The sequence below is a fragment of the Rattus norvegicus genome, chromosome 3 (assembly GCF_036323735.1).
Source record: "Rattus norvegicus strain BN/NHsdMcwi chromosome 3, GRCr8, whole genome shotgun sequence".
In the NCBI taxonomy this organism is placed as follows: domain Eukaryota; kingdom Metazoa; phylum Chordata; class Mammalia; order Rodentia; family Muridae; genus Rattus; species Rattus norvegicus.
The window spans coordinates 151839105-151982023 of record NC_086021.1 but is presented as its reverse complement, the minus strand read 5'-3'; the positions used below and the strand labels follow the sequence as shown (position 1 = coordinate 151982023).

The window sequence follows — 142919 nt, the reverse complement described above, 5'->3', positions numbered from 1 at the left end:
AAGCACCCGTGTCCTTGTCTCCAAAACGGGATAAAACCAACCATTTTCAAGGGCCGTTGTCTGGGTGCGATTGGTGGCTGTCCTTTTTCTGTCTACTTTTGTGCCTTGGCCACATCCCCCCCCCTCCACTGCCACTTTCTGCTTTCTGTTCTGTATTGCAGAGGGCTCCCATGGCTTTGGCTGCCAGGTAGGGTTGGTCATGAGTGGAGAGCTGTGGCTCTGGTTCTTGCTGGTGACTTCAGATCATTGACTCAGGTACACCTACCTTCCGTTGTCCTCTCCTGTCCAGGCATGGCTGTGCTAACAGTGACCTCCAGATATCACATTCGCACTTCAGCTTCTCAACAGTTCAAAGCTCAACAACCAGTTCCCCCTCACTAAGTTCTTTGCAAGGGGCGGTTGTGGTTTTGTGCTAAAGCCCTATGCAATATAGAAACTGACAAGCAAGGCTGCCTCGGGCGGGGGCTTACGTGACTTCTCACAGCACCATGATTTGCAACTATGGCCCCTTACGAGCTTGTGACGGTTTTACCAGTTAAATCAAGAATTTCATAAACCTTGCCTTCTTCCTTTCACCCCAATAGTCTCTTTTCTGTTTTGTGATAGCACGGCCCAGGAGTAAGGTGGTGGTCTCTGGAGCAAGAGAGGCAGCTCATCTTAATCTAAACTATCCGGGTGACCGTGAACCATATTTGGGGTTGTTATAGATCAGTGTTAGAGCATCTGCCTAGAATGTACAAGGCCCTGGCTTCTATTATAGTGCGCGCGCACACCCCCCCCCCCACGCACACACAAAGAAAGAAAAAAGAAAAACAACAACAATAACAACAAAACAAAACCAAACAAACAGACCTGATTGTAACATCTATAAATAGGGGATAAGGACAGTTAATTAATGGAGATGGTTTATGTTCAATGCTTGATATGCAATCACGTTTATTGACTGTTGTGATTATATTGCCACCACACCCCTTCTTTCAAGAACACAGGGGTCTTTCACTTGGATTTGGGTCCCTCTTCTTCCCAAACTCTCTATTCAAAGAGCTCTGAGGTAGGTTTGCACAGCTGCCAAGAATCATGGGAAAAGGAAGAAAACAACCCAGCACATTCCCCTCCATGCCTTGGGGCATCCAGGAATTGAGATCACAGAATGGGAACCTCTCCCTGATACACAGAGGAGCCTAGAGGCATTTCTTTGATGGGCGGAGCCAAGTCCTAGGGGAGGAGAATCACCCTCAAGCGGTGAGGGCCTGGTCTGGCGCTTGTGCAGCTGAGGCAGAACAAAAAATGTGCAGCTGGAAATGTGTTCCTTCCCAACAAGAAACTTAGAAGTAGCTTTTGGAATCTCCCTGCTCTTTCGTCCCTCCCTCTAGGCCCTAGGCTTGCTTTACCCGCAACACCTTTTCATTTCTTGTCTACCCAGAAAACTTCTACACATCCTTCAAGACCCAGCTTGAGTTACCTCGGGGCTTCCTTGGTGCCACCCCCACCCAGGCATAATTACCCCCACCCCATGTTTTCAAGCATACGCAGCTTCAGCTACAGCATTCACAGTTCTATGTATACTTAGTCACTCATTCATTCTTTTATCATGGCACCTCAGGATTGCTGGTAGGTGTTTAGACCTTTTTTTTTTTTTTTTTTTTTTTACCTAGTGGCAGATACTCCGTGTAACCTTCCCGCCGGGATCCTCATCGCTTCTCTATGAAGTGTGTGCGTTTTAGAAATGAGGACACACACGGGTGCTCAGATCCACTGCACCCTGGTTCTAAAGTCCACTTTGTTTCCCCTGTAAACCCTCGGAGGAAAGGAGATCTGGTTCTACCCTCTGTGCCCCCAGATGCTGACAGGGTCCTGATACCAAGCGATCACCTAAACGTTGCACGAAATAAAAGAGCATTCCATAGCACTGATGTGCAGAGGCTCGTGAAACCATTTCCCACGAGTTGCTTTATTCCCGGATATTCTCTCTTTCTTGGACTGGATTATTTCCTTTGGGTCAGTTCCTGGGAGTGGAAGGTCTGGATCCGAGATGTGGCGCTTCCTCGATTCGCCACGTCATCTTCCGCCTTTGCAGCCCCGCTGAGTGAAGAGCGAAACGTTCGGTGCAGCCTGAGAGCCGGGATCTCACCTCGACCTTGACGTGGTTGTCCCGCAGGTGCCTCGGAAGCGCCCAGGGCCCTTGCTGAGCCCGAGACTAAGCGTTAGATCGCGACCCCTGCCGCGGGGTCTGCCCTTCCCCCCACCCCGCACCCCCCTCACACACGCAGCTGCCTCGCTGGCAGCTGGATTCAGCCTGGGGGCGGGGACCAGACCCGGCGTCCTCGCCCGGCGGTCTCAAAGCTCTGCTTCCTTATTTGGAGGGACGAGAGGTGGGGAGCCAGAACGGAGGAAAGGGCTTGGGCAGAGGGAAGCGAGACCAGACAGGAGCATCTCGGGGGTGTGGGCAGGTGTGTGTGTGTGTGTGTGTGTGTGTGTGTGTGTGTGTGTGTGTGTGTGTAAAGTCCCTTCTGTCCGCTGTGTGTGTGTGTGTGTGTGTGTGTGTGTGTGTGTGTGTGTGTGTGTGTGTGTGTGTAAAGTCCCTTCTGTCCGCTACTCCACCTTCCTGTAGTCATCCCTAAATCCTTAGCTCACCGCAGGGAGGGGCCAGCTCTGGAATCCCTCTAGCTGAACAGGGCTGTTCCTGTGGCCAGGTTGCCGTGATAGAAGGCTCAAGGATACTAGTTCCACTTAACCTCCATGCACGGACCTCCTCTAGCAGTTTCATCCTTGTATAAGGCCAAACATACCTACAAAGGCAGGGGACATCTGTATAAACGACTAGCAAGTCCCCAGGGAACAAAGCTGACCAGTCTAATGCAAAGGTATCTAGTTAAGGGCGTTTTAACTAGCTGACGGTAATTTTTTTTAACCGATTAAAGACACTCAGTTAAATTTGTCTTTAAGGCGGGCAATGAATTACATTTTACCATAAGTTTGTTGCATGAAATAGTTGACAAAAATGCCCGAAATATTGCATGGCAGACAATAAAAAATATTCGTTGTTTAAAATACAAATCGAACCAGGCACAGACCATTTTTATTTGCTAAATCTGTCAGTGCTAATTCCTTCGTTCCTTGCATTTAAACTCTTGGAATTTGGTATCCTTCCCTCTCCAGGTCTCCTCCCCCAACCAGCTTCCTTCATTTTTGCTTTTTGGTGGATACTTGGTTTCCCTGATACTGTCTTTTAATTTCCCTCCTCCTCTGGGTTTTATTTACTTTAGCTAACTCACCCTGGGTCTCAATTTAAAAATCTTTGATGCTACTGTCAGGGCTGGGGTTGAGGCAGCATAAGCTTCAGGGGATTTCTTAAGGACATTGGAAGGAAATTAAACCTCCGAAAATATGCTTGATGCCCCCCCCCCATTTCTTTCTAAGGAAAATATGGGTTGAACTCAGTTTGTGTCACGGAAGCACAAACAGCTGAATTAAGGCCAAAAGAATTCATTTCTCAAGCTTCCACCAGCTGCAGCCCCCGGCTGACAAACGAGTTTGTCTCTAACTACATGGGTGTTTTCTCAGGGTTTCCATCACAGCTGAACTTGTGCAAAAAGACCTTGAACTTTTAGGCTCAGAGGGACCGGAGGGATCCAAGAAGTCAGGAAGAGCAGGGTTTCCCACACAGTGAGGCATGTGGCCAGTTTTTAGCTGTCCCCGGCACAGGCTGGCCCAGTCTCACAATGTAAGTTCACAGGAATTGTGACTAAAAGCAAACAAAAAGCACCCCCATTCCCCAGCCTCCCCAGAAGACTCTAGCCTGAGACCCCAGAAAGCAGACAGAGTGGGGCCTCTTAGTAGTGGCTGAGGGGTGGTGGCAGCTGAGTGTCCAGCTCCCTTCTGATTGCCAGGGGCAGCTCTAGTGTGTCACTCCTCTCTTCCTTAATTGCAGCATCCTCTCCGCTCTCCCCTACCCCAGCAGGACCAGCTCTATAAACCACGCTTCAGTGGCCTCTCTCTCTTCCCTACTGTTCTCTACTCCTTCTTGGGACACACCCCTCCCCCATCACATACTGCATTTGAACCTTGCTCCCTCAGCCTGCCCTGGGGACACCTAAGTGTGATGGGTTGGTCATTCTTACTCATCACTTTCTGGTTTACCACATGAATTCTTGGTGTAAAGGCTGCCAGGAATGGCAGAAGACCCCAGTGTGTTTGGATTTCTGAGGCTTAGACATTCTAAGTCTAAGTGGTACAAGGCCTCGTGTTAGTGTTTCCAAGTCTGGCTTCTTCAGCTCTGTATTGGGGTTACCTGTCTCAAAAATAAGAAAAAGAAATTGGAAAAAGAAAGGAAGGAAGAAACAAAAATGAAGAAAGAAACAGAGAAAAGAAAAAGAAAGAGAAGATATTTAGATTTTTTTTTATTTTTTTGTCCAGAGAGATTAGGTCCAACTCATCTGAGCCATAGCTTCCCACACCCTGTGCAGCCCAGTCAGCTTGGTTGGAAGGAAAGCCCTTGAGGGAGATGAAGCTCTGAATGGTGGATCTATTATGCCATGACATTGGTGACTGATAAAGTCTGGGGTATCAGCAAGGGACACTCACACTAACGGTAAGGTTGCTTTTCCTGGAGAAGCATGTGACTCCGTGGACACACTTCATTGTCACGGTGCAGATGTGAGTCCAGGGTGGGGTGTAACCACTGGGATTTCAAGGAACTTGTGACCCAAGACAAGGCCAAGCCAAAGCAAAAGGAACAACAATAACAACAAAAATCACACGAGAAGAGGTAGGTACAGGGGTTGGGGATTTAGCTCAGTGGTAGAGTGCTTGCCTAGCAAGCGCAAGGCCCTGGGTTCGGTCCCCAGCTTGGGGGGTGGGGTAGGTACTAGAAAGAGACCGTTAATTAAGAAAGAGAACGGAACTCCCAAGAATGAGCTACAAAATGACACACACTCCAGAACACTGGGTCAGGATCTCCTGTCCCTTTAAAGGTCATTTGCATTTGCATAGCACCTGCTTCTCCCATGTTTGTCTCTTTCAAGTCTTTTGTTGTGGTAGTTGTTCCATGTAGCCCAGGTTGGGAAGTTTCTAGTTCTTTATGGCAACAGGCTTCCTTCCTTGCTGATGTGAGTCACCCCACCTCTCTCCACTTACTCTTTGCTCTCAGGCCTCACCAGCCTCAGTGAACCAGGCCTGCTCTCAAGCCTCACCAGCCACAGTGAGCCAGGCCCTGCTCTCAGGTCTCACCAGCCTCAGTGAACCAGGCCCTGCTCTCAGGCCTCACCAGCCTCAGTGAACCAGGCCCTGCTCTCAGGCCTCACCAGCCTCAGTGAACCAGGCCCTATCCTCAGGCCTCACCAGCCTCAGTGAACCAGACCCTCCTCTCAGGCCTCACCAGCCTCAGTGAACCAGACCCTGCTCTCAGGCCTCATCAGCCACAGTGAACCAGGCCCTGCTCTCAGGCCTCACCAGCCACAGTGAACCAGGCCCTGCTCTCAGGCCTCACCAGCCACAGTGAACCAGGCCCTGCTTCCCCCTTGGACTTGGGGCTTCCAAGGATGTCTAAAGGCTACAGTTTCAGCCTGCGAATCTTGGCAAGTGTCAGGATGCTTTTGCTAACAAGCATCAGAAACTTGACTCAGACCATGGTACCCATTCCCTTCAAATCTCTTGTCTGTCCATCTCTGTAGATCCAGTTTATTTTCACCTGGGTCTTCCGAGGTTCCAAGCCTTCTACTCTCCAGAATGCATCTGTGTTCCTAGTCCCCGGATACCAGATCCTTTCGGACCCACTCAATGTGACGTTGCATGAAAATTTCACTTACGACACGACTTCAGTTTAGCTGTGTCAGCCATCAGGACAAGTGGTCTAGAGTTTACTGAGTCTGGGTCAGGGTCAGACACATGACGACTGCCAAATAGTTGAGGAAGAGTGAGAAGATATTTGTGAACAGCTCCAAGTTTATGGAGGGCTGTTATGCAGAGATAGGGGTCAGGTAGGAGAGCAGGGGGCCCAAAGGAAGGAGCCAGGCATCCTAAGTTGGTCCTCAGACAATAACCTGTAATAGATGAGTCCTTTTACCGCCTATGTCCTCGGAGGTTGGTGATTGTGTCTTTTTTTTTTGTCTGCTGTAGTAGGAGTTGACCCTACCTTGGCTGGGTTTTGGAATGGCTCCTGGAATGAGGCCTTGTGCGCCTGTGATTTATTAAGGGAGTGTTCTCAGGGGGAAATGAAGGAAGCGTTCAGAGCAGGGAGGAGACCAAGCTAAGAGGAAGTTGAGGCAAAGTCCCCGGAGGGTAAATCCAGCTAGTCTCAGGAGGTGGGGGAGACACCTCTACAAGGGAGCTACAAGGTCAAACCCTTGCGGAAGCTGTTGGTGTAAGATATCAGGCCACGAAGGAGAAGGTGAAGTCACTGTCTTAGTTCCCTTCTCTTTACTGTGACCAAATATCTCCCCGGAAGCAGCACTAGGCAGGAGGGGTTTATTTTGGTTTACAGTTGGGTGTTTTTAGTTATAGTTTTTTAAAAATTTATTTTTATCCAGGTGTGTGTGTGTGTGTGTGTGTGTGTGTGTGTGTGTGTGTGTGTGTGGTGTGTGTTCAGGTGTAGAGTCGAGAATGTTGTTGGATCCCTTAGATCTGGAGTTACAGGTGGCTGTAAGTTGCTTGAACTGGGTGCTGGGTACTGAACTGCAAGACCAACGATCACTCTTAACCACTGAGCCTGAGCCATCTCCGATCCAGCCCCCAGGTGCTACTTAATTCAATCAAATTGTGAATCAAATTAACCAACATACTGTCCCATCACACAAGGTGACTCCAACAGTGTTGGGAAGAGCCCCAGCCACTCGCTGCAGGAAGCAGAGAGCTTCAGATCTGGGAGGAGGCAGGAACAGTGACAAAGAAGGGTCCAGGGAAAAGGATGGGGTGGTGACACAGTCTGCCCTGGGCCAGTTCTGCCATCAGCCCTCCCCCAGGACGCAAGGCCTCAGCATCTGACCCTGTTCCTGCTTCACTCCACGCCATCCTCTGCTTGGCCAGGGTTAGACGGACTGCTCAGTGTCTTCTGCTTGGACTGCTCAGAGTCTTCTGCTTGGACTGCTCAGAGTCTTCTGCTTCCGATTGGCTGTCAACATCTAAGTCTCAGATGCTCTTCACGTAAAAACCCAGTTCTCTGACTCCTCTGGGGGAAAAGTGACAACTAGGTTTGTAATCTGTTGTAGATGTCATACAGTCTGGCCAAGCCCAGGAACTTCACCTCGGGGTACATTGCCATAGACTCCCATCATCCTCTCATGTCCCAAGCATGTGGGAGAGCAAAGAAGAAAGGGAAATGTTTTGTGCCCTTGTCTCTAAGGCGAAGGAGGTTAATTCATATTCCAAGTATGCCTGAGTCTAATTCATACCGTTCAGGGCGCCATTAGCGAGTGTCTTGTGTGCCTGTAGGACCCTGCGTATGTGAGCGGTGAGCCCTACCAGAACTCAGCCTTTCCACCCAGATCCAGATGTTGGGCCTCCCTCCTCCATCCCATTTTGTTAAAAGCAGCTGTTTTCCCCCCTTCCAGCTCCCCAAGTGCTGATTTCATCTCCCCCCCTCCCCCGACAAAAGTTTAGAGCCAGGAAAGAACTGGTTTGGCAGAAAGCCAACATGCTGTGGGAGGAAGAGGACAACGTGGAGAAAGTGGGGGCCAAGTAGCGTCTGAGCAAGAAGCCTTGGACCCAGGCTCTGAGGACTCCAAGAAGCTTGGCCATCCAGTGGATCCTGTTGTGGGAGTAGCCTCTTCCCTTAAAGGTGGAGCCCAGAAAGTTCTTTTGCTCCACAGTTTGTTCCTGGTGTAGCCGGAAAGGGGTAGAGATGAGCCAAGGCGCAAGCAGAGAGACGATGGATTCCCTCCAAGCTGGAACGTCGATCCCAGTCCTCCACACTTCCCATCTCTGCTCTGGCCGCAGAATTTTGAGTCTGTATGTTTGTTATGCTGGGCTGAAAGGAGACAAAGGAATCATGAAGTGGTTAAAGGGTAACCAAGGCCCAGGCAATGGCCGACAGACATACCAGGTCTAGAAGGAGTGGGCAGCTCAGAAGGCACGGGGTGGGGTGGAGGTGAGGCTGCCCCCAGCTCTTGGAGCCTCCTGTTGTCCCCTGCCCCCATTCACAGCAGCTCCTTAGTATCCATCCCCCACTCCCATCTCCAGTACAGCTGAGCCAACGTCTTTGAGGTCTGGAAAAATTCCTTTCTCCTTAACTTTGAAAAAAAAAAAAAAGTTGAAAATTTCCAAAAGGAACACGTGAGTAAGGCGCGAAGGGAAACCCAGAAGTGGAGACTTGGGGAGCTTGCAGGGTGCTCACGGCTGTGCCAACTTGATCTAATGCCTTGGGGAAGACCCACTGGTGGGCATGCGCGCAAGAGGGGATCTGCTCCTTGCAATTCTCCAAGGAAGCGCGGGGTGGGGCCGGAGGAGACTGAACAGGGATGGATGGACCTACTTTTATCCTGGTGGGGACTTCAGGGTCTTTCCTAAGCTTGGAACCTTTTGGGAGTAAGGGGCTCTCCACTCAGCCCCAGGGTTCCCTGAATCATGCGGTGCTGCCTCCTTTCCCAAGAAAGGCACCTAATTTATTTTTTTTCTTCTCTCAGAAATCTCTGGCTCCTGGCTTGGATGGCTCCTGGTTGTGTGTGTGTGTGTGTGTGTGTGTGTGTGTGTGTGTGTGTGTGTGTGTGTGTGTCCCACCTGGTCAGGTTTCCAGAGGCCACACCGAGCTCAGACTAACTCTGCTCTGGAGCAGCCATGGTGGTTCTTGCTCTAAGGCTATGACACTTTTAGGATTCTCATGGTTCTGACTTTAGGGATTGAATTTATTCAGAGACAACCTCACCCCATTTAATGTTATGAAGAAGTTATACATCGGGCTGCCGGGATAAGATGGCCCAGTTGGTAAAGGCAGTTGTCCGAGAGCCTGATGAGCAGAAGACGGACCTCTTCTGACCTCCACACGTGCACGGTGGTGTGGGCATGCACACATAGACATACACGCTAAATAAGTAAATGTAAAAGAAAGCAGCCGCCACCCTCTTCACATTTGCATGTTAATGTAATCAAAGACAAAATGCGTGTGGCTTCCCTCTCCATCTTCTCCCTTCTCTCCAGGGGCAACCACCATCTTCCAGGACTGTATTATGCAAGCATATACATGCTTAATAAAAGAATTCATTTCTACCCACCTATAATTATCAATTGCTATCTGTGGGACATTGTTCCAGGAGCCATCCTGCAAAATCCTCATATTCTCAAATCTTTTGTTTAAAAAAGAAAAAAAGCACAACATTAGCATATAACCTGTGCATATCTCACCTCTGGATTATTTATAATGTTGAATATAATGTCAATGCTATGCAAATCGTTGTTAAACTGTATTGTTTAGGGCATCATGGCCAAATGTTCAGTCGAGACATGATTTCTTTCTTTTTTCGATCCACAGTTGTTTGGATCCATGGATGCAGACAACAACCTCTGTATCTCATTTTCCTAATGTTTTTACAATTGCAGTTTTAAAGTCTGATTTATCTGGAATTCATCTTTGTGAGAGGAGAAAGGTAGGGATCCATCCTGAACTTTTTCCTGGACGAAAAAGTTCTCCCATGGTGGGAGAGAACTGGGATCTTTTGAATAAGAAACTGGTGTTCCCAGAAGGCTGTGCTGACACGTATTAATGGGGAGGCTCGAGAAAGGGGAGCTGCTGAACACAGCCTTGGCTCTGTCTTCTTGAAGAGTTCAGTTCAGGTTACAAACTCGAATATTGTCTGAAGGAAGCAAAGGCCAGCAGCTGAGATGGTCTCTTTTTTGTAGTTACCTTGGTGATTGATTCCTCCCTAACCACTCCACCCTCTCTCCCTCAGCTCTTCCCTCCCTTGGCACAGAGCACTCTGGGAAGTGTGGTTTTCTCTAGCAGGTCCCCTCTGACTAGAGCTCTGTGGGTTCCTACTTGTTGGGTACCCCCTAGATCTTACCGCAGTATCTAAAAGGCTGCCTCTCCTTTAACCACCACACGAACCTTTCAGTGGATGCTCAGATTTCAGGCATGGAGAAAACAAGGTTTAATTTAAGAAAACCAAGGTTAAGAGCCTTGCTCAAGGTCCCACTTTGATCAAATGCAGGAACAGCAATAGGCTAGGCTCTGCTTCTCGAGTGTGAACTATTTCCTACCCAGGAAACTGTCATTGGAAACTAGCAACCCCCAGGACTTAGAGGTACTCTACTTCCAGTGAGAGAGAGGTCCAGGTGTTCCCAGTGGACTCAAGGTCAAAGGCACCGTCTTTAGCATCTCCGTTCTCTGCCTGGCATTGCCTTCCCCAGGGGGGCCACTGCTACATGCTATGCTATGAGCTTAGTCAACAGAATTCCATCTCCCTGCCTGGCTTTCTGGGTCCCATGGGTACTCTGCAGAGGCACATGGCTACTGTTGATGCTAGACACCAAGGGGTTGTATCAATAATAAAGAGTACAGAGTGGCCAACCCAAGCCTGGATTTCCTGGTGAAACTCACCACCACCACCACCACCACCACCACCCCCCACGCACGTGGCATGCCTCTTGCAGGCCTGTCCCCAACTGTCCTGGCTCCTACAGTGCTGGGGCTGCTCCTTATGCCACTCCTTCTTCACCGACCACCTGGAGAGTGGTTTCGACTCATTTGTCACCCTCAGGGATGCCACATCAGCGAGGCACCAGGCTAAATGGAAGGATTCGCTTTGGTTCTGGTTCTGGTTTGTTTTGAGGTGGGGTTGGGGAGGGTGAGGAGGATTTGGTGGAGTTGGGATCAAACTCAGGTCAGCAGGTTAGCATGACAAATGCCTTTATGTGCTGAGCCCTTTTGTGGGAGGGGAGCTGGGACTCAGATACGGCCACTGTGGAGACCTAATGGTCACTGTGTGGGTCTTGTCTCTGGAGATGTTCCTGGGGAGACCAGCAGTGCTGGGAAAATCTAGAGCTGGCTCAGGCCACAGAAGGCACAGACCTCAGTTACTTCTGCAATATCCCTTGGGCCAGGAGAGCGTGCTTAATGAGGAGCAAGGCTGCCTTTGCAGACAGGGGCTGCACACATTTGCTCAAGGGCCAGAGGGAGGAGTCAAGTCTACACAACTCTGTATCTTCAAACTCTCACAGTTCCCTTGAACTGAGATATAAGGCAAAGTAGCAAGCCCTGCGGTGGTGGTGGTGTTGGTGCTGGTGCTGGTGCTGGTGGTAGGGTAGTAAGTGGTGGTATGTGGGAAGAAAAGTCTGGGAAGGCCATTGTATGTGTGTAGAGCCATTTTTATTTTTTAAAGTTTTTTTTAAACTTTCATGTTTTCTTTTTCCTTCAACAAATGTCATTTCTTTCGCTTTCGTTAAAAGACAAAAACAAAAACAAATTCATACTTTTTACAGATCCTACACTGGTCTTTAGCACTGAGTGCTTGTTGGAAACACTTAGGATTCAAAACAGAGATGCCTTGGTCCCACCCTAAGTAATTTTGCTTTAGTGGGTTGGAGTGCGGACTGCCCTGGAGATTATAATTTGTAGTTTGGGTTGAGAGCCCCCACCCTGAAGGAGTGAGTGCTACAGAGGTCAGAGGAAAATGCTGCCCAATCTGGATGTCCCCGGGAGGTCACGGGCATTTGTATAGCTGCAGACTGGATAACTCCAAGGAACACCATTTAGGCAGGTTGTAATGTGAAAGGTGCCTACTGGATTTGTATAAGTATGGATGTATAATTTATGTATCCTCAGATACATAATTTAAATACTAATTGCGTCTGTTAACTCTAGCACTCTGGGGGAGGACAAAATGACATTCATTATGGAGAGTATACAACATTTCAGAAAGCTTAGCTTCCATCAGTTGAGATTTTCAAAGGTGATAAAGGCCAGAGTACAAATGGAAAAGAACAGAGCAAACAAAACAGCGTCAGGAGTGGAGCATCAGGCTGGAACTGTGAGACACGGGGATCCGAGAGCATGAACGGGCCAGCACAGCTGTGGGCAGCAGTGTGTGAGAAGACACTGACCAGATGTTGGTGAGGAAATGCTGTTGCCTGCCTTCCTAAACCCAGCACACTGCCTGGCCCACCGCAGCAGCTCAGTGACCGTGTGCTGAGTGAATGAATTATAAACAGTGCATGTCCATGATCGGACTGATCTATAACTACAGATCCACTGTGTATTTTTGTCTTTTTAAAATTCCCTTCTATTACATTTATTTAGCGTGTACATGTGTACACATGGCATGGCACGTGTAGGGAGGTCAGAGGAGTCTGTTCTTTCCTTTTACCATGTGAGTTCCGGAATCAAGTACCTTTATCCTCTGAGATACCTCACTGGCCCTATTAAAGTAATTTTGAGACAGGGTCTTGCTATTGTAGCCCAGGCTAGCCTCATACTGGTCATTCTTCTGCCTCAGAATCTTGAGCGCTGTGCTTTTAGAGGAATGTGCCACTATGTCCAGCCTCAAACTATTATTACTGTAAATTTCTGAAACACTAGAGAATGTTGTGGACCCCTTCCTCATCCCTAAATACTTTGTATCTGACTTATTACACATAAGATCAACAGAATCTCACTAACATTTACCGAATGGGAGAGAATGGTGACAGGGCTGTTCACCAGTGTATAGTCCGGAGTTGCCTCTCTCATTGGTCCCTTTAGCGTTCCTTATAACGGGCCCCTCTGACAGAGCACTTACTGCCCTCTCATCTCCCTCCTCTCATTCTTTTGTCCTTCCTGGCTGTGAGTCTGGGAAAGTTTCCTTATCCCTGGTCTGAGGGTCTGATCTTCCTATCCTCAGGATCTGGTGAAGGTTATTCATTAACCCCTGTGTGTCACTCAGTCTCATGCCTTTATGGATTCACAGGTTCTCTTCCCTGAATTGTTCACGTCCTCCAGAAAGGAGCTTCTCTAACCTAGTTTCTGTGCATACTGCCAGATCCTAGAGTTGGTGCCCACTCTAGGTCACGTACTTTGTTCAACCAAGGTCATCAGGGCCTCATACTTCATGAAGGGCTGAGATCCAGTCACGTTCAGCTGCTACTGCAAATCTCACCACATTGCCCCATCTCCCAACTTCTGGAGCACTGTGCGTGCTTTTCCTAAGCCAGTTATCTGCATTTTCCCCTGCCCATCCCCACTGATTTGCTTGCTTCTAGCATGCTTGGCAAGGGCTCTTGCACTGAGCCTTACCCAGTACTCCTAAGACCCCTGCCAATGTGCTACTGGGACATTGGATCTAGAGAGGGGACTAAAAGAAGCGGGAGGCTGACAGTTGAAGCTGACCTTAGAAGCAGTATCTTGGAGTGATCCCCAGAAGGAACCTTCTTGAAGAGGATATAGAGGGTTGGGGAGGGTTGTGGGGAGTGAGAGGGGGCCAGGTTATAGAATTTGAGGACCAGCAAAGAAAGACTGGATGGTCTCGAGCCTGTGTGGATGGAGAGGTTAAAGGGTTATGTTTTTTCTTTTTAAAGATTTTTATTTTTAATTATGTGTATGTGAGCGTCTTGAGTGTAGGTATGTGCACATGAGTTCAGGGGCCTACACAGTGCAGAGGCATCAGGTCCCCTAGAGTTTCATTTAAAGGCAGGAACGGGCTGCTCCGTGTGGTGTCGGAAACTTAATTCAGGTCCTCTGTAATAGAGCACAGGCTCTGAACTGCTGAGCCATCGATGCAGTCTCTGGTTTTTTTTTTGTTTTTTTTTTTTAAGGTTTGGAGTGGGCTGTTCTTGTTTTGACTTCTTAATTAATTATTTATTAATTTTTCTGTGTAGCCCTGGTTGTCCTGGAACTAGCTTCTGTAGATCAGGCTGACCCCAAACTTACAGAGATTCCTCTGCCTCTGTCTCCCAGGAGTGTGCTACCACTGCTGGGCACCACTGCCCAACTGTTGTTTGGTTTTTTCCTTTTTGAAAAATAAAGTCTCCCTATATAACCCAGGCTGGGTTTGCAGTGTGATCCCCCCCAGTGTCAGGCTTACCCTTTTACCTGCCATGGTTTCCACACTCCTTCTTTTCCTGTATCCATCCTTTCATTTTTTTTTTTTTAGCCTTAACTGACCCGGAAGTAATGTAGACCAGGCTAGCTTCATTGACAGAGATCCCCCTGCCTCTGTCTCCCGAGTGCTGGAGCTAAAAGCACACACTAACACGGCCACTTCTCTCTCTGCCTTCTTGAGAGACTTTTGTTGTTTGTATTTTGAGAGCGCTGTTTCATGTAGCTCAGGATGGCCTCAGACTTACTGTACAGCCGGGGATGACACTGAACTCCTGAGCCTCCTGTCTCCATCCACTCAGTGTGGGGACTACAGGTATGTGCCACCGCGCCTGGCTCCTTTCCTAGAGACTGTAGAGAAACGTATATTCAAAGACTGCGTATCATTCAAATACAAATTCTGCATGTAAACTGGTTTCAGGCAGCTTGATTGTGTCCTGGGTACATATGGAGGGAGGTGAATACATTTGGATCAAATGTGCTATAAAAATAATAGTACAGAAAACCTGTGTTATAAACTAAGGCCCTGTAGTAGGCTCCCACAGACAGGACTAACAATCAAAATGGAGTCACCAATGCCACCATTGTGTGTCACTCACCGATGAGAAACTAAGTTGTTATCTGGGGGTGAGGGTGGGGGGAAGGAGCAAAAACTTTCTAATTAGACCATTTTCAATCTCATACTGAAGCCCATCCCAGTAACCTGAGGTTAATGGATCAGCTATTTTTCTTTTGTTCTGTCTTGATAACTCTGCCTCTCAAAGAAAGTCACCCTTGAATGTCCAATCTACCTTTCCTTCTTTGCCTCCCACCCTGTCAAACTCTTTTCTGGAGTGAAATCTTCCCTGACTCTAGAACCACAGAATGAAGCCATCCACAGGAGGGACAGGTAGTCCAGGAGGGATCCCCATGGGCTTCTTCCCAGCAGGGCTCTAGGGCTGGGAAAGACCAATGAGGGACTTTTCCATTTCCTTCTGTGAGTACCACAGACTCTTGGGTGGTGAGGAGTGAACAGGAGCCAGAGTGTGTCCATAACTACCTCCTGAAGTCCTTTGTCTCTTTGGGCCTAAGTTCAGGTTCCCTTCTTGTAAGTGGGGCCACAGACAAGGCCTGCATGACAATTACACTTGCTAATGGCCACAGGAGCTCCAGACTTCTGTTTACCCACCAGGACCATGATATTTTTGCAATGGAAGCCTGAGCAGAGTAATACATTGAGAAAATGTCCTAGGTCACACCAATGCTGCCCACACCAATGGCATGTCCCGGAGAGTGGCAGGAGACTAGAGCCAATAGGCACAGAACAGCCAAGTGTGTGAGGTATGGGTGGAACATGGGCTTAAGGCTGGGTTGTCTGCAACTGGGCCAGCCTCTACAATGGCAGGGATGGGGTAGTGTTGCTAAGTGTCAAGGAAGAGCCTGGGCTTGGGCAGGCAGTCTGTCTTTCCATTCCGGGGGAGAGCTCTGCAAAGCCTTCGAACAGGAGGGTCAAAACTGTTGTCCTGGGTCTCATGAAAGCTCTCAGGTCAGTGAAGGGGCCTGGAATGTCATTTATCGAAGCGTTCATTGCTTGACTGTGTGGTTAAATATTTAGACAGATGGCATGTGGGTTATCTTTTGGACCTTTGTCACAGGCCTGACTGGAGCTCAGGGATGGCGCCATCAGGCCCAGCACATGGCACCTTTAAGCTTATTGTCTAAGAGAGTCAGATGGGAGCTGAGGAGGGGGTGAGGAGAAATGACCGGGTTGTGAGAAGCATTGCCAAGAGCTCCAGGCCATCCCTAACTTTATGGCTGTGTGCTCCAAACACAAGCTGCTGCAGAGTTAGGTAAATGCTGGGAGGCTGGGCTTGGAAGTGGAGCCACATGAGGGACAGATCATGGGACCTTCCAGGAAGAAGAGAACCTTCAGGACTCCTTTCTGACCCATTAAGGAGAAGCTAACTATGAGGCTGTTACAAGAAGGGAAGGAGGGGAGGAGGGAAGGAGGGGGAGGGGAGGATGCCCTGTCTCCATCTCATTCTAGTTTAACTGTGACCCAGGAGCTTCCTCCACATCGAGGGCTGCAGCTTACAGCCCATGCTTAGGGAGCTGTCTGCCTTCTGGCTGTTGGGCAAAGGGTCTCATGGCATAGGCGAAGGCTAACTGGTCAGTAGAGCAGGTGTTGGTAAGGGCCTGGCATGGAAGCATGTGTCACCCAAAGGAAACAATTCAGAAGATACTTGAAACTTAAAGAGAAAAAAAGTATCATAGCCAGCAGCTGCAGAGGTGGGAGATTCTTCTCAAGTCTTTCCCATCTCTCGGAGCAGGATGAAGACTGTGACCTGGCACCTGAAATTTCTCTAGAGTCTTGAGGAGCAACGTGGCTGTGTGCCCTATTTCCTCAGATCTGCCTTTTCCTGGCAGAGAACGCATTTTCTGAGATGGGCTTGAGGTCATCTTTTTCCTCTGGTTGGGAGATTCTGAAAGCATGAGCTAAGCTCTGTGGGTGAGAAGGAATGTACATCGTGGACTTGCTGGGCGTCCCGCCCTGGAAAGGAGCCGCTATGTGCACAGTCTGCTCAGACGGGTCTCTTAGAACAGAAGGAGGGACTCTCGGTAGGTGGCTAAGTCACTTGGGTTGTCTGGAACCCTTCTGATTAAGCAGAGGTTTTGAGCAAGGCAGAACATTCCCAAAGACTCAGCTGGAGAGACCCAGATTTGTGCTGTATGTAATGGGGTAGTGTAATAGCTATTTGAAAATAGGAATCTTGTTCCCAAACACTTTCCAGCAAGTTTTATGGAAGTTGAGTCAATGGCTTGGAGGCATTTTGAGGTTACGCCTCAGTCTGGGCATATAGACAGGAGGACAGCAGCAGCATTGGAGAGACCAGTGGTTTAAGAACCCTGACTGGGCTTACCTTTTCCTTCCTATAGCACCTGCCACCTTCCCAAGCTCTTCCTGTCTCCTCACTTTCAGCCACCAATTGAGTGTGCATCAGATTCTTGGAGTCACTGTAAGAAATGACCAGATTTCAACAATGAAATGCATTCTTATATTTCTGGGGCTGTGAGCCCCAAAGAAAGAGGTTCCAGGGTCATGCTGTCCTCAGAGGCTCCAGAAAGACTCATTGGTTTCTTCCTGCTTCTGGTAACTCCAGGAAGCTCTCAGCTTGGGACTGAGTCAGGCTATGAATAGGGAATTGGATTTCCCCCCTTCTCAGGCCTGCTCTCTGCCCAAACGCAAGGTGATCTTAAGTCTTTAACTTAATTATTCTGCTTTTCCAAATAACATCACATCCACATATTCTGGGACTTATAAGAAGGATGCATATTTTGAGCTAGGCTGATGAGATGTTTATTCACCCAACTACAGAGTGTTTTTGTGAGCAGGTCTTGGCTGGGCCAGGTTCTTGGACAGGACAGTGTAGTACTTGAATGAAGTACTACACTATGAATGAAGTCCTGTAGGCCTTAGTTTGTCTGTAGAAGTGGCTGGTGAACCCTAGGGTCTCCTCTTTCTAGCATATTCCCAGCATAGCTCCTGTTAGCCCCTTAGCATCTGTGATGATGGCTTTGGCCTTCTCTAGGGTTTTACAAATATATGCACATGTGTACCCTCATGCATCTCACTGTAGTATAGTGCAGTCAGCCCGCCATTTCTGAGGGTTCTACATTTGAGGGTTTAACCAATCGCAGACAGAAAACAGGAACAAATCTTACCTCTTCTGTGTGTAGAGCATGTGATTGGAGATTAGGAGTGTCATGGACCATCTAGGTGTGTCCAGCCTTCTGACATTGCAACACGAGGATGGCATCAACATTCACTCTCCAGGATGGTACAAGTGAACTAAAAAAATTCACAAAAACACACTCATAGCTGATCAGTTAAGTCATGGGTTTTGTGTTGGGCTGTTGGTTGGCAGCATCTGTGACAACGGCCACCTATAGGCCGATATTTGTATCTGGTGTTAGGAGCGACCTGAAGGTGATTGGGAGTACACGGCAGGATGTGCAGGCTCTGTGCAAATATCACGTCCTGTGTAGGGGGCTAAGCACTCACGGTTATGGCATCTGTGATAGGTGGGGCTCAGTGTCTGCATCTTCCCCGTCTCTAAGCGATTCTGACTTGAGCTACAGTGAGAACATCATCACAGAGAAGGTCTGTTTCTGACAAGCTGCCCCTCCACAGTCAGTGAACCTTCAGTTTGAGCTGTATGCATAGAGAGTGAGCCAAGGAAACTGACTGATTCAGTGCGATCATGTGACCTTTCCATCTCATCTAAACATTTAAACTTCGGTATTTCTTGAAAAAGAATTGATGTGTCCGGAAGCCCCAATACACCACATTCTCAGGCCTGGGGCCAGACATAAACTACCCTGATACCTCGAGACAGGACTCACCAGTTAGCCCTGGGTCCAATTCCTCCTCAGTGTGAGTGGTGAGTCCCCTCGTTTGAGTCACCTCACCAGCGCTACAGGGGTTTTGGATTTCAATTTCTATGGAGTTGGGGGTGTCATGGTCCATCTAGGTGTGTCCAACCTTCTGGCATTGCAACACGAGGATGGCATCCACAGCATTTACTGTACACACTGTACAGCCTGAGGTAATGGCTGGCTTCATAGATTACACTGGTGAGGCCGAGGTACCCAGATATGTAGACCAATTGCAGCCCAGATGCTGCTGGGAAGTTTTGTTATTGTTTGTTTGTTTGTTTTACAGGGTCTTACTCTGCATTCCTGGCTATCTTAGAGCTAAATATAGACCAGGGTAGCCTTGAATTCACAGAGCTTTTCCTGCCTATACCTCCAGAGCATGAGAATTAATGATGTTCGCTACCTTGTGCTACCTTGGCATTCTTTTTAAAGACAAGGTTTATTTACTACCCAGGCTGACCTTTAGCTCCCTGCATAGCCCTTGAGCTTAATTTTCTCACTATCTTCTGAGCATGAGGATATATGTCACTTGGCTTAAAACAAAAACAAAAAACAAAAACAAAAACAAAAACAAAAACAAAACAAAAATCGCCGAAGTACTGGGCATCCGCCTTGAGCCTTGCACATGCTAACAGCTTACCAACTATGCTAGGCTAACAGCTTACCAACTATGCTAGGCTAACAGCTTACCAACTATGCTAGGCTAACAGCTTACCAACTATGCTAGGCTAACAGCTTACCAACTATGCTAGGCTAACAGTTTGCCAACTATGCTAGGCTAACAGCTTACCAACTATGCTAGGCTAACAGCTTACCAACCAAGCCACACCATAGCTCTTCTGAGAAAAATGTTAGAAGCTAACATCGAACTAATGGACCTTGAATGAAGCAGATTAACTTCTCTAAATCAAGAGAACCTCATCCAAGTAGATGTTAATGACCTTAAGAGGGAAGGGACTGACTCTTCTGAGGAAAAGAGAATCTGTCTGTATTCTGTTTTTAGACAACAAATGCAACATCACCTTGTCTCTGGACTCCTATCACAGTAGACTGTGAGCTTGCCTGCTTCCAGAGTTGTGTGGGCCAATTCCTTAAATTTTCCCTCTCCTCTCCTCTCCTCTCCTCTCCTCTCCTCTCCTCTCCTCTCCTCTCCTCTCCTCTCCTCTCCTCTCCTCTCCCCTCCCCTCCCCTCCCCTCCTCTCCTCTCCTCTCCCCTCCCCTCCTCCCCTCCCCTCTCCTCCTCTCCCCTCCTCTCCTCTCCTCTCCTCCTCTCCTCTCTTCTCCCCTCCCCTCCTCTCCTCTCTTCTCCCCTCCCCTCTCCTCCTCTCCCCTCCTCTCCTTTCCTCCTCTCCCTTCCCCTCCCCTCCCCTCCCCTCCCCTCCCCTCCCCTCCTCTGCTCTCCTCTCCCCTCCCCTCCCCTCCCCTCCTCTGCTCTCCTCTCCCCTCCCCTCCCCTCCTCTCCTCTCCTTTCCCTTCCTCTGCTCTCCTCTCCTCTCCCCTGCCCTCCCCTCCTCTCCTCTTCTCTCCTCTCCTCTCCCTTCCTCTCCTCCCCTCCCCTCCCCTCCCCTCCCCTATCACAGTAGACTGTGAGCTTGCCTGCTTCCTCTCCTCCCCTCTCCTCCCCTCCCCTCCCCTCCTCTCCTCTCCCCTCCCCTCCCCTCCCCTCCCCTCCTCTCCTCCCCTCCCCTCCTCTCTTCTACTCCTCCCCTCCCCTCCCCTCCCCTCCCCTCCTCTCCTCCCCTCCCCTCCTCTCTTCTACTCCTCTCCTCTCCTCTCCTCCCCTCCCCTCCTCTCCTCTCCTCCCCTCCCCTCCTCTCCTCTCCTCCTCTCCTCTCCTCTCCTCCCCTCCCCCTCCTCTCTCCTTCTCTCCTCCCCTCCTCCTCCTTCCTTCCTCCTTCCCTCCTCCTTTCCTCCTCTTTTCTCTTCTCATTTCCTATCCTCCTCCTTCTCTCTCCATTAGCATCACTAGTAATAAGACATTAACATCATAAACTCTTTGACATGAGAAAGACACATGACATTTTCATGTTTTTGTATTCAAAAGTATTTGTCTTAGTTAGGGTTTCTATGAAGAGACACCACGACCAGGCAATGAGCTTCCTGTCTCCATCCCTTTCATGCTTGGTGGACCCTGCAGGGAACAGAATAGGGCTCCAGGATAGTCATGTGGGCTCCAACACAGGAAGCCCCTTCATTAGACACCACACACCTCGTCTTGTCTCTTCATCTCAAAGGCAGCTGTTCTGTGACCTGCTGCCTTGGGTGGGTGCGGGTGTGGGTGGCGGGGTCTGTGAATCCTGCCTAGCTTCGAAAAGCAGCCTAGACTGCCCCAGAGACCCAAGTTGGGGACCAACCTTGCCAGTTTTGCTCCACGGTAGATGAAGCCCTTGTTTGAGCATTTGGGCTTTCTTAGAGATTGTAGGTGACGCTTCCACCCAAGACTGGCCTAGCCATGAGCACCTTTTCAGAGACAGGGAAAGCACATCCCTTAAAGACAGTTGTAACCTCTCACTTTTCTACAAGCTTCAGGGCTTGCCAGCATACAGGGTGTTATTTGTGAATGGCCAAGCTGGTGGGGAATGCAGGGATGGAGAGTTCACTTTTCCACCAGTGAGAGAGAGAGAGAGAGAGAGAGAGAGAGAGAGAGAGAGAGAGAGAGAGCATTTTCTGATGTAGACTGGGAGCTATGCATCAGAGATGGAGGCGGTGGCTGAGTAATATTATATTAATTATAACTAATAAAATTGTGATCAGTCAATGCCACACTGGTGTTATTAACAGTACTTACTGAGTGTTATTACACACTATTAGGCCCTTCTGAAGTTTTGTAACTCCCTAGTGTGGCAAGCACTGTTTTCTTGATACTGTTACAATGAGAGAACAGTCACAGGAAGGAACGACTTGATGAAGTTTACCCAGCTCCTGGATGGGAAGCACAAGCCCTGGAGTGAACAGCTGAGGACAATGGTGGACCCTGTGGCAGCACGTACATCACCCACACAGCCTAAGGTCGGTGTAGAGCTTTGAACCTCAGTAGAGGGCAGGATCTCAGGTGGCTCCCGAAGCATGTGGGGAAGGAGAACAGGGGTGGGGGTGGGGTGGGGTGAAGTTGAGAGAAAGTTTATTTTATTCCAGGCCACTTTATCTATTCTGGGCGTGACTATCTGTGAATGCCACCCTCTACTCCAGGCGAGTCACCTGAACCTCTGTACAGGACTGAGCTCAAAGACACCCAGAGATTCCTAAGTCTACCTTGGACTTCACACTGCTCCTCTGATGTTGGGTCCTAGGAGACTGCACACAGCTGCCCTTTTTGTTCCCACCTCTTGGCTATTACCAAGCCATTATGAAATCAGGATTCTTTTAAAAAGTGGAGCCCGCAGAGGCAAGCTTTGCTGCTTTCATGGTCTCCCATGCCTCACTGAACATATGTGGTCAGGATGTGCGTGCGGCATGCCATGTGCCCTGTGGCTTGCTGTCGTTCCACCTGGGCCACATCAGTCCGCTGGATTCTTGCTTAGATGCCATTGTGTCATCAGAATGCACGAACAGGGCCAGCTCTTTGTCATCCCACGGTGGAGTACTAGCACCTTGAAGCTGCAGCTCCCGACCTCAGCATCCTGGGCGTTTTCATTCCCGTGAGCATGTGCCCTACCCACGCCATAGCCAGACATTAAATGCCAGGGACAGAATTTTGGTTTCTCCTCCAGGGAACAGGATACATTTTGCAAGTGGCCACTGATCTTTGCCTATGTGTGGCCTGTGTGGTCCCTGAAAACGTCATAACAATGCTGTCTATATATTCTTTAGGCTCCCTGCTCTACTGCCTGCTGTTGTCCCTCCCCTGCCATTGTGAGCGCTCCCTCTGGAAGTGTAAGCCAAAACTCTCCATGAGTTGCTTTTGGTACGGCGTTTAATCACAGCAACAAAAAGTAATTAATGCAATAACCTTGGCCAGGTCACCCGCGTCAGAAGGAAGAGCTGTCAAAGCAGTATCTGCCTGTGTCGGGAGCTTTTATATGAATGGCCGCCCTTGCTTTCTGGGACTCCTGGCCCAAGGTTGTTGGGGGAGAAAACAGACTCAGCAAACTTAGTTGCTCTTATACTAAGCTTCAAAGTGTGATCCTTGCCAAATCAGGATTCGAACCCGGGCCCACCAAGACTGACTTTCCCCCTAGAGGTCTGGGTGCTGCCTTTCTGCTCCTGGATGACTCTGACATGTGTCAGATGGTGGCTGGGATGTCCTGTAGTTAAGAGGTCAGCACCAGGAGCGGTCTGCTTTTCTTGGTCCTGTGCTGCTGACCTGGTGACCGTCCTCAGCATCTTGAGCCCTGCCGTATCACACCACCAGCATGACTCCAGTCTTAAAAATAACCAAGAATGGCAAGAGCTGGGCGTCTGCAGTCAAAAGGACAACATATGTTTCTCATTTTGTCTTTTTCTTCCTTAATTCTCTAGACAAGGATTAAATATAAAAAAAGTACTTCCTGACCAAAGATTTGGACGATTCTGGGAAGGTCATTTGATGGTGAAACTTACTGTCCAGAGAATTCTTTTACAGGTCTCTTTTTAAAATTTAAAAAATTCTTTGACAGTATAATACATGTATGTAATAAATTTCAGGCATTTTCAACTCCCTTTACTCTCTTATCTCTCCTCCTTCTCCCACTGAAGCACTTCTCAACAATTCTTGCTCCTAAAAGTAGCAAGTAGCGTGTGTGTGTGTGTGTGTGTGTGTGTGTGTGTGTGTAGGTATGAGTATGTGTATGTGTGTACATTATGTGTGTTTATGAGTATGTGTGCATGTGTGTGTATGGTATATGTCTATATATGAGTGTGTGTGTGGTGTATGTCTGTATATGAGTGTGTGTGTGTGTGCGCGCGCACTCGCGTGTACATGCACATGTGATCCACAGAGTGTAAATAGGGTTGTGTTTATGAACATGTGTGGGAAGTTATCAACCGGGACCTGGGCAGCACCATGAAGAGAGTGATGACTCTTATCCCAGCCACCATTAGCAGTCAAGAGTCTCTCATGAGCTCTTCCCTCTTCCAAGATAAAATGCTGAGTCGTCCAGTCTTGTGTAGGTAATCATGGTTGCATGAGTTCATGAGTGTGTTCACCATGCACTATCCAGAAGACAGCATTTCACTGCACTCCTTTCCAACCTCTGACTCGTAGGATCGTCCTGTCCCCTCTTCTGTATGCACTGTCCCTTGAGCTACCTCCCTTCCTCCTTTCCTCCCTCTCCTTCTCTCTCTAAGTCTCGCTTTGTCTCTGTCTTTGTGTCTCTGTCTCTGTATCTCTGTCTCTGTGTCTCTGTCTCTGTCCCCCTCCCTCTGTACAAGTATGTGTGTAATGTCCAAATGAGGGCTGAACATTCCATTGTCATTCAGTTTCTGTACTTTGATCAGTTGTTAGTCTCTGTATTAACCACTGTCTGTGTAAAAAGGAGTCTCTTTGATGAAAGCTACACTAATCTATGGGTCCTATGGTAAATATTTAGAAAGTAGTTTGGAGGCTTCAGAGATGGTCCAGTGGTTACGAGCGCTTGCTGCTTTTGCAGAAGAACTAGGTTTGTTTCCCAGTATCCATGGCCACCTGATGTCTCTTTCCATCAGACCTCTGAGGGAAACAGGAACACACACACACACACACACACACACACACACACACACACACACACACAAAACACAATAAATGTTAAAGACCTTTTTAGAAGACAATTTGATACCATGTTTATTTAGTGCAATAATAGTAGTAGGCGCTCCTCTGGGGCGTCAGGTCCAAACAGCAAACAGGTGGTTGCCCCCATAACATTTGTGCCATTATCACACCAGCAGGTCCATCTTACTAGGACAGTCATTAACTTAGTTTGCAGAATTCACAGAGGTGCGAGACTGTTGCTAGCTTTTCTCTCCCCGTATCTCCTATAGCACCGTCTAGCGCTATGAAAGCTAGCCAAGAGGGAAAAGGTTTCCAGGTCAACTTCGATTTAATGAGACCAGAGTGGGTGTCTTCAGCCATGAGCTCTCGTCAGCAAGTTCTGGCGGGCAAATGAGAACAATGACAACTGTCAGTCTTAATTTGGGGACTCTGACCAACAACTGGTACCTAGCTTTTTGTTTAATAACCTATGGTTTCTGGGAGAGCATTATCCCCCTCATGTAGGATACCCTCCACCCTCCACTCAAACTTCTTTTTTTTTTTTTTCCGGGGCTGGGGATCGAACCCAGGACCTTGCGCTTCCTAGGTAAGCACTCTACCACTGAGCCAAATCCCCAACCCCTCAAACTTCTTTTTTATTTTTTTATTTTTTTCCCTTTTCTTTTTTTCGGAGCTGGGGACCGAACCCAGGGCCTTGCACTTGCTAGGCAAGCGCTCTAACACTGAGCTAAATCCCCAACCCCCAAACTTCTTTTTAAAATTGCATTTTTAGTAAGTCTATGTGTAGGTTTCCATATTGCCTTTTCATAGATCCTTAGTGTTAGTTCTCCCTAAAAGTCTCTTGATTATACAACTTCAATGATAAAATCCACAAATATTCCTTAAGGAAAACAGACAAACCCATGAAGAGAAAATACATTGTAGCTCTACTCAAAGAATCTTCACCAAAGAGTTACTGTGTTGTTGTTGTTGTTTTTTTTTGTTGTTTTGTTTTGTTTTGTTTTAGTTCTTTTTTCTTTCTCTGCACTTAAGAATGTTTGTTTGCTGTAATTACCACTGTAGATTTGTAGATTTGAGGGTTATAGATCATCAGCTTCAGATCTTCCCAAGGGGCCAAAAGAATGATCTAAATGACTACTTCCCAAACCTTCTAAGGCTACACACCACATTTTTCAAATCCTTAATCCAATGCTGTCCCATTTGACCAGCTGTAGTTTATTCCATGTTGTCCTATGGGGGCTCAATGTCACTCCACAGGGGTAATGTTGGGTCTACTAGACACCATTGTGTCTAGTTAGCCACCATTGTGTCTAGTCGCTTGCCACCATTGTAGTGTCCACATTACATGTCTAAATTCACTGTCTAAAAGTTGACTTGACTTTAAACTCTTTCTTCCTGGTAACACAGCTCTGCTTCAGGGCTCATGACTTCTCTGGTCCTGCCCACCATTCAATTTGAGCTAAGGAGATATTTTTAGGGGGAAAAAAATCAGAAGGAAGAAAAAATATTCTATAGCATGTAAATAGATCGTCTATGAAATTTAAAACTTCGAATTTATGAGATTCAATTAAAAAGGCTTTATGGACACATGGCGTCTTTAATCATGGCCAATGCTTTACTGCTCTGGGCATCAGGGCAGAGGCCAGCACGCGCAGAGGCAGTTACCCTCTGGCTCTATAGCAGTGGTGCTCAACTTTTCTAATGGTGTGATCCTTTAATACAGTTCCTTGTAGAGGTAGTGGCCCCCAACCATAAAATTACTTTGTTGATACTTCATAACTGTAATTTTTCTATTGTTATGACTTGTAAATATCTGCATGCTTCCCTGGTGGTGGGCGACCCCTATAAAACAGTTGTTTGATCTTTAAAGGGGTCGCAACCCACAGGTCGAGAAACCACTGCTCTACAGGCAGGTTTATGGAGTTCTGATGCGTGCTGGTGGGTCCCTGAGAGAACTCTGAACATCACACAGCTACCCACTGGCCCAGGGTAATTCCGGAGGCCAGCGGCTTAGGGAAGCAGTCTGAGGCTTGCGGTCCTGGGCTGCTCCAGATATGGGTCCAGCGTCCGTGTTCCTGGAGGATGAGTCCTTAAGCCTAGCTTAGAACCGTCCCCCTGCAGGATGCCAAGGGCTTCGCTCTGTCCCCCAGCTCAGTCCTCTGCCACCCCTCTTCAGCCTTGGCTTCTTAGAATCCTTGGCGGCTGGAGGAGAGCAACAGGCCCTGCGGCCTGCGGGCTGGACCCTGCAGGAACGCCCCGTCTGGGCCTCACAACTCTCCCACTCTTGGTTATGTTTCTGGCACCAGCTCTGTAATCCTGAGCCAGCTGCACACAGCGCCTGAGCCGGCTCTGAGTAGAGCTGGGAGGAGTGAGCGGAAAGTGTTGGTGCCCGGCAGGCATTTTCAGCTGAGTTCCTCTCTTGTCCTCAGTTCCCCTCTCACTCTCCATCTTTAGCTTTCTGACTCCTTCCCTCCTCACTGGTCTCTTCCCTTCTGTTTTTCTTCCACTACCTTCACTTCCTCACAAGCCTTTTCTTTTTTCCTGGCACCCCCTACCCTGAGTTTTCTAGAAAGCCGGGGGACCCCTGCCTGGGCAGGGTTGAGCTCACTGGCAGGCCCTTTACAAACAAGAAGGCCTTGGAGCTGGGGAGTGTGCTAAGAGGTCATTAGGAGGACAACTCAGGCCTGCCCTCAGGGAGCTCCTTCTAGGCCCGAGCCAGACAAGCTGCTTTTGTGTGAGTGAGGTCACGTCAGCTCTAATTCTTAGTGAACAAGGAATAACAGAGTATATTTGTGGGGTCCAGTGTGATGTTTAGGCAGAGGCAGACTTTGTGGGACATTTATATCAAGTTAATTTGCATAACAATTGTCTCATATTTATGTTGTAGTTTTATTAATAGTAAGAACATTTCAAATGTAGTCTTTCAGTAATTTTTAAAATACATGATACTTAGTGTTAACTGTGACGGCCACGTAGTACAGTAGATCTTAGATTTATTGCTTGTGTGTTCCTGGACCATTGTATACTTTGGCCATCCCTCCTTTGCACCCCACTCCCTGTACCATGCTCCTCGGGGAGTACCATTTCATTTACTGCTACAGGTTCCATTTTCCCAGACTCTGCATCAAAAGTGTAGTTAGATGGCTTTGCTGTTCTGAACGTAACTTGTCCTTGGGTGTTGATTATATAGCAGCACATGACAGGATCTCCTTTTTATTATTTACTTACCTTGAAGTATTTATTTAAGTATATGTATATGTACATGTGTGCCTGTTTGTATATGCACCGTGGGAGGGCAAGTGCCCTTGGAGGCCTTAGGAGGCTAGAAGAAGGTATTGGGTTTGCTGAAACTGGAATTATAGGCAGTTGTGAGCTGCCTTAGTGGGGGCTGTGAAATGAACCTGGGTCCTTTGCAAGAACACCCAAGTGTTCTTAACCACTGAGCATCTCTCCGGTCTCAGGGTCTCGTTTCCACCTGGACCCTAGGTTGGCTGCATATCATCTGTTGGGAACAATGCAGCGGTGAACAGGAAGTGCTGGTTTCAATCCGTTGGAGGTCTACCCTGAAGTGAGACCCTACATCAATAATATGGTGGTTCTACTTTGGAGCTTTTGGAGGAACGTCCATAGTGTTCTCCATCTCCCTCATTTTCATCTCTACCCCCAGAGCCAGAGGCATTTGAGCAGTACCCTAAAGAGTTGACCTTGAGCTAAAGATGTTGTCTGCCATTTCAATCAGGCAGCAGCACGAACACCTGGCTTCGTGGAAGTCAGGCAAGCATCTGGGACTGAAGTAAAAGACTCAGCATGGGGGACTTGGACCAAGTCAACTTCCAGGTGGAGAGTGTGCCCCAGAAAATGGAAGGACAGATGCATACAGGAGCCCCTGGACATGCCCCTCTTAGACCCATGGATGCTACCCAAGCTAAAACCCATAAGAAGCTCTAAGAGAGAAAGGCTACGGTCTGATTTACAGTTCTGGAGCTCACTGTGGTTACCTGAGAGAGTTGACCTGAAGTGCCATATCAACGGCAGGAAGGCCACTCTAATCTGGAGAGCTGAGATCCAGAAGAGAGATGAAGGGAGAGGGTAGAGAGGAAGTAGATGCTCTGAGTGAGATTAAGGACACAGGGACTAGGAGGGAGGCATGAGGGAAAAGCAGGAGTGTAGGATGACGTTGATTCTTTTGTACAGTCAGTTCTTGGATTGATACTGTTAGTCAGCTCTGCTGCCAAGCAAACTACCCCACCATCACTGTGGTTTTCCTTAGCACACTTTGATTTACATCCAGGAGACTGGTCTGGCTGTGGGAGGATGCTCTTGGGAGAGTTGACCTGACTTTTCTGGGCCAGGCTTCAAGGTGGCTTCATGGTGTTCATTCCATATAACTTTATTCTGGAGCCTTGAACTCCGGACATCACATGAGCTGCAGGCTTTCCCTGTAGGTCCCTTTGATTCAGGCTTTGTGGATGCTCTTGAAAGACTGAGATGTTCCTCTTACCACTGGGCACAGGCTCCTGGCAGGGAAAATATCTCAGGGCACACGCTGCACAACCATCGTTAACATCATAGCTTGAGCCATGACAGGTACAAGGCAATTTCGAGGCCATCAGAGGAGATATGAGATACCAAGGAGTAAGGCTGGGGCCAATCTTCTCTGGCTATCAGATGAGGCTTCTTGCTCCCCGGAACCAACAAAGGTCATTCGTGTGACATATTTTTTAAAGGGAGCCTATACACATAAGTAGGTAGGATGATAGTTACAAGTATTTCAGTCCACCTGTCCATCTGTTTGTGCTGCCTGGGTACAGAGAACAGGACCTGGGGCCTTAACCCTTACAGTTCTGGAGGTGGGGATGACTGAGGTGGAGGATGAGACCTGGCAAGGGCAGGTGAGACCATGCCAGAAGGAAGGCATCATGTGAGCAGAGTGCAAGAATGACGTCACAGACTCTAGACCTTTCAGGCTGATTGTCAGTCCAATCCCAAGGGTGGAGACTCAGGAGCTAAACACCTCACATGTGCCAGCCTCCAAGCCCTGCTGCTCTGGGGATTCTGTCCCCAGTACATGTGGATTACGGTTCTGACGTATGCTTGTTCCACCAGAGCATCTACACCTTCCTGTGAGGGAAGAATGACGTTAGCATCAGAACCTGATGCCTTCTGGCTCAGAAAACAGGAGTCTAGTGTCCTAAGGACAAATTGTGCCATCAGATGGGGCTCCCACTACTATTTAACCAACAGGTAACCTTTATTACTCTGGAACTAAAGTCATCTCAAACAGAGACTTAAAACGGGGCCTTAACCGTCCAAGCCTTCATTAATTGTTAATTTGTTAAGAAGTTGAGAGGTAGGCAATTTATGGCAGGATCCAAGCTAGGTACAACTTTTTAGTCCACTGTCTGCAATAAGTGGCCTCTAGTTTTAAGGTATCTTCACACTCTAATGTAGCCATCACATGAGCTGCTGGTTTTTCCTGCAGGTCCCTTTGGTTCAGGCTTTGTAGGTGCTCCCGAGAGACTGAGGTGCGCTTCTTACTAGACACACACCCACACCTAGCTCTGAGAAAGACTGGGGAATGTGGCTTTGGTTGGATGGAGTGCTTCCCCAAGCAGACTGGGCTTCTGTTATTCTCATGGCTCAGGCATAGCCTTGGGGTATCTGGAAGCTGTGTCTCCAGTGTAGGGTGGTGAGACTTGTAAGAGTTGGAACTTAGTTGAAGGCTATTATAGGTGAAAGGTTGGTATTGAGAATGGATCAATATTGGCCACAGAGAATGGATTAGTTCTCAGAGAGTAAGCTGTTGGGACCATATTCAGCTGCTTCCTGTCTTGACCTGTGTCCCTCATGCACATTTATTGTGATGTCAGGAGGTTCATCTCTAGAGCCACACAGATGCCAGCATTTTGTTCATAAGCCTATAGGACAGAGTTAAACCTGCTTTCCATAGAAAGTACCCTGCTTCAGGTGTACAGTTACAGTATCAGAAAGCCAACTACTAGAGTTACCAAGCCACAGAGGAAACATAAATATTGAGGGAAGGCTGGGGTTCCTCTTCCTTTCCTCCCCACACAAAGAAACAGCATAATATGACACACAATAAGGGCTTTGTACTAGACCAAGGTGCAGGCCTAATTCTCACCTCTTCTGTTACTGCACCATCAAATAACAGAATCAAATAACCTCTCTGAGCCTTCTGCTGCCTCTTCTGTAGCTGCCTTCCCATGGTAACAGTGATCATATGGGACCATGAACTCTTATGTCCAGAGCACAAGACCAGTAATTAGACATTGAAAAACTAGCAAAATTGAAAACACAGAGAAAACCTGTTTAGCCTAAGACCACTGCATGGATGGGTGGCTTCTACCTAGACAGCTATCCTGCTCCTCTCCAAATCTGTGCTTCTTTTTAGATTTGTGTGGCTGGAGCATGGGAGCTGGCAGGACCCAGAGTGAGGATGGAGTTCGTTCGCCCCTCTGAAGTGGAGAAGTGCACGTTAGTGATCTTCCTGTGGCTGTGACACAAACACATTAGAAGACCAAGTTATAAAGAAGAACGGTTCAGTTTGGATGACACTCTCAGGGCCTCCAGTTCATGGTTTCTTGGTCCTATTGCTCTGAGTGTGTCATATCACAAACACATCATGGTGGGAACATGTGACCAAAGCGGTCTGTGGGCAACTTGGAAGTGAAAGAGGGAGGCCCCAATCTCCCTTGTAAGGACACACTCCAGTAGCCTAACTTCGTCCTCCTAAGCCCTTCCACTTCCACCTTCAATGCCTAGGCAGGGTACCAAGCCTTTAGTACATGGGCCTTTGTGGGAGATGTTTCAGATCTAAACTGTACCAGTGTTGTTCTCTGTTGGAGACAGAGTGTGCTTTTCAGGAATGCTTCCTCGTGGATGGCCCTTTGATTCAGTGGTTCTTGCCCGTTCCAGCCCTTTCTCTGCTCAACTAACAGTTACTGCACAGCCCTCTGGTTAAGGTCTCCACCTGTTACTGCTGCTCATGTACCCAAGTAGAGCAGGGTACTAATTCCTGTGGTTGTTCCTTGGTGTCAACTGGGATTGGGGTCACCTGAATGTTCTCTTGGACTGGGCCTTATGGATGCTTCTACTACGTGGTTTGCAGGGATTCTGGGAGATCAGCTGGGCCACTTACCAACCTACTCAGCCTACTTTCTCCATGTGGCAAAGAAGCTGGGTTCTGAGCAAGAATGCCCCCAAAGCCAGAGATTCAACAGAACAAAATAAAAAAGGGAGCCTTGCTGGATAGAAGTGTTATACTTCAGTGGCGTCAAGGCCCCATGAGCACATTTCCCTCTCTATGGGGAGGCTGGTCTTCAGAGAAGCGGGAGAACCACAGTAGTGCCTCAGACACCAGCTGCTGTATCTGCTCTGGCTGTGTGCTGACACCATTCTAGGAATGAAACCACCGAGGAGGCCAAGTGTGACCCCAGAGACTTCTGTGGTCAGTGACCTGAAGTTTGGTCTGGGGATCCTGATACCAGGAAGCTCCTGGGGTTGTTTGAATGTGCAGTCAGGGTTGAGAGCCTTGGCTTAACTCAACTGTGAATAAAAGTAAACTAAACCCATAAACCCCAGGGAAGGCAAGAAGGTAAGGCTAAGTCTGAGGGACCTGGGAGGTCTGAGGGACCTGGGAGGTGACTGGTCTACACTCTTTCGTCTCCATTGCTATAACAAAGCACCTTAAATGATGGGTTTAATAAGAGAGGTTACATGAGCTCACAGGCTTGGGAGTCCACCCCTTTGGCCCTCAGAAGGGTGTGCAAGATGACAATGGCAGGGAGTATGTGGTTGAGGCACCTGGTTTCCTTATGACCAGGAAGCCAAAGAGAAAGAAGGAGAAGAAACCAAGGACTTCAGCACTCTCTCTCCCTATAGGCATACCCTAAATGACATGAGGACTTCTTATTAGGTCTCCCTCCTAATGGCTGTACCATGTCGCTGCACTGCCACCCAGGAACTAAGTCTTTGACACACAGAACTGGCCTCTGGGGAGGATATGCCCTAGCAGCTCCCTCCCCATGTTGGCTTGGTCTCCATGAGACTGCTGCAGTTAGGTGTGGCTGCACAGGTTATAAAACCAGCCTTGGTCTCAGGCTTTGGTCCTAATTTGGCCAATTTCCCCTATTGCCTTTACTAGAAATTAACTTGGTATAATTAACCGTTTCACATTGTATAAATTCTCAGGAAAGGGCCATCAGTCCCCTTTGTTTGGGGTCAACCAGCCTGTCCACAGTTAGGATACCTTTCCTTCAAATCGGTGGTGCCTGAAGGAAGGCGCCCCGCCCCTCATTTCAGAAGCTTATGAATATTCATGGTTCTGGCTTCTGGCTTATGAATATTCATGGTTCTGGCTTCTGGCCCCACACACTAGAAAACACGATTTATTCCTTAGGCTAATGAGCTCTTCAGTTTCTTTCATGGTAGAGAAAGCAGTCTTGTTTTTCTGGATAATTTATTTCGGGTGCTAGTCTATTTTCTGGAAGGGATCAGTCCATTAAGATGCTGAGCACATTGCAAGAGAAGAGGGGCGCTGGGAAACGCTCCGCAGACAAGCCTGCACCCGAGGCGGCTGGCAGTGAGGCTGGAGGCAGAGCATGTGCGGTGGGAACCAGTGGGGTGGCACCCTGTGAAATGCATGGAGGTCGCAGCAAGATGGCAGGGGAGACTGGGTGTTCATCGCACACAGCTGGAACCTGAGGTACTGAAGAATGAGCTGAGAAGCCATCAGAATCCAGAAGAGAACGTTCTTGCTTCTGCCTCTGCCTCTCCCTCTCTCTCATGTTCATCCGGCTCCTGCACATCCATTCACATACTTCCTCTCCACCCCGTAAACTCTCTCACGGTGGCTCTCAGCTCCTTCCCTGTCAGCTCTAGTGACCTCCAGAGCGGCTGGAGGTGGCACAGACATAGCAGCAAGTTGCCCTCCGCAGAGAGTCTGTCCATGGGAGGCACTGGACAGGAACGAGAAGCCAGCAGGCGTGAGGAGAGGCCCTTGCTTTTCTGTTGCTAAAGAGGAGCCAGGAGGACAGTGTGTGGGGTTCTATCCGACCAGCTCCCTGTGGCTCCTCCAGTGGCAAAAGAGCTATGGTTTCCTAAAGTTACTAGTTTTTTTTTGTTTCACTTATGCATATGTGTGTGCGCGCACCTGCATGAGTTTATAGGCACCACGTTTATGCAGTTACCTGAGGAGACCAGAAGAGGGCGTTGCACCCACTGGCATTGGATTTATGGGCAGTTGTGAGTGGCCTGATGTTGATGCTGGCACTTGAACACCTCTGAATGAGCTGTACTAGGCTTTGGTCACCGAGGCCTTTCTCTAACCCCCTTTCTTCAGATATTAATCTTTAGGAACCTTTCCCTTTCCAAGTGAGCCCTATCAGCCCTTCTAACACCACTGTTCTTGTTTAGTGACAGGGAACACAGTCTAAGGCTCTCTGTGCCTGCCTGAAACAGCCAACAGCATCAGATAACCATGCTCCGCACCCATGCACACATACCCTAAGATACAGTTTAATTTATTATGCACAGTAAGGAATTGGGTCAGTAATAGAAGAGAACAACTATAAAACACATACAGTCATAAAAGTTGTTTAGAACTTAAACATGATGCACTACTTCTGGAACTTTCTGGAACATTCTGGAACTTTCCATTTAGTATTTTCAGACTGCCATTGACGATGGGCAGCTGAAACTGCCAAAAGTAAAACTACAGATAAGGGAGGGTCTATTGTATATTGGTGGCCAGTTTCTTGCATTAAATTCCTTACTTATGTTTGAAATAAGTGAGCAGGCCCCTATTTTTCCAACTGAGAAGACAGTTTTATGGGTCACCAGAGTTGGGTAAAGATTTGTGTCTCTCTCAGGAGATAAATGATATAAAGGCACAGCTGTGCTATCCTTCTGCAATTTTCTCTTCAGCATGACACATGCCCTTAGCCTTCAGCTAAAGCCCTAAAGTGTCCAGGTCTGTCTCAACCCTGGCCACTGCCCTTTGGACACGTTTCCTTTGGCCACTACCTGTGCCTGGTGGTTTCCACAACTGGAGACATGTTTCCAGCTAGGCTCCATCCAGAACATGAATGGTGGGGCTTTAAGCATCAGCCAATCCCATCCCAGGCTTCAAGGGTCTAACATGCTGTCTTAGTTTGCTGTTTGCTTGAACAGTAAGCACCTGACTGCTCATAGTTCCGAAAGCTAAACTTCCAAGGTCAGGTTTCGTCATAGCGGTGATAACACTAAGTAGCTCAGCTGGACTGGGTAGCATGAATCTGTAAAGCCAGCGCCCCCACGGGAAGATGAGACTTGGACAGGCGAATGCCTGGAAACTCAGGGGCCGGCTATCCTGGCTTAGGTGGCAGTGAGCAATTGGTTTCTGTGATAGTGGGTGGGTAGTTGTGGTGGCTGACTTCACACTGGAGAAGCTGAGAACCCAGTAGCTGCACAGTTCATGGGGCTGGATGCCTCAACAGTTCTAGTAAGGCTGAACACTAGAAGGTTTCTGGAGGGTCACTGTTGGAAGCCTGAAGAAGCTGGAGTCTGATGTTAGCTGAGGTTGGCAGCAGCAGCAGCAGCAGCAGCAGCAGCAGCAGCATAGATGCACAGGCTGGCAAGCAATACTGTTCTCCTCCCCCACCTTGGGACCTTTTAACTTCTGGATTGTGGTGAGAAGGCACTGCCACTCTTGGAGGGGGGTGTCTTCCTGCTCAATTAATCCTTCCTAGAAGTGCCCCCATAAACCCATCCCCAAAGGCATATCCAATCAGATGGACAGTCACGATTGGCCATTATACCAGCACCTTTGTGGTTGTCTGCTGGGGAGTCCTCTTGGGAGAAACAGATATTTTAATATTCCTAATCTGAAGCTTGCAGGCAGTCTTCTCTGGTGTGAGGAGAAAGCCCTAGCAAAAGGCGGCTGGAACTCAGCAGGAACTCAGTGAAATAGCAAAATGGATGGAGAGAGGAGAGCTCCAAGGAGCTCTGCCACTGATCTTATACATGCTGTGACATCTGGAGATGAAGCATCTCCTTTGTGACTGTGAGGGATAAGCGAGAAGACGACAAACCAAAGGTGCACACAGAAGTGGGTGCAGCAGGGTTGGTGGGAGGGATGGGGGAATCCGCACTCCTTGGTGTGACTGCTACACTAAACTGACCCAGCATTCCTAGTGCATGAAATAGCTGTGTCTGTCACTCTCCAAGTCACTGTTACTGTGGTGTCCTGTTACTTGTTGTTAAGTGAATTTCACTGGAAACAGAGCTCTGGAATGAAGAGCTGGGAAAGTCAGCTCAAACGGCTTAGCAGACACCGACACCCTGTCTCAGTGTTTGCTTTAAGGGAAGTTGAGATGTAATTGTAAGTAAATGCTTGTTAACAGACAGGTGAACGGGTAGCGGGCGAGGTACCATCGTGTTAACAGACAGGTGAATGATAGCAGGATGGACACCTCCATGTTAAGAGACAGGTGAGCCATCAGTGCAGGGAGCGCCGATTTCTATGTGTTGAGAGACTCAGTTCTTATGCCTTTGGCTAACGACTGTGTACTTTGGGCCATCTTTTGTCGTCTGATCCCATATTAAGACATCATCTGACATTAATTGTTGGTTTCTCAGATTCTTTGCTATTCTGCAATGGCTCAAAGGTCACTAATAAAGACTTCTGGCCAGTTTATTAATAGTCACAGCTATTTTTACTTCCGCTTGTTGCGGTGCAGCTCTGTTGTAGTAATGGAAACACACGGACACTGTTTTCTTTCGGTGTCTTTTGTAGGAGCTGGGTAGGGAAAGGATTGTACAGGGTGTCTTGGCATCACCAGGATAAGTAGCTTTGGTGTTAGGCACAACTGCAAGTTGTCTCCTTGTCAAGATCTCTTTGTTGCAAGTGTGAGACTCCAATCCAAGCACACAGGGAATGTGTTAGCTCCAGAGACACGACTGCAGTGGTTACGTTCACAAAGTGTTGGCTCCAGCGGTTCTGGTGGGGCGCGCGCCCTCTCTGCTCTGTGCTCCTCCCCTTTGCTCTTGGTTTCTTTCCACTTACCTCTCTGGTTCTCTGATTTCGCCTTCTCATGGGCACACACACACACAATCCTCATCTCACCTTGTTTCTAAATATTCCGCTCTAATCCCATGCCTGCAAAATGGCAGCCAAGCTCCTGGTTGCTTTCACGTTTTCTGCGTAGCCTTTCCCGGTCCTCTAGCAACCTCGCGAGGTCCCTGATTGGGCTTCCCTCCGTCAATCACAGTGACCAAGATAAAAGATTCTGATTGGTTGTCCTGGGCCAATGCCTGTAGCAGTGGGTCGATCACGAGAAAGAGAATACTTCAGTCATGGATGGAGGGACATCCAGGGCAGTCAACAGAAGGCAGATAGGGATTCATGCTGGGCAGACATGTGGAGTGGCTGCTGCCACCACCACCGTCTCAGATCCACATATCCAAATTGGATAGCCAGAAGTCCCGTCCCCAAAGCAACCGGCATGTTTAATCCTCTGACCCCTCTGTGACTTTGAGGAAAGAGACAAACACGCTCACTCCCTTCCTATATGTAGGATCCGGGTTGAGACTATCTCGGAGACAAGGACTGGGCACAGGCTCTTTGAGCGACACACCCAGAGCATGAGGCTGTATTAGTGAAACGGGGAGCATTGATAAAAGTGTGTTAATGAAATCAGGAAATAGAACTCAGGTGCCCTTCCCCCAAGACCTTCTAAGAAGTAATACCAAGTTGTATCATTCCAAACTAGGTGTGGCAGCGCACACTTGTAAACCCAGCCGAAGCAGGAAGAGCTCAAGGCCAGCCTGGGCTGCTTGGAGGCTATGCCAGGAGTCATTTGTGGCCCATTTGACTTGACCGAGTGAAGGAGAACACAGCGACTACTCTCAGAGAGATGCAGGAGTTCAAGAGGCATCTGTGGGCAAAGCCTAGCCTGACCTCTGTTATGAAGGATCCCAAAGCTGGCCTGGGCCCCCCCGTAGGCTTCTGCGGTCACCTGTTAATTGCTCCCTCTGCTTTTGGCTCAACCCTTAACCAGTGGGGCACACTGCAGCCCCAAAGGCTTCAGGGCTTTCACACCTTACAGGTTCTGGCTACACTGACTGGACTGATTGCTAGGTTAACAATAAAGATTTTTGTTGGGGGATGGGGATTTAGCTCAGTGGTAGAACGCTTGCCTAGTAATCGCAAGGCCCTGGGTTCGGTCCTCAGCTCAAAAAAAAAAAAAAAAAAAAAAGTTTTTGTCTCCCGAACTGAGGATTCTAAATGTTTCCTCTGAAGCTCGCACCTGAGTCCTGCTGAGAATGTCTTGCTAAGTTGCTTACTCACTGGCCCTAATAAAAGAGCTTGGTAGTTCCTGGGGATAGTTAAAACCTTCAAGATTCTTCAGAAATAGAGACAGGGTGAGGTAAGCCAGCGCTTGATGTACTGGAATGTTCTTCAGATCAACTTTTGCCTGTGGAACTCATGATGGAGAAGCATTTCCTGTTATAAACGGAAGCCTGGCTATGATGGGGCCACTTTTCCAGCAGCTAACAAGCAGCCAGCAGCCTCCCCTGCAATCCGGCTTCTTCATTTTCTCAGATGTCAAAGGTAGATATCTTTTCACAGGCGTGAATACTTCCAAACGTCAGTTCTTGCAAATCAAGGACTGGCAAGGACTTTGGCTTTTTTCCTCGGGGCAGGGCGCGGGGTATTGCAGAGCAGAAACCTTGGTACAGGATGGCCAAGACAAAGGGGTTGAGCTCAGGTGTGTATTAATTTGGCAAAAAAGACAATTGCAGCTTTCCACTGGCTGTGGAGGTATCTCTGATGTAGCTGTGTGGCCCTGGGCAAATCAGTTAGTTACTCTCTCTGGGATCCGGCATTTGCTCAGAATGTGAGGGTTAATCAAGTGGCTGACTTGAGGTCCTTGATGCTGACTGTGTCTTCTCCTACACAGGGTGTTTTCTTCAGTGATGTCACCTTCCTTGGAATTCTTAACACAGCCATCCAGGAAGTCACTTGGAGAGCAATGTGAGCTGGCAGAATTGAAACCCGAATGTCATCCTTTAGCTCTAAATTGTCTTCTGTGAATGTGTAAACTACAGGGCTATAGACTATGCCCACCAGTCAAATCTGGACCTCTGCTTGTTCGTGTCAATAAAGTTTTATTAGAATAGTCAGATTACATTTCCAAGCTGCATGAAATACTTGTTTTGAGCTGCAGTGGCAGAGGAGGATAGTGGTTGGTGTGGAGACCCTTCTCTTTGGCCTGAAGAGTCTGGTTATTCCCTGCCAAATCCTTTATAAGGAGAGTTTGCCACCCTGGATATAAATCTCTCTCCTTGGCTCCAGCCTTTCCTTCAGGCCACAATGAGTCTCTTCTTTGTGCCTGAGATCTTTGGAGCTAAGCAATGCCCCAAGGGCTTATGGGCTGTTGGCATTCTTGAGTTGAGAGGAGGGAAAGAGAAATGCCAGGAGAGAAAATAGGAGGAATGAAAATGTTGTTGGAAAAGGGTGGGAAGAAGATGGTGGGGGTGGGGCCCCCTCTCTGTTGCATCGGCAGGGGCATGCCAGTGTTTAGAGATCTGCTCAGCCTGGCTTGATGCCCAGGCTGGGACTCAGCCACCTTCCTCAGATCTGAGCTCCAGGAACCCGGCCTAGCAGGCACCCGCCGGCTACCACGGAACTTCAATGTGAGAAGTAAGGACTCATGCCCTTGTATTTTTTTCCTGAGGGAAATGACAGCCCTTTCCTGGTCTCTACAAATCCCAACATTAGCAGGCAGGTGCCTCTGCTGGCATTTGGCTGTTGCTTTTACAGTCATTTGCTGGAGGACCAAATCTGGTTTATTGCCTATGGGGTCCAGCCCACTGTCCAGGTGAATGCTGTAGCCTTGTGTAGCGAACCCCGCACACCCACATCCCTCTTTTCCAGGGCCATCAGCATCCTTCCAGGGCCAACAAGATCTGTGTGCTCTGCTACCCAGGGCTCATACCAAGGACTTGCTTGGCTGCTGGGGCACCTGGGTAGTCCATAGTGGATGACTAATGTGCAAGGTGACAAAGGGCCAGCTCCCATTGTGATGCCATCCTGTCTTGAGCTTCCTGAAGGGGAGCATGGGCAGGGACTTCGAGTTTAAATGCAGAGGATCACTAAGTCCTGTCTGACTCCAATGATACAAATCACTTGTTTGGTTTGGGGTGATGTGGTGCTTTGAGTGAGAATGGCCTCCATAGGCTCATATATTTGAATGTTCGGTCCCCTGTTGGTGGAACTGTTTAGGAAGGATTAGAAGGTGTGGCCTTGTTGAAGGAGCTGTGTCACTGGGAGTGGGCTTTGAGGTTTCAAAAGCTCATTTTTGCTCTTGCTGACTGCAGGTGAAGATGTGACTTCTTGGCGACTGCTCCAGAGCCTGCCTGGCTGCCACCCCACTTCCTGCCACCACACTAACCCTGCCACCACACTAACCCTGCCACCATGGGCGTGGACTAACCCTCTGACAGTGTAAGCAAGGCCCTGAGGAAATGTTTCCTTTATGCATTACCTTGAGCATGATGTCTCTTCACAGCAATAGAACAGTGGCTAGGATTGTTTTTCTTGTTTTGTTTCTGACAGAGTCTCATTCCGTAGTCCAGGTTAGCTTCAAACATACCATCCTTCTGCCTCAGCCTTTCGAGTCCTAGTAACAAAGCCACCCACACCTGACCCGTCAGTTTTAAATAAAGACTATACTGTGGTTTGAGAGGACTGTTCTAAACTCAAGTTGAAATTAAATTGCCCTTGTGACAACACTGGCTAGGGGCCCCTAAGAGGTGATAAATTATTACTTCAGAACTAAGGTCCTGATTTAAAAAATAAGAATAGGTAATGCAGTTGAGCCTGCTTTATCCCCTGTTCTCTTCTGCCACATTCCAGCACAGCGTAGAGACCCTCATCAGATGGTGCGGCCCTAGGATTTCGCAGCTCCAGAATCACAAGCTAAATGAGCAAGTGGTTGTTTATAAATTCCAAAGCTGGTAGTGTCTTGTACTAGCAGAACCTGGACTCAGAATCTGTTGTTGACAGAGAGCGAGAAGACAGGTCAGAGGTGCCAGATCCCGGGTTCTGGAATCCCTCCCCCCTCCCCTGACACCCTTCCCCGCTCCTATGCCAACACACAAGCCAAGCCAGGCACCCTGCCACTGAGAAACACTTTTTAAACCGTGGCAGAGTGAAGGCACAGTAGGAAAGCTCTGAGGACCTAGCTCATGACTCATTCCCAGGGTGGAAGGTTCCTGAAGAAGTCGCCCGTGGTGTGTTCAGTTCCTACTAATCACATGACTAAAGATCTGGTAGGCGTGGCCCCTGTGCATGTCAGAAGTCTGGGGTAGGGCTCTCTGAACAGTAGTAGTCCAGATGTATGCAGACTGCAGTCACTCTGAAGAATCTAGGGAGAATTTGCTCTCTAGTCTTTTCAGGCTCCCGGGGGCAGGGTCAGCTGTATTCCTTTGCAGGACTCCTGCCTGGGCTCAGCCATTGCATCCCTGTCTCTGCTCCTCCCCTCCCTGACAGACAGCCTTCATCTGACCTTGGGCAAGCCTCCATAATCCAGGATCATCACCCCATCTGGGAGCCTCCGTTATGCACATCTGCCAGGCCTCCTTTCCTGTATAAGCTGACTTAGTCACAGGTCCCAGAGATCAGGACACAGACATGTGTGGGAGGGAGGTGGGACTCTGCCCACGCATTCAGCAGAGCTTTGCATCAGGCTTTGGCCTATTTGGGTCCATGCAGATGGCTGAGGCACCATGCATACAGCCATTTTGCTAGACTGACAGCGGAAGCCATGCCCTCTGTCCCTCCCTCTCTGTTCAGCTTCCCTCCTGCTCTGCTCCATCACTCCTGGCACACAGCCTCACTGAACCACTTGTACCAAATAGTAGGGAGCAGCTCCAGGATAACGTGTTCTCCCCTGTGTCCCAGCACCAGGATAACGTGTTCTCCCCTGTGTCCCAGCGCCCTTGTCTATTCCTTACCTGGGATGACAGCCTGGGACTGTGGATGCTCTTCAGATAACGGGCTGTTGGCTAGTGCCTGAGAGGGTTTATATAAAGCTGGCTGTAGGGCAGGGAGGGTTTGGTGGGAGTTTTGTAGACCCCTGAGTAGGCATCCTGTCTTAGTTAGGATTTCTAGTGCTGTGAAGAGGCACCGAGACTACAGCACCTATCTATCATCCACCTACCATCCATCTATCTATCTATCTATCTATCTATCTATCTATCTATTATCTATCTATCTATCATCTATCTATTATCTATCTATCTATTATCTATTATCTATCTATCTATCTATTATCTATCTATCTATTATCTATCTATCTATCTATTATCTATCTATCTATCTATCTATTGTCTATCTATCTATGTATGTATTTATCTGTCACTTTTGTGTTTTGAGACAGGTTTCTTTGTGTAACCCTGGCTGTCCTGGAATCCATTTTGTAGACCAGGCTGGTCTTGAACTCAGAGATCTGCAGGTCTCTGTCTCCTAAGTGTTGGTATTAAAGGCAGTCACTACCACCCAGCAGCCCCTCCCCGCCCTTTTTTTAACTATGGCAACTCTTATAAGGGAAAATATTTCATTGGGGCTGGCTTACGGTTCAGAGGTTTAGTCCATTATCGTCGCAGTAGAAAGCACGGCAGCATGCAGGCAGACTCGGTGCTAGAGAGGTGACTGACAGTTCTTCAGCTGCATCCGCAGGCAGCTGGAAGAGAACAGCCTTGAGCTTTTGAGACCTCAAAGCCTAACCCCCTAGTGACACAGTTTCTCTGACAAAGCCACACCTCCTAATAGTGCCACTCCCTAAGGAATAAGTATTCAAACACACTAGTGTATGAGGACCACACCCAATCAAACCACCACAAGCTCTGAGGCCATAAGGCCGGAGACCCCATAGTCTCCCAGCTACAGGCCTGCCTTAGTGTCTGCCTCGCGCTTGGCTGCCAGCCAAATGCAGTGAGTTGGGAGCACAGTCGGCCTGCAATCGTGGTGCCCAATCACAGTACCGAATTTGGAGGTTTCCTGTCCACTGCAGTAGGGTATGGCCATTGGGCGCAGAATTCGAACTCTTTTGCTGATGGGCTTTAAAATTCCTGGGACGACTTCAGCAAGGAAGTAACATGGTCCAGTGGTCCTTGAAGCAGTCTTTGTGGATGCTGGCGGGAAGCACAGGACTGGGCTAAGGGGGCCAGGAGCCTAAGGGATAGGGGGAGGCTGCAGTATTATTTCTAGTAGAGAGGGTGATGGCTTGGCTGGCCTCACTCCTGCCCCTGTAAAGAGTGTTCAGAGCAGGAGACCAGGGCTCAGCTTCTGGCTCACAGCTCCAATGTCCGACAACTCCTCACCTCTGGTTGGTAAGTGCTGTGGAGTCTAACTTAGAGGCTGTCCTTTCCTGCCTAGGCACCGCCCCCTCTCCCTCCAGCCACTATTTACTTTCAGAGTTGAGTGTCTGCCTCTGCTCTCTTCCCAGAAGAACATGGCCCTGTTCTAGAGACACCCTGGCATCCCTGGGTAGAAGTGCCGATCCAGGGCCTTCTGTGGCCCTAGTGAGTCAGAAGCTTGGCTGGGGAAGGGGATCTGGGTGTGAGTCCAGCTTTGATAAGCCCTGGTCTATACACATTGCTGTCACCTGGGTAATTCTTTAAAAATCCCAGGAGACTTGGCTCCCTCCCCTGCCGGCACACCTGAGCAATCAAATCGAGGTCTCTGGGAAAGACTGTTTCTGCCCCTTTCTAGTTTCTCAGGTGGTTCCAGTGTGCAGCCGAGATAAGCTGTTCTTGTTGGAGACAGGGCACGGTGTGTGACTGACACGCGATTCATTCCACTACACACAGAGTTCTTGCACCATCCACATGATGTCAGTGGGGTCATGAGATGCAGAGCCTACGTGATTATTATTATTATTTTCTGAGACAGGATTTCTCTGTATGTTAGCCCTGGCTGTCCTGGAACTCATTCTGTAGACCAGGCTGGCCTCGAACTTGCAGAATCTGTCTGCCTCCTTGCTGAATGCTGGGAGTAAAGGTGTGCGCCACCACTGCCCAGCAAACCTAGTGTGTTCAATAGGGTGACAGCAAGCAAGCTGTGCTCTGTGAGTTCCCATGTGTGGAGGGAGGCAGGGCACAGAAAACAGAGACTCTGGACAAGTTTTGAAAGACAAACCACTAGCTGGGGAGAAGTGAGCATGGTCAGCCTGACCCTGGGATTGGTGATAGCCTAGGTATAGCTTTCTGAGTCATTACCTACCATCCAACGGTCCCTTGATCCTTTGCAGATCCAACGGCCTGAAAATGGGCAGCCTTAAAAGTGCTGGGTCAAGGGCTGGAAGCTGGCCAGGTCTCCAGGGAACACTGTCCCCTCACACTGCCTGTGTTGGGGAAAGAGGGCAAGGGGGAGTGGTGCTGAGCTTTGGGGTCAAGGATTGTCGATCCGGCCACTCCTGCCTAATGGGAGCATGCTGCAGGACTTTCCCAATTTCTAGAGATGAAGTTGGTCTCTGAGCCAAGTCCCAATGCCAGGGAAGTTCATGCTTATCTAGGGAAATGTGAGCCCATGAAAGCCCGGAGCAAACCCCAAGCACACTCCCTGTACCTGCTTTGCTTCCCAGGCCCTCTCCAGGGACTTCCTTTCTGATGTGAGAATCCTGAGTACCACAGCCATGATCGCATGGGGAACTTAGCCAAATATCTCTGAAGAAGCTTAAAGAATGTGGATAAAGGAAACAGACATTTCTCCGCAGAAGAAATAGCAATGGCCACAAAGTACAGGGCAAGACATTGGACATCATGGGTCATGAAAGAAGTACAAATGACAATGACGTACCATGGGACACCAACTCATGTGACCAGCATCTTAAAAGGAGAAGAAAAAGCAAGTGTTAAAAGGATTGGGGATGTAGGGATGTAGCTTGGTGGCCTAGTTAGTGCTTGCCCAGAGTGTGTGAGACCTGGGGTTTGATCCCCAGCACTATAGGAAAAAGAAAGTTAACCAGAGACTGCCAGATGACCCAGAGATGCACTGGGGTTACACTCTCACTCTCGGGATCCGAGACCTGGCCATTTGATGGGCATCCCAGCTTACACTTCTAGACACAGCAGCTCCATTTGCAGTAGTGGAAGGAGAAAACCTAAATGTTTTTCAATGGATAAACCCATGGCACATCTACGGATTGAATGCACCTGTGAAAATGAACAAGATGCTGATATATGCTGATGAGGATGAACCCTGAAAAAAATGTTTAGTGGAAGAAACTAGACAGGAAAGGACGAATGTCACATGATTTCATTTATCCAAAGTGCTCAGAACAGGTAAAACCATAGAGATAACCCAGACTGCAGGTTTCCTGGGGAGAGGGAGTAACTGGATGCAAAGGCAGGGGAGTCCAACAAACCTGCATGGAAGGCACAGGGGATTGTGTGTGCCCGAGGCTCGTGAAAGGAGGGTAAAGGAGGGTGGTGGTCTGGAGCCAGTGACTTTCAGAATCTAGGGTTTCAGAGGAATCAGACAATCACTTACCAGGTTGGCATCACTGAGAGGAAAGGTAGCAGCCTCACCACTCCTGCCCACCCCCCCCGAGAGCAAGAGTGACAAAAGTTAACAAGTCACTTTCGTGTTGGGTCTTTAGGGCATAAAGGATGCATTCCATAGTGTACACCAGTGGGTTTTTTTTTTTCACACTTGATCTTAGCCAAAGGCTGAGAAGTGATTGTGGGTTTTTTTAAATGGGGGAATTATATATACTTTCTCAGGCTTCTACTGCTTACTAGATGCCATGTTAACCACAGTCACCAAATGTGTGTTGGCTCCTGACTTCCAGAACCTGCTTTCAGGAGAAAGAAAGACTAACACAATGTGTTTGGCAGTGATGGGGGACAAGCTAAGAACAGTGGGCATGAAAAGAATCGGGCTAGGAGGCAGATGACAGCAGGAAGGACAGGCAGTCAGAGGAACCTCAGGAGAGTGGGATGGTTTCCCAGAGTGAGATGGGGAGAGGTTACCACATGGGTAGGAGAGGTGTCCTGACCAGCTGTCATGGTGGCGATATCTAGTAGACAGTTTGGTGTCTCCCACGTGTCCTCCTGGCCCACTGACTGCAGTTACAGTGCAGATGGGGGCTACGCCTGCGGATGGCGTCCCACATCAAGCAACTATACACGGATGTATTTTGTACATAAAGAGTTGATGATGGTCCTGAGGGGTGACCCTCTGTGAACCAGAAGTGTGTGGGGTGTCGTCCTGACTTTTCCAGTTGCTGCGATAAAAGGTCTGAGAAGAGCAACATAAGGAAGGAGGAGTTCTAGTTTTATTTCTGTTGCTGTGATAAAATATCCCCACAGAAGGCAACATCTTGGAGAAGGGGTTTATTCAGCTAACAGTTCCAGATTGCAGTCCATCCCCACGGGGATGCCAAGGCAGGAATGTGAGGGCTGTAGTGCCGAGCAGAGAGAAAATGAATGCATCCTTCCTTGGGTGCTTGCATTTTTCTTACATTCCTCAGGACACCATTGTCTAGGGCAGGGGTTCTCAACCCGTGGGCCTCAACTCCTTTGGGAGTTGCATATCAGATATTCATATTATGATTCACGATAGTAGCAAAATTACAGTTATGAAGTAGCAACAAAATAGTTTTGTGGTTGGTGGTCACCACAACACAAGGAACTACATTAAAGAGTCGCAGCATTAGGAAGGTTGAGAAGCACTGCCCTAGGGAATGCTGCCCTACATCAATTAGCCAAGATAATCTCCCTCACACAAGCCCACAGGCTCAGCTGAAGCTCTCAGGTGATATTTTAGGCTACTGTCAAAGGGACAGTAAAAACTAACCCTCTCAGAAATGTTTGCTTTGTCTCAGTCTGAGAAGACAATCCTTCCGTGGTGGCAGGGATGTGAGGCAGCTGGTCACGCGCATGCCCAGTCCGGAAACGGCGAGATTAATGCGGGCGCCCAACTCACTTCCTCTTTTTCATTCAGATTTGAGCGGCAACTCATTCCACAGTTCCTCAGAAGGTCCCTCAAGTGCCATGGTCCATTACCCAACCCAATCACACATGTTTCCTGGATTTTCTTTTCCTTTCTCTCTCTCTCTCTCTCTCTCTCTCTCTCTCTCTCTCTCTCTCTCTCTCTCACACACACACACACACACACACACGCTCACTGTTCTGGGATCTACTCCCAAGTAAAATGCCTAATGCCTATAGGTGAATTCAAACTAAGACACAGCAAAAGTAGGGAGTTTGAAGCTAAAGAAAATGAAGGATCCCCAAACAGGGTAAGCAGAGGGTGTGGTCGTTTTGAAAAGTAACCCCTGGGTTTATCTATACCAAGGCTGCTGATGTCCTCCAGTCCTATTTGGTGGAGTGGAATGGTAGTGGTGGCCGAGGGCTGTGGGCTGTGGGCTGCGGGCTGTGGGCATGAGGCAGTAGAGACTATGGGGAATTAGGAGAAGCCAGGAGAGGGTCCCTTCTATTTTCAGATTGTTCCCTCCCCCATAGACTCATTCTGGTTGCATTGTACCTCCGATCCTCCACAGAGATCTCCAGGATCCTTTGGGAGGTGGTGCTGTTTCAGAAGTTTTCTTCTGGAATTTTCCCGGATGCACATTCTAACACTCAATGGCCTGGCACCCTTCAGAAGCTGGATTTATCCTCTGCAGTGAGACAGCCCTTGTTCCAGGCTATGCTTGAAAGTGTTGTCTGTCAGCTGCTTCCACATCCAGCCAGCCATCCCCAGCAGAGTGGTAAGCAACAGCCAATGGCAGAAAAAGAGACACAGACATAACATAGACATGTGTTCCAAGTCATTCAGGAAGCCCATGGTGGCCCGAGTCTGTGATGCAGAAAATAGATCTTCCAGATGAAGCCTCAGGGTGATAGGCTAAGCTGTGTGCCTCCAGAGGAGAAGGAGAAAAGGAATCTCTCTCCTTTCTTTCTGGACCCATGGCTACTGGCAGCACAGAGGGCAGTAGGAGCAAGGTACCGTCCTATCAAGTAGGAAAAGTCCAATGGTTGGCCTGGGCCCCACTGCTAACAGCAGGCTCTAAGAACTCTTGTTTTGCTCAGGGCCTCTCAAAGCAGCTGAGGTTTACCCACACCATTCGAATCCTAATTCTAAGGCAGGAGGCCATGGGTTAGAATGGGTAAGAGGCAAGGGAGGAGAGGCAGGTAGAGTGGGAGGGGACTGAGGATTCTAGCCCAAGGAATGGAAGAGAAAAGATAGGGGATGGGGAGAGAGGGGGGAACAGAGAGGGGGAGGGGGAGAGAGGGAGAGGGAGAGAGAGGGAGAGAGAGGGAGAGAGAGGGAGAGAGAGGGAGAGAGAGGGAGAGAGAGGGAGAGAGAGAGAGAGACAGAGAGAGAGAGAGAGAGAGAGAGAGAGAAGTCCTTTAGAATCAACAACATATATCATCCTCTTAAAGTTAGGAGAATAAAACTGTAAATTTTTTTATTAAAATTTAAAGTTTGAATAAACAAGAAGCAGATACATACTGATTGTAAATTTAAAAGCGCCACCAGAACTTTTGCTGTTGTTGCTTTTAAAAAGTAAAACAGTGTCTCACTGTGTAGCTTAGGCAGGCCTAGAACTCATTATATAGCCCAGGCTAGCCTCAGACTCATGGAAATTCTCCTGCCTCAACCTCCCAAGTGTGATTATAGGCAGGAGCCACCTTACCTAGCCATAGGTGCCTTTAAATAACTTTTGTAACCATGATTTATTTATGAAGATGTTAGCATATGCCACTGTATGCTTGCAAGGGCAAAGCACAAGTCTTGGAAGTCTCTTCTCTCTTTCCACCATGTGGGTCTTGAGGATTAAACTCAGATCATCAACGTGAGTAGCAAATGACTTTACCCATAGCATCATCCCACTGGTCCCTGAGAGGAGCTTCAAAATTTTTCTTTCAAAACTATTTTAATTACATGTATGGATATGTCTGACCACATGGGCATAGGTTACATGGGGGCCAGAGGCATCAGATCCCCCTGGAGCTGGAGTTGCAGGCGGCTGTTAGCTGCCTGGCGTGAGTGCTGGGAACTCAATCCAGGTCCTCTGCAAGAGCAGCAAGTGCTCTGAACCACGGAGTCATCTCTCCAGCCCCTCATAGGTGCTTTAAAGGACAAGTCTACGATGATCAGCTCTTAGGCCTCTGGGTTCTGTATGAGCTTTCCTCTGCTACAGAGAACTTCTGCAGGCTGAGGATGTGCTAGAAGCCTTAAACTAGCTCTCAAAAGGAAACTGAGTCACCATCCCTCAGCCCCCACCCCAGGTGTAGGGCAAGTACTCTCCCATGGCCAAATTCCATGACCTCAGGGGATACTGCTGAATCCAGGGTGTTAGATGCTCACAAGAGCCCTCCTAGAGTGGCATGAGTCACAAGGGTCCCACTGATGCCAGCCTAACTCCTTTGTATACCAATGACAGGTGCCCATAAAGGGAAGACCACCCAAGGTAAAAGCAGGGAATCAGAGGCAAAGACCACCCTGATAAAATGTTCTTTGTCCCAAGTTATTGCTTATTGTTGTTTGCCCTGCTCAAGAATAAGTGCAGCTTATGCTGGCCCAGAACCTTCTTTTTATATTTTAAAGTTGTGTGTGTATGCACATAGATGCATATGTGTGTGTATGTGAATATGTATGCGTGTATTGTATTCAAATGTGTATGTGTGTGCATGCAAGTATGTATGTGTGTACCTGTGTGTGTATGCGTGTATGTGCATATACTCACACTCTAGAGCATTTTCCTTTGGCCTTCCTCTGTGCAGAACACACATCTTACCTGCTCAGAGCAGCTACTGTTACCTTTCAGACTCAGTTCAGATGTCACCCATTCAGAAGACAGCCTTGCCCTTTGCACACAGTCAGTCCTCTGTCATGTGGGTCTAAACTGTTTTCATTATCAGCTTGCTGTGGTCTCCTCCATAAAGACTGATACTGCTAACTGTAATACCAGCTTGTAGACTGAGCCTGGAAGTTGAGCTTTCATCTGCCAGATATCTTTTGAGCACCTACTTTGTGCCTGGTATAACTTTAACACTTGACCTCCAGATGAGAGCTGTTACCTCTTGCTCTCGGGTGGGATCTATGGAGTTTCCTCTAGTAGACTGCGTATGAAGGCTCCCCACTGTCTAAAGAAGGAACAAGGCAGGAGAAAGCGAAGCTGCCGGTGCAGCACACAGTGAGCAGGTGCAGGGCCACAGCCATTGCCTCGGGCTCTGTTTCTGGCCTTTCCAATTATTTGTTACTGTGTCCTAAATTATTGCTCAAAGGAGAGGCTCAAGACACAAGGTTTCATTATTTTATGTTTAATAGTATCTCTTGCTGTTCTGGGAAATACAACCTGGCACAAGGAGCCCTGTGGAGTTCCAGTTCCTCTACTGAAGTCTAGTGAGAATTGTATGCATGAAAACAGAGTGCTAGGAAAGGCACTGAAGTCACCAGTCGATGGTCCTGTGCACACAGTAACCAGGGGGTTATCTTCTTGATTTTCAAACCCAAGGTAATTGTCTTTTCATACCCAAGGTAGTTGTCTTTTTGTCACAGTTCATAGTGACCCCAGAATAAAAGATTACTCAAGCAGTATATCTCCAAATATTTGGGGGTGGGTGGGATCAAGTTTGAGGAGCATTCCCAGTTAGGCTCAGTGGGCAGTGTGGGCAACAGTTCCCCTTGCAGTTTCTGGAAGCCTGTATCTGTTTTCTGTCTCCATACATTTGTCCTTTCTAGAATGTCCTAGAAGTGAAACCAGGAGGTAACTGTTTGGGTTTGGCTTCTTACACTAATCGCATGGGCATTCAACTTCATTTGCAATGTCTGGTAGGCTCTCTCTCTTTCACAGAATGGCTGTCTTGCAGTTTATCCCAGGCCTGCTTCCCAGCTCTGAGAGTCCTTAGATGAAATTCAACTAAAACCTCAAGAGACAAAGCAAATGAGAACTGAGATCGAATGATCTGGCTGAGAATGGAGAGGGTGGGGTGGGGCTGTGTCGTGGCCTTGGAAGCTCTATTAGAATCTGGAGGATTCTTTGGGACATACTTCGAAGCCTGATTTTGATGCTTAGAGACAGCGTTTCATTGTCCCTTTTAAAAAGCTTGAGTTTCCTACTGTAATAATTTGGGCTGTCCCCTATGCCTAGGGACACTCAGGTCTGGAACACTCCTAGACATCCACAAGACTCACCGTCTCCATTCCGATATCTTTGCAGAGGCCTCAATTTTCCAACTGCCTCTGTTTAACACTGCAAACTGTCTCCAGGCTCACTCACTCTCCCTCCCCTGTCCAGTCTCTGCTCATAGCCTCTAACTCGGTCCAGCCTGCTAAGCAACAGGATTACTCATTAGGCCTGTCTGCCTGCTGGCAGATAAACGCTGTGTGGTACGGACCTTTGTTTTGCTTCTTTTTCCTGTTGCCGTGGTAAAATAGCCAGACAAGAAGCAGCTTCAGGAGAGAAGGGGTTTATCCATCTCATAATTCTGGGTTGCAGTCCATCATTACATAGACGTCAGGGCAGGAACTTGAAGCAGCCAGTCACATCCACAGTGAGCATTGATGTACGTGCGCTTACAAATCAGTTCACTTTCTCTTTTATACAGTCCTGGGCCCAAACCCAGGAAAAGGTGCCACATCCCTTTAAGATGGGTGCTTCCACATCAGTTAACATAATCAAGTCAGTTCCCACTACACATGCCTACAGGCTAACCTGAGCTAAACAACCCTCACTGAGACTCTTCCCAGGTGATTTGACAATACAAGGAGCTGACAGTTAAAACTGAGTATCTCCTTCTTTTATCTTAAATGCCTAGAGAGTGTCTGGGAAATTGCAAATCAACAACAATGAGAGATCAAATGACAATGGGACCTGATGATCAGATATGAACTGGTGCTGACCAGTTCACTGATTACCTTGGTTATCTTTACATTAAGCACCTGGACTCTCTGGTAAATAGTAATAACGCCAAGTAACAATACAAAAGCTGTAGTAGCCACATGACAATAAGTATGTGTTGTCAGCTATAAAATAACGCCACACTGTATTCACTTCCTAGGTTGCTACAACTATTACCCCAAGTTAGGTAGCTTTCAAAAGCTACCTTGTACCAGAAATGTGTACCACACGGTTCTAGAAGCAAACTTTTAAGTCATGATATCTGCAGGACCCACTCTGCCCGACCCTGGCAGTGACGATCCTTCCTTAACCTCTTCCAGCATCTATCGCACACTCCCAATCATTGGCCTCTTGCTTGATTGGTCAGCTTTCCGTTGCCGAGTCTAACTTTTTTGGGGGTGGGGAGGTAGCTTCATACTTTCCTTTGGCCCTGGAATCCTGGCTGTTTCTCAGTCTCCTTGGCTCAACACTTCTTTTCCTCACCAGACTCTGTACTTAGTGAGATCACCCTGTCTATTCTACACAGAACATTCGAGGAAGGCTGTCCCAAATTCATTTTTCTGCCAGCCATTCAACCTTTTGGCAGACAGAGCCCCGGAAGTGGTCCTTGGAGGAAGGATCCAGGGGCAGGTCGTTTGGTTGGGAGATGACCCCAGAAGATATCGATAGGGTGTGCGAGAGAGAAAAAGAGAACCCAGGTGTCCTTGGGAAGGTTGCAAAGCAAATCGATACTACAGCCACAGCTCCATCTCAGGGGAACCCTGGGAAACAGTGTGGCTCTGCCCTCAGGATGAATCCTCTGGAGGGGAAGACGAAGATGGGCATCCTTCTGGGTGCCTTCCGAGTACCCTGTGCATGGGCTTCAGAGAAGAGAGTTGTATAAATAGAAGCAGAGGGGTGGGTGGACACCACCAACGAATGTTTTGGAACAGTCCTTTCCAAAGAGGTATGCCATTCCACTAACACACGCTGTGAGGCATCTCTTAACCATGTGCCCGGACTAAAGCCACGATGCTGGGTGAGACAGAAGCAGCCCCTGCCCTGGGTGAGACAGAAGCGGCCCCTGCCTCCTGTAGAAGACAAGGGCACTTAAATGGGTTATTGCTTGCTCGTGCTGTGGACACTCTGAGGGCTTTTAGAGGAGGGGATGCCAAGGCTGAGGAGACTGGAGGTATTGGGCAGTTGCAAAGGTTAATAATCCTTGTGTAGGAAAACCATGACTTTGTAGGGGCTGTGTGGAAAGAGCGTGTGCATGCTCTGAGGACCCTGAATGGGAGTGGGATGGGGAAAGGGGGTGGAAGGGAAGCTGCAAATGCTGTGTTGAAGATAAAGAAGAGTTTCTGAAGAGTGGGCATGGCCGAAGCTGATTCATGGTTGGAAAAGTTTTCTCTGTTGGCTGTGTTGACAGTGGGTTATAAGGGGTGTGCCCAAGAATGGTAGGCAGTGGGGGTCTAAACTCTTAAGATATAACTCTCAACGGGTATTTGTGTGTGTGTGTATACATATTCATATACGTACATGTTCCTGTGCATGTGTATAGAGGGGTACATTTGCAGGTCGAAGGGTATCTTCCTTTATAGTTGTTTGCCCTAGCTTTTGAGACAAGGTCTCTCATTGAACCTGGAGCTTACCACTACAGCTAGATCGACTGGGTAGTACACTCTAGGGATACAATTGTCTCTGCCCTGCTAGAGCTGGGATTACAGACAGAGTATCCACACCTAGCTTTTACAGGAGTGTTGGAGACAGAATTGAGGTCTTCATGCTTACATGAGCACTTAACTGATGGAGGCTCCTCCCCCAGCTCCTCTTCTTGTGCCCTGCCCCATTGTAAGAGTGTCTGTTATTTATATATCCTCCCATGGATGGGTACTTGGGCTGCATCCAGTTCAGGATCTCGTGAAGTGTGTTGCTATGACGATTCTAGATGTGCTGGGAGGCTCAAATGCAACCCAGCATCCCTTTCGGCTATGCACATGGTGGCCACAAACGGGATTTTCAGGCATCCTTTTTCAGAGGTTTTCCAGCTTCTCCCTCGTTCTTAGGCAAACAGAGACATCAGGGGCTGTGTGATGGCTTCCCTATACTGAATATGCACACGGTGTTGCTCAGTGTTAATTATCCACTGGAGAGAATGTCGTGGCACCTGGGAGGGGCCTCTGGACATGCCTGTGGGTGATTATCTTGGTTGTATGGAGGTGGGGGTGCCTTCCTGCTGTGGGTAGAAGAAAGGAGCTGAGAAGCAGCAGGCATTCACCTTGCTCTCTACTCCTGAGTGTGGATGTGATGTGACCAGCTCCTTTAAGTTCCTGCCTCCTTGACAGATGCTATCTGAGAACTGAGAGCCAGAATAAACCCTTTCTCCTTTCAATTGATTTTGGCCTAGTATTTTACCATGGTAAAGGGGAAAGAAACTAAGACATTCTCCATAGCTGCCCGCCTCAGGGGAAGGATTTGTCTCCTCTGGATGCCCAATCATCACTTTCAGATGCACGCATACACCATCCTCAAATGGAAAGGGTCCTCCTCTTCCTTAGAGTTCTAGCCTTTCCGTGCCCCACACAACTGTGTGCCTGTGTGAGCATTCCTCGAGCACGTGTGTGTGTGTGTGTGTGTGTGTGTGTGTGTGTGTGTGTGTGTGTGTAAGACAGGGAAAGTAAATCCAGGAAACATGTGTGATTGGGTTGGGTAATGGACCATGGAACTTGAGGGACCTTCTGAGGAACTGTGGAATGAGTTGCCGTTCAAATCTGAATGAAAAAGAGGAAGTGAGTTGGGCGCCGGCATTAATCTCCCCGTTTCCGTGCACATATTTAATGGTCTTCACAGAGACTCTTACTGGGAAAATAACACAGACCAACAATTTCCTATAATTCATAAGATATCTTCCCCCAAAACAATTCTACTGAAAGCTTCTACTCACTAGTGCTCAAGACATGTGTCCACAGACTTGTGTGCCTAGCATATGAGTGATAGTAGCCTTCCTCAAGGGTGTTTGAGCAAAGTCGGGTGTATTTTCTCTCTGAGGCCTTCTCAGAGCTCTGGTGAAGGAAGATCTGAGATGTCCCCTTATGTCCTTCTCTCTGGGGAACATTTTGCAGGTTGTGTGCTCTGAAGACATGACTGGCGAGTCTCCTTCCAGGAGTAGCTAATCTCCACACAGGGGTAGTTAGTGTCCACACAGGGGTAGTTAGTGTCCACACAGGGGTAGTTAGTGTCCACACAGGGGCAGTTAGACTCCACACAGGGGTAGTTAGTGTCCACACAGGGGTAGTTAGTGTCCACACAGGGGTAGTTAGTGTCCACACAGGGGTAGTTAGTGTCCACACAGGGGTAGTTAGACTCCACACAGGGGTAGTTAGACTCCACACAGGGGTAGTTAGTGTCCACACAGGGGTAGTTAGTGTCCACACAGGGGTAGTTAGTGTCCACACAGGGGTAGTTAGACTCCACACAGGGGTAGTTAGTGTCCACACAGGGGTAGTTAGTGTCCACACAGGGGTAGTTAGTGTCCACACAGGGGTAGTTAGACTCCACACAGGGGTAGTTAGACTCCACACAGGGGTAGTTAGACTCCACACAGGGGTAGTTAGTGTCCACACAGGGGTAGTTAGTGTCCACACAGGGGTAGTTAGTGTCCACACAGGGGTAGTTAGTGTCCACACAGGGGCAGTTAGACTCCACACAGGGGTAGTTAGTGTCCACACAGGGGTAGTTAGTGTCCACACAGGGGTAGTTAGTGTCCACACAGGGGTAGTTAGTGTCCACACAGGGGTAGTTAGACTCCACACAGGGGTAGTTAGACTCCACACAGGGGTAGTTAGTGTCCACACAGGGGTAGTTAGTGTCCACACAGGGGCAGTTAGTGTCCACACAGGGGTAGTTAGTGTCCACACAGGGGCAGTTAGTGTCCACACAGGGGTAGTTAGTGTCCACACAGGGGTAGTTAGACTCCACACAGGGGTAGTTAGGAGGCAGAGCTCTTTGAACATTTATTTTTGCTTTGGTTCTTCAGGTCTGTTTCCTCCTACTCCAAAACTGAGGTTGGAGTGAAGCCCACGGCGGCTTCTGTGTCTTTGGACTACCTCGGTGAGCGACAGGACCTAGTCTCCTTTTGTTTTGGGATCCACTTGACCTATGTGGAGCCAACTCACCTGAGTTCATAGAAAATGAACTGGTGAGTTTCCAGGCTCTAATCTCCTAAGCATGCAGCAGGCGTGTGGGGAGGGGGTGGGGGTGAGGGTCCAGCCCTGAGAGGGGGCCCCTCGGTAATCCCAGAGGGCTTTGTGCCTATGCATCCTTTGGGCCTTTTCCTCCAAGTATTTTTGCCTCCTTAGCAGTTGCCCACCTTAAAATTGAAACCCACCCCTCCTCCACCTCCTATTTATCTGCCGCATCTTAGCATACCATAATGCCAGCTATTGTCTTCTTTCCTATCCAACCCAGCATAAATCCTGAGAGGCCAGGGATTTTTCTCTGAACCTAGGGCTTCACATGTGCCAGGCAAACGCTATACCACGGAGCTAATCCCCATCAAGGACACGGTTTTTAAGGATCTTGTTCTGGCTTCTCAGATCTGAGAGTGCTGCCAGGCACATTCTAGGTACCCAGTAAATGTAATCATTTGCCACGTGAAGGTGGGGCACAGGGCTGGGAGATGGCTCAGTGTATGAGAGTGCTCCGCTGCACAAGTCATTAGCACCACATCAAAGACAGGCATGGGTATAGATAGATACCTGTAAGCCTAGCATCCGGGTTCCTGAGGGCTTGCTGGCCAGCCACTGAAGTGGTGAGCTTCCACTGCAGTGAGAGACTGCATCAAGAAAACACTACAGCCGACAATAGAGGAAGCCATCTGACGCGCATACACCACACACATGAGGGACCTATTCTCAGAGAAGTACATCTTTGGATATTTTATCTTGTGAACATTGTAAAATGCTCCTACATGAACTAGAGGGTTCAGGCCAGCCATTCGTGATGCAATTGAGAGACATGTAAAATGTGAGATGTCCGAGGCTGTGGCTCACAAGGCGGCACACTCACGGTGAGCAGGTTTTCTTAGACATAGAAGTACACTCTAACATACCAATAAAATACAGAAGAGCAAGTATGTAAATCAGGTACCGTGACAGCTAGTGTTAATCGTCAACTTGACAGGATGAAGGATCACCTGAGACCCGGGCCTCTGGGCATACTTGTGGGGGATTACTGTGATTGTATCAATTGATGTTGGAAGATCCGTCAGATCTTGTTTGGATTTTTGCTTCTGCTCCTAGGAGGTGCAGTTGGCAGTCTGTTCTGAAGGAGAGCAGGCTCCTGCAGCCAACTTCCTTAGGAGCAATGTCTATATGTACGTGCTCTGAGTCAGGCACACACGGGGAGACACGCAGACTCCAAATCCTACTGTACAAATACACACAATGGTGAGTGCATCCATACCAGACAACAGGTCTTTCTTTTTAGTTTTGGCTTGTGCCTGTGTCTGTGGTGTGCAAACGTTTCACGTGGGTTTTTCTTAGTTATGTTTTCTATGACCGTGATAAAGACTGTGACCAAATGCAACTTGGGGAGGAAGGGATTTAATCCATCTTCCAGTTAATGGTCCACCACTGAGGGCAGAAGCCTCAGAGACAGGAGGCTTACTGCTTTGCTCTGCCTGCTTTCTTACATCATCTAGAACCACCTGCCCAGGGATGGCCCCACCCACAGTGAGTTGGGCCCACCCACACCAATCCTTAATGAAGGGAATGCCCTACAGACTTGCCTATAGGCAACATGACATTTTCCCAACTGTTTCCTTTTCCCAAATAACTCTAGACTGTCAAGTTGACAAGAAACTAACCATAATGTTTATATGTATTTGGGTGCATGTGTGTATATGAGTGGAGCCTACACAGTGATGTCAGGTGGCCTCCTCAATTACTCTCCTTAAAATTTGAGGCAGGGTCTATCACCTGAACCCAGGGCTCACCAGTCCCGTCCCACTAGTGTAACTAGTCAGCTTCCTGCCAGGACTAACTTGTCTAGTCTGAGCCGTGGAATTACAGGTGGGCTGCCACGTCCACCTGGCATTTACGTAGAAGCAGAGGATTGACCATGGTCTACTTTACCCACTGAGCTAATCTACCAGCTGCCTTTGCTTTGTTTCTATTGGTGTGTGTACACGTACGCATTCACAGAAAGTGAAAGTGGACAAATACGGTCTGATATGCAGTTCCCTTCTCACTGTGGGTCCCTGTGCTCCACTTGTCTTCCCCAAAGGCAGGCTCTGGAAAGATTTCTTGTCCGTGCTTCAGACCTATTTGGTGCATTTTAACATTTTCTTTTTCTCGAAAGTCATAGCACAGCGCACACCCCCTTCAGCATGCTGCTTCCCCCGCCCCCCACTTAATATGTCTCAGAGGCACTTTCATCCCAGAGCATAAAGAGAAACTTTTAAAAGCCCGGAGAGCGCTCCATAGGAGGGTCTAGTGGACTTAACCCATCCACGGGTATGGTTGATGAGTCTTTGCCCATCAAAAGCAAAGACAAATGTGTACCAGTTTTTCAGAGAGGAAGGAAAGGAGGGAGGGAGGGAGGGAGGGGGGAGGGAGAGCAACCCACGAATATGGGTTTGGAATCTGATAAACATTTATTGGGCACACGTTTCAAGTACCAGGCTTGTTGTTAGACTGCAGAGTTCTGGCCCTTGAAGCCAACCTAACAATGCCTCTCAAAGCTCTGTGGCTTCCCCTGCTCTGTGGGGATTCCTCGTGGCTTCTATAACAGGGTGAGGAGAGGGGAAAAGCAGAGGCAGGGCTGTCTGGCTTTGAATGGTTCTCCAGGCTGGGCTTTATGTGTAGGCACTCAGCCACAAACACGGTGGCACCCCTTGTATAGGGGCATGTGGGCAGCCTAGGGTTATGAGTTTTCCATGATATATTTAGAAGGAACCCTTGAGTAGTGCCCAGAGCCGGAGCGTAAATAGCTGCTTACACGGTCATTTACAGCGAACACAGAGAGTGGCTGTAATTGCAGAGCGCAGGAAATGCAGTGCTTGAGAGCCGTTCTGAAATGACATGCTATGTGACCCAATATTTTCCCAGAACGCAGAGGCTTCTTTGATCTCTGAGGCAAACCGCCCTTGCACAATGACTGGTTCACAGCAGCTCTCCAGACAGACAGGCCCATCGTGTGGAGTGGGGGTTGATGGCTAGGACAACCTGAACTAAGCACCCCTAGCTCGGAGCACTGCCTGACTTCTCCCAGAGACAGACATGAACGGAGTTCATGGAGATTACTAGGAAGGTTATTCCTCTAGGTACTAGAGGTGAGAAGGGAAGACAAGGAAGCCTATGTTGATAGGCAGTGTCGGAAACAGAGAATCCTTCAGAACTGTCCAGCAACGGGCGTTCACTCCGTCAACATCCAACCATCACTGAACAGAGACTTCTTGGGAGGAAGTTATGGTGGAGCCTCTAATTTCCTCTGCCTGGTACGCAAGAGAGAAGCTGCTGATTTGGCTCTGTGGGAATTTGATGGAACCTCCTGTCTTATTTATTCCGTGTTCTATTGCTGTGAAGAGACATTATGATCAGGTCAACTCTTATAAATGTGGATCAGGTCAACATTTAATTGGGGCTGGCTTACAGTTTCAGAGGTTTAGTTCATTATCATCATGGTGGGGAGCATGGTGGCACACAGGCAGACATGGTTCTGGAAAAGCTGGGGTTCTACATCTGGATGCAAAGGCAGCTGGAAGAGAGAGTGAGCCACTGGGCCAGGCTTGAGCTTCTGAAACCTCACCTCCAGTGACACACTTCCTCCAACAAGGTCATGCCTACCCCAACAAGGCCACACCTCCTAATCTTTCTTGAGTAGTGTCACTCTCTGGTGACTAAGCCTATGGGGGCCATTCTTATTCAAACTACCACACTTCCTGACTGGTAAATTCTGTCAAAAGATCCTCTGAGTTCCTTTTTTTTTTTTTTTAAAGATTTGATTAATTAATTAATTTTGTTTTTAAAAAACCTGTTATTGATTCTTTGTGAACTTCACATCATGTACCCCAATCCCACTCATCTCCCCATCCCTCCATATCTGCCCTCTGCCCTCGCAACCTGCAGATTGTGAGAAACAAACAAACATCCTAAGTGGAAGCTGCAGTGTGTCACGGTGTGTCATACACCACACCCTTTTGCCCAAACAGCTTTTCTTGCAAATGCTCATTGCAGAGTCATTGGTCTGGTTTGAAGCCTCTGGCTTCTGCTACACCATCAATACTGGATCCTCACAGATATCCCGTTGTTACCCTCTGTCATCAGATCTGTAGGTCTGGCCCCTTCATGCACTCCAGCAGTACATAGAGGGAGTAGATGCTGGCGCGGGCTAATTCAAAACCCTGGAGCTGGGCCTGGGTCCTAGCTGAGATGATCAGCCTGACAGATCTCCCATGATCACACCTTTAGGGCCAGCTCTCCTGCTCCCACTCCTCTGGGTCTTTTCTCCAGCACTGCCTGGATGAGGGGTGGGGCCATCTCACCTGCTTTCCTGTCCTTGGGGCAGCTTTCCCCCATTGCTCAGGAGAGGGGTGGGGCCAGCTCTTGGGCCAAGGCATTGAGGTGGCAAGAGGTGAGAGGGAGGGGGCATCTCTTTTGCATACTATCATACATCCAATGAGGGGAGGGGTCATTTCTCCCTCGCTCACACCCTGCAACCAAGCCCAGTCCTACACAACTGTGTGTTGCAGTTGGTGAAGGGCAGGACAAGCTCTGCACAGCCCTCGAACATCAACATGGCCCCACATGGCAGCCCAGACCAGGTGTCTGCATGGCCTTTGGTTCTCATATACCCCCGCTGCTACAGGCCATGGACACAGACAAGGCTCTCAGCAGCAGCATGGTTCAGGACCTCAGCATGGCCTCAGGTGGAACTGCTGGCTACTCACATCAGGCTGCTCCTCACGACCCTCCATCTCCAGTTCTGCCTCTCTTCATCATCCTCACACGGCTATGCTTCTCTTTCTCTTCTATCTCTCCAGCACTTACCTGCTCATCTGAGAGGTCCTCGGGGGCTCTGGGTGTCTGAGGTCATCTGAGAAGTGCTGTGACCCCCGACCCCTGCTATGTGGTGCCAGGTGGGGGGGTCTTCTGTCCTCCTGAACCACCTTTCACCAGCAGGATCCCCAGAGTTCTACGTGCTAAACAAGAGCTGAACAAGACAAGATGAACTCCCGGATGCATCTGTGGACTTACGGCTTGCCCAGGCTGGGAGGAGTGTGAAGCCCACTGTCCTGCCACCAAGGGCCGCCTCTTATGTATCCAGTTTGGGGGATCCTTGGTCCTGACGTGGAACAAAGAGGCAGAGAACTCTGCGTGACTGCAGGTTTGCACACGGTTCCTAAGATAGCCTGAACCCTTCCCCTAAGAACAGTCATAGTCGATACCTTTGAACTCCCGCTGATTACCCCTGACTTACCAATGGTTCTACTTAATGGCTTTTGGCTCTCTGATGAGGCGAAGGGAGTAGAAACTGTATTTTGGGTCTTGACCTTTTATAACAATGGGGTACGTTGGTGGGAGAAATAACAGGATGGTAGTTACTAATAGGTTGGGACATAGGCTGTAGTTAGCCAGCGTTGACACTCCTACCTCCATTCTCCCAGATGCCAATCTTCATCCCCAAGAAACCTCACCTCCATCCCAACACAGCCAAGATGCCTTCCTTCACCTGCAAGATGTCTCACTTCCACCTACAATATGCCTCCCTCCACTCCCAAGATGCCTTGCTTCCCTGGTTTCCCCTGGAGAAGTGTTACCCCAAAAGATGTTGCCATTGCACTGTTCCTCAGTTTATCACTTAATTAAAGCTCCACTATGCTAGAGAAAGCCGACAATTTAGACATCCTCAGTTGCTTATACTATGGTGGTTTGAAATATGTTTGGCCCATAGAGAGTGGCACTAGTAGGAGGTGTGACCTTGTTGGAGAAAGTGTGTCACTATGGGAGGGTCTTGAGGTCTCCTACTTATGCTCAAGTGCTGCCTAGTGTGGAAGAGAGCCTCCTCCTAGCTGCCTGTAGAGGATATAGAGCTTTCTGCTCCTTCTCCAGCACCATGTCTACTTGGACACTGCCATGCTTCCCGCCCCGGTATCAATGGACTGAACCTCCGAACTTGTAAGCCAGCCTCAAGTAAATGTTGTCCTTTATGAACGTTGCCTTGGTTATGGTTTCTTTTCTCCACAGCAATGAAACCCAAGCTAAGGCTTATACCTTGGTTTAAATGAAATATTTTAGATGAAAAGAATATCACAAAACCTTTACAGATGAAATGACTGACATTAGGATCGTTAGAGTGTAGAGGCAGTAGGATTGGCCCTAAATTGATAATAATAGAATTGGGCCAGGGTGATCATATGTTATTTGTACAGATGTTTGACTTTTTCCAATAAGGAAGAATTGAGGAAACATTAAAAGTTGGGGCTGGAGAGATGGCTCAGTGGTTAAGAGCACTGACTGCTCTTCCAGAGGTCCTGAGTTCAAATCCCAGCAACCACATGGTGGCTCACAACCATCTGTAATAGAATCTGATGTCCTCTTCTGGTGTGTCTGAAGACAGCTACAGTGTACTCATGCACATTAAATAAATAAATATTTTAAAAAAAAGTTATGGGTTTTGTTAATGAATGGATTTTAAAAATTGAGAACACCAAAAGGAATAGGACCAACAGCCGTGAATTAAAATTTACAAGTCTAGGTGATTAATCCCAGCACTTGGGAGGCAGAGGCAGGCTAGTCTCTGAGTTCAAGGCTAGCCTAGTCTATAAAGCAAGTTTCAGGACAGTTGGGACTACACAGAGAAACCAGTTAGGAAAAACAAAAACAGAAACGAAAACAAACAAACAAACATACAACCTTCCAAATTTACTGTGAGCTAAAAATAAATGCCCCTCCCTTACCCTCCCCCAGTGCTGAGAATCAAGCAGTCTAGGGCTGGATACAAGTCACAGGAAAGCACTCTACTGACGGCTGCGTTTTCTCCTCCACCAACCTTTTCTCTTTTTAAGTTGATTTAGTTCAGATATTTGTTACAATAGCAGAAAAAAAAAATCCCTGAGAGGCACTCAGGATCTGCTGGACCTTTCACACCTTCCCAAGACCCCTTACTCCTTCTAGGGTTCAAGTGTCCAGTCATTGGGTAAGATGGCTGCATTTTGTCCTTGACTTCTGTAAGTCTTGAAAACATGGAAAGAGACCAGCTTTCCGTTATCGTACAGCTTGACATGTTCTCCCAGCAGGATGTATGGGTTGATGAGGCCCTCTAGCCTGTGCCTGCTGTGGCAGCAGCCATCACCACAAAGCATATATGTGCACTTGCTCTCAGTGTGGTGCTTCCCTAGCCAACAAGGGGTCACTGCAGACAACTCTGGATAGCTCATTCTCGTTGCACTGGGTTGCGCTGGTTTATTTATCCACGTACTGTGATTACTGTCTGCTCTGTTTACACTGTTACTGATGGTGGGTATTATAAGACATAATTGTTATGGTCCATTTTCAATATGAAGTGTTCTCAGAGTTCAGCAGAACTGCAAAGGTGCCAAGTCCCCTCTCTTGGATTTCTGGCAGGGCTTGTTTATCCTAGGACTTTTTGAGAGTTTGAAAGTTGTTCTGTTGAGTGACTGAGTCTGGGGGGAGGGGTCTCAAACCCGGAACTGCTCATTGGATGAGGCTTTGTATCCTAGGCCAATGAGACGGAGCTTTTGGGAGGGTGCAAACCCTGACCTATGGAGAAGGGAAGGGGGATTTCTTTTGACGGAGAGGACTTTTTTTTTTTTTTTTTTTTTTTTATTAACTTGAGTATTTCTTATATACATTTCGAGTGTTATTCCCTTTCCCGGTTTCCGGGCAAACATCCCCCTCCCCCCTCCCCTTCCTTATGGGTGTTCCCCTCCCAACCCTCCCCCCATTGCCGCCCTCCCCCCATAGACTAGTTCACTGGGGGTTCAGTCTTAGCAGGACCCAGGGCTTCCCCTTCCACTGGTGCTCTTACTAGGATATTCATTGCTACCTATGAGGTCAGAGTCCAGGGTCAGTCCATGTATAGTCTTTAGGTAGTGGCTTAGTCCCTGGAAGCTCTGGTTGCTTGGCATTGCTGTACATATGGGGTCTAGAGCCCCTTCAAGCTCTTCCAGTTCTTTCTCTGATTCCTTCAATAGGGGACCTATTCTCAGTTCAGTGGTTTGCTGCTGGCATTCGCCTCTGTATTTGCTGTATTCTGGCTGTGTCTCTCAGGAGCGATCTACATCCGGCTCCTGTCGGTCTGCACTTCTTTGCTTCATCCATCTTGTCTAATTGGGTGGCTGTATATGTATGGGCCACATGTGGGGCAGGCTCTGAATGGGTGTTCCTTAAGTCTCTGTTTTAATCTTTGCCTCTCCCTTCCCTGCCAAGGGTATTCTTTTTCCTCATTTAAAGAAGGAGTGAAGCATTCACATTTTGATCATCTGTCTTGAGTTTCGTTTGTTCTAGGGATCTAGGGTAATTCAAGCATTTGGGCTAATAGCCACTTATCAATGAGTGCATACCATGTATGTCTTTCTGTGATTGGGTTAGCTCACTCAGGATGATATTTTCCAGTTCCAACCATTTGCCTACGAATTTCATAAACTCGTTGTTTTTGATAGCTGAGTAATATTCCATTGTGTAGATGTACCACATTTTCTGTATCCATTCCTCTGTTGAAGGGCATCTGGGTTCTTTCCAGCTTCTGGCTATTATAAATAAGGCTGCGATGAACATAGTGGAGCACGTGTCTCTTTTATATGTTGAGGCATCTTTTGGGTATATGCCCAAGAGAGGTATAGCTGGATCCTCAGGCAGTTCAATGTCCAATTTTCTGAGGAACCTCCAGACTGATTTCCAGAATGGTTTTACCAGTCTGCAATCCCACCAACAATGGAGGAGTGTTCGGAGAGGACTTTTTAAAGTCACTATCTTGCACTAACCCACCACAGTCAGACATTTTTGCTTTAGCTCAATGTGGAGTCCCTTTCTTCAGAATCGTTTATTAAAAACGGCTTCATTTTCACTACTCTCTTGTTATTATCTTATTTCTAGGTAGAAAGTACTTGGGTAGTTTCTGATGTGGAGTGATTGTGAGTGGTGCCCCCTCCCCCTCCCCAGCCTTCCTGAATGTGTCTTCTGGGCCATAACAGTCTTCTCCCTGAAGCTACACCCAGAAGGGGGCGGGGGTGTCAGGTGAAAGCTGCTGTTTGCTGCTCCAAGAACTCCTAAGTAGTTTGTTTTCTTCAGAGGAGAGATTTTGCTGTCCCAAGGGTTTGGGCTTCTTCTCTTTTGAGGTGCAATATATACAGCTGTCTTAGGAAACACTTAAACTTTTGTTTTAAAGGAAGCTACCTGTTCTCCGGATCTCCAACAAAGAGCCTGAATCCTGCAGGACCACATTTCTTCTTTCCTCCACCCAGCCACAGAATGTTCCCTGAGCCACCTGAGCTGGAGCTGGGGAGCAGATGGGATTCTGACGGGGGAGGAGTGCAGGATTGTGGTGATGCTGAGCTCCTGTTTATGTTCCTCTGTTATCTCAAGGCAAGGCAGAGTCACGGGAGTGTCAGAGCAGCCAGGCCTGTTGCACAGAGACAGAGATGAAGATCGGGAGTGAGGAGAGGGGAAGGGGAGAGACAGGGACAGGGAGCAATGGCTGACAGAAACACAAACTAAAGTGGGCAGAGGCAGGGCAAGAGTGGGGAGAGAGGAGGGGTCCTACAGTGAGCCAGGTGTGGAGGGATGGAGCCTTCGGGGCATCCGAGTGAGACCACATAGTCCTGAGGAGAAATCCCTATCTTCAAATAGGCAACAGTTGTGTTTTCGCTAACCGGAGTATTGTGAGAGATGACTTCAACTTGAACAGCTCACTGGACTCAATTAAAAAGGCCCCAGGGAACTGAGATAAGCAGGCCACACCGGCCAGAGAGAGTGAAAGTCCCTCTCAAGGCTTCCAGGTCCCACCCAGGGATAAAGTAGAGCAGTGGTTCTCAAGGTTCCCAATGCTGCAGTCCTTTAGTACAGTTCCTCGTGTTGTCGTGACCCACGACCAAACAACTGCTTTGTTGCTGTTTCATAACTGTAATTTTGCTGTTATAAACCATAAAGTAAATATCTTATATTTGACCCCTGTGAAAGAGTTGTTTAACACCACCCCCAAAGGGGTCAAAGCCCACAGGTTGAGAACCACTGAACTAGATAGAGGCTCTTTCCACTTGGGGTGCAGTTTCCAAGCTCCGGCCAAGGGCAGAGGGAGGTCTCTGCATGGCTCTTCCCCAGGACAAGGACAAAGGTTTCCTTGTAGCCTCTAGCCCCAGGGCCTGCTATAGGCACCTGCCCTGAATCTGCAGTCCTCAGTCTCCTCTGCAAGGAGGGCCTTCCTCAGAACCATGCACATCTCCAAATGTCAGACTGTCATAAAGAACGGGAGGGAAACTGAGGCTGGCCTCTAGTGAGGAGAGGTCTGAGGCCCGGAAAAGCCAGGCAAGGTGAAGGATCTACGCTTGCTGTAGATCCCAAGAACTCAGTAGAATGAGACATTCTTGAGGAATGAGAATTGAACCTAGGACCATGTTTAAGGCAATGAAAGTCCTCTTCACTAAAAACATCCTCAGCTCCGGATACAATAGTTTACAAATAAACGTGAACAAAGAAATAGGAAAAACAAAAATACTAAAGCATGCAGATGAGATCCGATCTGGCCCAACCTTTCCCCTGTTGGTCTACTTTTATCCCTGATTCCAACTAATCCTACATTACAAGATAAGAGGGTAGCTCGAGGGCTATAACTTGTAAACCAGATTTCTACAAAACTTGAGTAAGGCCGACCACTGTCTTTCACGAACTCATAGGCTTGCTGGGTCTTGCTTGTAACAAGAGACACAGACTCCGGATGTCTAAGACCTTGATACTGGCAGTCAGGAAAACAGAGGACAATGAGGGACTTGTCTGTGGGTGGCTGATGTCATGGAAGAGGAGGCTGGCACACCAGCCAGCCTACAAAAGCACATATTCCTTTCTCCCCTGAAAGCTGAAAACTTAATCCCCCAGACCGTGCTGTGTGTTAAAGGTCTCTGGATGTTTGAGAGGCACTCAGAGTTAGAGGTCATGAGGTTGGAGGCTCCGTGGTAGCATTAGTGACGCATAAGACGGTAAAATCCTCTGACTGCTCGTCTTGCCCTATGATATCACTATAGTATGCTGCAGCAGAAAGACCCACCCCTCTTAGCTCCCAAGGGGATGTGGGTGACCAAATATGGGCAACTACTCTTTATAACAAGCCTAGTTTCAAGTACTTTGGCGTAGAAAAAATCAGCAGACGAAGACACATCAAAAGTTGTGCCCAGGAAGTACCAGGGAGGGCACATGACCCCACCAATGGAATGGGAATAGAAATAAGGAAGTGGTTAAGAAAACGGGTGTGTCTTCTTCTTCTTCTTCCTCCTCTTCTTGACATATTCTTGACTAAGGCAAGGGAGTCAGACACAGCGAGGCCCCGGGACTACAAGAGATTTTAAATTTCTGAATTAACATGCAGAAGGCATGCATGCGTACACACACGCACACGCACACATCCTGGTCTTTAAGTAAGTAAGAGGAAGACCCCTATTATCTTGTTAGTTATATTCACAAGTGTTACCAAAGACCACCAATGAAGTCATCAGGAGTCAGACGCCAGGGAGAAGGTTACAGGGCAGGATGATGGGTGAAGTTTGGGCTGAAGTCAAGCTAAAACTTTCCAGCCTTGGGAGTGTGTCACGAGTAAAGGAAGAGTAAACTTGGTGTGTCCTTGATGGAACCCTCAAAGTCACCAATAACTTAGAGGGGCCATTAATAGCCATATCTGCATAACTTGTTCACTTCCACTACGTTGACATTCATGAACTGCCCAAAATAGTGCCCTGGACCTAGGCTACAATTCAGCAAATCATTGCCTTGTCCTAAGACAACACACTGGAGTAACAGCGCCACTGGAGCTCAGTGACAGCTCCACTCTTTCTTGGTTAGTCTAGGTCTTATGACCATGTTTCCTACATTGTATGAGTTGTAGTTGCTATCCCAGAGAGTACAATCTCAATAGTGACAGTGCTGGCCACAGACCTAGCTGCCCGAGACCCACTAGCCCTTTTTCTTCTCGCACTAATATGTGATATCTCTTAAGTGTTTCCTTTCAACTGCTTCCCTTTCAGGTCCAGGCGATTTTTGTTATATACACATGTAGAATTTCAATGTCAATACTGAGTACTTATGTGTATCACAGTGAAGTCATCATTTTGTGACTTTGAGACAGGCTGTGGGAAAGGATGTCCGGAGAAGACCTTGGAAAGACAGGATCCTATCAGCTAAGAACCTCTGCCTACCCATTAAAAAGGGGGGACAGTGACAGTTTTGATAACGGAGCACATCTTTGGATGTGTCTGTGAAGGTGTTTCTCAGAGATCTTAGACCTGGAGCGCTTGGTGGTTTAACCCCTTGATGGATTCATAACACTACAGCATTATTGAGAGTGGTGAAGGCAGAAGGCAGGGGAGAGCTGAACAGGCCTCTGGAGGGGTGTCTTTGTGCTGTATCTCTTCCTGGTTCTTCCTGTTTCCTTCTTTGTCTATGCTTTCTTGACACCATCATGTGAACTCCTTTCTGTCTCCTTGCCCTCCCTTCGAGGATGAACTGACACCTCGTAAATCCAACTCAATCCTTACACCCTTTAAATTGTTTGTGTCCAGTGTTTTCATCACAACAAACAAACAAAGACAAAGTGGTAGCAATTTAGAGAGAAAACAAATGAATCCATTTTCCTGCCCTACTTAAGGACATCACAGCATCTGCCTGCCCTCTGCTCTCTCTGCTCTCTTCTTGGCCATCCTTCCTGGTGGACCACGATCATCTCCTGAACCCTGGGGGATGCTTGACCTGACCTCCTGTTGGTAGATGTGGTTCCTGCAAATTGTGAAGACTTGCACAGAAACAGATATCAGAATTGCTGGTGCAGTTTCGTTTTTCAAAAGAGGAAGCTCAGAAATGAATAGACATTTAACCAAAGAGGGTCCACAGGTGGCAAATAAGCACACGAAAAGATGCTCGCTGGCTTCAACCTTGGGGGAAATGCAAATAAAAGGCTGTGATGAGAGATCCTCCTCATACACCTCTCAGGATGGCTGAAACCGGATGGCTCATCTGTGGCTATTGGGATGTATCGATGTATGGTGGTATCGCTACTCTGCAAAAACAGCATTGATGTTTCTGTTAAAAACTAAACTACAACACAACCAGAGAGTGCATTCCTACACACTTAGCCTAGAGAAATGCAAACGGATTCATGCAGGAGTGGCGGTCAGATATTGACTGTGGCTTTTGCTGTCAGGGCTGTAAGTCTGGACCAGTCCAGGTGGTCTCCAATGTGCTACATTTATGCTGAGGGACGGAGGAACAAATCATTGTTAGAGGCAAGTCGGATGAATCTCTAGGATATTGGGCCATGTGTGTATGTACACACATGCACACGTGCATTCATGGGCAGGTGCCCAGAGTCCAGAGATGTTGTATCCCCTGGATACATGGGGTGCTAGGAACTGAAGCATCTCTCTGTCTCCTCCTCCTCCTCTTCTTCCTCCTCCCCCTTCTCCCCCTCTTCTTCCTCCTCCTCCTCCTGTAGTGGTAATTCTAGTTAACTGCTTTGCTATCAGCAGGTCCTGTGTGTTTGCTGTGCCTACCAGGAGCTCTCTGGATTTGCAAATGAAAGACACAAGCTTGTGAGTACACACATTAATTTTTGATATGCCTCGACTAGCTCAAAGGCTGGGCAGTTCTAATCCTCCCCAAGACTAACACACTTTTCCTATGGTACTCCTGGCTTTTCGCCCTCTAATTCTATATTTTACCTTTGTTACCCTGGCTCCTTCTTTGCTGCCCAAAACACTTCTGGGCAGCCCTTCGTGAAGCTGCATTCCTTCTCACCTACATTTCGGATGATTTTTCCTTCTGCAGCTCTAAATCTGATCCATCTCCCTCTGAATCATGATGATTCTCCTTTCTCCTAGTTCCTAGCCCTTGCAAATCTCCAAGTCCCCAAGTCCCACCTCAGTTTACCTGCCCAGCCATTGGCTGTTGGCTCTTTATTAATGAATCAAAAACCATTTAGGGACAAGGACCTTCAGTATTTGGACATGCAGATTCCTGATTTTAGGGGCCGTATTAATTCAAAGCATTAGAATCAATCCCCAACATCCTCCTGTTCCTCTTCTTCTTTAAATTGTTTACCTCTGGGGGGTGTGTCTTAGGTGTCTTAGGAGGCCAGAGAAAGGTAATTCTCCTAGAGCTGGAGTTGTATGAGATTGTGAGCTGCCAGACATGGATGCTCTGAAAGAGCATCATACACCCTTAACTGCCAGGCCATCTCCAACAAATCTTTGAGATGAATAGGTAACAGGAATCAAGGAGTGGGAAGACGGAGCAGGTTAGGAAGGCAGGGAAGGGAGTCAACTTCAACTAAGGGCCTTGTGGCTTGGAAATGCTGTGTGTGTGCTCTATTCTAGTAGTGAGATACTGTACTGAAGTTTAGCAAGATGTTTCCATTACTGGAAACAACAAGAAGGTATAAAGATATCTTGCATGATTTTTTTTAAACAAGGGACATTATTCTACAGTTATACTAAAATGAAAACTTTGACCAGAGAGATGGCCCAGATTCTGTGTGATAGGTAACCTGCTCAGCTCTGATCCTAAACAATGCATATGTAAGAACTCCCTACAACTCAGTCAAAGGTGGGGACTGAACTGCTACCAGAGGCAGACTTTACAGTCTACAGCAAGCTTGCTTCTTTATAAAGTAAGCAAACAGACAAGCAAGTGAAAGGCTCCTCAGAGAAATAGAATAGAATTCAGAGTTAGTCTTAGTCCAGTTGATTTCTTTATAAAGCAGGTCAACAAGCTTTATAAACTTCTCCAGTGTTCTTCAGAGAAATAGAACAGAATCCAGACCACGCCCCCCCGAAGAGTACCCAGAATGCCTAGCGCACCATTTAAAATCACCAGCACAAGGGAAACCTAGGTGTTCTGCTCGGTTCTCACCTCTGCTTCACACACTAGGTACATTCACAAGAACTGTCGGTTCCATCTCCAGCTTGACCTTCCCACAAAGTCCTTCTCCCAACCTACCATCTTGGACCAGGACTCCTCACTGGTATCCATCCCCACGACTCCCTGACTTATTTCTTACACGGCAGCCTTTCCTTGTCACTTGCCTCCTAGGCATGGTCCACAAACGCTGAACTGCCCGCCTCTAGGGCACCGTCTCCTCTCCGTGGCTGCCCCATCACCTCTCCACTCTCGCCAGCCTCCCTCTGCCCCTCGAGCATCCTCGCCTCCTCTGTACAGGCCCACCCGCCCGATGCTTACAGTTCAGCTTTCCGCTCAAGAATCCCCTTCTCAGATGACCCTCTCTCAGCCACACTGGCTCCCTTGTTAGCTCAGCCCTTACACCGCTTTCCCTGCTCTTAGTTTTCCTAAAACATCGAGTCACCTCTTGAGTAAAAAAGTCGGCAACAACTCTCAACAAAGTTTTTTTTGTTGTTGTTGTTTTTTGTTTTTTGTTTGAGAATGAAAGATTCTCTATTAGGATATCTTAACGCAATTGGTCTCAAATAGCAGCTACTAGGTCAATGTATTTTCTTTCCACGTAGCAGAGGGTCCTTCCCATTGTCTACCTTATTTCTTTTTCCCCCATTAATTAATTTATTTATTCACTTTACATCCTGATCGAAGCCCTCCTCCTCCTCCCAGTACCCCACCTCACACGGTTCCTCCTCCATGCCCTTCCCCTTCCGCTCTGCTTCTTGAACTTTGGCCTACAGGAGCAAATAAGTGAATGGGGACAGGAGTCATGGTGTTGCATTTTCTACCCCACCCTGCACCCTGATCTCTGCCCTAGGCCTTTGTGGCAGCTGCTGGGCAGGAATCTCAGTGAAGGAGGCAGTAGCTTCTCTCCAGGTTCCCCATGTTGGTATAGCACAGTCCCGGACAACGTGCAGCATTGGTTTATGGATCCTAGCCGTTGGATCACATTGGTTATCAGTGGACACAGCACACGGGCTACCTAAACCACTGTATTTGAGGTAAGAAGCTGAAAGATAAAGACCCTAAGTACACCGCACCTCCCAGGAGGGTCTAAGACCTTCCTGTGACCCCAAGGGAGCCTGTAGTCAGGGTAAGTGTGAACATACCTTGTGAATGCTTGCAAGCCGGAGTGTAGAGCTGTGTGGAAGAAGGTGTGGACCCCCAATCACACACACACTGTTACAACTCATGACAGACGCCTAGAGAGATGGCTCAGTGGATAAAAGACTTACCTTCGATCATTAGGACCAGAGTTGAGAGTCCTGGAACCTACCTGAAACTGGACATGTGTGTTGGTGGCAGCCTGTGATCTTCAAACTGGGGAGGCAAAGGCGGGCTCCCTAGAGCAAGCTGGCCAGCTAGACTAGGTGCAAATGGCAGGTTTTGGGTTCAGAGAGATCCACTTGCCAGAGAGCAAGAGATCTGATGTCTCTATCCACCTTGGTGCACCCCAGCCCCAAAACTCCAGACTCTGGCTTTAGTCTCCACACCTGACATCAACTTGGAGCTTCTATACTCTTGGGCTCTTGTGTGTGCCTATGTGAGTGTGTGCGTACATACACCCATGTGCACCCACACAGGTGTGAACATGCATCAAAACGATACATAAACAAGTACTCATGACATTTGTGGCACTGCGGCACAGCCCAGGAGGGCACTGAGACAGGGAGCTGTGGCCAGGAAAATCGTCTGGCTCTGGTTCCTGACTCTTTAACCCTGTAGGATATTTGACCACAGAGTTGGGACTGGTGGAAGGTCATTTGCCCAAAGCCTTCTCCGGAACCATTCTAAGCCATGTTGTTCTGTGTACTGAACGTCTCTTGCCCTCAGCAACCTGTTCACACCTTTCCTGGAGTCCTCGCTCTCCTTTTCACCCCGCCCCCCACTTCCTGGATTCCTTGATGCGCCTCTCAAAACAACAATGACAATAACAACCTACATGTGCCACTAGAGGTCTGTCTGGCTTGAGAGGAGCTCTCATTACAGCACTGGGAAGGAAGGAGCTGTATCATGCATCAGGGAGAAGATCGTGGTCAACTGGGTACCCGCATGCCTGGAAAGGTAGCAGCTGCCACTCAGCTTCCAGCTGCTGGTTGCCATGGTGCCCTCTCCTTCATTTTTTTTTTTCAAGAATTGCTAGAGAGCTAGATTTTCATGAAATTCAGAATGCTGTAACCAATGAAAGGAGGAGGAGGAAAAGGAGGAGGAGGGAGAGGAGGAAGAAGAATAGAAGGAGGAGGAGGAAGAGGAGGGGGGAAGAGGAGGAGGAAACTGTACAGGTCACAGAAACATGCCAGAGGCTATAATCTTACAGACCACAAATTAGCTACTCACAGTGAGTTAAAGCCAGTGGAGGAGGGAAGGAGCTGTCTGAAAGGTGTGACCCTTGAGTGGCACTTTGAGAGACAATAACCAGAGGGGTGTTTGAGTGTGTGTGTGTGTGTGTGTGTGTGTGTGTGTGTGTGTGAGCGCGCGCGCGCGTGCGTGCGTGAGTGTATGTAGTAATGGAAAGGGTTGCCGAAAAAGGACAGGAAACTGGTCAGGGTGTGGAGAATAAAACCAGAGTCTGGAGCTTTGGGGCTGGGGTACACCAAGGTGGATAGACATCATATCTCTTGCTCTCTGGCAAGTGGAGCTCTCCAACCCTTACTATCATGGCTTCCCTGATTTCTGGGTTCTAGGGAGCCCCTCTCCAGGCCCTGTCTTCAGATCCCCATTATACCCACAGTGTGAGTTGTCTGTGTCACGCCTCACACACTAAGAGTTTGAAATTGGAGACATGTTCCTTAGTGTAAATGAAAACGGAGACATAAGCTACTATGCTTCTCCCAGAATGGTTGAAACTGGAAAGACGAGCTTAGAGAGAATCGGCAAAGACAAACATGAAATCCAGAAGTCCAGACATGGAATCTGTCTGGCTAGATAGTAAAGTTGAACACATATGTGTCCTGTCACCCAGCAACCCTACTCCAAATACACCCAAGGGAGCTGAATATACCAAGAGACACAAAAGAATGTCCAATCCAGGCAGCCATTGTAAGGACCAATAAGTAAGCTGACCTATTCCTGAAGTGGAATACAGCCCAGTCACAACAAAGACTGGAACTGTTGCTACTGCAATAACATGCCTCACACTGAAAGAAGCCAGACACGGGAGAACATGTTAGCCTCAAGTTCACGAGCAGTCAAAGCCAGTCTCAGCTGCCACACAGCAGCACAGTAGTGTTGTGGGAACGCAGGCTCCTCTGAGAGGGGTTTATGAGGATGTGGGTGGCCAGGGATAGTCTGTTGATCTGAGCAGAGCTTACCTGGATGTGTCACCCCTAGAGGGCTACATGGGGATTGTTTGCTTCCAGAAACTCATCAAACTGCTGATGATTCCTGTGCTTTCTGTGTGAACATTATGAATGTTTTTGTTGTTGTTTTGTTTAGCACACACAGGCACACGCACACACACATCTTCAGAGAAAATTTAGAGAACAAATTTAGGCTCTAACAGGCATTCCCCCAAAAGAATTCCAGAATATTCCTGTCAGAAGTTAGGGGGGCTGGATCTCTGAGGCCAATCTCGGTGGGCACCATGCTTTATAGGTCTTCAGGGGAGGGCAAGGCTTTGGCTGTGCGGAGTAGAGCAGGGGCCTGAGGGGTAGGGGTGGGGGCTGGGCTGGGCGGGGCGGGGCAGGGCGGTCGACTTTCTGAGGGAGGAATGTGGAGTGAGTTTGAAATTCAGATGAGCGCTGAGCTTGTTTCCTTTGATGCAGATTTGACCCTGAGACCGTTAATTGTGGGGGTTTTTTTCAATGACTTGTGGGCACTTTAAAAACATGACCATATTGAGTTTGGGAATTTCTCTCCTCTGCTACAGTAGAAAAGTCCAGGAGCTTGGCCGGAAGTGTGGTACAATGGGAGGCTCCAAAGGGACTCCCTGCGGTGCCTGGCTGGGCCAGGGAAGGGATTTCCTTGCTTCTGCTGAGACCTGCTTTTCCGGCCTCCAGGCCTGTGTTTGCAGCACAGCGTCTTCCAGAGGTTACGGCCTTCCAAGGACTGTGGGCAGCAGTCCTGGTCCACAAGACCTGGGGAGCCAGCTTCTGGGAGGTCCCGGGAAGACGGGTGCCCTGGTGGGTTCTCCTCCCCGAGAACCCGGAAGCATCTGCACTCCTTCAGAAGCAGACCTTTGTTCTCCCGGGTCACAGACTGGCTTATCTGACAGGGTTTACCTAGTCCAAGCTTCATTAAGGGGCAGGACAAACAACTCCAAAGGAAGCTGCCTCCCAGTTTACTTCAGAGCGAGTCAAGAAAAAAAGAGAACTGATGGGGAGCTGGTAGAAGACTCACAGTGGATGTGGGTGGCAGGGTGGGCCCCAATTTTGTAAGAGTAGCATTTAGTGCCCGCAGAGGATTCCATTGAACACTTACTTCTTGTGTGCCTACTCATGCCAGGCACAAGGCCAGGCTCTAATGATTAATTGTAGTGGGCCAGAATAATAAAATAAGTAAATGGTGAGGTTGATCGGAAGGTGATAAATGCTCAGGAGAAAAAAGGAACAGTGCAGCTGCTGAGGAAGGAGATAAGGCTAGAGGGGCTTGTTTTAATCTAAGGGCCCTGGCAGAGGTGAGTAGCAGGTAAAGACCAGGAAGGGGCCAGGAGGGAACAGAGCAGCTGGTGAGAATGCCCAGCAGGCTCAATACCAACAGTAACTCTGCTGTGCTGGGGACAGGGAGGGACAGTTTACACTGGAATAGAATTGGCGGGGCAGCCCTCTAATAAACTAGGCTTTACGGTGATGAGTGGCGTGGGTCAGAACTTTCTGGAGAAAAGAAAATATCAGAGTCAAAAGCTTTAAATCTCAAACTCTTTGTTTCCGTCAAACACACTGAAGTCCATTCCTAGGCATCTTCCTGAAGGGAGAACGGGATGGGCGACTCAAATAAACATTATTAAGAGCTGCTTGCCGAAGCTTTGCTTATAATGGCAACCCCCATCCCAACACCTCTCCGTAAGCATGGAAGGTTTGAGTGGACATGGGGCGCACACACTGTGCTGTCGTACATTGGTTGACACAACAACCACCTGTCATTTGCCAGACTGCGTCTGGACAGAGCGTGGGCAACTTTACTCCACTGACATGCTTCCTTACGGGGCGGTGCAGGGGCAGGCAGGGTGTTGCCTTGGCGTTGCTGTGCCATCTGGAGAGGCTCCGGTGTGCACAGGAGGGGTGTGTCTGTGTGTGCAAATGCCACACCAATTTACACCTGAGTGCTCGGGCTCCATCCATGGAGAGGCAACCAAGACACAAATGTACAGAACTGTTCAAATTGTCCTTTCCCTCCGCGTCCTTTTCTACTGAGGCTTTAAATCTAAGGTGCATGCAAGGCAAGGCCTCTACCCCTAAGCTGTATAGTTAGCCTCTTTTCAACGTTTATTTCTTTTACACTCATTCATTCATTTATTTACTTATTTATTTATTCGTATGTGAGTAAGGGTGTGTGGGTGTGGCCTTGGGGTAATGTGACGTGCTTGAAAAGAAAGAGGACAGCTTGCAGGCAGTTAGTAGGCTTTTCTTTCTCATCCTGTGGGTTTTGAGGATTGAACTCAGGTTGTCAGGTTTAGTGACAAGTGTCCTTACCCAATCAATCTGTCTGTCTCATCAGCCCCCAGTTTTTGGTTTTGAGACAGGGTCTCATTCCACTGTCCAGGCTGGCCTCGAACTTGTCATTCTCCTGCCTTGACCTCTCTAAAGCTGGGAATTTTAAGCCTGTACTATTTTTCGAGGATTTAATGATGGAAGGGAAGTGTTTGAAATGTGTAAATATGCAAATGTTTTAAAGCCAGACAATGCCTGCTCGCTGTAATCTCAACTTGTTTTTTAAAATGCTCCCCACACAGTCCATTCTTGGAAACATGATGCTTAGGGAAGGAAGCCAGAAGGTAGAGGCCACGTAACACATGGTTCCATGCATATGAAGTGTCTAGAACAGACAAATCTATAGAGACAGAAAGCAGATGAGTGGTTTCTGGGGGTGGGGAGCAGCACTGTGGGGAGGGAGTGACGGCCAACAGCCCTGTCATTGGGTGATTAGAACATTCTGAGATCAGATTCCAAGGAAGCCTATGACTGATAGACTAAAGCACAGAGCTGTGCCCCTTCCGGTGGTGAGTTTAATGTTATACGAATTTTATTCTAATAAAACCGTCCTTGGAAATGCTCATGAGGGCCAGCAAGATGGCTCAGCACCTAAAGGTACTGGCTGCCAAGACTGCCAAGCAGAGTTCAATCCAGGACCCGTATGGTGGAAGGACAGAACCAGACCCCCAGACTGCCACACATGTGCTGTGCCATGCCTGTGTGGTGCCCACCAATAAATAAGTAAATACAATTTAATTTAAAGAAATGCATTTGGAACATAAACCGTTTGATGACAGGAATGTTTTTAGTTCTTGATCTTTAGTGCATCCTACTTTCTAATTTCTCCAATGAGAATGCACTGGTTTTATTTTTCCCTCATACCCAAACACATGCTTCCAGAACATTATACATTATTGTACATAAAAAGGCCAAAGGGGCATGGATTGCATGAACAGCCTCCTCGTGGATGCCCTGGGAGTCCTCCTTTTCCAAGATGGAGTCATGTGGAATAGGTGTTAACCACCATCCCATCACGACACCAAAACACCAGAGGCCGTCAACTAATAAAGAGAAGATGACCACTTTCACAGTTTAGGGGCATGACAATTGGTGCAGATTACTTTTGACCCGCGGCAAGTACGTGGTGGCGCGAAACTGCTCCCTTTGAAGCAGAGGAAGCTGAAGGGGCCGGGGTCCTACAGTCCCCTTTGCAATTATATCCCCAGTAACCTAAGATTCTTCCTTCAGGTCCCATCACCTCCAAAAGTTCAGCTCTGGGGCCAAGTCTTTGACACATGGACCCATGGGGGAATACTCTAGATCCAAAGTCCATCAGGGTGTTTGTCTCAGTTGTCTACCCTTCCTTCCCCCTTGGGGTTGGGTGAGGCCCTGTCAATACCCCTACAATTTTTTATTTTATTTATTTGGTTTTTTGAGACAGGGTCTCTCTGTGTAGCCTTGGCTGTCCTAGAGCTAGCTCTGCAGATCAGGCTGGCCTCGAACTCACATAGATCTTTGCCTCTGCCTCCCAAGCGCTGGGATTAAAGGTAAAAGTGTTGGGATTAAAGCCGTATCTGGTAAATAACTTGTTGGCAATCATGACGGGACACTTGTGAACCAGGACATTTGGTCACCAGTGCAGATCTACAGAGCTTTCCTCCCGCTGCACCATCTGTGAATACTTAAATCGGGACACTGTGTCAGTTCCATCCCAGAACGAGAACAGAGCAGCAGGCAGGATGATCACATGGTGGGACTGAGGTACAGTATTGTTGTCTTAAAACACTGGGTTCTTGAGGCCGTTGTTGGAACTTTTCCTACTAGACACAAGCACTGTCTGGGCAGAGCAACAACGACAGACCAATGTGACACTTTGCAATGCACCTAAAGTGGCCAGAGCAACACACCCAAGTCCAGTGAGTCTACTGAACTGGCTTCCAGAAGTATGGTAAAGGGTTTCTTATAAGAATGTAGGAGACCCCTGATGACCTCTCCCATAGCTGTGTAGATGAATTCTGTACAGCTGGGGCAGAACGCTATACAGCCAGAGGACAGGTGCAGGAGAAAATGGGTGGAATCTCAGGTAAGGGACTAATGTCTCTCAGCACTTCAGACCAGACCTTGCTGCAGGTCTCTATAAGTAATCACAGATTCTCAGAATAAGACAGTGACGGGTATTACTTGTGGATTAAGTGCTTTTCCACAGAAGTCTCTGGTGATAGTTGTTATCACAGCAAATCCAGCCTATACTGACTACTGAAGGCAAACAGATCTGAGGAGGTGCACTCTATTAGCGGGCACCTGTCATCAAAATGAACACACCCAAAAAGCAAAATAATGAACCAAGTAGTATGTGTCTCATTGCCGTAGGCCACAGCATCTCCTTTGGTATTTAAAATGCCTTAAAATATCTGTTTTTGGAGCTGCCTTCAAAACAGCTAGGAGACAGACCAGAAAACAAATGCAGGCGTCTGAAATGATTTCTCCATGGTTCTGGCCCTGCTTAGTGGCATTGTGTGCTACTGCAGTGCCCTGTATCTGGTGGCAGGGACCTTTAGTCTGGTCCAAGCTAATCCAGGCACTGGCCAGGTCCCATGGTACAGCGGCTACATCTCCTTCTGTGAGAGCTGTCCTTGAAATAAGGCAGACTTGGCAGAGGTGTAGAGCCCTGAAGAATCTGATGGAAACGGGAGAGAAGGAAATGGTCCAAAGAGACCACCACCCTCTCCAAAGTGACCTTGGCCTTGGGAAAGGAAAAGAACTAAAGGCCAGTGAAACCAAGGTCCCCAAATCCGAGGTCCAGAGAAGGCAAGGGCAGCTTCACCTCTGCTCGGAAGGGCAGAGCATGAGGCTCCTCAGAACAGCGGGTGGAAGGGTCTTGCTCTGCACAGTCCTAGATTGGGAGGCTTTGTGTACTGAAGGTGGGAATTCTCCTATTGTTTTCTTACTTCTGAGTTACCCAAGTAATGGTGCAAAAGTGTCCAGATAATGTAGTATTTGGTGCTTTTCAGAAAGTGAAGATGCCCTTTAATCCCACCAGATAAAAACTATTGACAATTGTTTCTTTCCTTATTTTCTGTACATGGACCTGTCATAAGATAGCCAGAATACACTAGACCCACCTGCAATCTTATTTATTTATCTATCCATCTCTGTCTGTCCATCTGTCCATCCCTCTGTCCATCCATCCATCCATCCATCCATCCATCCATTTTCTATATTGTTTGTACCAATGAATCTTTGTTTTTTAAGATTTATTAATTTATTTTATTTACATGAGTACACTGTAGCTATCCTCAGACACAGCAGAAAAGGACATCAGATCCCATTACAGATGGTTGTGAGCCACCATGTGGTTGCTGGGAATTGAACTCAGGACCTTTGGAATAGCAGTCAGTGCTCTTAGCCGCTGAGCCATCTCTCCAGCCCCCTGTACCAGTGAATCTTCCTCTAACACCTCCATTGTCCTCCGGAGCCAGCAGTCCTATCTTCTTGTTTCATTCCCTCCTGAGAAAACAGGAGCGATCAGATGAGAAACCCTCCAGTCCCTAGGAGACAGCCTACTCTGTCTTCCCTCCTCTGGTCTGCTATGGGTGTCCTCCAATCTCCAGGCCAGTCTCTCCTGCTGGGGCCTGAGTCCCATGCTTGTTACACACCTCTTTCACACCCACCAAGTTTTCTTGGCTTCCCAGTGTGTGGCCCACTCAGCTGCTTCACTGGGCTCTTAAAGCCCACGCTGGAAGTTCATCTGGTCACTGGCTGCTCTGTCTTTTCAACAGATCCACAGACCTCTTCCTCTTTAATCCACCTAGGAGATCAACCTTAAGCATGGATCCAAAACCGCACCCATTCCACCGTCTGTTATGTACACAGGCTCCTCTCTCTGTCACAGTTTCCTCTCAGCCAACTGATACTCTTGGACTCACCTCTTTCCCTTTAGCACATTGTCCACATCCTCATCCATTCAGATTTCTGTCCCTCCCCATGAAGGCTACCCTGGTGTCCCTGAGAGCATCTCTAAATCACCAAACAAGTTCCTTCCACAAAGGGAGCTTTGCAGGCAGTAGGCATACTTTGGCTTTAGAAAGACCTGGAGTGAGTCAGTCGGGTTGTGTCCCCGTCCTCCCAACCCCCATCCCACACACCTATGGACCACTCTGCCCCTCCCCTTTACTCTCTCCCTTTTCCTCCCCTTCTCCCTCGCCTATCTTCAGCTTATTCAAGTGGGACCTCCATTTTAATGCTAAGCTCAAGATGTCACTTCCTTTGAGTGACAAGACACACTTAGTATTTTCGATGTCAGGGCCACCGTGAGTAGAAATTTGAGCAGGTCCCGGGAGTCTCCGTCTTCTAGTGCATGAATAGACACATTCACAGTCATCTTGCAGACACCCAGCTGGGCCAAGGGGAGGCTTCACAAAGATAATGTAACTTGTGACAAGGGATGGATTCTGTTTCAAAGTTAAGTCCTATTGTGTCCATAACGCACTTGAGGCAGGGGCTTCTGGTGCCTGCCTGTCCCTTCCCCCTTCTTTTCTGGCAGTGGCCAGCCACAGCCTTTCCAGTGAGGTGCATTTCCCCACTGAGCAGCTCAGTTCCCGGGATCAGTCACCCACCAGTGACCAGTGATTATGTATAGATACCCCAGGGTGGGGTCACATTACCTGCTGACTCTCTTCTGGCTGCCAGGAGTAAGTTTTTCCCGCCCACACTGATCAATAGTGGGGAGGCCCCTTCATTGGCTGTTTTCTCTTCTGGTTATGTTCCTGCTCTGACCTAAATTTCCTGGGGTACCCCTCACATTTCCACCCCACAGGACTTTTGTCTTAGGATTGTTTTGAGGGTAAAGGGTCACAGTAAGCCCTTGCTGGGCTACCCCCATCTCTCATCCATCCCTCATTGCTATATAGCTCCAGGAAGCCAGAAACTCTGACCTCAGCCCTAACCATGCTTTGAACCTTAGACACTTGACAAATTCTAACCAAAGTCATTCATTCCTGGCCAAACTCACATTCTAGAACCAGGGAAGAGAGGAGAGGGAAAGCTTTCTACCTGGAAGATATTTTATTACTGCTTCAGATGCTGGCCAAAGCTCTCAGACAACACCCTTCCCCAATCACAGACTCACCACCCTACCTGGAGATTCCACTAACTGGGCTAAGGCCTTGTAGGTGAGCCAAGAGTAATATGAGTCCACAAAGTCACAGTTAACATCTGAATGTGTTTGATTATCCATCTGCTATCTTTTCTTCCTACACATTAAAGAGCGTGCAGGACCAGAGTCGGTGGTGTCCTGGACTCACAGGCCAGAGAAGACCTCGCCTGGATCAAACAAATTGCTCTCTGCGCTCTCTGCTAGCATACAGCTGTTCATTTTCTGAGGGCCTGGGAGAGGACCAAGCCTGTAGGAGGCCAGAGCTCCAAGGAGACCAGAGACAGCGTTGTTTTACCTCATTTTCACTGAGCCATGCAATTTGCATATGCTGTTTGCACTGAATCTCTTTGTGAGGCAGCAGCAATAAGATTACCTACTGCCTTGCCCTTGTTTTATGGAGGACCCTGAGGCTTAGTGACTTGAGCAGCTCTCCCAGGATGAGGTGGTGCTCTGTGGGGGCAGAACTCACACCCATATCTGACTAGCTCTGAAAACAATATTCTGTCACCTGCTCTGGGCTCTTCAGGTAAAGGAGTGCTTGGACTTTGTCAGGGTCAAAGGAGTGCTTGGACTTTTGTCAGTCATTAGAGACTGGAAGGAAGGTGTCAATTGGATACTGCTGCAAAGCAAACTGCCCCAAACACCATTGGTTGTAAATTGCAAGCCTTTGTTCTTGTGTAGTGGAAGGTTGACTGGTCCACACAGGGTCATAAGGGCACTGGGCAGCTGCAGCAGCCTGCTGGCCTTTGGTCCTTGCTGAGGGTAAGCTCAAACCCACCTGAGATTCCTTCTGAGGACCAAGAAGATGGGACAAGGATTACTTAAGGCAGTAGCTCGTCTCTGGGTGTCCACAGGAGCACAAGAGAGTGGACATTAATGTGAGACAATCTTCAGGACAAGTGCGTTGTGACAACCCCATAATCATTGGTCAAGGCAAGTCACTCAGTCAGGTGTGTAAGTCAACTGGATGGGAATCACTTTTTGCCTCTGAAGAGAGGGAGGGAGTGGAAGGCTCCAGTGACAAAGGTAGGATTTGAACCGAAGCAAAGACTAGAGGCCAATCATTTTACTGAAGAAATTAGGCCATTCATATTGTCTAGAAAGAAGACAAGAAAATCAGTACAAGGTAATAAATGAGTGACGGAGGAAATTCCTTGTCTTGGGTAAGGTTTGGGGGAACAGTGTTCTCTCTGATATCTTACAAACCATGTTCTACAGGGAAGAACCACTCTTGCTGTTAATATTTAGGATCCCCCTGGAGAGACTCTCTAGTTTTGATGACCTTGTATCACAAGTTTCTTATATCCCTACCACCACTGTGATTCTAGACATCGCTGTCTCGAGGGGTGAATTTCAACAGTGTTAGGGGAAGTGGGAATAGACCGAGAGAAAATTATCTTTTCTTTTCCTTTGGAGCCAATGGGCTCCTACTTCCAAAATGACCACCGCTGGAAAATTAGTCCAAGGATGGGTTATGAAGAGAGAGCAAGGGCAGACTAGGTAATCAGGACCTGATCTCTCAGAAGGTAGAGCTGTGTAACTCCTACTCTCTCCTTGGGGAAAACAAAAGAAAGCTAGACTAGACAGACTGTAGTTGACATTTCCCAACATGTTATGACTTCAGAAAGTACAGCATCAATGAGGCATTCTGGGGAAGGAAAGAGCTTTAGTCCATGTTACTGTTTTTGGTGAGTATGATCTTTCCTCTGAAGAGACCTACACCCTTTAGAGTTGAGGGATCATGTGACATGCTTTGGACAATGAGATATGAATACATGTAGGATGTGCGACTTATTGGGAGATGCTTTGCCCTGGCTCCTTCCTGTCATGATCGTCATGGGAATGTATGCATGGAGAGGGGATATGCATCCACCCGAGTCACAGAGTGATTATAGGGACAGTTCACCTGATGACATCTACTGGACATACAGCATGAGAGAGAAGTCAACCTTTGCTGGCTAAGTCATGGAGACTTTTGAGATGGTTCTAGAAGTACAGCCCTGCCTGTGCTGACTGACATAGGACAACTCAGAGGAGCACCAGAGAATTTGAGGTGACAAAGCTGTGACCTTGAAGATTCTGGCACTAACAAAAATTGAGGATAAGCTCTGAAATATACAATGGGGATTATGCTTATGGGAAAAATGTGAATGTTATAAAACAAACAAATTGGAAGTATCAATAAAATCAATACAAATGTGAATTGAGGAAGAAACTACAGACTTCTTTTGACTTTTATAGTGGGAATTCGCACCATCTAACATTTAAAACTGGAGTTTAAACCCAAAGATACTTTTCCCTTTCTGTGTTATACTTTGAATTTTTTTATTTTGTTTTCATGTATCTGTTTTGCTTGCATGTAAATATGTGTACCACATACATGCCCAGTACCCAAAATGGCCAGACAGGTCACTGGATCCCCCAGGACCGCAGATAGTAGCTGTGAACTGCCATGTGGGTGGTAGGAATTGAACTTGGTTCTCTGGAAGACAAATCAGTGCTCTTAACTGCTACACTCCCTTGAGCCTTATACTTCGGACTTTTAACCAAAATCAGTTTTCTCGATGGGCCTCAAACCAAGGCCTCATACATGTTAGGCACATACTCCACCGTTGAACTCCATCTTCCTCATGTCTGGAAGATCTTGTCTTAGAGTTGTATCACTGTGTCTAATGGTGAAAGGAATTCAGCACCAATAACACTGAGTAAAACCTTTCGGGGTTTAAAAAGCCCGTATACAAGATTGGCGTCAGATGAATTATGCTAAAATTAAAAAGCTGATCTTGAAAGGCTACACACTGTGTTATTCCATTTATATGGGTTTCTAGAAAAGTCACAACTTTGACAGAAATTCATCTTGTAGCTGCCGAGAGCTGGGGCTGGGGGAGGGGATGGCTGTGGAGAGGCAGTACCATACCGAAAGACGTTTCTCTCTGTGTAGCTGTACCTAAAAACCCCAACAGAGAAGGCCTTAAAAACATGTCCGCATTCTTTGCTGTTTCAAGGAGAAGAGAGTCTTGTTCCTAGGATACTTGATGACTTGCCTCTAGAAAGAAGAATGTGAAATCAGGCAGAAGGGATGTAGTATGAGTCAGAGAGTGGGTCACAGGAAGGAGGGTGGGATTCTCTCTGTCTCTGTCTGGGTTCTCTTTCTGTCTAACCCCTGCCCCAGCAGCCCTCTGGAAGTTCCGGTGAGTAAATGAGCCACAGCCAACAGCCACCTGAAGGAGCCTTTTTGAAAATGGATCCTCCATCCTAGTCCTAGAGGAAGCTACTACTTCGCTAACAGTTTATGACCCCATGAGACATCGAGACAACCAGTCAGATGAATGGCCTTCAAGATCCTTTCCCTTAGGACCTTATACATAGGCTAAGAATCCAAAATACTTAGAGAGGTGTTTTCAACATTAGAGTTCAGACTTGAGATGATTTGTATATTACTAAATCAAAACCCTCTGATCACCACCCACGTGTGTGGTGCCAGGCCAGGTTTCGGAGACTCTGTGCCTCCTTCCACCTTTATGTGGAATCTGCGGTGTAAACCCAATTTCTAGACTTGCACAGCACAATTGCCCTCTCTGCTGTCCTTCCCACCCCATGTCAGAGCCTGATTGTCAGGTTAGGGTGCCCCACCTAGAATAGAATTGGCTCTTTGTTTTAAGCTATTCTGCACTGGGGTAACTTGCTATATAGCGAGGGGTGACTGAGGAAGGCGCTGACTGGAACTCCAGTGTACATTTAAAAAGCTGTGGACAGAGTCACATAACTTCTGGAGAGAGTGCTCTGGTATGAAATTCAGCCAAAGCTCGTGATGGCTGTTTCTGGGTGTGCTTCAAGGTGAATTTTATTACATTCATAAACCCTTCCTGAGGTGCTCACGTGTCCCTGACGTCAGGGAAAGCCACACTTGATGGCTCACACCTGGAATCACAACTTGGAATTTTGAGGCCGACTGAGGTTACATAGTGAACTCCAGATCAGCCTGGATTAAAGATGGAGCCTGTGTCTCAAATAAATAAGTAAATAAACAAATAAACAAACAAACAAATAAATAAATAAATTGTGTGTGTGTTTGTGTGTGTGTTTGTCTGTGTGTATATGTGTGTGTGTTTGTGTGTGTGTGTATTTGTGTGTGTGTTTGTGTATGTGTATGTGTGTGTGTTTGTGTATGTGTGTGTGTTTGTGTGTGTTTGTGTGTGTATGTGTGTGTATTTGTGTGTGTTTGTGTGTGTGTGTTTGTGTGTGTATGTGTGTGTGTTTGTGTGTGTATGTGTGTGTTTGTGTGTGTATGTGTGTGTATTTGTTTGTGTGTTTGTGTGTGTGTTTGTGTGTGTATGTGTGTTTGTGTGTGTATGTGTGTGTGTTTGTGTGTGTTTGTGTGTATGTGTGTGTGTTTGTGTGTGTGTGTTTGTGTGTGTGTTTGTGTGTGTTTGTGTGTGTGTGTGTGTGTGTGTGTGTGTGTGTCTGTGTGTTGTAAAAACTGCAGAGATGTGTTGGTCAGGAAAATGTTTGGCACACTGACTTGATGACCAGAGTTTGGATCCTCGGCACCCACGTCAGACAAAATCTGGATCTGGTGGCACATGTCTAGCCATAATAGGATTCCTGATACCCAATGGCTAGCTTGTCTTGCCTAATTGGTACGCTTCAAGTTTAGTGAGAGACTTTATCTCAAAATATAAGCAGGGAAACAACCAAGAAAGACAATTATGCCAACTTTTGGCAACCCTTCCCCAACACTTCCCTGGTATGTGTACACCAGGCACATACACATACGTGTGGGCACATCACATGCACATACATGCAGACATGCATACACATACCCACACCCCTACAGGCAAATGAAAATAAATTAGCAACACAAGTAACAACTTGGAGATTGTATGTAGGTAGCATGGGTGTATCCTTTATTGGGGGTAGAGCAGCCAGGTCAGGGGTATCTACAGGAAACAGGCACACCACTCCTTCAAGCAGGTGGAGCTCTGGCGGGCCTCGCACTCCGTAGCGCCACAACAGCAGATGATCCACCTCTGGAACTCTGCTTCATTCTTGTGCATCAAAAGGAACTGTCCCAGCAGGACATAGGCCTGGGAAAGAGGGGCAGGAGAGAGGAAGACAGAGGTCATCAGAATCCCACTCAGATGTGCCTGGCCCTCTCTGGCCATCCCTACTCAGGTGACAACTAAAGGTTGGGGTGTGGGTCAGACAGGATGGAGACTGCCAGTCCTTAGCAAGGCCCTGAGGAAAGGTGAGGCCAAGTTAATCACAGGTCTCTCCCAGAGGCCAGTCCCCCTGGTCTAGGGACTGTCGTCCTGCAGTGACAGGTAGGCCTTGTTTTCAAACTTGAAGACATTTCCTGGGATCTTATGAAAGAGAACTTCTTGCCTCAGTATCTCAAACTAGGGTAGAACCCGAGAATCTCTATTTCTAGTAGGCTTCCATCGTGTGTTAGGGGTGGGGGGAGGAATGGGTGACTAGCATACCTATTAACTCCTTTTAGGTCTGTTATTTAATGTTTTATTTTCCCCTTTGGTGGTGGTGGTGGTGGTGGTGGTGGTGGTGGTGGTGGTGGTGGTGGTGGTGGTGGTGGTGTGTGCACTGTGCACTAAAATCTTGGCTTTGCATGTTCTAGGCAAATACCCTACCACTGCGCTACATCTGCAGTCCATGTAATTCCTTCTTCAAAATACACACAAAGCTAAACTGGAGTGTAGCTCCCTGGTCCACTGTCTTCTCGGTACTACTAGCTTGGTGGCTAATTCTACACCACTGGGACGGTCCTATCCACTGCGGAACATTTAAAAAAAAAATTGTTTTCTATCCCCTGGATGCCAGTAGCACCTTCCCCAGTTTCCCAGAAAGAAGCAATCATGAGGATCTCACCTGAGAAACACTGCAGGTGCGGCTGGCAGGCGAAGGCCATGTTAGCATCCATTTGCCTTCGCAAACTACCAGTGTGAGCTCAGTAACTCAACAGAAAGAACTCACAAAACCTGAGGCCCAGCACTGCCCTGCCCTGCCCTGCCCTGCCCAGCTTACACGAGTGTTTTAAATGGGAAGGCAAGGGAAGACACGAATGCCTCAGAGAACCATCCCATGGGAACAGCACAGACGCAGAAGTCATGCTAAACCTTGACCCTCTTTTTCCAGCCTCAAACTGGAACTGCCTCACTGCCCCATCCCCACTCCCTTTCTGAAAGGGCTTTTCAGCTTCTTGGACTGAGCACCAAGCTACCAATTTCCCTGTCTCTACAGTCTGTAGACAGCCAAGGTGGAGCCTCTAATTGCGTGAAAATGAATAATAAACAAATCTCTAATAATTATCTATAATCTCCTGGTCCTGTTTCTCTGGAAACTCCTGATAATGATATTCACAAGGATGTCTGTGTACTAAAAAAAAAAAATGAGCAAAGTATAATGGCGCAGATGTATGAAAATGACACCGCAGATGCTGCTACTTTCTGGGCTAACTCTAACGATTAATTCACAAAAAATCAGAGACTGGGAGACGGCCCATGAATAAGAGCCTTTTCTGTGCTAGCACGAGGACCTGAGTTCGAGTCCCCAGTATTCATATAAAAAGTTGGCTGTGGTCATACATGTACCAGTAATCCCAGCATTGTGGGGTCAGAGATTGTGGGGGCTTGCGGGCCAGCTGCCTAGCTACAGATTCAGTGAAGACCGTTCAAGAAAGTAAGACAAAGGATGATAGAGCAGGTCACTTGATGTGCACTCATGCATATCTCTCTCTCTCTCTCTCTCTCTCTCTCTCTCTCTCTCTCTCTCTCACACACACACACACACACACACACACACACACACACACACACCAAAAACAACAAATGTAAAGCACACAGAAGGGCATTTATATTAAGTGCACCCCCGATTCCGGGTTCTATAGCAATTTTGCAGTTTTGAGTTTTCTGTCTGCTTATCCTCCACAGCTTTCACAGCATCAGACTGTTATGACCAAGAAGACAACAGGACCATGAGTGGAGATACATGGCAGAGGCTAGGTTTCAGGTCACAGTGGACATATGTCTTTGGAGCACAGTTTGGGGCTCTCTAGCCTGGAATGGGGATCCAGCTTCCACCTACAACTTCAAGTTCTGAGCCATTCCCAGGAACACATGCTGGGAATGTGTGTTGACTTCCATTACAGAAGACAAAGCTGGATGTGTATTGACTCCCATTATAGAAAACAAGGAGCGTACACACACACACACACACACACACACACACACACACACACGAAATTAAATGAAAGCTGAATCGTAGTCACAAAAAGTGCTGAAGCATTAGAGCTTGTAGGTTTTATTTTATTTGTTGTGGAGCTGGGATAAACTCAGGGCTTTGCACATACTAAGCAAGGACTCTACCACAGGGCTATCCCCCCACCCCAAACACACACACACACACACACACACACACACACACACACACACACCCCTCAGGGCTTATTTTTAGATATTGTTTAGTTGTTGAAAGGAGAAGGAAGCTATGTACTTGTATTGATTTTAAGGTATAACTGTATTAAAAAATAAAAACAAAACCCAGTGTCTAACATGATCTCATTCTTAATCAGTATCCTATTTTCACTGGTGAATGTTGCTGAGATGGATTTTAAATCAGGATTTTAAAGCATTGGCGTTCACTGAGGGTTCCCTGAGGCTGGTGTGACAGTTGTGGAGGAGCTCAGGTGAGAACAGCAGGGTACACCTAGAGCTTCACAGAAGAAGAAACATCAATGTCTAACAAGTTGCAGGGCTTGGGGGATTTAGCTCAGTAGTAGAGTTCTCTTCTAGCAAGAACAAGGTCTTTGATTTGGTCCTCAGCACCAGGGGAAAAAACTGACACATAGCAAATGATACTTTTGAGCACTCGGGCAGGCCACCCAGTGCTGCAGACACCTGACGATATTCATTCCATCCATTTGATTATCTTGCCCACCCCATTCTTTAGACTCTAAAGTTGAGATGGTGTCCCTTGTTTGGGGGGTGAGAGGTTGACACTCCCACCTCTGTCCACCCTGGTTGTCCATACTCTAGCCGTCTGTCATCCAGTTTGGAGGTGAAGAAATCCCCTGTCTGTTTCTCAGGCTGGTCACGGCATCAGCTGGTGTGGTAATCAGAGCCTTTGCAGTCCACAGGGCTGAGCAGCCAGGAAGCCCAGGAAGGCATGGCAGGCGGGACACAGATAAGCTTTCCAGGAACGTGGCAGGGAAATGGGTCTCTGAGCCAAGTTGCAATCTGACCCTCTGTATTCTGGGCGTTCCGGAAGTCTCATGTTGCCATCTTCATGAGTACAGAGATGGCCTGCCTTCTTGCTTTACCCTCAAGGGCTTCATGTTGCTTCCTGAGGAGAGGGGAGAGTTCAAGGCTCTCGTGTTGGCCTTGTTCAACGCTTTTTTGGTTTCCTAATGAACTACAGAAAATGAATCCCTAATCAGAAACCCTGAGGCAAAGAGGGTAGTATAGAAAGACAGACACCCCAGTCAGGAGTTTCTACCCATCACTCTGGCCAATGGCCACGCCCAAAGCTTGAGACGTACACTTCTTCCTGTAGTAACAGATGGTGACTTAAGGGCAGACTTGTCCCAATCCAAGTCCACACAGGGAAACTGCCAGGGTCTTCCCCAAGTTGAGTGAGCTAGTCTCTCATGACTAGTGTCCTTGTTAAACGGCAGCAAATTGAATCTGCAGCAGAGGCTGAGCTGTGTAGTTGCCTGGGACTCTGCACACACAGCAGACAAGGGCTCCTTTTAACCCTATGCTGCCACTGCCTTAGTACTTAATACATTTACACTTGACCCCAGCCAAAAGGCCGGGAAGGGATAAGCCAGAATATGGTTAAACAAAATGTCATTCGGCTTTGGGCCCTTGCAAACTAGAGCTGGCTCTAGGCTGCACTCAATAAAATGTTAAACTTTCATCATGGCACCGGGCCTTGTCAGACAGAGAGGAGCTGTTATAACTTATCAGCAAGCTTCCAGCACCTTCCCTTGCCTTCGATTAGCAGCCTCCAAGCCCTGGTACAGAGGGTACCCCCATTGTTGTAAGACATTGATGTGACTATACGACTTTTCCAGTTTCCTCTCAGCAAACATACATGCTGCAGCCTTCGCTAGAGATGTCCAGTGTTTCTCAGTCACTCTGGGCACGAAGCAGGAAGTCCTCAATGCGAGTGCTTAACCCACAGCAGGTTCTGGCTCTCCTTTTTTTTTCTCTATGCTTCTAAGACATGCTCATATTATGACATTATTTGTTTATTTAAAAAAATCAATTTTCCCTTGAATTTATCATTGCCTTATATTTATCTCACAACACTATGCAGTGTAACCTCCAAACTTAAGTGTCTGGTTCCTTGTAGGATTCATAGGTCTGATGATGGGGTCCAGTGCAGCAGAGAGGACTGGGTTTCTGAGCAGTTCAGCATTGAGGACCTGGGGACAGGAGGAAGGCAACAACTGACAGTCCTGGGGTCTTCGGGTCCTGAGCTCAGCCTCTCTTCAAATTACAACAAAGTGACTTCCAGAGGAGATTGGCCATTTTCAGGGTCCAAGGCTGGGAGTGGGAGGTCCATAGATGCTTCTGGCTTAAGCTTACCGTCTGACTGTCTGTGTGAGTCGACAAGGGTAGGGAGACAGAGCTCCAGCCCAGTCTTGGAGAGTCTGGCACCACGCACATGACGACCTTTGCTCTCATCATCCTGTTCTACCTATCAGCTCTCCTGACACTGGTAAATCTTGGCCAGTGCTGCCCTGGAGAAGTAGTCAGTGAGCCAGCCACATAAGTAATTGTGATCTTCTAGCGGCCACAGCAGGAATAAAGAAGAAGAAAAGAGACAAAAGGCATTCCAAATAACATACTTCATTTCTTCCATATTTTCAAATTACTCTTTCAGTATGCAATCGATAAAGATGTTACGAGATGTTGCACATTCTTCTTTAGGGGAAGGCTTTAGCATTAAGGGGCAGGCTTGATACTTTTAGCCCAAGTCCGTGCAGACAAGGGTTTAGCAGGCAAAGTGCCAGTGGTTACCGTTTTTTGCATTTTGTTCCTCAGGCCAGAGCTGGTTGCCCCAGTGAACAGCAGGTGCAGAGGAACCAGAAAGACCAGTCACATTTTTTGGCTTCTGAGATCCTGAAAAGGCTCAGGTGAGTCAATAGTTAATGTGTTCTTCTTTTTAGAAAAAAGTGTGTGTGTGTGTGTGTGTGTGTGTGTGTGTGTGTGTGTGTGAGAGAGAGAGAGAGAGAGAGAGAGAGAGAGAGAGAGAGAGATGGTGCCTGGGAACCTAAGTGTCATAACACATGTATAGAGGTCAAAGGTTAACCTCAGGTGACATTACTTGCCTTCCATTTTAAGACAGTCAAAGTCTGAGTAGACCGGTTCATGGTGTCTTCAAGGCTCTGGGGAAATCCTGAAGGACACATACAGCCATCTCCGAAAGAGATGAAAACTCAGCAGTGGGGCAGGGGAGAAGTCCCTAGAACAGTGGCTCTCAACCTGTGGGTCCCGACCCCCCAAAGACCAACTGGAAAATATAGATCGCTATATTATGATTCACAACAGTAGCAAAATTAGTTATGAAATGGCAACAAAATAATTATATGGTGGGGGGGGGTCACCACAACATGAGGAACTGTATTAAAGGGTGGCAGCATTAGGAAGGTTGAGAACCACTGCATTAGAAGGACTAGTGAGAGGGAAGAAGTCTGTGCTATTCATGCTGCACTCTTAGAAAGCTGGCAGAGAGTTGGGGGCCTCCTTGCAGATTAGTGGCTCCTTATTCCCTGTGTGTTCAGCAGCCTGGCGGCTCAGGAGACAGCTGGTGGCTGAGTGAAGAGCCCAGGCAAGCAGGTGTGAGGGCAGCCCATGGGGCCGCATCCTTCCAGACATTTAGCCAGGGTGCAGAAGGCGCTGAGAGAGCCAGTGCCCTGGGGAAAAGGCCAAGAATGTTTCCTGAACAAGTGTGGTCCCTGTAGAGATGTTTGTTCAGGGCAAAGATGAGAACTCAGCCTGGGGAGAGGAGAGGAAGAAAGTGATGGTCACACAAACAGAGGCTGGTAAAGACGGAGGATGGAGAAGGCCTGATAGACACCTCTCCCGGTGGGTCCTCTGTAGGCAGAAAATGAATACCCGTGAGCTGCATTTTCCTTGGCTAGTTCTGAGATCCCTGCCTTATGGGTCTGCCTGTCCCAGATGCCCTCTCATTCTGGCCTTGCTCACAGACCCATCCGCATCCTGATGAGTTTGATCCTCTTGTAGTGGATCTGGGCATCTAGGTCCTCCTATGGGCCCAGTTAGGGTCTGATGGGTCCCAGGCTCTGATGTGGACTGTAACCACCAAAGCTTAATCTGAGCCCCCTCCTGTTGAGCATAAGTGTATGAATCTTTCTTGTGTTGTTTATGACAGTATAACCTATGGCCATTCTGATCTCCACTGGGGACCTCAGGCAGCCAACTCCTGAAGCCTTTGCTCTGCGTTTTTATTTTATCTGATTTTACTATTTTATTTGTGTGGTATTATATCTTAATGCAGGGTTGGATACGGAACCTGGGTCCTCTTAGGTGCTGGGCAAGCAATATATACCGGAGAGCCACACCTCCAGCCATGCCTCATTTGCACAGACCTTCAAAAGAAAGGTCAACAATTACCATGTTCCATCAGTGTCAGGAGTCAGTAGCTCTGGGACCTAGAGTGGAATGGTGGACACTGTGTTGGCCAGCTGGTTGTGAGCATAAAGACACCTCATGCCTGTGGTCCAAGATGCTCATAGGCACTCCTTATAGTCCTGTCTGTGCGGGCCAGATTTGGGAACTTGAAAAATGTTTATTTATTCACTCATTCCATTATCTCCATCACACCTATAATCCTAGCATCTTTACTTAGAACAGAGCTAAGGTGGAGAAGACAAAACTCCAGGGCCATAATACAAAGCGGAAGTTGGCAGGAGAAGAGGATGTTGAATTTCAAGGCACAGGGGACAGCTAGAGTCACTCGTTGTCTTGGGTAATGGCTACCTGACTATGCGTTCGTAGAAACTTCCAGAACTGTTGGATATAGTAGTATATGTCTGTAACCCCAGCATCCAGGAAAATGAAGTAGAAGAATTCCAAATTTGAAGCTGGCCTAGCCTACACCAATAAATTGCAGGTCAGCCTGAATCCCACTGAAAGACTGTCTCAAAAAGATGAAACAAAAGCCATAGAACTGTATGGTAAAAAAGGAGAGAATTACTGTACACGGTTACATCTTAAGAAGAATATTTTTAAAACGGTGAGCATAATGAACAACAAAGAGAAAAACACAGTTATAGAAACATGGCAGATAAAAGAGCAGTGGGCACCTTTGGGCTTTGCTTTGCCTGGGAGGAGGTCCCAGAGGCCATCTGAAGCTGAAAGGTGTCTAGTGCCTAGACCTGTGTGGTGGATACATGGGAATATCTGTCTAGGTATAAAGGCGCTGGGCCCAGCACGCCATACTATGTGTACTGTACACAGCAGAGGAATGTGTTGCTTAATCCTCATTGTCAACACGCCTGGACTCCCCTAGGAGACAGACTTCTTAGCAGGATGACCCACACTGTATGTGAGTGGCACCGTCCTGTGGATGGAGGCTCAGATTGAATTAAGTGGACAAAGGAGAAAGCCCAATGAGCAATGGTGGTCTCCTTTCCTGCTCCCTGTCAATGCCATGAACCATGCCTTCCCCATCGTAATGACTGTATGACTTTAAACTGTGAGACAAAACAAACCTTTCTTTCCTTGGGTTGCTCTGTGTTAGGTATTTGTTCATGACCAGGAGAGAAATAACTAATGTAAAGGAGAAGAGGAAGAGGAGGAGGAGAAAGAGGAGGAGAAAGAGGAAGAGGGAAAGAAGGAAGGAAGGAAGGAAGGAGGGAAGGAGGGAGGGAGGGAGGGAAGGAAGAAACTGATCATCCCTTTAGAGAAAGGGCTATTACATCTTTTTTTTTTCTTTTTTCGGAGCTGAGGACCGAACCCAGGGCCTTACGCTTGCTAGGCAAGCGCTCTACCACTGAGCTAAATCTCCAACCCAGGGCTATTAAATCTTAAAATTCTCCCTTAGTCAGACTTGCCTCCTTCACTAGCTGCTTGGGATTAGTCCTTTCCCTTTATCTGGGAGGAAAGTAGGAATCAAGTCCACTCAGCCACGTAGCTTCCCCTGCCCCACAGTACCATCAAGTGGATGTTCACTTGGGAGGACATTCACAATATGTAATAACGGGACCAGTGCAGCAGTCAGTCAGAAACCATGGTCCAGACATTAGATTTGGGCACAAAACAATGTCAGACACACACACACACACACACACACACACACACACACACACACACACACACACAGACAGACAGAGAGAGAGAGAGAGAGAGAGAGAGAGCAGCTCCTGGCCTCTAATTGCTTTTCTTAGGTTACTGGGAGATAACTTGGTCATTAAGGCCATTGCCCTTGGAAGGGAACAACAGTGTTCTCATGGGACCCTGATTAGTTTTAGAGAGAACAATTTGTAAAAAACAGGCATGAATGGGGTCTTGTGGGGGTGGGGCAGATTGTGGCAGAGAACTTGCTTAGCAACTGTAACTCCCTGAGCTCAATCCACACACCAAAACAAATTGGTAAACAAAAAAGCAGGCTGGTCTTTCTCTACCCTCTGGCTTTCTACTTCTGTGATCTCCTCATCCCAGCCCCTGCCCATGCCACCGTCCTGCCATGCTTCGATGTGGTTGGGAGGGTTCTTCCTTACCAGAGGCAAAACACATATCCTATATTGGACTTTCAATCTCCAGAATTATGAGCTAAGTAGAAATCCTTTCTCTATAAAGTCCCTAGACCGAGTATTTTGTTACAGCAACTGGACGCTAGACATTCCAATTCCCCTAGCTATCCCTAAGGCCATTCTTGGGCTGGGAATGCAACTTAGAATGACTCTGATCTCCTCACCAGGGTGCAGCTCCCAGGATGCTGGCTGTCAACATGCCACTGTTATGCTGGTGCCCTGACAGACCGAGGTGGGGAGTGCACACAGGTCATCTCCCTTCAGTAGCAGACTGGGCTCTCTCAAGTCCTGAATGTGCGACCGCTAAGCTGTTCCTGATAGTCTCAGCCGCTCTGCACAGACGAAATTCGATTTGCCCATTATCTACAGGCCTTGGATGCCCCTAAGCACATGGGGTCAGCACCAGCGAAGACCGTGGCACCCTGCCAAGTGCCAGCTTTTCTCTCTGATGGCCAGTCACTGGGACACATGGCAGGGGCTGCCATCTGGCAGGATGAGAGGAAGACGGGTTAGAGAAGAACAAAACAACGCACCTTGTTGAAACCTTTGGTGACCAAGTTGATGGCAAGCTCACAGCTGATGCCATCCACCCAGGCCACATCCTTTTCCCCAATGGGTTCAGAGAGAAAGGCTTTCAGCCTGGGAGACATGTTGTCCATCTTCTGCAACAGACATGGGCGGAGAAAGGGTTAGGCGATGTCTAATTGCTCATCCTACAGTGGGCGCTGGGGAGGTTTCTCGGTCCAGGGATGGAGGGCAACAGATGGCAGACTGGAGTCTGTCATTCGGCGTATCCTGGGGACTTTTAAATGCCAGGTGTGCTGTCCTATGCTGCAGACTTTTCCACTTCCGTTCCGTGCTGACAACTGTGGATGCGTTAGAACAATCCAAACCCATGACAGTGAGAGTGAGCTCCATGCTAAGAGTTTCAAGCTCCCTCCATCACCCCACATACTTAAAGAGACAGCTGATAAGATGATTCAGTGAGTAAAGGCAATGGCCACAAGCCTAACATCCTGTGTTTAATCCTCTAAGCCAGCAGTTCTCCGCCTTCCTAACGCTGTGACCCTTGAATACAGTTCCTCACGTTGTGGTGACTGCCAACCATAAAATTATTGTGTTGCTGCTTCTTAAACTATAATTTTGCTACTGTTTCTAATATAATGTAAACATTGCAAAATATCTGATATGTGTCTCTTTGGGGGGGGGGTGTCACAATCCAAGGTTGAGAACTACTGCTCTAAACCCATATGTGATGGTTAAGTTTTAAATGTCAACTTGCCACAATTTAGAATCATCTGGGAAGAAGCCTGTCACAGTTTGAATATGCTTGGCCCAGGCAGTGGCACTATTAGAAGGTGTGGCCCTGTTGGAGTAGGTGTGTCATTGTGGGTGTGGGCTTTTTAGACCCTCATCCTAGCTGCCTGGAAGTCAGTCTTCTGCTAGCAGCCTTCAGATGAAGATGTAGAACTCTCAGCTCCTCCTGCACCATGCCTGCCTGCACACTGCCCGCTTTGATGATAGTGGACTGAACCTCTGAACATGCAAGCCAGCCCCAATTAAATGTTGCCCTTATTAGAGTTGCCTTGGTCATGGTGTCTGTTCACAGCAGTAAAACAGAAGACAGAAGTTGGTTCCAGGGACTGGGGTACTGCTGTGATAGGCCTGACCATGCTTTTGTTTGGAAGAATGTGGATTTTGGGACTTTGAATTTGGAAAGCAGTAGAATACTTTAAATGGGGCTTAATGGGCCATCCTAGTAGGAATATGGAAGACTTTGTTACTGAGAATGAATTGTGTAGGCTTGGCCCAAGAGGTTTCAGTGAAAAATTTCAATATGTGGTGTAGAGACTGTTTTTGTGGTATTTTGGTGGAGAATGTGGTTCCTTTTTGCCCTTGCCTGAAGAGTCTGCTAAAGTGAAGCGACTCAGATTAATTGCATTGACAAAGGAAGTCTCAAAACAGCCCAGCTGTTCTCTGTTAAATGCTCTCTCAATGAAGAGCATTTTGAACAAGCAAAGCAGGCCAGTAAGCAGCATCCCTCCACGGCCTCTGCATCAGCTCCTGCCTCCAGGTCCCTGCCCTGTGTGAGTCCTGTCCTGACTTCTTTGGTGATGAACAGCAATGTGGAGGTGTAAGCTGAATTAACCCTTTCCTCCCCAACTTGCTTCTTGGTCATGATGTTTTGTGCAGGAATACAAACCCTGACTATGATAGAACCTGAATGAGAGATTCCCTAATCAGGTTAGCCAATGGGCATGTATATCTGTGCGGGACTGTATTGTTAATTGATGTAGGAGGATCTGGCCCACCGTGGGCAGCACTGCTCCCTAGGCAAAGTTTGTTGAACTATATAAAACAGAAGGAAGCTAGCTGAGCAGGCAGGTAGCTTCGGTATATTCTTTTCTCTCCACTGTGCTCTTGACTGTGAATGAAGTGTGATTAGCTGCTTGGGTCCCCTCAATAGTGGTAACCTGGAATTGTAAGCTGAAATAAATGCTTTCCTCCACACCTTGCTTATCATAGCAACAGAAATGAAACTAGGGTATCATGAAGGCAGGGGTAGAGAACACAGAGTTGTTCTCCAACTTCCATATGCACACCATGGCAGACACACACACCACCACCACCACCACCACCACCACCACCACCACCACCACAACCACCATAATGATAAATGTCATTAAAAGAAAATGTCGGGGCTGGGGATTTAGCTCAGTGGTAGAGCGCTTACCTAGGAAGCGCAAGGCCCTGGGTTCGGTCCCCAGCTCCGAAAAAAAGAACCAAAAAAAAAAGAAAATGTCATAAGGAAACACATTTTTAAAAAATTGCTTTCTTTGCCTAACTGAATTCTCTTAGCCACCTGATAGTGTTGTTGTTGTTGGTTTTGGGTTTTTTTTTTTTTTTTTGGTAATACTTGTATTTTAGCTTTTATCAAACTCTGTGATAGGTGGCAGTTAGATAAAGCATCATAAAGCACCAAAGTCCAGACTGTGGTTGGGGGCCAGGCCAGGAGTGGCACTCAGCAGTAAGACACTTACCTGATGGTCACAGGGTCCTGGAATAGATCCCTAGAACCTAAAACAAATGAAACCATCCCCCTAAACAAACAAACTTCTCAAGGGTCTGGACTCTGTCATAGTTTAAATCTAAAAAGTCCCCCACCAGCTCCTCTTTTGAACACTTGGTCCCCAGCTTGGGGGTGGGGTACTATTTGGAAGGCCAGGGAACCTTTAGGAGGAAGGGCTTTGGCTAAGAAGAAATTAGGCCCCAGAGGGCAGGGGCCTTTAGAGGTCATATGCTGCTTCTGCCCTACGTTCTCTACTTCCCAGCCTGCCTCAATGTGCAGAATCCCAGCCATGGGCTACTCCTACCATGCTGTCTGTGCCTCAGTGGATTGAAATGTTTCCCAAACCATATTTTGACACACTTGCACAAGATTTAAAAAAAAAAAGGGCATTATATACACCCCTGGCTTCCTTCTTGTCCAGCTTTATTCTACCAAGCCCCTAGATTTTGATAGGGCTGTTTTAGTCAGGTTCAGGCTTTCTCTGCTTAGTGTCTCACATGCTGATCTTCTCTGGAAACACCCCACAAACACGGGTTCTAGATACTTCCTAATCTAGTCATATTAACACGAATGGTAGAGCACCTTGCCTAGCATTCACAAGGGCCTGGGTTAGATCTTCAGCATTAGGGAATTTGGGAACTAGGCATCGCCTCATAGTATTCATTGGCTCTATCAGTATAAGGTCTGTGCCCCAAAATAACCAGAATTTTGTTTGTTTTTTTGCTGAGCAAAGATCACTGTCTTCCTTGCTGCTATGACTCCATCGCCTCTTTTAAACCAATCCCACGCTTGAGGCTTGTTCACCGCAGCATCCTTTTCCTGATAGCAATCTCTGTTTCAGTTTGTGATTTGAGGGAGAGAAAATCCAGTATTAAATGGCTCACCCGAGATTTAATTAACACATGGTATCAGAAAAATTCAAAGGTAGTCAGATATGTGTGGATCAAGATAGCTCTCTTGATTCAGCCTTCCTTTTGTTCCTCAGCTCAATTCTTAGCTTAAGTTCTTCTCCTAAAGAATCTGGTTGCCCCAGGGCCTGCCATGGTTTTTGCAGACAGCACTCCCTCCTCCAAAGGGAGATAGTTCTTTTTCCCTGCAAAGCTTCAACAAATGCTTTCTCTAATCCATATTATCATATACAAGGCCCTACGACAGAAGTTCTGGCACCTGTATCTATCTATCTATCTATCTATCTATCTATCTATCTATCTATCTATGATTTAAAAGTTCATGAGCTCCCGGGGCGGGGTAGGGGCTGGGATGTTTACTATGTTACTAGGGATAATAATCCAGTATCATACTAGAGGAATAGAGCATCTGCTGCATACATCCTCAGTAGATCATGAGGAATCAAGGGCTTCGATTGCTTCCTCATGGCCTCTTCTCTCCCTACTGCAGCCCATCCCTGGTGCTTAGAGTGCCGTGGCTGACACATGGTAGACACTGGACAACTTAAATGTGTCATCGGACGCATCCATTCTCCTGCCCCGCCCTCCTGACCTTTCTTCGAAGCAGATCTCCTCTCGTTTGCCTTCTTATCTTCCCGTTCGTTTTAGAACTCCTTGGAGAAAAGATAGATCTGAAAGCTGGTTTTAGAGAGCCCTGTCTGTCAGCCGGCCCTGGGAAGGAGAGAAGACAGGAGAGGCTGTGGAGGGTCCGCTGACACAGCTGTACAAATCTGTAGATGCATGAGCTCTAGCCATGATGTGGAGGGCTCTAACTCTTTTCTTTTGTGTATTGCTCCCCCAATACAAAAGACTGCTCAGGGCCAGCATTAGCAGATGAACTCCTCAGCACCCGTGGTCCTCTGAGGTGATAGTTGGATTTTTTTGTGGTCTGCTGTAGCCCAGGACAGGCTCACCATTTTTGAATAAGGAATAGCCCAGAATTTCCATGGGCCATGCTAATTTTGCCCAGGGAAAATTCCATCCCATATCCACCTTAGCCATCTGTTAAGATAAACCTCCCTGCACTCTTCCTAAGAACAAGTAGAAACTACAACAATGCTATCAGTGTACCTGCGCTATCAAGGAAGGGAACAATTGGCATGCTTGTTTTTCCCACAGCTGAACCCACTCAGCTCCTGGAAATACCTGCAAACACAGTGGGAGGGAGAAGGCAGGAGTATCTCCCTGACTTAGGGCTGGCAGAGGGATCACAAGGAAAGGATGGCTTCACTGGATCTCAGTCAGGGGTGAAGTGGCTCCAGGGGAGTAATTCTTGGTCGTTAAAATGGGAGACCAGTATGTGTGTGTGGGGTGGGGTGGGGGTGCTACTGACATCTAATGGGTGAGTTCACGGATACTAATAAACATGCTCAGGACAGTCCCCACAATCTAGAATTCCGTGGGACAGTGGTAAAAACAATGGTAGATGAAGAAAGAATAACAGGTGAGAGATAGGCTTGGGTAGACTTCGTGGGGGAATAGCAGGAGGGCTTTGAGGGTGCTAGGAAAGCAAAAACTGTCCTAGGAAAGAGATGCCAGCCAGCTCTTCAGAGTCTTTAGGGTACCCCCAGTGAACACTCATATGGGCACTTTTCCTTTATAAGCAACAGACCCTTTAGGGAAGAGAATGTGTGTGTGTGTGTGTGTGTGTGTGTGTGCACCAGTATACATGCAACAGTTGCGCACGCTCCCACACACACACACACACACACACACACACACACACACACACGAGAGAGAGAGAGAGAGAGAGAGAGAGAGAGAGAGAGAGAGAACGCACAGAGGGAGGGGGAAGGGGGAGGGATCACAGATTCAGCCCCCCCCCCCCATGCACACATTTTATGAATGAAGAAACAGCAGGCTGTTACTGGTTTCGACAAGTACTTGATTCTCGTTTCACATAATGCAGAGGAGAGTCTACAGGAAAGTAAAGATAAATGGGTGGGACCATGCAAAAGGAGATAGTGTTGTTCTACTACAAAGTATCTACTAGAAGCTGTTAAGGACTTGAGACACTGTTGAAAAGGCAATTCAGCCAACTTTCTATATGTTGGACTTGGAGACTAGTTTTAGACATTGTCCACATTGTTTTAATGGCCTTTGTGTTATTACCAGATGACAATAAATGCGAGACTGACTGGTCTATTATTACAGTGGTTCTCAACCTGTGGGTTTCCACCCCTTTGGCAAACCTCTATCTCTAAAAATATTTACACTACAACCCATAACAGTAGCAAAATTATAATCATGAAGTAGCAATGAAAATACGTTTATGTTTGGGGTTCTGTAGTAAAGAGTCACAGTATTAGGAAGGGTGAGAACCTCTGTGTTTTGCTAATAATGATAAGTTGTTTGGTCCTAAAGCACTACACACAGCTGATGGGAGTGTAATCAATACAGCCTCTATGAAAGTTTCTCAAAAAATAAAAACAGAACTACCATGAAACCCAAATATACCTACCTTGCCTGGACATACACCTGAAGGAATCGAAGTCAGCATAGTACAGAGGGACCTGCACACCCATGCTTACTCTGGCGTTATTCACAACAGCCACGGCTTAGGTACCCATCAACAGATGAATACATAAAGAAAATGTGATGTGTATACACAATGGGGCTTTATTCCTTTATTCAGCCACTGTGTTGTGTGCTGTGGGAAAATAGACACAATTGGAGACCATCCTGTTAAGCGAAATAAGCCAGACTCAGAAAAATATCGAGTGCATTCTCTCATAGGTCGAATCAACTTTAAAAAAATAAAACAGGGCTGGAGATTTAGCTCAGTGGTAGAGCGCTTGCCTAGCAAGCGCAAGGCCCTGGGTTCGGTCCCCAGCTCCGAAAAAAAAGAAAAGAAAAGAAAAGAAAAACAAAACAAAACAAAACAAAAACTCCTGAAAGACAGAGGGGTGATGATTTGAGAAAAGAAAGGGAGCAACCGGAGGGGAGAGGGGGCGAGGAGCTGTTGGGGGAGAAGGAACGAGGAGGTGTTTGGATAGAATGTGATCAAAGTATGTTGTATATGTGTATTAAAATGTTGTAATGAAACACTATTTTGTACATATAAAAAACACATTTACTTTAAAAATGGAATTGCATAGCCCTAAATGTCCACGGTGGTAACGTTAGAGACCCAGGCTATAAATAATAGGAAATCCTGATTCAACCGCTCTTCAACAGTAGATTCGCTCCCAATCTCACGTGACCAGAAGCGCTTCTAATGACACGGATCTGGGAATTTGCCAATTGGTATCTCTGTAGTCTTATCAGGACCTGGTCTCTGCCCTCCAGGTTCCAAAATGCTGACAGAATTTTCTCTGATCCTTCTCAGTGTGAAAATACCCAAAGGAAGGGAGGGGACTCCGTTTCACCTTGGGTGTTCCTAAAGGGATATCACCTCTCCTTAGTTTCAAGACCTAGAATCGGACAACACAGCCACCCACCCACCTGTCACTGGCCAGGAGAGAAGTCAGCACAGGATGGTGAGCTCGGCCTCCCTGAAGCTCAGCCAATGACAGCTTCCTGATAGGCAGGGAGAAGAGAGAGCAGAAGCTGGAAAATCAGACGACAGTATCGTCTAATAATCCGGCACAGACAAGGTTCCTTTCAAAACATGTGCAGAGACTACCTGGGGCCTTGCTGAAGACATCAGGTCCTGACTCCACAGGCCTGGGATGGACCTTTGATTCTGCGTTTCTGACAGGCTCCACAGAGAGGGCAGGATGGCTGGCCAATAGGTCATACATTGAGCACATTACCACATTATATCAAGTATTCCTTTTATGTTATTACATAAAACTTGGCATCTTGGCCTGGTGAGATGGCTCAGAGTGGGTATAAACTCTTACCACCAAGCCTGATGACCTGAGTCCCTTCTACATGGTAGGAGGAAAGAACTGACTTCTGTGACTTATTCTCTGATCCACATGTGTTTTTGTGACATGTATGCCCCAATCTCAATGTAATAAAGTGTTTTTAAAGTAGTCATTTAACCCTTTTAACGTGTGTAGTTTGGAAATGCTAAGTACTTTTACACTGGTGTGCAAGTCATCTCTGGGCCTCTTCTACAAACAGAGCCCCCATACCCATGAACAATGACTCCCCATACTCTTCCCTTAAACCTTTGGCCTTCAATTATTTACTTTCTGTTCCCATGGATTGGTTGATCTAGACACCTTATATACGTGTACTTTCCCAGCATCCTTTTGTGAAATTTTACTTAGCATTATGTCTTCAGGGTCCTCCTATACTGTGGCTTGTACTAGCATGGTCCTTCTTTTTAAGGATGGATAATATTCAGTTACAGGCAACACTTTCCCTGGTCTTCATTTCTTAGATGCTTTGGTCACTCCTGACTTCTTACCTCTGTGGGAATTTCTGGCATGAATATGGGAGCATAGGTGTGTCCCTGAAACCCTGATTCTAACTCTGTACAGATCCAGAACCAGAAGTGCTGTGTGACACAGTAACCCTATTTCCGTTTCTTTATCAATCATCGTAGCTTTGTATTTGGCCTAAACTTGACTCCGAATTATTCTCATGTGAAGATATTTACAAGTGACTTTGGTTTGACTTCCCTGCCAGGGAAGATCCTCTGATTACAGGCAGTTCTCTCAGTGGCTGCACTGTGGACCATAAAGGGCTGCTTGGGGAGGACACACTGGCAAAGAATGACTTCAATCAATTCAGGTTTTAGATGCTTGGCAAGTCACCTGTTTAAATAAAGAATAAAGAAGTCAGTGGTCCCTCCTCCAGGGTTCAGTTTATCTTGGGATTTGAATGGGCCTCCAAGTCTTTCAAAACCACCTTCGTGGAAGCTGGGCATGTTCCTTTAGTCCCAACACTCAGGAGGCAAAGCCAGGTGGATCACTTTGAGTTTGGTCTACATAGAAAGATCCAGGGCAGTCAGGGCAACATACAAACAAACACCAAACAAACACCACCTACCTCAACCAACCACCACCACCACCACCACCACCATCACCAAACAACAACACAACCACCAATAACAGCCCCTTATAGTGTGTCTGAGAACTGAGAACCACTGCTTCCTTATTTATCTCAGAAACTTCTGGGCTACTTTGCTAGGATGACGGACTCTAGCTGAGTAGGATTTTCTGCTAGCCCTGGTGTGTCTATGTCGCCATATGGCACACTCAGCCCAGCTCTGCAGCAGTGTCATCTCAAGCTACTGGGACATCAGATCCTCATTAGCCACCAGGATAAAGACAGTGATCCTTCCACTCCCCATGGCTCTGAACTCAGAGAACCAAAGCAGGCCGGCCTTAGGGACCACCTGATCTCTCTTCTTCCTTTCTTCTCTCTCTCTCTCTCTCTCTCTCTCTCTCTCTCTCTCTCTCTCTCTCTTCTTTCTTTTTCTTTCTCTCAAAATTCAAAAAATACTTATTTTAAAGGAAAAATTATTTAGGATGTATTTATGTAGTGTAATCAAAACAGAATTACTCTACAGTCTTGTGGATGAGGCGAACTCACTGGTACCAGGGAGCATCCCCCTGGCCTCCTATATTCCCCAAATCTGTCTCTGATCTATCCTAAATCATTTCACCTATTGGGAAACAGAGGCTCAAGAACAGAATCCATGTGCTGGTGACTGTGCACCTGTTGAGTAGCCTGACTTTGTCTCCGAATGGAGTAACCCCTTGAGGACATGCCTGTAGGCCCTGGGCAGCTCCAGTTGGGCACAGGATTGATTACTTAGCTACCAGATACCTTCAGAGTAGCCACGAAATTCTCAGTATAATCCTGCCAGGGAAGACCCTCTTATTACAGGATGTTTCCTCAGAGTCTGGGTTCTAAACCACAAAGGATTGCTTGCGGAGGACCCACTGGCAAGGAGTGACCTCAATCAAGTCTAGTTTTAGATATTCAGCAAGTCACCTGCCCAAATAAAGAATAAACAGTTAGTGGGATTTAATTGCAATCCCCAATTAAAGGGAAGGAACTGCCTCCCCCTGAAAGCCCCAGGCCATTTAAAGGTCATTTTCAAAGGCTACATAATAGGTCTTAAACTAGAAGCCACCATAAGCACACCCCCAGATAAATGGGGTGAGATGGAGAAACTTCAGATATGTCATGCAAATGCCTATCTGGGGTTTGGGGCACAAGCTCCAGGTGGAACATTATAGTAGGTGTGTGTACCCCGTGGTCCACAGGGCCACAAGTACTGAGGACAGTTCTCTGTGTGCCCCAGGACCAAACAACAAACTTACTTAAAGCAGTATGAACCTTTTTTTGTTTTGTTTTGTTTGTTGTTGCTTGTTTTGTTTTGGTGGGGATTGAGGGATTTGATTGTCCCTCGGTTTTTGAGTTTGAACTTTGTAAATGACAACATGTATCACAAGGTCAAATGGTTAGACCCCAAGTAATAGGAATTCAAAATGGGACATCTCCCAGGAACCACCAGTAGCTCAGAGTGAAGTTAATGCTCTCTGAGAACTGTAAGACGTGACACAGAACTGACCCTCATTAGAGTACAGTAGTTTTCTTGAAATGTGAATTGGGAAAGTACAGTATTTCAAAGTACTTTACATAAGCTATGATTTTACAAATGCATGTAATTAAGTTATGAAACCAAGCAATGTATGTAAAACCATCTTATGTGTGTCCCTAAAAGTTTAATATCGAAATGGATAAAAACCATCCTTACGAGGACTTACTTTCCAAAGAGTGAGAAATGATCTTACTTTTATGATTGTTGTTGGCCCCCATGGTATTGGCCAGACCAAGGGACTGAGACCAAGGGGGCAAGAGGACAAGAGGAGGGGTTACAAGGAATTTTATGAGCTGTGGATCCTGAAAGCATCAGGAATGTTACCAGTAGCTAAGTGGCAGTGTGGTTGGCCAGGAAGTATGAGGTCCTGGGTTCAATTCCTCTGAAGTAAACAAAAAAGAAAAAGAAAGAAGGAAAGAAAAGGAGAGAGAGAGAGAGAGAGAGAGAGAGAGAGAGAGGGGAAGAAGAAGAAGAAGAAGAAGAAGAAGAAGAAGAAGAAGAAGAAGAAGAAGAGGAGGAGGAGGAGGAGGAGGAGGAGGAGGAGGAAGAGGAGGAGGAGGAGAAGGAGGAGGAAGGGGGAGGGGGAGGAGAAGGAGAAGGAGAAGGAGGAGAAGGAGAAGGAGGAGAAGGAGAAGGAGGAGAAGAAGGAGGAGAAGAAGGAGAAGGAGAAGAAGGAGAAGGAGAAGAAGGAGAAGAAGAAGAAGAAGAAGAAGAAGAAGAAGAAGAAGAAGAAGAAGAAGAAGAAGAAGAAGAAGAAGAAGAAGAAGAAGAAGCAGCAGCTACTGTAAGTATTTTGTCCTGTTAAATACTATGGAGGGCTGGAGGGTTGGCCCAGTGGTTAGGAGTACTTGTTAGTCTTGCAGAGGACCTGGGTTCAATTCCTAGCATCCACATAGCTGCTGACAACCATATATAAGTCCAGTCGCAGGAGATCTAATATCCTCTTCTGACATCTACAAGCATCAGTCAGGAATGTGGTGCTCATACATGCAGGCAAACCACTCATATAAATAAACTAACAAAATAAATACACCTGAAATTTTAAAAAAGCTGTGCATTGTCAAGACTGGGCCATCAACATCCCATTATGACTAGAGGGAAGGGTGTAAGATCCCTCTCCTCCCCGAGGAGCCACAGACAAGTTAATGGTTGCTAGAGGTGAGGGGGAGTCATATTCCTCAGTAGTGTGGCCACTGGTATGTTGTTGCCCTTACTGAAACAAACAATTCCCTCACCCTGCTCATATAAATAATGCTAATAAAATGCAAAGTAGAGGGAAAACAAGAAATAACAGGGAATTGGGGGGGGGATGTTGGTGGAAGGGAGTAGAGCAGGGGAATTAGAATGGTTAATGGGGGAGGGTATGATCAAAGTACTTTACATATATGCATGCAACTGTGAAAGAAGAATGCAAAAATACTGTGCAGAGTATATTTATTACACAATTTAGTGCCAAGAAAAAGCTGCACCTTTCTAAATAGGTGTATTCCACCCTTAAGATAAAGAGTTTGCCAGTGCTCTGTATGAGCCACTAGGAGTACATCTGATGACTGGACAGCATGGGGAGCTCGGATTAGCACCCTCACCCTGCTGTTCTGGTTGATTCTTCTTGTTCATGAGTTTGTTTCCATACTTCTTTTTTTAATTTAATATTTTAAATTCATCTCTTCAGAGCGCTCATGCTCACTGTTCCTATCCACGCTCACCACTCCTTCCTTCCCCCCTTCCTTCCCTCTTTCCTCCCTTCCTTCCCTCCTCCCTCCCTCCCTCCTTTGTTTTCTTGAGACAGGACCCTCCTTGCTAAGCAGCTTGAACTGTCAAACTCTCCATCCTCCTGCCATAGTCTCTGAGTGTTGGGGTCACAAGCATGCATTGTTATGGCCAGCTATATTCTTTACTGAATGCTGTGTTGCTATACAGTAGGTCTCAAAGATTCAGGACCTGATAGTTCAGGACGGTCCATCCCAGCTAGTTTGAAGGCTGAGGTAGGAGGATCACAAATTCAAGGCCCACTAAATAACTCAATAAGTCTTTTATCTCAAAACAAAAAGTAAACAAAGTAGGGCTGGGAATGTAGCTACGTGATAGAGACCTTGCAGAACATGGGGGGGGGGTGTGTGTGTGGCTGTTTACTGTCCAGAGAAGAGGAAGACAGAAAGACAGAGACGGAGGGAGGGAGGGAGAGAGGGAGGGAGGGAGGGAGAGAGGGAAAGCTTAAAGTTGTGAAGAATAAGAATCCCCCTAAGGCAAGCACACTGGAGACATTATATCCAGCCTCTACCACAGAACGGTGCAGGGCTCATAGCCCCCAAGAAGGAATGGGAATGAGAGCCTCCGGTGTGTCAGCGATGGATATGATGAATACGATGGACTGACACAGTTGAGCTGGAGGATGGGCACGCTCCCATGCCCCCTCCCCTGGAGTTTGAGGGAAAGTTGTCACCCAGTCACTACTTCCTGGAGCTCTAGACCCTGATCTCCACTCTTCAACGTATGGCTTCTTCCTTCCAATAGTCCGTCTCTCATGGAGAAAGGATGAAAAGAAAGGGTGATGTCTTAATTTTGTTTTGTTGCTGAGATAAATTACTCTGACCTAGAGTCACTGGGGGAGGAAAGGGTTCCTTTGATCACCACCTCCGGGTCCCAGAATACCCTTGAAAGAGGTCTGGACTGAGACATAAGCAGGAGCTTGAAGAAACTACAAGGGGATACTGCTTTCTGCTTGCTTTTGGCTAGCTTTCTTAGGCAGCACTCGACCACTTTGTCTAGGAAAACTGCTCCTCCCTCGGTAGGCTGGGACCTTTTAATTAGGCCAGACAATTCCATACAGACTCGTCCTCAGACCAACCGGATAAAACCACATCTCGTACTCAGCTCCTTTCACTTAATCCTAGGCTGTGTCAAGTTGACAATTGAGGCTAGAGAGGACAGGTTATATACTATTTCCTGGATGCTGGGGTCAGAATATGAGGCGTTCAGTCGCAGGAGGCATGGCAAGGATACCCTCCCACAATAGAAGGAAGCACCATTCTCATGGCTTCTGAGAGCTCCAGGTGGCTGCATTTTGTTAGTCAGCTCACGGACTATGTCCAAGACACACACTGCTCACTGCAGTATTGTGAAACCACCGGCGAAGACCCCACATGACAAGGAAAGCAGTCCTGAGAGGAGAAAGGGACAGATTCCCAAGTGTTCTCTGGCAAGCTGGATTCAGCCATGTCTGAAGGCATCCACCCTTGAAATTCTCAATTATCTTAGGAAAAATCAAAGTATTGCCCACTTTTTGACGATGAGATTATACAGCGAAGAACCCTACATAACAGGGTTCCAAAGTTCACTTACTAGCTCACTCAATTCAGTCAGTAGACTCTTGGGATGTGCGTAGGCCTTGGAAACAGAGAAAGTCATCATAGATGACCATTGATATTCGCCTTTCAAACATAGAGGTCACATTTGCTGTCCTCACCCTTAGTTCCCTTTCCACAATGGAAAGCAAGATCTTTTATTTCTCTGCTATCCCTCTGCTGGCTTCCAAATGTTCCTTCTACCGTAGATCTTTGTCTTGGTGTGTCTGCCAGTGATGACCAAGTAAATTCAACCATCCCCAGGGGTTTAATGAGCATCATCCATACTTAAAAACAATCTTTGAGTTTGTAGGACAGGGCCTCTAGCAGAAGCTTCTCCATAGGCCCATAGTAGGACCCAGTGAAGTTAACATCACCAAGGGGAAGGAAGGGCTCCCATCCTTGGGGCGCTGGAAAGGGATATAAGAAAAGGTCATAAAGGTTAGATTTTGTTGCAAGGTATCTTTGTGTTTCTAAAGGTGGCTGCTAAGTCCTGCTGGAGTGGCTGGGCTGGAAGGAGGAGTCCTGAGTTTGGCCCAAGTTCTGCCCGTAGCCAGTTCACTAAGCATGAGCCAATCATCTGTGCTTCGTCAAACCAGAATGCCAGGCGCATTGGAGCTGTGCATGCTGGATTCTTGCCACGTTGGGCCTCTGTTCATTTACAGTCTTCAGATGGTACAAAGCTCAAACAGGCTCTGTTCTACCAGTTTTCCAATCCAAATTGCTCTGAAAACCAGAGTGATAAATTTCTTCTTCTTTTTTTTATTTTATTTTTTGGCAAGGAATACTTGCTTAAGAGCCAAACCTAGCCTGAATGGGCATGAGTCTATTTATAGTCCCTATTATCCCATTTGGTGTAAGTATTTATACATTTCATCAAGAGAATATTAATGGGTTTGTTTACAGGGTGCTGGGCCAGACTCCACTGGGAATGTCTGGGAGACACAGAACAGGCAGGCACTATATTAAATCGCCTTCCTAATATTAAAAATGTCTGAATACCTCAGAACTTCGACCCACTTCTTCAGTGGTGAATAACGTTCTACAGATCTACACCAAGACAGTGTATAGCCAAGACACGCGCAAAAGTTCCCAGGAAAAATTAATGGTTCTCAAAGTCCGCCTATGCACCATCTCATCCACGGCTGTAAATTTCTCACTTTCAGAATCAGATTGTACCGTTATGTACTGGGTGAGGTCATTTTCGTCAGCAATGGACATTATGTATGAAAAGGGTCCAGGATTAAAATGGATTGAAACTCCCTATGACCTAGAGTCACCCCATAAGGTAGTGCAGTATTTGCAGCATAGCCCAACATATAGATGACTATTTAGCAATGGAGTAGGGAGTTAGCTCAGGTGTAAAGTGCGTGCCATGTCCGCATGGGCTTCCATCCCCAGCACCCATGTAAAAAGGTCAGGCTGGTGACACATACCTAAGCTCCAGCCCTGGAAAGGTGACCGCAAGAGGTTCACTGGGGCTCGCTAGCCACTCACTATGGTCACCGAGAGACCCTGTGCATTAGATGTCTTTCTTGTTGCTATGATAAAAATGTTTGAAAAGAACTCAGAGAAGAGGGTTAGTTTTGGCTCACGGTTCCAGAGTGAAGTCTATCATGGTGACAGGAGCTTAAGACAGCTGTCACATCCTATCAGCAGTCAGGAAGCAGAGAGGGATGGGGGCCCCTGCTTAGCCCACTTTACGCTTTCTGGGAGCTCCTGGCTCATGGAAGTTGTGTTACCCACATATAGGATGGGTCTTCCTACCTCAGTTACCCTAATCTAGAAAAATCTCTCGCAGAAACACCCAGAGGTTTGTTTCCCTGGTGATTATAAATCTCATCAAGTTGACAGTGAGGATCAATCATCATTCTTCTGTCTGAAAATTTAAAGTGGAGAGTCAGAAAGATGGCTCGGTAGGTAAAGGTCCTTCCCACACAAGCTTGGTGATGTGGGTTCGATTCCACATAAAGACAGAATGAAGGATCCAACCCCAAAGCTGTCCTCTGACCTCTGCATGCATGACATGCCCCTCCTCTCTCTCTCTCTCTCTCTCTCTCTCTCTCTCTCTCTCTCTCTCTCTCTCACACACACACACACACACACACACACACACACACCCCATGTGCATGCATACACACTATTTTTTAAACAAATAAGGAGCAATTAAGACTCGTGGAATCAACCTCTAACCTCCACACATGCAAAAGTATACACATGTGCATGTACACACACACACTATTCATATACACCCAAAGTTCAATGTATACAGTCATCAATTATGTGCAATGTATAAGAGTTGATAATGACATTAAACCCCTATGTTATTAGTCTATAGATTTATGATATTGTCCTTTTTATCATTATTTTTGCTTACAAAAATTTAGTGTGAAAAAGTATGCCATGTACTAAAGCTTGGGTGTGGTTCGAATGTTTCCCCAGAGACTGTAAAGGACTGTCAGCTCCCTTCTCAGGATGGGGCCTAGGGGGTCACTGGTGTGTGCCCTCAGAAACTAGTTCTCACAGGACTCCTTGGTGGTTCTCTGGGAGTCTTGCTATAAAAGTGCTCTCTCTACTTGGATTACCCTGTGATACTCCTCCCTGCCCCCTCCACCGTGTGCCTTGCACAGTGGCATCACACCAGACCAAGTGCATCGTGATTTTTGGACTTTCAGTCTCCACATCTTTGTGCTTTCTAAAACCTCTTACTCTCCTCAGTTGCCTCAGACACTTTCTTGCAGTAATTCAAAGGTCCACACCTAACCTGACAGCCTTACACAGACATCACCATCCTGGTGCCATCTTGGTGGCAGCAGGCAGCCGTGCCATGTGATTGACCTAGACCTTTTAGGTGTGTCTCAGCATGCTCTCCCATGTTCACACAGCCACGGACTCACCTGATTCCTAGCCTTAAGCCTCCAATCTTTCAGCTTCTGTAAAATCCTGCCTAGCCTATGGTACCTTTATTCTAGCTGTGACTGGTCCCAGTCATATCTGTCCTTCCTGAAAACGTTCCCTTCCTTTGGGGCCCCATTCTCTGCAAAAGATTGAGAGCAGATTTAGTAACAGTCATGTGGAGAACAGATGAGAGAAAGACGAAGCTCAGTAGTACAGAGATTAACAGCCAGCTCCATAAACTGTGGGTTCTGACTCCGAAGGAGATCACATAACTTGATGTAGTGGTTGCAAAAAATGTGGCAATGATCTGAAATCAAACACACAGTGAACCCAAGGTGTTTCTGCCAGTGTGCACTTGTGCTGTACCACGTGGTTCCTTGCAGTCTCACTTCTGAATACGCGGCACACATGTGCAGTGCACACACGTGACACCGACAAGGACTGCCTGAAACACCTCAGCCGAGCTCAGGTCTTGTGTGAGCTGTGAGTTCCAGTCTTCCTACCGAGAGCAGAAAAACTTTTCTTATGGTTTAACTACGAAAAACAAAGGCTTAATGTGTTCCTCGTCCTTGTTCAACATGTAGGTATCACATTAGTACGCTGTTGGATTGCTCTGTAAGAGAACTTCTTAATTTTTAAATTTTTATTTTTAAATTTAATTTTTTTAGTTTTTGAGAATTTTATACATGAGTACTATATTTACATAATTTCCACATATATGGTCACCTCTCTCTCTCTCTCTCTCTCTCTCTCTCTCTCTCTCTCTCTCTCTCTGTGTGTATCTCTCTTTAGTGTTGCTCATATATACATGTGTTTAAAGCTGTCCACTTGGGAATGAATAACCTATCAGAGGACTTGTCCCTAGAGAAGACTGATTCTCCTTCTCTTAGCAGCCATTGATTGCTTAGAAGTAGCTCTTCATCTGGAGGTGGGCCCTTGTGAGGTTTTCCCCATCCACATTAGCATGTCAACTGGTGTCATTGCTCAGGCCTTGTTTAGGTCACCATATCATTGGGATGTTCTGTATGCAGCTTCCCTGTCATGTATAGAAGACTAAATCATGGCAAATGTCCTGGTCCTCCAACTCTTACAATCTTTCTTCCCCCTTGTCTTCAATTTTCCCTGATTCTCAGGGTAGGGGTTGGGTTGTAGATGTGGCATTGTAAATCCCTGTACTAGACTCCATAACAAAAAGAAGCTTCTCCAATGAGTGTGAGGGCGACACTTATCTGGGTAGAAGGAAAAGTATTTAGAGTACAGCTAGAAATTATATTGGTTTAGAAAAACGGCAGCAGCAGTACATTCTCCTCTTGACCTTCGACTTCTCCAGCTTCAGATAGTTGGCTGATGAATTCTCCTCTACTGAGAGAGCCTTAAGTCCAATTCCAGTTACCCCAACATAAAAATGCCACTATCACACTGCTGGGCTATCTTGCCAGGCTGGTAATTGTTGTGGTTCACAGGCTTTAGAGCTTTTTTCTCTTGGTAGCTTTCACAGCACCTTCTGATGCTATGAGAGCCAGTCAGTCCTCAGGCAGTTCCAACTGGATTTCTCCAAGACCTGTATCCAGAGTGTATAATGTCTTTAGTAGTAGGCTCTTACTTTCAAGTTCTGGAAGGCAACCAAGGTCAATGGCAATGATCTATACTGTTTGGAGAGGGTTATCGTACCACCCTGGCCAAAACTCCTGCTAGCACTGGGGTTTTTGGTAGGTAGTCTATGGAAAAATCACCATCCTATAAGGTACATCTCTGTGGGAATACTTTAAGAATTGCTCTTTGAGTTGCCTAGCTGTGTTTCATACACACACAAAAATGTTCACTGAATTGTAGCTTGGGATTAGGACAGAATTTCTAACAGCTTCTGAGATGGTCCTAAGCATACTTCTGCCATTTTGTACTACATATTTATGTAAAGTGGAAAGATGAGCATTGCTAATTATAAAATCAAAATTCGAGTCAACTCTGAAAAATGGTGAAGATGTTCTACATCCCGCAGAGTCAGATTTGGCTAAGACTTCATTCGTTCTTCCTTTCGTCTTGGGGTGTATATGTGTGACACACATGATTTGTGCACGTTTGTGTGAGTGCCCGAGTGAGCTCACCACAGCATACATATGGAGGTCAGAGAACAATCTCTAATGTCTGTCCTCACCTTCGACCCTGTCCAGGGTATCTTGGTGCTGCTCGCCAAGCTGCCCAACCTGAGAGCTTCCAGGAATTCTCCCCTTCGCCTCCTTTCTTGCCACAAGAGTGATAGCACTACAGATGCATGCTACTGTGAGTGTCTTTTGCATGGGTTCTGGGGATCTGAACTCATGGCTTCATGCTTGCAGGAAGAGATCTTCCCCCACTGAGCCATGGTCTTCAGCCAAGACTTAATGTAAAAGCAAATGACCATACTCGTCTTATTTGTATGCAAATGTGCTTTAGTCTTTAATAATAAAATTATATGGGTACCAAAGAATCGTTTTGGGATAAATTTGTGATTCGTTTCCAGTGTTTGGTTGTGTACTTATTTTACATGCACACATGTGTGGGAGCACACAAAAATTTCTTAAACAGGAAATGAAGAAGAGTGGGACGGGTTTAAGCCTTCCCTTGCATGCTCAAGACCCTGGGGTTCATTCCCTGATGGAGAAACAAACAAACCGGCAACAGTATTTACTCTAGTGTCTGTCACGATGCATCTGTATCTGTGTAAACTTAAATTCACTGTTCATGGTTTTAACTGGGATTTAACAAGCTTTCTGTCGCTACGCTTGCCAACCGTACACATACCATAATACTGTATGGTGTTTGAGTTTTTGTATTTATTTCATTGAGCATAAGGCCATCCGTGGTCATCCGCATTGTCATGTATGACAAGATTTCTTCCCTTTATGAGTCTGACTACTATTTCTCCATATGGCTTCCCGAGGTACAACAGTCCCTTGGTTCAAGACATCCTCCATGCCCATGATGCTATGACCCACAGACAGTCAAGTCTCCTCCATCCAGGGCTGTAGTAATTGCATATGAGTAATGTGCAGCTGCCTGTGTGCTTAGTTTAGGTAATCTCTAAGTAAGTTATGGTACACAAGGAACACAAACACCATACAATATTGTTTAAGGTGCAGAGGCAGCAAAACATGCCTGTACATGTTTAATATAGATGCAGTTTTTTTCTAAGGATTATCTCCTGACTTTGGGGTATGAGAGCACAGATAGGAAGGCCGAACATACTTTCTTGTCCATTCATTCACTCAGTAGTAGACACTACTACTCGGCTATCATGAATAAATCTGCTGCGAGCATGGGTGAACCAGAACAGGTGCATTTTAAACCTCTCCATGTGCCATTCCTTATGAGTTCATTTCTCCTTCCTCTGTCTTCAGTGTCAGAGAAGAGGAGGAAGCAGTGCCAGGTGGAGAAGAGGAATGAGGGCCGAGGAAGCAGGAAACAGGGGCCGGGGCTTGCCTTTCCTCCTCTGGAACAAACCCGGAAGTGGTAGACCTGAAGATCCCAGAGGGATAGATCTGGATGACTGGTGGGTTTGAAGTTGTGCATTGAGTTAGCGACTGCCTCCTTGGGCTTACAGAGAAACAAGCAAAGCAGGACCATTTCCCAAGTGTTGTGGATGATGGTGCAGCCCGTACAGTGTTTAGGAAGAGAATCTGAGGGGTTGCCCTTGGTGTTTTTGCGCCAAACAGCCCATATGTCTAGGAAAGGACCTAGTGAATGTGTTTCAAGGGCTGATAAGTAAGTGGAAGCCTCATGTCAGGATGAAGAGGACCCCTGGGAGAGAAGCATACCACCAGGGGTAAGTGTGCAGGCCACAGGCTGAGGCAGTAAGTATATCAAGACATCTCTAACAGACTGGATGGCCCAGACATCACAAGCCAGAGCAGTGACAGTGCCTTAAGGATTGGGTGTCATCCTGCAGACCTGACAGGTATTCAGAATCTCTCCGCACTGTCACCAGAGCACTCATTCCTGTTCCTATCTATGCCCTGACCACCAAGAGGAGCAGAGCTGCCTCCAAGGAGATCCAATTTCCCAGTGAACTGGACAGAAACGGGCTTGCAGGCTTGTGTATCCACACAGGACATGGGGAACTCAGTAAGTGCTGCTGGAGGCTGTGTCCAGGTCTTCTGCCCAGCCAGAAAGCCTCATTTGTAGCTGCAGGTTCACAGCAAACCTCTCAGCTGTGGGAGGATCGTTGCCTAGGAGACAAAGTCATCAAACCTGGAGTCACCTGGAAGGTTCAGAGGCCCAGCCCCCTTGCCTTTGTGGCCTGTAAGTAACCACAGTAGCACAATGGCCTAGTCTCCCCTCGTCAGAATTGTGCCCTAGAATGTATGGGGGGGCAGGCAAGAGCTGGCTACACTTGACATTAGACTATCCAGTTCCTCTCCTGTCCGTCTGCTGTCCGGGTGAGCCTGCGAGTGAATCCCGACCCCTGACTCTGCTGCTAAGAAATAAATGAACCCTGAACCCAAGACATAAATGTTTCAAGGCCTAGGCTGTGTCTCCCTATACCCCACAGGGCAGAGATGTCTAGGAAAAAGCACAGGTGGGTTTTGTGGGGTTTGTATGTTTGTTTTGACTTGTAAGTATAATGAGAGTGAATCTGGGCTTCCACTGCATTCATTAAGGTCCCTGGGCAAAAGTAATTTTTATGAGCAGTTGGCAGACCCTGGGTATCTACCTGTATGCCTGTTGCACATAGGGCTGTCTGAGGGTAGTTGTACTTGTCTGTAGCACAAACCTCCCAGGAGGTTGTTTCTGACTCCCCAAGGCCAGGTTGATGGACTTAGCAGATAAAAATACAAGTTGCTTATTCTTGGGAGCCTGAGGCACAATGCTGGAACAGTTAAGGCTAGCCTGGGCTACATGCTAAGACATGATCTCAAGAAAAAAAATTAAATCATATACACATTTAATAACTCTGCAGCATACGTGGGAATGCTCGATGGACTTCCATTGAAAACATTAGTTGTTTATTTAAGTAGGCGTCTTTTAATTTTGTTTACAAAGTTTTATTTGCGCACGCGTGAGTGCATATGCGTATGTCTCTGTACACATTCAGGTGGCTGTCCACATGGGCCAGAAGAAGGTGATGATCCCCTGGAGCTAGGGTCCAGGCAGTTATAAACTGCCCCAAATGGGTACAAGGAACCAAACTCTTAACTGCAAAATCATCTCTCCAGCCTCACAATTTCATGTTTTAAAACTAAAATATAATTATATCCTCCCAAGCCCTCCATATCCTCTCCATTAGACCTCTCCATACTTCCTCATTCTTACCCCTACTTCAGTCACAATCGAATTGATGACCTCTCATTTCTTTGATTATTGTAGGTTTGTGTCTCTTGCAACCCTCCCGTACTTGGACTCTCAGAAGCCCCCAGAGCTGCCTCTGCTTCTGACCCAATACAGCAGCACTTCAGATGTCAGAGACCTCCCTCTGAGACTTGTTCCTGACTTCACCTTGAGCCTTCCTCTCCACAGAGCAAGGGAGCAAATCTGGGGAATCTAGATGGCAGGACACAGCTAGAGAGGCCATGGAGGCAGGACAAGGCATCCTTAGAAGTCGTTTGGGAGCCAAACACTAGTTTGGCTGTCAGCAAGTCCCTGCTCATCTGGAAAGGAGGCCTGGTGCCAGCTGGGCTCACTCTGGGAATAGAAACGGGATAAAGACTGTGGGCAAGTGAGAGATGAGAAACCAAGTTGCACTGGCAAGTTCTGGGACTTACATGGATTGAGCAATTCAGAAGTGCCTGCCTCTTCACAGCCTCTGCCACACTTTGCTTCAAAACCAACTGAGGGGTTGGTTGATTTAGGGAAATGGAGCCCACATCAGCAAAGAGCACATCTTGACAATAAAAGACAAAGGTGGGGTATAAGCTGAGGGTTGGGGTAGCTCCAGGACAATCTTAGCAAATGCTCCCCCAGCCCTGCTTCTGGTCCTTCAGGACTTAAGAGTTCCCACAAAGGCCAATGACTGTGGCTCTGTCCATGTCTGGGAGTATCACCCAGCCAGGGATGTGTGGACAACATACACCTATCCCCTTAGGTGGGACAACTCCAATCTCCCAAATGTCCTCAGGGGGCATACTGCTCAGGGAAAGAGCCTGCTTCATAGCCAACTTCTCCATCCTGCCTCACTTTCTGACTTCCCTATTGTGTGACAGGGATCTCCCCAAATCAACTTCTCAACTTAGGAAAATGCGTTGATATGACTAGCCCACAGGACAGCACAGCCACAGTATCACATGGGCAGAGAGCCACAGGAATTGACTTTTGTGGGAACTTGAGTCCTGAAGTGTGGGACCATAATAGCCCAAGGTTGTGGGGGGAAGGGTCGAGGAGGCATCAATCTCTGATCTGATACCTCAAACATGGGGACAGAAGGAGTTGGCTATCTTCCCACTCCCAACCTGGTGCCACAAAGCCAGCTTCCCACTATCAACCCTAGTAAGAATTGAACACCCTGACAATTATCAGGCTTCACTCCTTGTTTGACCTTATAAGGTCTCCCATCCCTTACAGCCTGAGTATGTAGATAAGGAACTTCCAACACCCCTGCCCTGGCCAATGGTACATAGCCACACAAACCTTGCCCCAGAGACTCTAGCCACCTTCCCTGGGAGCATAAATACTCACCCACCCCCGCTCCCAATAAATGGACCCAGTTACCTACTGAGATCCTGCACTGCATTCACCCATGCCTGACTAAGCTTTCCTCCCTCCAGTTCAACTCAGTGCTCACTGGGCCTGGCTAATGAAGACCAGGGAAGCAGACAAAGGGCGGCCCTGAAGACCAGAGGCAGGGCCGGGGCAGCACTGCTAAGTTCCGTCTGGTTCTGAGTCCTTGCTTTGGAGGAAAGACCTGGCTTGAGTTTCCCTGACTCTGAGTTATAGCCCACCTCTGTCCGGTTAAACCAACAGAAGTCTGGGAACTGCCTAAGGGTTAGATTCTATTGGGTTAGATTCTCAAGGGCCCAGAAGCCTAAGAAAACAGCGAACACCTCTACAGGTTAGATGCAAAAAACTATCCTAGATCCCTTTCTGGGTCACCAAGACTGAAAACAAAGACGACCCCCCCCCCCCATGAAATAAATAACTAACAGGAGACTGGATGGGTTTGGCTTCAGAAGAAGAGCCAGTACGAGACCTGACTTTTAAACTTCTGTGGAATTCAGAGGAGTTCTCACCAACACCCAGGAAAGGATTTCTCAAAGACTGCCATCACTTTAATTGATGGCATTATCCTTGGAGTTCTTTTGCAAACTGTCAGAAGCAGTAAGGCCATTTCTGGACATCTGCAGGGTTTGTAGCCATTCGATTCAATAAGGAAGATGACCCCAGAAGCTGTCACAGGTTCAAAACCAGTCTGGGCAACACTGAGTCACAAAACAAAACAAAACAAAGCAAAACCAAACCAAACCAAACCAAACCAAACCAAACCAAACCAAACCGAACCTAAACAGGAAGCTGAGGTATATCCCAGCAGTAAAATGCTTACCTAGCATATATAAAACCCTGGATTTAGTTCCTAGGTCTGGATATTTTTGAAATGTTTAAAGAAGCTTGCCTAACTATGTGTTGATGCACCTCTTTAGAAGTGAACTTGTCTTTCCTAGCCTGGGCAGTCTGCCTCTTTCAAGGGTCAGCCTCAAGACTAGATCTCCAGGAGTGTAGAGCTAGAACTCCTAGTCCTACAATCTTTTTGAAAGCAGGACTGTTAGACACCTATTAAGGGCTTACGGTCAGGAGTAGGTGACAAATGCAAAAGCCAGAAGGAACTGGCAAGAGAAGACGATTAACTTGGAGGAAAAACAGTGCAGGGGCAATGGTAAGTAGGGATTTGAACTGCATCTGAGACAAGGGCTGAGCCGGGTCCTACACTCCATCTGAAGGACATCCTCTCTCTGAAAAGTTGGTCTTACTTTGGAAAAGTTTGACCAGATTTGCAGAGCTTTTTGCCAAGAAGTCCAAAATTTTAAATTTAGATTTCTGTGTACAAATTTCCATTTCATTTTTTTTGTTTACTTGCTTGCTTGAGACAAAGCCTTGCAATGTAACCCAGGCTGGCTTCAAACTCCCCCAAGTCCCCCTGCCTCAGCCTTCCAAGTACTCGGACTATAAGATACCACCATGCTTGCCTCCACTTTCTGGCAAACAGGGGGTGTTTATTTTGCTTTGCTCTGAGACATAGTCTTATGTAGCCCAGGCTGGCCTCTTGAACTTCCTATGTAGCTAAGGATGGACTTGAGTCCCTGGTCTTCTGCCTCTGTCTCCAAAGTACTAGAATTAAAGTATGTGTTGTCTTTTTTTTTCTTTTTGAGACAAAATCTTGTTATGTAGACACAACTTGCCTTGAGCTGGCCTCAGACTGAGATGACCCTTCTCTTCCAGCTGTCTGAGTGCTGGAATTATCAATATGTACCACTATGCCTGCCTCAAGTTGCCAAATTTTAACTGTTGTCCAATAACTTACATATTTGTAACACAAATCCAACAAAATAAATCTATACCACCAGTTTTCTTCTGCTGCTGCAGACTTTGCTTCCAGAAGAAATGACGTCATTTGTACTCATAAATGCAATGGACATCAGACATTCAGTTACTGTAGTCTGGGTGACTCAGGTTAAAAGTGCTTTCAGGCAAGTCCCATCTCCTAAGAAACCTTCACTATGGATTGGTTGTTTCCTCTTAAACTTTGGATGAAGCTACTTTGGGATAATTTTGCTCTTTCCTGAGAAGCTGTCTACTAAGAGGTAACCACCATTCTCCTCTCTTCCCCCATGTTCCGCAGTGAGATGCTCATCCTAGTGGTCCTGCCCTGATGACTGCGTTTCCAGACCTGGCTCCACATGCCATGCTCAGCAGGTTCCAGCTCTTTCAGAGGCCTTTGAGCTCTGGTGTCATCTGGATGTCGTTCCAAGGCTCAGGTGGGACAAGCGTTCAGAAGGGACTCCACTCAGGTCTCATCCACTGCATGGAATTTGGGTAGAGTCATCTGGGAGGGACTGAAGGCACATATATGGTACCTGTGCTCCTGTATAGGAAAGAACTGAGAGAGCCCTTTGCACATCTTGTGCCCCTAGCCATCTCACCTGCACAGTGAATGCTGCTTGATTCACACTGGGCATCAATGTGAGACAGAAGTCACACCAAGACACTGGTGGACAAGTAGCTGGTTTGCTGCTCACTGCCTGGACACCTTGAACTTGACACACACACACCTGCAACCTCTATTCTAGCTGCCACCAAAGAAGTCTCTATTCTAGAAGGGCTAGGACTGTTGCTATTTCAGAGTCGGCTGAACACCCCCATCAGAAACGCATTCTAGCCAGCTTGCTAGATAAGGGAACAGGGCTAAAGAGTTTAATAGCATACTTAAGGTTATATACTTGGTTAGAAGTCACAGCTTGATTTCTGTGTTCAGAAAATTACTTGGGACTTGAACCAACCAAACAATGGCTCCCCCCCACCCCCGTGTGGTCCAGGATCAAGCTTATGCCGGGTCACTGAATAGCCCATTGGAAGGGCCCAGGCTCAGTGGGATTCCAAGACTCCATTACCAAAGCTGCCCATATAAGCACACTATAGGTTCTGTAGTAGAAAACAGGAAGTTCTGTGCTCTGGAAGCATAACTCCCCCTCAGTTCCCACCCCATGCCTGGCATAGTGTGTGGCTCATGGCACTGACTCTCACCGCTCCGGCTAAGCACGAGCTGGCTTAGCTTCACAGTGACGTCATCTTAATGGTTGGCTGGTTGTGTTTTCCTAAGACTAGACCCACGGAGCCTTCCACACCTTTCACCTGCTTTCTCTGGCTTACAGCAGTAGGGGGTGGATTCCAGGCTAGACCAAGGTTCTCTGAGTACCCACTGCCCCTACAGGGTCCACATTGGAGCTTGTGAGCAGTTACGCAAGGTGTGTGAGGAAAAAACAGCAGGCACCCTCCAGACAGAAGAAAGGGGAAGGGTGGTATGGATGGGAGAGTTCCTGATAGAGCAAGGAGATGCTTATACACAGAACGAGGCACGGTCCATCACAGCCCATGGGAACAATCCCAGATATAACTAGTCATGTGACTTGACCGAGTCACTTGCCCACTTTTTCTTGGCCTTGGTTTCGTCTATAAGATGGATATCACACATAGCAACTCTAACGTATTCTGAGTTTCATTCATGGTCCTGGCTTACAATTTCTTCTTCAAAGGTCCAGGGAAAGTACCATCCTCTGGACCTTTATTTGCTCATAGAGACATTCTCCAGCCCACCTCCCCCGAGAGCAGTCTAAGCCTTCCTCATTCCAATGATCTCTGCCCACCCCTAGAGGAGGGAACACTACTGAGAGATACCTTGGGGGATCTGACAGATCCTTTACTGAGTTCCCTGCCCAGCCCATTAGTGTTGAGTGGGACCCACTTTTTCCAATCGCCTCTGCACATGGCTGTGTACGCCTCAGTTGTGCCCGAGTAACAATGTCTCCAGAAAAAGATAAAATCTAAAAATATATGGGTGGGCTTCAGTAGGACTCCAGACAGTTCAGCACTGGGAGGGGAGGGCCTCAGAGAGGGACAGAGGCTCAGAATCCTTGCCTGCCCCAGCAGCCTTTCCTCTGTGTCCCTAGAAATACTTTGCATAAGAAGCAAGGAACTTGTTTTCCTTAGTTTTGAGGGCCTCTTGGGGATGGCACATCTCTAGGTAAGCCATATCTGCAGTGCCTTGGATTAGACCCCCAGCTGCTAACCTCTGTTTCAGCACTGGTGGCTGTTGTGAGAAACCCTCCACCGCTTTGGGTCACAGATGCCTTAAAGTCTTTGCTGGTTGTGCCCTGAAGCAGGGGAAGCACAGGCAATTTGCTACTGGTGGAATTAGATTAATAATCCTTCAACTGCCTCCTATCTTCCCTCAACTCTTGAGGATCCAGGGTATTCCTGTTTATTTAAGGCTCTGATAAGTCCCGTGGAACAAAAGAGCTGATAATTTGGGAGACCAAATCACTAAACTACCACCTAGACATTCTCAACTGCCCTTTAAGGAACACTAATTAACATTCCTTGAACCAGGATGCTGGGGATGGAGCATGCCTTGGCTAACTTTTAGGAGTTTTTTTTTTCTTCCTAGAGTTTAATTTAAGGACCCCTCTGAGGTTGTCCTATGGTTTTGAAGGTCTGATTTGCTGTGGGCTCTCTGGAACTTACAAAGCCCCTGTCTGCTCTCTAATCTCCCAGTCAACAGGGTCAACCATACCAGCTCTCATGACTAACTGGGGTGAGGAGGTGTTTGTTTGTTTTGTTATATTAGTTGGTTTGGTTTGGTTTTTTTTTTTTAATTTTTTTGGGGGGTGCTTTTCAATAACTCTTCTTCCTTTCCAGTAAGGAAAAAAAGATCCTTTTCTGATATTATTTCATGTGGCTTGGAAGGGACCAACCCACCATTTGGCTTCAAAGAGTCACAGTGATCCAGTCTGGCCACAAAAGAGCACATCCACTTCCTCATAGTAACTGGTGTACATAGATGTGTGGCTCTAGCTGGGCCAACCAGAGAATCCTAGGACTTCTGATGGGGTTGCTTAGAACACAGGGGCAGGCATCTCTTCTATGGGGTAGATCCTTAGGGGAGGAAGAGGGTATCTAACATCCTTCTCAACCTTGACTTGAGGGCATGAAATAGTGCCAAAGGCCTAATATGCTCCAATCAATTTCTCCTTTCCTCCTCCTCCTCTTCTTCTTCCTCCTCTTCTTCCCCCTCCTTTCTCTTCCTCCTCTTCTTCCTCCTCCTCTTCTTCCTCCTCCTCTTCCTCCTCTTCTTCCTCCTCCTCTTCCTCTCCCTCCTCCTCTTCCTCCTCCTCTTCCTCCTCTTCTTCCTCCTCCTCTTCCTCTTCCTCCACCTCTTCCTCCTCCTCTTTAGCACTGAAGATTCAACTAGGGCCTCACAAATGCTAGACAAACACTGCCTCACTGAACTTTCTCTACCTTTTTTTTAAAGCTTGAGTCAGAGTTCAAGTTGCCCAGGCTAACCTCTAGCTATACACATAGTGCAGACAGCTCTTGAATTTATGATTTTCCTGCCTTGACCTCCTAGGCCCCTGGAGTTGCAGGGCTGTATCACAACCAGAAAAAATGCTTTAAACTGCAGATAATCCTAACTTACGTGTTTACATCTTGATATGCACACTGTAACTTGAAATTGCATTTAAGAACCTTACTTACTGAACATCTTGCCTTAGTGTACCTTAATCACATTCAAACACATTAGCACAAAGTTGGGCCAAACTAGAAGAAAATTTCAATAAGATGAGTATGCTATTGAGTGCAGGATCCTGTACAATCTTTGGTTGCGTCTCATGATTGCATGTGAGTTTCATGATTACATATGAACAGGTGGCTGACTGAAGCTGAAGCTCATGACCCTTATCCAGCATCTCAAAAAATGACTGGATCTCATGTCATCATCCTAGGAAGAAGTCGTAATTCAGAGTTCTAGGTGCGATTTCTACTGCGTCCGTGTTGCTTTCACGTCATCACCAAGATGGTCGATGGCACTTGCTGCTCTTGCAGAGGACCCTGGTTTGAATCCCAGCACCCTAACGGTGCCTCACAGCCAGCTGTAACTCAAGTTCCAGTGGGTCTGGTGCCTTCTGGTCTCGGTGGGCACTCGGCATTCGTGTGGTACACATATGTGATGCAGGCAAAAATTCTTATAAAAAACTTTAAGCGTTTTTAAAAAGATTGAAATATCATACTTCAGACCATCGTATGTCAGAGACTATGTGCAGTTTGAATTTCGTTTCTAATCCTATAACTGTGAAAGTCTCACTCACCAATTTTACGGGGGAGGGGGCATGATGCAAACTAAATATTAAAGAAAAGAAGGAATGTATGGCCATATTTGGGATGTGGGATTATGGGTTTTGTTTTGTTTTTTTTTTTTTTAACATTTCCTGAGAAGACGTGAACGAAGATGTATTTACCTCTGATAAATGAGTTTAATTGATTACTTGTATATATATATATATTTAATATATAATTGATTATATATGTATATATATATACATAAAGATATATATCTTTTTTTTTAAAGAATGAAATCTTGGGCTCCACCCAGACCCAGAAGATCTGGATTTAAGAGGCCCCCAGAGGCTGAAGGACAATGGGGACAATGTAGTACCCATGGTTGCCTACAAAGGTGGCTCCCTCAGAATCTGTCCTCTTGCTATATGCTTTCTGCCCACCCAAGAAAAGAAGAACTTCCCCCCCCCCCCCATTCGTCTTGGCTTGCTCCACAGCTTGGCTTGATCAATGTGTGTGATGAAAACAACGGGTATCTTCTACTTTCTCCCTCAGAAGCTAACTGTCACATTAAAATATGATAACCTCCTCCTGATAACCATGCTGTGAGGAAACCCAAGCTACCTCCAAGGGAATGCTACCAGGAGGGACCAGAAGCCTCAGGCATGTGAGTGAGGCCTTCACGGGCCACCTGGTTCAGCTTCTGCTATGGCTGAACGCAGTTAAGTGAACCTCACCGATATCACACCAAGACGAGCGACTGGTTTCTGAGCCATAGAATTAGAAGAAATAAGTAACCTTGGCTGCACCAAGCTACCTGCTGGGGTAGCCCAGTAAGGGTCCGGAAGAGCTGACCATCTCCCATCACTACAGCGTGGCTGCCTGCAGCATGCTCATCAGCTTAGAGAGGATTCTGGGTGAGCACTTGTCCTCTCAGGCACTGTCCCAGGCATGAGGTGGCAGGTGCGAAGACAGCGCCCACGCTCTGGGGGAAATGAAACTCTTGGGAACTGAAACTCTTGGGGGATGCCAGTAAATGAGACAAAACAGAGATGATGGTTTCAGAAAGATGAACAATGAGTTGTAGTGTGGTTGGACACAGGTAAACGAGGGCCTTCCTTCTAAGGGGAGACCTCTTCTGAACCCTCCTAGCGAACTGTGGCCAAGAAAGGAGACCCTGAGATGACCTGGAAAACAGTACCAGTCAGGAAAGCAACACAAGAAAATCCAGAGTGTAGACGGCCTGGGAGTGGATGCAGAGAGAGAGAGAGAGAGAGAGAGAGAGAGAGAGAGAGAGAGAGAGAGAGGAGAGAGAGAGAGAGGAGAGAGAGAGAACTGGAGAGGGAGGAGCTGAGGTCAGAGATGACATCACAGAAGCGGGAGGGAGTTAGAGTTACCCTGTCCAGCTCATTAGTTAGTTGTAGCCAAGAATAGCAGTGTGATCTACATTAAAATTTTAAATGTAGTTCTTCAGCCCCAGTAGACACATTTTAAAGGCTCCATGGCCTCAAAGGGCCTAGTGACTGCCCTGCTGGTTGGCACAAGCAGAGAACAGGCCTATCACTGAAAAAAGTTCTATTGACCAGTGCTGGCTATCGGATACATCAGACACAAACTCAGATTTGCGTTCAAGAGGTCTGATCATGTGCTCTGGGGATTGGTCCCCCATTAATTTTCTAAAGGTTCTGTTTTCTTTTAGTTAAATAAGGTTCTTCAAGTTCAATAGTGGAGAACAGTTAAAGCCACCAATAGTCAAGGCCAGCAACAGCGGCCCTGCGTTCCACACACTGACTGGAGTCTTCCTTCACATTAGTAGCACTAGAAGTCTATTCACCAACTTCTTTAGCCTCATTTCTGCCACCAATTTGGGGCTCCCTGGTGTGAAAAAAAGCACAGGGCATGGCTACTATTTCAGGGTGGCACACAGAAGGGAAATTGCCACAATTAGACAAGGCTCATTTTCATTAGCATATTTCCCTCCTCAGCCCAGAACATCTGTTGGTGTGGAAATACTTGCTTTATGCCATCCCATCAGAAGGAAACGTCTAGGCACTGAAATAGGCAGTCTATAGAGAAGCTGCCACCATCTTGGACAAAGCCTACAAAGGGCTTAAAAATGGAATCCAGGAAAAAAGATTAAGAAAGATTGACATGGTACAGTACAACTGTGACCCTAGTCCTAGGGAGGTAGAGGCAGGTGGACCACTATATAGTCTAGGTTATATAAGACCCTGACTCAAAAAAATGTGCAAACGAAAAAAAAAACAAACACCCCAAACAAACAACCAAAAAGGAGGAGGAGGAGGAGGAGGAAGAGGAGGAAGAGGACGGAGGAAGAAGAAAGAGGAGAAAGAGAGAGGGGGAGGGGGAGAGAGAGATGAGAGAGAGAGAGAGAGAGAGAGAGAGAGAGAGAGAGAGAGAGAGAGAGAAATGTGATTAGGAAATACTATTTGTGCAGGCTAGGAAAGTTGCTGCAAGTGGAAATGCAGGAGCTCCTTGCCATGAACAAGACATGTGTTGCTACTGAATGTTTGTGACATCTTCTCGAGTTACTTTAACTTTGGGCCAGCAACATAACCATTGCTGTCTGTGAAATGGGGACACTGATGCTCTTGAGCCCAAAGCCAGCCATAGTTATAATCTTGTGCTTTTTGAGAAAAAGGTCTCATGTAGCCCAGACTGGCCTGGAACTGATGCAGCTGACGATGACTCTGAACTGCTGGCCCTCTTCCCTCTACCACCTGAGTGCTGGGCTCACAGGTGTGGTGTCCCATTATGCCTGGCACCATAATTGAATTGATAGGAGTTTTGTAAGAAAAATGGAAGAGCTTGAGTGTTGACTAATGCCCAGGCCTAGTTCCCTCTTTTCATCTGCTCAATGTGTAATAGCCATGTGTTGGTCCTATGGGCTTTGGATAACTGGGGTAGCCAGCTTATGCTGCTATTACCCCATGGCGCACCCAGCAGGTAGGTGTAATTGATCTCTAGTGTCCCTTCCAGCTCTGCCACACACACACACAGACTCCACCATTGTTATGGAGACTCCCCAACCCCAGACATGCTGACAGAAGGCCAGGCTTGCCTCTGAGTTCATGCTTCAATGTCCAGAGCAGTCTTACTGGGGGCAGTTAGAACAGAACACCTATGCATTTCAGGCTATGCTCTCTAGATAGGTGCATACCCAGTACAGAACAGTGCTCAGCCCTTTTGCTCATTTGTTTCGAGTATGAGAATCTCCTCATTTCTCAGATCGGTGCTGGGAATGAAGTGCAGTAAAAGAAGCTGATGGTATGGCGTGTACTCTGCACCATGCCTGCTCCCTCCTTCCTCTGTGCCCATCACGAGCCCCTCTTAGCTGGGTAGCACAAAGCTACCTGCAGGGAAGAATGTGCTTGGCCAATAGCTGCTTGTGGCCTCAGTGAGAGCTGGGGAATAGACTCCAGACAGTTTGGCACCTGCAAATGTAGCTTCTTGGCCACATGGATCCCTCAAGAGCATGGGTGACCTTCACCTAGGTGCCGGCTGGAGTCCCACCTCCTCCAGGTGGTTAGCCTGCATGCAGGAAGAGGCTCAGAAGGAGACAGGTATGCCTCAACTGTGTCAACATCCCCAAAAAGGGTTTGGGCTCATTCCTACATATTCCTGGCTACCAGTTGGGCCCATTCTGTCCTTGCCTAGTGTGACACAGAGGCTCCAAGGCAGCTGTTGGCTGTGTCCTGGTCCTGGGGGCTGGGGACAAAGTATCAGTACTCACCAGGTTCAGTCGGTCAGGAAGCAGCAGGCTCCTTACTGTGGATCTGTGGTAAGCTCGGTGTGAACAGTAATCTATATGTTGAGCCCTTGGGATAAATCAGTCCCAAGACCTGAATGGGTCACATTGTGATGTCATACTACTGAGATAGCCCTTCTGTGGCGGCTTGGTATAAGGGTGGGACAGGAGGGGCTGAGAAGTAATGAGATGTATCTACCTTGTAGAGCGTCAGCCTGTGAGACCAGGTATGACACCACCTCTGCTGCTTGTCATTCTAATCCTTGACCACACCTACTCAACTAAGCCAACCCCATCTTTGTTAAGGTTGCCCTCACCAGCTGACTAATATGCACCCTCAACTTGTCACACTTTCCCTGACTCATTTAAAATTCCAGGGCAGCCTTTTTATTTCCTTCCTTTTTACTGCCCCCTACCCCACTCACTGCAATATGCAGACTCTCACCTTCCCTGTCCACCTCGTGTGGCCTCAGAACATGCAAAATAATTTAAACATTTAGCTCAGGAAACAGGGAAACAAGTCCTCCGTGAAATCCTGCACAGTTGTCCTTTGAGTTGTCTTCTACTGTGGTATCTGGCTTTGTGCCATGGTTGGTAACCAATAATTAGGGATACTTTATAATTAATACTACTGAAAAGCAAAGAATTCATCAGAGGGGATGGGATAAAACCATTTCCTGAGGTCTCAGCCCTCTTTTCTGCTGGTGCTTAGGGAGTCTATCATGGAGAGCATTCCGAATGGATTCATCAACTGACAGGGGTACAACTGCTTGTTGCCAAGCTCGATAACCTGAGTTTGATCCCCAGTGTATTTACACACACACTCCATTTTGGAAACTGTTGAGTTATTCTCAAATTTAGAATCTGAACAGTAGATCTCAAGTGCAGATCCCACCAGAGGGATCTTGGTTCAGTAGGTCTGGGGTGGAAGCCACAAGTGTACATTTTTAGCAAGTGGGCCGATGAATCTGGTACTGTGGGTCCAGGAACGACAATGTACTGTTCAAGTGAGGGGTGCTGGCCTCCTGGGTTTGATCTTAAAATAGTCCCATCCGATGGATGGCAGTGTTTTGAGGTTTCTGGAGAACAAACAGGAGCTGTGCCTTTGAGGCCAAAGCTAGCAGAGCCCGTACTTTGTTGAAGATCTGTTCATTGGCCAGCCTGAGCCCATGATGGGGCCCTCCCTATCGGTGGTGTCATTCGTCCTGCCCACAGACTCCTGGCTGTTCTAGCTCAGCAGGAAGGCAGCCTGGCTTCCAGTTGCTATGCCTATATCTCTGCTCTGGAGCTTCCAAAGCTGCTAGAGCACACCCTGCCCACCGCAGGTAGTGACCATTGTCACAAACAGTCACTCATCCCAGTTGAACACCCTTGACCAGTGGTGAATCCTTAATGGAAATAGCAAAGGGCCACCTAGGACTGAATCCTTCATGCCCTCAGCAGGAATGGTTTGATAACTCACCTCTTTCTGCTCCCTCTTTTATCTCAGCTCTGCCACTTCTGCCCAGTACCCCCTAGGGATAAACCCCAGACTAATGCTTCCTGAGTCCTTGGCTCGGGGGAAATCAACCTAAGACATGAATGAGAAATACTGTACATCCTTGAGAGGGTCACATTAATTTTTTTTGAAAGGGTCTCTTATAATCTACTCTGACTTTGAATTTAATGTGTAGCAGAGGATGACTTTGAACTCTTGATCCTGCCCCCTCTACCTCCTGGGAGTGTTGGGATTACAGGTATGTATCACCCCACACCTGGCTCAGACCCTACTTTGTCCTGGCTTTTTTAAGTGCCAAGGAATGAAACCTGGGGTTTTGCACATGCTAGACAGATGCTGTCCTGAGCTACATCCCAAGCCCACAAAGGGCACAGTTAGAACGAGAAACACAAGAGCTCTCTTAGAATATTGTGGAAGGTCTGGAAATAGCAGGAATAAGAGGAATAAGAATAAGAGGAAGGTCCTGGAGCAGATGGAGGTGTTCGGCTGGTTGCCCTTGGGAGCTCAGTCAGGGCTACCTTAAGGAAACATGCCAGTGGCTATGCTCAGGAGGAGGCCTGGAAACCTGGTCTGAAGGCTTTTTCTCCCATGCAGGGAGACTCACGAATTACCCATGCGAGTTAATGGGCTCTGCACATTTCTTCTGTGTTCGTCTTCCCTGCTTGGAGCAAGAATGTGCAGGTCGGGCTCATACCATGTGAGGTAAAGCTCTTGCTCAAATGTTTGGGGAGTGGTAGAGGCTGGAGAGTGGTTGAGAAGGGTCTGTGCTGGTCGACAGAATTAGTATGGTCTCCGGCCACCCTGCACAATGCTGTGAGTCTGCTCAGCCTTCCATGTGCATCAAAGTAGGATCAATCCAACTCCCTCATTGGCTTTGCAGTAGACTTCAGTTCCCACCCCAGCTCCTCTCCTGGTGTCCTCTCTCACCGTGAGCATCCCCTCTGGAGCTCCTCCAGATCCACACACAGCTCCACAGAAATGTATATGGCAAGGACATATGCCTCAGACTCCCCCATTCCCTCCAACCAGACGCTCCATGAGGGGGAATGCTGGAAGAGCTACTGTTGGCCACCGTGGGTGGGTCATTTGGAGGGACCAAGCCCTCCAGAGTTTCTCTTTTTTCCATTTTCACTTGGCTCAAGACAGCGTGACACCTATGGCACCAGAACACTATGCCAGGAGCGCTGTCAGCTCTTCATTCCTAGCCAGAAATCTAAAGGAAGTTGGCAGGTGTGTAATCAAAGCACTCGGCAAACTGAGGGTGGAGGCCAATAGGTTCAAGGCCAGTGCAGGCAACACGGTAAGACCCTGTCTCCAAAGAGAGAGGAGGGAGGGGGATAATGCATGTTGTTGTTATTGTTGTTGTTGTATGGCAAACAACACCAAGTCTTTGTGTGTGTTAGGTGAACAGACTATCCCGACCTACATTCCAACTTATGAAAATGCTTACAACCAATCATTTCATGCCCATGATTAATGCAGGGAAAATAACCCAAAATATGCAAAATATATATATTACACATTTGAATATATAAACCTAAAACATACAGGGAAGTTTATGACTAAAATGCTAACATTGGTGCAGTTTAGAATTATGAGAAATTGGAAATTATTTAAATGTCTAATAGAAGGGTAATTAAGTAAATTGCAAAGAATTCTCTTGTTAAACTATTAGGAGTCATTAATATTGTGATTATGAAGACTGTGGGTAATAGAGGAACACTAAGTATGAACTTAAACAGCTGAGGGTACAGTCACAATTACAAAAACACTTGTTTATAAAAAAAAATTTGTCGCCCTCACCAGGGAAATACATATTAAAGCCAACACATCCTCACCAGAATGGCTAAAGTAAGAGAGTAGCCATACTAAATGCTGACAGGAATGCTAGTCAGCCATAACCTTCATTCTCACGTTGGAAAATTGGTGGCTTCCTGTAAAGTTAAACATACACACTTATTCTACGGATCCACATTACTCCTGGGCGTCTCCCAACGATAAAGGCAACACATTCATAAGAAGAAGTTGCACAGAGTGATCACGGCATCTTTTATGCACGGTAGCTCTACTCCAGAAGCAATCTAGAAGTCCGTTAATAGATGACGAGATAAACCACCAATTCTGGAGAACTTTTCTATTGGAATGTATGTCAGCAATAAAACTGGAGAAATTATTGATGCTTATAGGATCACATGATAAATCTCAGAAACGTCCTGTTGAACGATAGAGGCTAGCAGGAAAAGAGTACACACATAATTCCATGAACACAAACTCCCAGAACAGACAAACACGCCTGAGGCTAGAGAAGTGAGTTCAGGGGTCACCTGGAATGGGAGGCTGAGGAAGGTAGGTCGAAGGGTCAAGTCAGGCTTGTGAGGCAAAGGAATATTCTAGCTCTTTATCTGATAAGGATTGAAATGCACTTACCCAAATTTATAGGGTCCCATTTTTTTGAGAGGCACTGGGGATGCCAGAGAGCTTCTCTACCAACCAAGCCCTGATTTGGACTTCCAGTGTGCATGGTTTGGACTGGTGAGATGGGTCACTTGCCTCCAAATCTAGTGACCTCGATTCCTTCCCTAGGACTGAGGGGGCAGAAAGAGAAAACTACTTAATGGCTCAGGTTGTCCTCTGACCTCCCCTTTCACACTGAGGCACATGTGTGTACACCCATACACGAATTTTTTAAGGAACTAAAAACTAATACATAAATTTTAAAACACATAATTTATATCCCGAGAGGGCAAATGCCTATGAGTAACATGTGTACGTGTGGTGTATGCAATGTGTGTATAACACATATATACATATATATCGCCTGACTAGAGGACAAAAGAAAGAAATATACCACAAATGTGATAGGGATTGTATGTTCCATGGGTAATATTTTAGATGATTAGTTTCTTCTTTTTTAGATTTACCAAGGTTTTACCTGTGCGATTCTCTTTTTTTTCCTATAGTATAATAAAGCGCTCCCATTTTTAAACTGTAAGTTACCGATGGCAAGCCCTTATAATGGTCTATAATATACTAGATTTTTAGTGTGATGGGCCCCTGTAGATGCTTTTTTGTGTGTATCTATCCCTGTAAGTCTTTTTTTTTTTTTTTGGTTCTTTTTTTTCGGAGCTGGGGACCGAACCCAGGGCCTTGCGCTTCCTAGGTAAGCGCTCTACCACTGAGCTAAATCCCCAGCCCCACTGTAAGTCTTAATGCAGCTCTAATCTCCAGTTCCTAGTAAACTAGCCACAAATATCCTTGAGAGAAACAAATACCTACATTTATTTATATTGTCTACTATTTTTCTATGTACTGTTTCTTCTTTTATTCCTTCAGATAGAATCTTATGTGGCCCACACTGGACTCTATAAGTAACAGAGGCTGGCTTTGAACTCCCGATTCTTCTGCTTGTATCTCCCAAGTGTTGGGACTACAAATGTGTACTGTCACACCCAGCTACATTGTCTCTTGTTAAATACAACATTTTACTTGCTCACTGAGGACTAGGATTCACTCTGTCTTTATCACTTAGTACCTGCTTGCCTAACCGATTGTCTTAGTTAGGGTTTCTATTACCACTACAAACCACCATGACCAAAAAGCAAACTGGGGAGGAAAGGGTTTATTTAGCTTACACTTCCAGATTATAATCCATTTTTGGAGGAAGTCAGGACAGGATCTCAAGCAGGGTTGGAACCTAGAGGGAAGAGCTGATATAGAGGTTGTGGAGAGGTGTTGCTTACTGGCTTGCTTCACATGGCTTGCTCAGCCTGCTTTCTTATAAAACCCAGGTCCACCAGCCCAGGGATGGCACCACCCACAAGAGGTTGAGCTCTCCCGCATTGATCACTAATTGAGAAAAATGCCTTATAGCTGGATCTCGTGGAGGCATTTTCTCAACTAGTCTCCGTCCTCTCTAATGATCCTAGGACATGTCAAGTTGACACACAAAACCAGCCAATATTCCTATCTCCTAACTAGGCTGGGAATATCGTCAGACCACTGAGCTCCAATCCCAGTCCAAGTGATAAATCTTTGTTCTTTATATCACTACCAACCCTTAGCCTAGGAAAAGAGAAAACCACATAAATACAAAGAAAATTCCAAGGTCATACAGAACCACTAGGTTTGGTGGTACAGGCTGCCTATTGAATAATCTCCAAGCATGGATACAAACGGGCCCTCTTGTAATGTGAGTGGTGTTCTCGGTGTTGTGCCAACAGCTCTTGGTCATTGTCCTTGTCCCACTACCTCCTAGCTTTGTGATCTTGAAGAAACTCTCTAATGCTTATTTCCTTGCCTGTATAATGGGGCTGTTGGGATTAGTAAACTGATATTAGTGTGTGCTCAAAACGGGCCATAAAGTACGACACACACTACATAGAGGTATTCATATACCAGACCTAGAGCCTAAGCTCCTCTAATTTTTATTTTTATTTATGAATATGTGCCTGTACCAACATGTGTGAGGATGGATGTCTTTGGAGTCTGGAAGAGGATGTCAAATCCCCTGCAGCTGGAGTTACAGGTGGTTGTGAGCCTCCTAGCATGGGTGCTGGGAACCAAACGTGGGTCCTCTGGAAGAGTGTGGAGCACTCTTAACTTCTGGGCTGTCTCTCCAGTGCCTGACTCTCTTTGTCTCTCTTTTACCCATTTCTATAGCAGCTTGCACTCTGTTCCCTGAAATTGTGAAGTATCTTCTAGCCTCTGGGCCTTTGCACAAACTGTGTCCTGCCTTTTGCTGAACCTGTTTCCTTTAGATGACCTAGGTTTCATCTCTCAAAGCACTCGAAGCCTCACGCTAAAATAGCCCCTTCCCCCACTCCCCCTTTCTGTCACTTTAATCAGCTTTAGGGCTAGAGCCCCCTGCCATATCTAGGGTGGCTATTTCTCAGTTCTGTAATACCAGAGATACTCCGTCCTTCTGTGTGTCCCACCCAGAGATCTCCTCTGCATTACTGCCCTGGAGCTTTGGGCTGTTATTAAGTAACATGGGTGCTGTTTGAACACACGCAGCATGATACTCACGAGCCCAGAAACCCACCTCTCGAAACTACTAAGCGCCTAATGGGCAGGTAGCATATACTGCACAGAAACGCTGGACCAAGAGGCATTTCCTACTTGTGAGAGTTCATCCCGCTGCTCCGATGACCATGCACATCACAACACAGGGATTATTTACTTCCGAAAATTTTCATCGAAATGCTTTGCACCTCAGTTGAAGACAATGGAAGAGAAGCCTGCAGGCCAGAGGAGGCGACGGTTAGAGAGAGCTCTTCGCGCAGCTCCTCTACTCCCATCCAGACCTTCAGCAGAGAGCTCATGTCTGTTAAGCACACTTACTTCAGTGTCAGCCCTGGAGCATAGCAGATGTTTAAAAAATCATGCACGAAGTCAGGCATGGTGGTGCATGCTGCCATCCCAGCACCCCGGTGCACGATGCAGGAAGACATTACGTTTGAGGTCTGCTTGGGCTATATGGTGAACTGCTGCCTCAACAAACAAGAAACAAACAGATCACGCACTGGGTGAAGAAACGTTTACTGACACTGGGCTATACACACTGTGTCTATTCTCGGTCTTCTGACTGTTTCTGCATAAGGAGACACTGTGGGACAAACACTGCTTGTTTCCATCCCGTAGCCAAAGGAATCCGTTCAAGAGCCTGTTGGCCTCAGGTCTGATGTTTGCCATGGCAGCAAGGCTCCACAGTGGCCAGTCGGCAGTGAGGACTGGGGAATAAGGAGGGCATTGTCCTGCCTGCAGGCATGGCTGTGCTCAGAGAGGAGCTGGGGAAGACACCTCTGCCAGCCAGGTATGGAGCTTGAGAGCTCTGCCCTCCCTGTTCCCTCAGAGATGAGGGCTACAAGGCCCTGATGTGGGGCATGAATCTTCCCAAAACCACCGTGAAGTTTTCTAAAACACACAGAGGTGGATCTCACTCGTTTTCATGTCTGAAGGAAAGCAAACAAGCGCTTCTTAGGGAGCTGCTGTTTGCTCTGCTGAAGCAGTGCCAGGAAGACCAGGTTTGTGGGTGGGTCATTCTGGAAAATGCCAGCTCACTGCCACGTGTGCTGCCTACCAGTGACAGCCACCACCACCATCTTAAGTAACTTGGACAGAGCAGGAAGGCGCCCTTCTCCTCTTCCAGTGACCACTCAGTACATTTCCAGAACACTCTCTGTCTCTGCCTGTTCCCTCCTCTTAAGAATGCCCAGGTTCCTGGAGGGGCTTCCCCCAGGCTCCACTTTTCCTACTGGAAGACACTTTGGGTCAATTCCCTAGAGGTTGACTAATGCAGTCGGGTATGTCATCGGAACCTTTACACAGTAGCCAGTCTTTTAAACAGTTTGTATTTAGACAATGAGTCTTCATAAAAAGAAAACAGTGGGGGTTGGGGATTTAGCTCAGTGGTAGAGCGCTTGCCTAGGAAGCGCAAGGCCCTGGGTTCGGTCCCTAGCTCCGAAAAAAAGAACCAAAAAAAAAAAAAGAAAACAGTGTACAAGGAAAAGATTAAAACATCACACCAGAAAGTTGGAGTTTCATGTATTTTTCTTTTGGTATTTCTCTTTGTATACATGTGTTTGTATGCGTGCACATGTAGTTATTATATATGAATGCCTGTTCACTTCTGTGCAAGTGTACACATATGTATACACGAAGGCCAGAAGTCAGCTATGGGTATCAAATTTGTTTTCAGCCATCATTTTTTGAGACTGGTTCTCTCTATGGGACCTGGGGCTTGCCAATTAGTCTGGGCCAGAAAACCCCAGGGACCCTCCTCTCTCTGCCTTCCCAGCACCGGGCTTATAAGCATGTGCCTCTATGCCCGGTGTTTTTACTTGGGTACTGGGGATAGAACTCGTGCCCTTATGCTTGCCAGGGAAGCACTTCACTCATTGAGCCAGCTCTCCAGGCCCCTTCCGTACTTTTCCTGGTAGAGTCTTCTCTACTATCTGAATTCACTCGTATTGATTCTATGCCAGATAAATTGCAAGGAAGCTGGGGCTGGGGAGATGGCTCAGAGGGTAAGAGAGCTTGCAGCACAGCATAACGACCTGAGTTTCAACACCAGCACTCACGTAAAAAAGTCAGACATGACTTTGCATTCCTGTGAGTCCAGCATTGTGATGGATGGAGACAGGAAGACCACTGGGTATACTGGTTATCAGCCTAGCCTGGACTCAGTAAGAGAAATAAAGTGGAGAGGGTAAGCAGGATGCCTGATAACTTCCTGTAGTCCCTTCACACGCATGTCCAGAATCACATTCATACTCACACACATACAAGGATTAACCAAAAGCCCCAAATTGTGGCAAAAAAAAAAATGTTCCTTTTGACAGTACTTGCCTACTTGACTTTCTGGATGTATTTTGGAGAACCTAGAGACCACATGAGTGTTTGTGATGGTCAGTGGCTACTGACTAGATTCAGAATCACTTCGGACGGAGGCGCAGCTCTGGATGTGTCTGTGAGGGTGTTTCAGAGGTGATTAACCAAGAGGGGAAAAAAAACCATCCAGAATGTGGCAGGCCCTCTCCCGAGGACTGGGAGTTCAGGTGGAAAGAAGGAAAAGGAGAAAGTAAGTGAAAGGCCAGCATTCATCCTTGCTTGTTTGCATCCACGGCCAAAGTGAGAGCAAGGAGCCTCAAGCTCTAAAGCTGCATCACGGGTCACACGCTGTCGCCATGCCTTCTGACCTTCCTTTCTTTGCCTCTTCAGTCCTTTCACCACACCTGGCTCTAACATCGGCCTGGAAAGGATGATTTTACAACCAAGGTCCCCCAATCTCAGTGTCCCCCTTTACTCACCCTTGGAGATAATCTGGTCAAGATATTTGAAAAGTACTGCAAAGTACGTCACAGAAACTGTAGTATACTACTAAGCCAGTCTTGCATCTTCTCCCCCTCATTCATCACACCCAGACAAATGTGCAGCCCCACAGATGCCCCCGGAGCTCCACAGGCATCCATGGACACCTGAGGAAATGACTCGGGAGGAAGAAATGAAATCTGACCAAATCTAAGTCGCTTTGCCAAGCTCAGCCCAGACCTGGCCTTCCCTGATGCAGATGACTCTCAGAAGGGTTAAGAGAGAGGGCTGCTGCCACGAAGGCTAAGCCCTGTCACTTCTCAATCGGACTCCCCCAGTTGCAATTGAAATGGGTTGTGGGGAGGGCTATGCTGAGCTGGGATGGTGCTGTATCAGCTGGTGGCAGCGCCTGCCAGGCTGAGACACAGACAGAGCTCAGTTCCCCTCCTGGGCCCTTTTAGAATTTTGCTTCTGGCTTAAGGATCTTCTTCAAAAACTCTCACTAATGATTAAAAAATAAAAAACGAATAGGCTGATTAGCAGAGTTTGAGGAGAGCCACACAGTGATGAAGTGGGGAAGAAGGGCTGGGGAGCTGCAGTTTTTAAGTCTGGAAGGATAAACCTGGACGAGGAGATGCAATAAGAAGGTTTAAGTGCCAGGCACTTACTAATCAACAACGACCCGCATCGTGATCCCTTAGCAGAGGCCCAGCATGGAGCAGGGGGCCTCAGCTCTGCCAAAAAGCCACAAAGAATAAGACTAGAAGAAATAAGCAGACAGCCAGGGCACAGTGGTTTAAGATAGACATAAGAAAGGACTTCCTAGAGCTATGAGAGGCTTGCTTATTGTAGAACTAAAAACAAAGGGAATCCAAGAGGGGGAGAAAAAAAAAAGAATAAATCCAGCCTTTTAAGCATTATTGTTGCTGAAGTGTGGCTTCCTGGACAGAGTCTCCTCATAAATCCGGTGTGTCGGCCTTCAAGGGGATCCAGGACAAGGTAAAAGTATTTAGCGCTGTTCTATGGGTTTCTTAAGCACAGAACACAACTCAAGTTCAAACCTAAAAACACCTCCAAGAAGGTGTTTGGAAAACGTAACCCCCCTTACATAATAAATGACCAAAGGCAGGGCTTGAAAGATGAGAAGATGGGGAATGATCTTGTGGGGTGGGGCTGTCTGAGGCCCTCCGTGTTCACCGGAGGGAAGATGGGCAGCCTGGTAGAAGGAGATAGGTCTATGAAAGTCAGGCAAGAAACTGGCCCTGGTGAGGATCATTTTAAGCTTCTGCGAGTGAGGATAAACAGGCTAGGAGTGGAGGCTTTATGGGTCAAGCTTGTGGAAGGATAGACTGGAAAGAGAAAGGAGGATGGAAGCCAGTTCAGGTTGCCATAGTTCCTTCACAGTCCTTATCCTGTGCACTAACAGTAGAGGCTATCCCACAGTTAAAACTTAATCTACTCCCTAAACCAATTGCCTGCTGCCACCTGCCACTAAGACTGTGCATGTTGCCCTTTCTGTCGAAGTCTTAGCTACTGGTAAGAGACTACTGTATCCCAGGGTACCCTACATGGTTTTTTGAGTGAATAAATTATAAATGAATGAATGAATGAATGAATCAATGAATCAATAAATAAACAATGACTGATGGAATTCTACATGACAGCTCTTCACCTCTGGGAATCCTTTTGCTTTTCCTTATTTTGTGGTGCAGGTGACTGACTAACGAATGACACTTGTGTACATGCTAGACAAGCTCTTTACCACTAAGCCAAGTCCCTTCTTCTGGTAATAATAATGAAGGGGCATGATGTTTGTCAAGCTAAGTCACTTCAGCATACTTTCTGCTCAGGGATAGAACAATAAAGGTTTGCTGTACCTTCCAAACCAATTACCCTTTGCTTTTCACATTGTCCATGATGTTCGATGTGTGGTATTCAGTCAAACTGTTCCTCAGAATTGGTACTTCCCTTTATCTGAGAATACTGGGTATGGTTCTGTAGATCCCAGGAAATCATGGCCAAACAGCACAACCGGACAGGGTCTTTGAGCAAGTAAACTTTCTTTTTTAAAGACAGTCTTGTTAATGTAGCCCAGGCTGCCCTCACACTTGGGATCTATCCACTGCAACTTCCTCGATTCTGGGGTTCCAGGTGTGCGCCACTACACCCAGCTTCACTTAAAACCCCTTGGCCAGCTTTCTGCCTGCCCATTACTATCCAAAGGATGGTCTGGTGAAAGGAAAGACAGGTAGATCGTTGTATCTCCTTTTAGACTATGAGAGCAGCAAGTCTCAAATATTTTAAGTTGATATGGATTATTATATAATCGGTAGAAATTTAAAATTATTTCGACTCTCGCTTAATGTATGGTACACATGCAACTCATAAAATGTAGTGTAAAATTCTAGTCTTGTGAAAGCTACTATTGCAAACTGGATAATTAGAATATTTAGGATAATTAGAAATACGAGCTAACTGTCACCCATAAATGATCTTACTTGTGGTCTTGTTAGGTACTAGTTCAGTTAATAACAGAAATAAGGTTTATTGACTCTCTTGTATATGTTTTCAAAGTTAAACATAAAAAATAGCCAAATATAAGAAAGTTTGCTTACGGGGTTGGGGATTTAGCTCAGTGGTAGAGCGCTTGCCTAGGAAGCGCAAGGCCCTGGGTTTGGTCCCCAGCTTCGAAAAAAAGAACCAAAAAAAAAAAAAAAAAAAAAAAAAAAGAAAAGAAAAAAAAAAAGAAAGTTTGCTTACTCGGATGTACTATAGGTAGATAGATGGTCTTCAAACATTTCAGAGATCTACAGAACATGGCATTTAAGATATTTTAGTAATAAAAGGCTTTTCTGACAGACACATCTGCTCCTGGCAGTACCCCCAATCTACTTCAAAGAAGATGATGGGCATTGAAGAACCTCCTCATGGAGTTTGCTTCAAACATGGCAAAGGTAGCCCCTGGGCAGAAAGTTGCTCTTACCTCAACAGCTGACAACAGGCTGTCCAAACTGTGGACAAGCAGGACACTGGAAAATCGACTGTCCAACTTTGCAGAGATAAGGTAGGCCAGTCCTTTAAAATTCCTGCTTCATAGAAAGGTCTCTCAGATATTCTGGGCTTGTAGGCCAAAGATGGACGCCCCAAGGATACAGTGGAATCTTGGATGACTGTCTAGGCAACCAGCATTCTCTGTCCTTTCTATAGTTTTGGAAGCTGGTTACTCTCATTTTCTGTTTACTCAGGTAATATTTATCCTTCTCAGGTCTCTGATGGAGTTGAAGACTAGATCGTAATAATCTTATAGTTTTTCTTACTAAAGATTAAAGACAAAAGCTTAAGTTGTTTAGGATCTATGAAAATGTTTAGAGTCTAAAAAGATGTTTTTTTTAGATTGATAAATTCAAGTTATGATAAGAAAGTGGTTTAGGTACAGAACTTTGGACTCACCAGAAGACAGATAGTGGAGTACTATCTCCAAGTTTGCCAAATACAAATGGACTGGACATTGTGGATATAATTCTTACTCAATAGTTCTCATAATTGTTCTTGTTGTATAGAGTTTATTGATGTTAGAGAAAAGCCAGTTTTTGGACTAAGAGAGGGAAATGTAGTGAGAAGTGTAGAGAGGGATTTTTGGTTTCTTAAAAAAAGTTAAGCTATGTGAATTTTTGTTGTTGTTGTTTTAATCCCAGGTATGGGATATTGAGCTGCTTCAGATTGTCCATAGCTACCAAGTATGATTATATCATACTCTAGGAGGGCCCTGTGTGAATTTCGCTAGCTTCAGATAGTTTATGCTTGGGATTCTGGGGACTCTTGAGCGGGTATAGATGGGAGACCCCTGAGAGGGCCTGGGGCATGGCTGCTGTTCCTCCTGCTGCTGTCTTTATTGCTAATGTTCCTGTTGCTGTGGTTTGCCCATGAGCAAAGAGATGAGAAGAAAAAATTGGAGATCCTGCCAACAAAGATTGGCCTTGCCCGAAGGGATCCAACCCCCCTAAATAGCATGCAGTAGTCTAAAGAGATATACACTCCTTTCCTCTCTAGCCTTGTCAAGCTAGTTGGAATAAGGGTTGGAAGGGTGATCAATATAAGAACCCAGTAAAGTAGCCCCTCCTCCCCCAATACACCCATATCCTGGAGCCTGAAAGAGGGGTTAGAAATGAAAAAGGTTTCATTAACTCATGAAAGGTCTGTTGAACACGTTCATTTCTCCGTTGGTGGAACTTGGAGGAGGTGGAGAGAAGTACCCTGGAAACATGCTGGTCTTCAGACATTGGATTTGTCAAAAGATGACTTTGTCGTTTGTAAGTAGGAAGGCTCGGACGAGCCACCGAACTTCTCTGAAACCGAGGTTCTTGTCCCTAACCTGAAGATAACAGTCAGGACACTTCCCTGTCATGACCAGTGAAGGATAATTTGCAAAGCATTGCAGAAAACACCAAGCATCATATTGGTGATATTCATCTATTGTTTTGTTTTTTTCCTATTTACTCTGGGAACTTAAAGCCAGCCTTTGGACCAAGTATTGACATTTGCAAAAGGCCTCTTAGCTCACTCACTCCCAACCTTACACAACCCAACAAACCAAATATTCTAAGCTAAGTTAGTTACCTTTCAACACCACTAACAACTACATATGTTGGTAATTCGGTTCAACTTTTTATCTACTTTATTTTGTCTTATCTTTTTAAAAACAGTATCATCTAGAGTTTTTTTTTCCTTCTGTGTATATAATACTCTGGTTTTGAGGAGTACAGCTGCAGAATTTAATTATCTAAGAGATCACACAAGTTCTTTAAATCTTGCAAGAGTATAGCAGGCAGATGCTGACTGAGGAATAGAAGGATACTCACTATGTTTTTAAGCTTTTAAATTCTAAATTCAGGTATAAAGGGCCCTGTCTCCATTCATTCATTTGTTAATTCATTCAAGAACTGTTCCTGAGTTATGAAGCAAACTTTGTTAGTGCCTTGCCCACATCCCGTCTGTCATCTCTATGCCCATGATTACAAACATAGGCTACCTTCTTCTAAGTGCTTTCTCTGGTATGTGGGCTGGAAATTCCAGTGAGTTAATGCTTACTGGCATAGTTTTAAGCCAGGGATAGACAGACACTGGAGGGTGAGGACTCCTCTCCTGGGTCGGTGAGACAGTTCAGAAAGTTAAGGTGCTTGGTGCCAGGCCTGAGGACCTATAATCAATCCCAGGTCCCACATGGTGGAAGGAACTGAGTCCAACAGATTTTCCTTTGCCTTTCACATGTGTGCACAGTCCTGTGTGGACACACACTGAATGCATTTAATTTAAATTTGTTCCTAAAGCTTCACTCCTTGCATCTTACTTTGTCTCCTCCAGAGGCACATTCCCCGCTGTATCTGGGGCTCCTGCCTTGGTGGCCCACAGCAGCACTTCTCTGAGGTGCTCTGAACTGGTGTTCTCCCACTCTCTCGTGCTCCTGCTCTTCCAGTGCATGTTCCTCTCAGCATCTTCCAGATAAACTCCTAGGATTTGAGTCATTCCCTCGGGGTCTTTTTCTGCAATGATAC

The 142919-nt window shown here is 47.1% G+C and overlaps 1 protein-coding gene and 4 long non-coding RNA genes across 17 annotated transcripts; 3 read left to right on the top strand and 2 right to left on the bottom strand.

Annotated features, from left to right (window-relative positions):
• The first annotated feature begins 4641 nt into the window (after positions 1-4641).
• On the top strand, positions 4642-10493 carry LOC102550304 (uncharacterized). The gene is made up of 2 exons (XR_005502521.2): positions 4642-4768; positions 5150-10493. It is a non-coding gene; the product is annotated as an uncharacterized LOC102550304 (long non-coding RNA).
• A 23448-nt stretch (positions 10494-33941) lies between these two features.
• LOC134486456 (uncharacterized) lies at positions 33942-38271 on the top strand. 2 transcript variants are annotated; one of them, XR_010065413.1, is made up of 3 exons: positions 33942-35460; positions 36851-37692; positions 38042-38271. It is a non-coding gene; the product is annotated as an uncharacterized LOC134486456 (long non-coding RNA). The 2 variants fall into 2 exon arrangements; XR_010065412.1 differs by having other exon boundaries at positions 33942-37692.
• Positions 38272-41691: 3420 nt separating this feature from the next.
• On the bottom strand, positions 41692-47083 carry LOC120101722 (uncharacterized). 2 transcript variants are annotated; one of them, XR_005502520.2, is made up of 3 exons: positions 46636-47083; positions 43369-43489; positions 41692-41827 (listed from the first exon to the last, which is right to left on the bottom strand). It is a non-coding gene; the product is annotated as an uncharacterized LOC120101722 (long non-coding RNA). The 2 variants fall into 2 exon arrangements; XR_005502519.1 differs by lacking the exon at positions 41692-41827 and adding an exon at positions 42197-42318.
• A 38735-nt stretch (positions 47084-85818) lies between these two features.
• Banf2 (BANF family member 2) lies at positions 85819-140518 on the bottom strand. 11 transcript variants are annotated; one of them, XM_039106609.2, is made up of 8 exons: positions 128046-131117; positions 103302-103458; positions 102375-102472; positions 102194-102268; positions 101211-101399; positions 99303-99421; positions 95266-95394; positions 85819-86021 (listed from the first exon to the last, which is right to left on the bottom strand). In XM_039106609.2, exons 5-8 carry the CDS (start codon positions 101272-101274, stop codon positions 85875-85877), a joined length of 459 nt encoding a protein of 152 aa, XP_038962537.1. In that variant the 5' UTR covers positions 101275-101399; positions 102194-102268; positions 102375-102472; positions 103302-103458; positions 128046-131117; the 3' UTR covers positions 85819-85874. The 11 variants fall into 11 exon arrangements, with proteins under 11 accessions (XP_038962537.1, XP_038962536.1, XP_038962538.1 ...); XM_039106608.2 differs by lacking the exons at positions 101211-101399; positions 102194-102268; positions 102375-102472; positions 103302-103458; positions 128046-131117 and adding exons at positions 131986-132143; positions 134677-134795; positions 134899-135044; positions 140351-140510; XM_039106610.2 differs by lacking the exon at positions 101211-101399 and having other exon boundaries at positions 102375-103458; positions 128046-131118.
• LOC120101721 (uncharacterized) lies at positions 128189-140510 on the top strand. The gene is made up of 3 exons (XR_010064921.1): positions 128189-128287; positions 130153-130260; positions 140227-140510. It is a non-coding gene; the product is annotated as an uncharacterized LOC120101721 (long non-coding RNA).
• Positions 140519-142919: the final 2401 nt, after the last annotated feature.

What these genes read in the sequence shown, in the direction of transcription:
- Banf2 (XM_039106608.2), bottom strand. Translation starts at nt 132,079, where the DNA reads ATGCACACTGGAAGTCCAAATCAGGGCTTGGTTGGTAGAGAAGCTCTC. An exon ending in ATGGGACCCTATAAATTTGG is followed by an intron (nt 99,422 to 131,985) that starts GTAAGTGCATTT and finishes TCTCCTTCCCAG; the next exon opens with GGCCGGCTGACAGACAGGGC. An exon ending in GAGATCTGCTTCGAAGAAAG is followed by an intron (nt 95,395 to 99,302) that starts GTCAGGAGGGCG and finishes TGTCTGTTGCAG; the next exon opens with AAGATGGACAACATGTCTCC.